The sequence below is a fragment of the Hoplias malabaricus genome, chromosome X2 (assembly GCF_029633855.1).
Source record: "Hoplias malabaricus isolate fHopMal1 chromosome X2, fHopMal1.hap1, whole genome shotgun sequence".
In the NCBI taxonomy this organism is placed as follows: domain Eukaryota; kingdom Metazoa; phylum Chordata; class Actinopteri; order Characiformes; family Erythrinidae; genus Hoplias; species Hoplias malabaricus.
In genome coordinates, this window is record NC_089819.1 from 43,859,290 (window position 1) to 44,003,468 (window position 144,179).

The following is a 144,179-nucleotide window of genomic DNA, read 5'->3' on the forward strand; positions in this document are numbered from 1 at the left end:
GAGGTGCTGTTCTCACTATAACATGTCTACAATCATTTTGAAGCTGTTATTTTAGGGTAAAAATACTACACAGCATTCTTTTATAAGTGGAACTAGAATATCTGTGGTTTAGAGTGTCAACAGAGTGTCATAGTAATGTAAAATAGAAAGATGGTTAAAATGAAACAAGGAAAGACAGAACCATTAAAACGAGAGAGATGATCTTCCATACTTATACCTAGGGATATGTTCTGTATATACACCAAGGATCCAAAACATTTATTACCATCTGTCTAAAACACCAGTAGTGAAATGAGCGTGATACTCTGGGCAGTTGTGCAGGGAAACCCAGAATCTGGTTGTTTATGTGCAGATTAATTTGAAGAAGTGCTAGAAGAACTGTGCAACCTCAAAATTTACAGAACGTAAAGGATGTGTTAATGTCTTGGTGCCAAACACTAAAGTGTACGTTCACTAAAGATATCTAATAAAGTCACTTACACCTTGGTGGGTCAGAGCTGGGCTAAGTGTGTTAGGCAGGTGACCATAATGTTTTAATCATCTATGGTTGCTGAATACAAATATCCATCAAATGATTCACTGTTTTGAATTTTTACTTTTCCAGCTGATAGGAAACGCTTTATTGAATGTAGCATCGAAGGACTGTAATTTGGTGGTGTGTGGAGAGGCGCTGGATGCTCTGTTTGATGTATTTGCTGATGGAGATGAGGCAGAGAGAGCAGCACACAACATCAACCTTCTCTCGGCTCTAAAATCCCTACAGCCGGTGTTCAAAGCCAAGGTACCAACAAGAAAACACACACATTAGTCATGTAAACATGTTCAGATGCCCATGTATTGATGATGCAAGATTATATTAAAGAGGAAATATAATGCATAAAAAGTCCCTGTCTAAATATGAGTTTTGGAATGTTAGTAATTGTTATTGGGGATGACCAGGTCACTTTTTGCCGTGCTGTATGAGAGATACCAATCCTGTGTAAATATATGTATATTCATCCTCGCAGCAGGTATATGGTTGTGAGTGATATCTAATTAGGACTCCTTATTGACAGAGGCACAAAAAAGACAAAAGACAAAGAACTGCAACTGGGCTTGACTTAACTAAATGAAGTAAGACTCAAACAAATGTGGACACACAATCTTATTCTTTGTTTGTATGCGTGTTCAACAGATCCGGAAGGAAGGAAGAGGGAAGTACAGCCCAGATCAACTGTGTGTTCTGGACAACATCAAAATTAACCTACGGAGGTTCATTGGCTACCTGGAGACCCTGCCGAAATAATGAGAATATGCAATAATTTCCCTTCATTGGACAAACACCCTGTGCTCTCCTACAATTAGTTAGAATTTCTTGGACTCAGACTGGAGCTTTTGGACCTCCTTTAAGAATGGGGACTAATACTTTAATTTAAATGTTTGTAATGTAAGTGCCAAACAGGAATTGCTGAAACTGACTGTCCTGGGTTTTTTTTGTGCCAGTAGAAGACTTCAGCCAGCATTATGAAATAAACTATGTATCCATATCTAACAACTTAAACTCAGCCTGGAGTATGAGGTTCTATACAGTAAAAATTTTAAATTATTATTGCTATGTTTCATGTATTTTTTTTTAATAGTTTTTGATTAATTGTTATAAATATTATGAATGAAGGGAAATGAGAGCAGGCCTAAGTATTTCACTCTGTGAAATTGACTTTGTTTTTAATATTTTTAATAACTCTGCTTGAGTTCCGAGATCTGAGCCTCAAAATTTGTTTCTTGTATCATAAGAATGTCTACCAGCTGACTTTTTTTTTACATTTAATGATCAGTCAACCAACAGAAATGGTCCAAAACTACTTTTACAAAATGTTTATATTACAAAACTTTTACATTTTGTAATATAGTGACATTCAAGTTTTTACTGACAAATATAAAATTTGTCTTATTTTAACCCATGTTTTTATTTTTACAGTCAAGACTTAAATATTTTAGCTCTGTTTAACTTCCGTTCAGTGGCACTGGTGTAGCTGTACATCTGTTTTGGCAATTCCTGACTGGGGCTTGATGTACAAACTCCAGCACTGGTGTAAAATAGTGAATGTTCCATCATATGCTAATGAAACATTTCTCCAGGCTGAGTCTGTCCTGAACAGAGATGTGTGTGTACTCCACAGTCAAGGAGGCAGAATGCTGCTGTGGGTCCCAGTGACTTGAGGAAATGCCTGATGGGCAGATGTTGGAGGCTGACAATATATTAATAATACATTGTGCAGAAAAATAAGCCCCTCCTGACTTCTGCTCACTTGGTTTGTTGGGATATGTACAAATTTGTTTTGTTTTGAGTGCCAAAGATTGAGGTAATGCCTTTTAATGCTAAACAATTTGGTGCTGAGTGTTGGTTGAAAGCTGGATATATTTAGAAGTGATCCTTACATGCTAAAATGCCGCCTCTTTCTACATGTCTCAACATATAGAAAAAGTTGTGCATTCTGTTATTTTGGTTTGAATGTCTTTTTCTCTAAATTCCCCTCACGATTCTCTTCATACAGACTTTTCTTAGAAATATGAAAAATGGGTGGAATTAAGAGATAAACAACTTGTTGTGTCTGAGATGATTCTGTGTTTCATCCGTTCACCAATAATTTCTTTTTCTGCCTAAATATTTACTGAGATCTTTATTATATGTGTAAAGTTTGGAGTGATGTATTTGTTTGCAACAGATCCTGATGCTTTAAATTACAACAAGCACAATTTTTGTTAAGTGAGATAATGAAATGGAATTACAAATATACCTCTCATACAAAATATGAGAAAATACAAAATTAAAAATATTGTTATGGTCTTACTCTGGATTATTTCTATGTTCTTGAGCTTACTACCTTGGTAAACAATGAATTAAATATACTGTTTTTTATAGAGGGCGGCACAGTGGTGCAGCAGGTAGTGTCACAGTCACACAGCTTGTGGGTTCAAGTCCCGCTCCAGGTGATGTCTGTGATGAGTTTGGTGTATTTTCCATGTGTCCACGTGGGTTTCTTCCATGTGCTCCAGTTTCCTTCCACGGTCCAAAAACACACATTGGTAGGTGGATTGGCGACTCAAAAGTGTCCAAAGGTGTGTCGGTCATTCTGTGGGTGCCTGGTGCCCCCCTCGGGGTGTGTTCCTGCCTTATGCCTAGTGGTTCTGGGTGGGCTCCGGGCTCACCACCACCCTGAACTGTATAAGCGGTTACAGATAATGAATTTTTATAGTTTGTGCTAGATCTTCCAAGTAAATGTGGCTCTACAGGTGTTGGCATATACCAACAGTGGCAAATGCCAAACTGCTCAGTATATTTAAAAAATATATTGTTCATACGAAGGGCCCTTGAAGGACAAATGAGATACTCTTCTCTGATTTTAATCCATCATGAAAAGATAAATAACTTTTATAGGGGGCAGCTATGGCCTTGGGGTTGGAGAAATCAGCTTGAGGCCAGAGGATCTCCAGCTCTATTCCTGGGACTGGCAAGATATTATTAATATATTAATTCACAGCTGAAGTGCCCTTGAACAAAGCACCTAACTCCCAAACTGTGATCTGGGCGCAGAGGTGGTTGGCAGCCTGCACGTCCCCTAGTGTGTGTGAAGAATGAACACCTACCTTGTATCTAAACTCATTACTCAGAACCCTCACACAGCAGGTATGATTTGGGTGGTGTATCATTCTCAGCGCTGCAGTGACACTGACGTGGTGGTGGTGTGTTAGCGTGTGCTGTGCTGGTACAAGTGAATCAAACACGGCAGTGCTGCTGGAGTTTTTAAAGCCCTCAGTGTCATTCCTGGACTGAGAATGGTTCAAACGATGGAAGGACTAGAGGAAAACCAAGACAAAGTGTACAGCAACATATGAGCTAGTATCACTGCAGCCTTGAAAATGATCCACCAACCAAAGTATATCTAATCTCTGAGGGGCCTGACCACTAAAGAACAGGATTTAAAGGGGATAAGAAATTATACAGAGAATTAGGTGGACTACTGTCTGTAATTGTAGAACTACAATGTGCTTTGGTATGGTCAGTGATCTAATAAAATGGACGTAATATAATGTGCAAATAGTGGGTTTGATTCCTGCTCCGGGTGACTGTCTGTGAGGAGTGTGGGGCTTCCTCCGGGTGACTGTCTGTGAGGAGTGTGGGGCTTCCTCCGGGTGACTGTCTGTGAGGAGTGTGGGGCTTCCTCCGGGTGACTGTCTGTGAGGAGTGTGGGGCTTCCTCCGGTTGTGACTGTCTGTGAGGAGTGTGGGGCTTCCTCCGGGTGACTGTCTGTGAGGAGTGTGGGGCTTCCTCTGGGTGACTGTCTGTGAGGAGTGTGAGGCTTCCTCCGGGTGACTGTCTGTGAGGAGTGTGGGGCTTCCTCCGGGTGACTGTCTGTGAGGAGTGTGGGGCTTCCTCCGGGTGACTGTCTGTGAGGAGTGTGGGGCTTCCTCCGGGTGACTGTCTGTGAGGAGTGTGGGGCTTCCTCCGGGTGCTCCGGTTTCCTCCCACAGTCCAAAAACACAAGTTTGTAGGTGGATTGGCAACTCAAAAGTGTCCTTAGGTGTGAGTGTGTGTGTGTGTCTGTGTTGCCCTGTGAAGGACGGGCGCCCCCTCCAGAGTGTATTCCCACCTTGCGTCCAATGATTCCAAGTAGGCTCTGGACCCACCACGACCCTGAACTGGATAAGCGGTTACAGATAATGAATGGATGGATGGATAATGTGCAATTATTTATCATTGTACAATGTACAACGAAATGTGTCTTCCGCATTATCTGTGGCAGTGAACACACACATTACGGGCTGTGAACGAACACCCAGGGCAGCGGGCAGCCATGAGGGGAGCGTTTAGGGGTTGAGTGCCTTGCTTGAGGGCACTTCAGCCATGAATGTTTCAACTTTCCGGTACAAAGCTCAGTCCTCTAACCATTAGACCAAGGCTGCTCCACCAGTGTGATTGTAGTGACATGGTAGGTGTTCCTAATTGAATAATTGTTCAGTGTATAGAGTCTGCACTGACTACATTAAACTGGAATGCAGCAGTTGTGACTGTCAAATGACCATTATCTTGAGTTACATCACAATCAGGAGGCCACATGTAGACAGCTCACATGGTCTATATAATTACACACTGAAGTAAAGCTAGGTCTGGAATGATTTGCAGGGTGTGGTGGGCAGGCCATATTAGTGTGTGGTCTCTAAGGTGAAAGTTTTCCTTCAGGCATGAGATGCTTTATGTAAAGTTATTTGGTTGAACAATCCTGTTTCAGTCACACGAAGTTCTACATACCATGTGCATACCATTCAGTTTTACATGTGCTGCCACGGGCCACATAGTGTGAAACCATCAAAGTCATACGAACATTACTTTAAGGAAATAGTTGCTCTAAAATTATAAGTAACTGTCAAATAGCTTCAACATTAGAAACAAAATGTTGACAGCTACAAATATCTTAAACTGATGAGTGCCTTGCAGGACTGAAATATTTCCATCATATAAGCATCTGGTAAGCTCAGGTAAAACTGGCCTTGAAAAACAAGTTTCAGTTTGTTTTCAGAAAAAAATACAGAAAAAACTCTGACAAGCTCCATTTACCATATACAGTTGGTGCATTTGTAGTTACAGACTAGTCCATCTGTTGCTCTGCATAGTTTATTAGCCCTTTTGACTGTTGTTTGACTGTCTAGACCCCACAGCAAAGCATCAGACACAGCCCACTCTTAGACTTACATACCTGGTTCACCTAAATGCAAATTTAGAGGCAATAGCTCATATATTGCTGCACACTGTGTTTATCATTTTCTAGTCCATCGGTTATCATAGGACCCTGCCCCCAGGACACTGCTGGCTGAATACTTTTGTTTCATGCATTATTCGAAGTCCTAAAGAACAGAATGAAAGGTATGTTGAGCAACAGATGGACTACACCCTGTGGTTGTAGAACAACAAAGTACACCTGTATTGTCAGTGGAGCTAATAAAGTGGAGTGTAGATTGTTACAGTGCATTTAAAAGAAAATTGCACACAATCCTCAAGAACAAAAGGGAATATAAAATAACTTGGATATAAAACATGCTCAGCCTTCAAAATTCAGTCTTAAAAGCAGTTTGCATTTTCTGCTTCTTACAATTCAAATCTCATTTGGTTCTGATCTGAAGCAAAACATATCCATGATCTCTTAAAAAGAGTGATTTTTCTGATTGTGACAGTTTTGGTCACACAGGTTTGCAGAGTTGTTTACGTCCCGTTTTTTTGTAATGTTAGGAACTCCAGCTGGGAATACCTTGTTCCAGTTATTGTTCTTTATTTCATATGATCTGCTTAGTAATGTGTTCTTTAGTCATTCTAGATACATTTGAAGACAACATTTGCATGGGAGCTGAGGTGGTTTTGGGTAGTTATTTGTGTTAATATGCATGTCTCAGAAAGGGATAAAGCGCAATGTTAGTGACAGTTATTTATTTATTTATTTATTTATTTATTTATTTATTTATTTATTAAGATAAAGAATGTATTTGAGCAAAAGTGTTGTGCACTAGAGTAAAAATAGACATACCCTAATAGATTTTATGTTATACTTGTGTTAAAGGATTTTGTGCACATTTCTGTTGAATGTTTCTACTTGTGGTCACTGTAAACACAAAATGTGAAGGACTGAAACAGAGAGAAAAAGTGACACCTAAGACTCAGCAAATGTGGAACCATTTTAAGTAGTCATAAAGTACAAAGGTACATGGACATGAGCAAACTGAACTATTTATTGCTTACCTCTGGTCATGACTGGCCTTTCACACACATCCTCTGCTATGTGATATATCCACAGTGACAAGTTTCCATTCTCCTTGGGCATGTTTTTATCTTAAGCATATTTCTTAAGATTTACCTCTCTAGACTATGATTTTTAAACATTGCTATACTTTTTTCTCTTTTTGGTTCTCTTTATTCTATTATGTAAAGCTCTCTACCCCTCTAGTGTTCACTAGTGTGTGTGTATGTGTGTGTGTAAATGTTTGTTTCACTGCACGGATTGGGTTAAATGCAGAGAGCAAATTCCTCTGTGTGTAAGCATAAAGTGATTCTAATTCTAATTCTAAAGTGCCTAATAAAACAAAAGTAGAATCAATTTCTTCATTAAACTGTAAATCATTCATCATCTGTAACCGCTTATCCAGTCGTGATGGGTCCGGAGCCTACCCGGAATTACTGGGCGCATGGCAGGAAAGATGCCAGTCCTTCACAGGGCGACACGCACAAACACACTATCACTCACACGTAGCGTCACCTCCAAGTCCCTGGAGTCGTGTGACTGTAAAACTACCTGCTGCACCACCATGCCACTACATTGTAAATCAAAATAACTAATATGAGGTCCCAACAAGGAATTTCATTGGGCCAGTGCTAATGTGTTATCACTGCCGCAGTGGCCCTCTCGCCTTGTGGTCTCAAAGACAGGGGACAGTATATTGCATGTACAAATATTGCAATAAACCAGCCCATGAGTATTTAATAACTAGTATTTAATAACTAAATTAACCTCTCAACGCCAAGAGTGTGCATAGAAATAATACTGTTAATAAAATTGGTAGATAATATTTTGAGAATTATTAAAGCAACCTGTCATGCTTTGACTATTCTTTATATTCTGTAACAGCCATACTGACACCTTGTGGTCTGGATCTATTTGAGATTTTATTCTAAACCTATATGTCACAATCCAATTATTGATTAAACCCATGAAATCTCATCTCTGTTCATCCAAATGATATTTTAATAATTATTTCCAAGAAAAAGTATTATTTTTATTATTGAAAGTAATGTAACTGTACACCTTTGCCTTTGTTCCATGAATTTGCAAACACTCCCTGCATCTCCTCTCCAGCTAGAGATTGGTTCCTCAGGTTTATGACATAAAAACCCTGGCTGTCTGAATTCCCTATTTTAAGAGCTGAAATGCTCTATGTTGCTGACTCATTAATAATAAATAACGTGTGCGAGTCGTTTAGCTTCAGTGTGGAACGTGGCTCTTTTGGGGAATGCCTCTTATTCTGAGTGTGGAAGCGTTCTGGGTGTAAATGATTGTTACGGTTCAAATTTCAACATCAGGTCCTCCGTGTTACGTAACTGGGAAAAAATAGTGCCGTGCTCTTGCGTAACGGCTCCGTGTCTTCTCGGTTCTGCCGCAGGTGGGCGCAGCGCCGCTGCCCTGTTCGGAGAGGGAGAGAGAGAGAGAGAGGTGGAGGGAGGGGGGAGAGAGAGAGAGAGGTGGAGGGAGGGGGGAGAGAGAGAGAGAGGTGGAGGGAGGGGGGAGAGAGAGAGAGAGGTGGAGGGAGGGGGGAGAGAGAGAGAGAGGTGGAGGGAGGGGAGAGAGAGAGAGAGAGGTGGAGGGAGGGGGGAGAGACAGAGAGAGAGAGAGAGAGGTGGAGGGAGGGGGGAGGGAGAGGTGGAGGGAGGGGGGAGGGAGAGGTGGAGGGAGGGGGGAGAGGTGGAGGGAGGGGGGAGAGAGAGAGAGGTGGAGGGAGGGAGTGAGAGAGAAAGGGGGAGGGAGTGAGTGAGTGAGTGATAGAGGTGTTAGCTTAGCTTTAGCTACAGTTCACCTCGCCAGGCGTTCGCACGTTTCTGAACCTGAGCTCTGAGTGCGGACTGCTGTGGAAACGGCTGTTTGTTTATCTGATTATTTTTTAACCTGCTTCTGACGGTTCGTCTTTCCTCAAGTCAGGAGATGTTAATGGCCTCTTACGGTGTTATACGGACATTTCTGTGAGAGAAACGGCTGGAAAAGAGGGGGGGGGGCTGCTGTAGTGGGGGCGAAGTGGACCTTAAGCTAGCTAGCGGCTAGCTCTGCTGTGGTGAGCTTCCCGAGCCCGGAATAACGGTAACGGTAAGAATAAGTGTTGGTGCTGCGTTAGAGTGGCGCTACTGGCCTTTACGAGGCTCTGTGGACCGCGGACCGAGCTCCGAGGGCAGCGGCGGCGGCCAGTTCCTCCGTTTGATGGATCCTCGAATCGCCTGGTTCCAGCCAGAGCAGCGCGGACCCGCCAGCAGCCTGTGGATGCAGATCTGGGAAACCACGCAGGGCCTAGGCAGCTTGTACTTTAATAACACCGCGAGTAACAACAGCGGGAACAACGGTAATAACTTCGGAGCGGGTCCGGCCACACCGAGCTCAAGACTGAACGGAGGAGACGGCGGAGGGCTCGCGGCGGACGGTAAAAGCTGTGAGGAGAAGGCGAAGGAGAAGGGCATGTCTGGCTCCAGCGACGCGGCGGAGCAGCGGGACTTCATTCCTCTTGAGGCGAACAACAACCATAACAGCGCTCGGTACGGGTCTCGGGGCGGCGGGGCCGGAGGGGGAGCCACGGGACAGCCACTTATCGCTTCAACCGGCATAGCTGCCGCGGCATCCCATCGCAACAAGAGGAAACGTGAGAACAAGGCGAGCACATTTGGCTTTAACAGGAGTCTCTTGCTCCACGGCTGCGGCCCCGAGGACGAGGAATACACGGGCACGCCGTGGAAAAGCAGAAACTACCCGGAGGGCATCGTGGGGTGAGTTGCAGTCACTGGGGTCTGTCCTAAATGGCTCCCCTACTTCCTACACAGTGCACAGCACAGGCTATAAGCGTTAAAACTGTGGATCATATACCTAACTAGTGCACTAGAGTCGTGACCGATTTTAAATGGGTCTGTCTTTTACAGGGGCAGAAACCTGTTATCTTGTTTTATAGAGTGCACTACATAGAAAGTATGGAGTTTTTGGAATTCACCCAGTGTTTCCAATCTAGCTGTTAGTTTTCATGGGCATATAATGGAAAACTGAATTTGCTCTCTCTATGTGGTTTGCATCTTTAGTTCCACTCCCACATAATTGGAAACTAGACTACAAGAAAGTATATTGAAATAGTTATTTTTTTTTTAAATGTTACAAGAACCAAATTCATTGACGTATACAATTCTATGACACAACCTCCCAGGCTCTCTGAAGATATGTTTCAGCCAAGAATTTGTGAATAAAGCAGCAAAGACTTTAAAGCCAAACAGACTAGATGCCTATTTCATGTGTCACATTTTATATGCACACTAGTAAAATCTGTGTATTAGATTTTAAGGGATATTTGATTGTAAAATATTTTGGTACAGACACATGTTATGTGGTTCTCAGGATAAACTAAAAGTTGTAAAAAAAAAAAAAAAAAATTTAAATGGGCACTAAGTGCTTTGCTTGAGAATGTGGCACATGGAGATCTCCAACCTTAACTGTTTGGTAGTTTATAGATATTCTGTCACTAAGTTGACACCTAAGGCAGTTCTTGCCCATATTTGGTGTCATACAATATAAACCATTTAAATGGCTTGCTTGACTAGATTGTGCTAGTTAGCTCAGTTGAGCTGATGTTGCTGTGGGTCATTAACATCATAGCAACATACAGGAAGTGATATTCAATGATTTATGCAGTTAATAAGGTTAATACAGTTCATACTACAATGCTGAAAAAGGTCTGTTTTTTTGTGTATCAAAATCTCAAAGGTGAAAATAAGACAAGTCAACATTAATATCAAGGTAAAACCACCTCATTGTTACAGACAGCTGTTTATTGTTATAATGGCCCTCATGTTTCTAACCAGCTTATGTTCAGAAGGTTTTCATTAAGAAGTGATCGGTTTGACTTTGTGGTTCCAGATTAAGTGAAGTTCAGTGGGCATTCCGCCTAGATGGATTTCTCACGTTCAGCATATAAGCCCAAAGGCAAGTCTGTCCTGTTGGAATAGACATTCATATCAGGCAGTCTTCAGTTTAAAAGTGCACTAGGTGACATTTGGGTTACATTTTGACTAGTACAAAATAAGTGTAATAATTTAGAACATAAATTAAAAATAATTATTTGAGCAGTGGCTTCAGTACAGGTGCAGTCTCTGTGTGATGGCTTAATCCCGTTTGAAAATCAGCCCTGTGAACCATAGTGGTTGTCTTTGTTGTTGAGATTTGCCCACATGACTTTTGGATGTCATCTTAACTAATGTACATTTCATTGGTTGAGATTTGGGATGCCCCACCTCTGGTGATTAGGCAGGTCAACTACAATAACAGACTGGCACCCTTGTGAAATGGCCTAGTGCACCTTTAAATTATCTGGCTTAACTGGCTAAAATCCTGCTTTGTGAAATATCCCCCATGGACTTTTCAGCTTCTTACACCTCCTTGGTCAATATAGGCACGTTTCCCAGGTCCGGACCGAAGAGGAAACAATCACCATTGACACTGCAGTGTAGTTCAAGACTAGGCTCATTCCATACCTATTTAGCATAGCTGTTGTGGACTGTATATTACCCTGTCATTCAGTTTGCTAATGTATTAGTCCATTTGACACTCTTGAATTTTCTGCTAGATTTATTTTTTTGGTTCTTCAGATATGTTATTTATGTAATATCAGCATTGAAATCTGTTTTTCAAGTACAACATTGAATTTGTTAGCTGTTGTAGCACATTAATACTGTTTTATGTTTTCAGTTGGCAATTTAATTAGAGTTTTTTTTTTTTTGTAGTAATTTTGCTATTGCAATCTTATGCTTTTAAGAGGGTGTGGCATTTGGATATTAGGTAGCACTGATATTTACACTACTCTCCAGGAAAACTATTGTGTAGCAGCTTGCAAAAGGCCTATAGCAAAGAACACTACAGGAAAGTATAGTCCTTCTGTGGGGAAGTGTTGAAGCATGGTGTTTGCAGTAGAGCATTCCTCAGTGCTTACTCCTAATGCGTTAACCTTTACAATATCCCTCTTTTCACCACTCTTCCTCTCTCACTCTTTCCATCCAGCTATTTCTGCCATGTGTTTGAGTGAGTGAAGTCATTTTAGCAGGCTGTGTCTAATGTATACTGAAACCTGCCAAACTACTCTTTGAACAGATAAATTTGCAAAGGATTTTAGCATTAAGAGAACCCATGTAAGATAACTTTTTATAGACTTTTAACCTTGTGGCTGTTAATATCATACATCCAAGACCAGCTCCTACAAACCAGTAGGCATATAAGCCAGGAGCAATTCAAAGGAATTCTTCAAAGGAGGCTTGTTCCTCAATCAGAAGTGGTCTTCATGTAGCTGCATGTCACTCCTAAGCTGATTATTTTTTTTTGCAATGTCGTGACTCTTGCTGTCATGGAGGGACGACAAAAGAAAAATGAGGCAGCACGTTTCATTGGTGAGTCTTTTCTAAAGTGGGCTGTGTATATGCGCATGTGTGGCGTGGTCCATAGACTGGGTGGTGGGGAATTTGCCATTGTTTATATTCGCAGCACGTTGAGTGACTCTCAGCTGTCCAAAACAAACCCCGCCTCCATCTGCCCAGACATCTGACTCCTGCATCTGTGATGTCACAAAGCTTCCAGCCAATCGGACGCTGAGGAGTGAGGGAGTTCCAGCTGCTGAGTGTGGCTTGTGGTATCGCTGCTGTAGTGAAGGGGAGAAAAAAACAGGGGGAAGCCTCAGATATGCAACCATCCCTTTTTTGTGGTTGGGAGGGTTTGTGATGTGATTTGTAGTGTTGACTGGCCAAAAGAGAGAGAGAGCAGGATAGGAAAGAGAAAGATGAAGCAAGACAGGAAAATAGGGATTAAAGACACAGAGGGGCACACGTTACTTTATTGAGTGTCTAAGGGATTCGCATGCAGTTTGGCTTTCATCAGGACATCTCTACTTTCTCCCAGATCCCCACAGACCAGCATTCGGTGCTTCCCTCTTAAGCAGCTTGGCGTGTAGCCAGTGGGGGGAAAGGTAACTCATACAGGCAGTGATAAGTAGGAAAGGGTTATTCACGTAGTCATTTGGGGAGAAGGTAATTCATTGCAACAGAATAAAGTGTTCAAATGTCTAAGTGCAGCTTAATATATGAAAATAAAATTGAAATGAATATGGTAATGAAATCACTGAAAATCTATACTACCTATCACAGCTGTTATGTTCATTCTTCAAAGCCTTTAGTAGTCTACTAAGCACAGCTTTTGTTGCTAAGACTATTATTTAAAACGAACTGCATCCTAAACCAAAGAATAAAAATCTACATTTAAATGTAAACTTTAAAAGTCTACATTTAGTCCTCTGTGTTGTGTTGTATTCTTTTTACATTCTTTATGTTTGGAGTTTCTTCCCTTTTTCCACTGGTTACTGTATTTAAAATGGTTGACTTGTACACTGCTATTTTCCTGTGTGGATTATTTTTTCCATGTAGTGAATGAATAATGAATAATCCTTTCCTGAGTTTAGAATGTGCTATTTGGTTTTATTCACACTATAACGTGAGCCGCTTCTGTTATCTCCAGGTGAATTCCTGCGGTGTTTACTTAAGAGGTGACATTCATTAAAAAAAAACAACACTAGTTTATATGGTTCTGAGGATATTTCCTCACCATTTGCTAGTCCTTGGGTCAGTTTGCATGCTCAAAACCAGTCTTATCGAAGTCCCAATGGCAATTAATGGCTTAAAAAAACGGTCTTGTGGTCCTGTATGCTAAGCTTTCTCTCTCACTGCCCATGGAAAAGCATCTGGGGTTTTTAGACATGTGAGAGCTCCAAACATTGAAAAGCATGAACTGTGATGAGTATATTGGTCTTTTCCTGCTCCTTAGCTGGGTAATATTCACATATATTTGTTTTTTCAGATTGTTTAAGGTGAAAATATCTCCAAATTCGAGAGACACCTAACTGCATGAGTATACACAAACCAGAAGTGCTACAGAGCAAAAGAAGTCAAGTTACAAATGAGTTTTTTAACAGTGAATAGTTTAAACTGTGAATAAAAACTTAAAAACAAACAAGTTTTTTTTTCTCTCAAACATACCATTCCATATTAAAAGACATGGAGCTTCTGAACGTAAACAAACCAGGATGATTAGCACTTCACCACTGTCTTAGACGTTCCCTTTAAGTCTATGCTTAATCTTTGTGCTTGAGGTGTGACTGTGTGAAACTTGGGTGTGTCTTTTTAATTTAAGTATTCCTGACCTGGCACTTATTTTTCCATCTTCAGCAAGTTAAGACAATGTTGCCCATTTAATTTAATACAGTCATGTTGTAAACATTTGTGAATAGGCCTCTTGTCACTGATAGCCAGTGGTAAAGCCTGTATTAGCATTACCTACAAATGTATTTTGTCCTTGATTTTGTTTAGAGTTGTCTGTGCATGTCGTAACTTGTATGTACTTTTTTCTTTATCAATAGCCAGCAGTTAATTTTGCAGGGCTGTAAAAATATTCCGTTTCTTTGTACACTCAGTCATGTTTGTTAAATATAACTGTAGTAATAATATTTTTAATTAATATTATTTTTCACATTAACATCTATAGGTCTTATTAACAAATACAAATATATATATATATAATTTTTTTACCCTTCATTTCCTTAAGTTGAAATGTTTATGTGAAGGAAAAAAAAGGTGAAAAATTACCACTATCAGTAATTTAGTAATATTAATTAGTTTGTATCTTTGTTTCTGGACGAACAAAACACTTCCAGGATTTTGTGTGTGTGTGTGTGTGAGAGAGAGAAGCTTTGGTGGTGTTAAGTAACTTCCATGTGATAACTAGCACGTACCATTTGTTGTGAGTGTTCCTTGGTGATCAGTACAGCCCTTTATAAGACAGCCACTATGTAAGAGCATGTTTGTGACACATGGCTGTATAGCCATGATGACAGAGCTGTTTCTGGGATTGGCTGCCACAGAAACGAAAGCTCCCTATGCCTTCATATGATTGGACCAGCCAAGAGGTTCTTCTGGGAAAATGAAACTTAGGCACACACTGAGCACACTTTTGAAATGAAACTCATGGCCTCCCTCTTCATAAATGACAGCATTGCCAAGCTCATGGCTTTCTTTGAAGTTTTGGTATGTATATTTCATCCAGAGATTTACCATTATGACCATCTCCTTGTTCACTGTCTGTTGTCTCATCTCATCTCTGCTGAGCATATACGAGCACTTTGTAATTCTAAAGTTACAGTAGGCCATCTGTATGTCCAGTAGTCCAGTGCCTTAACATTACACTAAAGGCATCTATTGGTTCCACAGCATGTGACCTTTTTGTCTGTGAGCTACTTGTTTATGTATAGTTTTTATTTTTATTTTATTGATTTTATTTGGTCTAGTTTTGTTGGCGAAGCCCATGTTAACTTCAATGGCTAAGAAAAAAAATATATATAAAAAGTGTGTGTATATATATATATATATATATATATATATATATATATATATATATATATATATATATAACACTAAATTTCACTTCATTTAATAGAATAATTAAGATCTCATGAGATACCGTTATTAGTCATAAGTTCGTACACTTAAATAACAGCTCATCTGTGACAAATTTAGCTCTGCCTGAGCATGGAACAGTGTATCACTGCGCTGAAGGTGGCTCTAACAGCAGCTAGAATTGACCATCTCCGCAGCAGTCAAACAGATGCTCTCTGAGCCCCGGCCAGAGTTGGAGATTAATCAATAACTGCAGGATCATTCTAGCACTCTAGAACCAAGTTCTGTAGTGTGGTTGCCTAGCACTGCTCACCAGTGAACCATAGTGCAGTTTATTTAGGAACAACAACAAAATACTAGAGAAGTTGTCACTTCTTGAGGTCCTGTCACATCCACAGACTTGTAGGACTATTTCCATGAAATATATCACTAAGCAGGTGGTTAGTTTGTCAATTGGTTCTTATCTAAAGCTGCTTAGCACATTGACAATGGTGGGCTTACAGTATGGCCAAAACTGTAGACGGCGACTTTTTTTTTTTTTAATCAGAGATCAATATTCGGACCATACTATTTAAATTTGAATCGCATTATTTAAATGTGATGCGATCAACTACAAATGTTCACAGTGCTATTGACACATTGGCATCCCTGTGCTAGACGATAGGTTTGGTATGCCTATTTTTATCTTACATTAGGTTTTTCAACACACGTGTGTGCCCTACTTTTCTCTCTCCTACTCTCTCTCTCTCTCTCTCTCTCTCACGCTAACGCAACACAAATATTTGCACACTCAAAGACAGTAGTTTGGCTCTATCTGCAGGGTGTTTTGTCTCTGAGTGACTGAGTTCCTGTGACAGTAATGAATGCTGTACTTATAAATGCTGTCAGGTTGCTTCTGCTATATATATGTGTGTGTGTGTGCGCGTTTTGTTTGTCCACCTTAGGATATTCTCATTTTTGTTTGACCGGCTCTTTTAGACAGGATAGGCACACTTGGTAAGATCTGCCCCTTAGCTGAACTCAGAGTAGTTTTTTGTGTATGGTTTCTATAAATGTATTGTGCTTAGAATCATAAACATTAAATATATATAGAAGTATAGAATGAAAACTTGAAGACGCTCATAGATGTGAAATTAACATTGGACAATAATTTGGTTGTTCTGGTACACCAATAAAAATTCATTTTTAATGCAATGACTTGTATAAGTGCATAAGCAAGTATCATTTGTTTAACTGAATAGCTGATTTAGGGATATTTTTAATAAAAAACTACATGTCCCAAACAAGTATCTTTTCTAGAGTGTTTAGAGAAAATACAGCTAAACAGCTAAAGGGTTTGCTTCTGATTAGAATTATTATATTGTTATCGAAGTATGGCTGTCACAAAGTGGACCAAACTCTGTTGGTGTAAATGACTATTAGCATTTACATACTTTAAATGATACTGAATATAAAAACACACAATTGTTTAGACAAATTGCTTGAGGCACTATGTGGAACAGCCCAGCACCTATTTTGCCTGAATGTGTGCATACCATAAGTTCTATCTGTACATGGCTCAGTTGTTTTAAATTTTTGCACAAAAGAGATATTAAAAATGGGCATTTCTTAAGTATGTTAAGTAAAATTTGTATTATATTACAATCTGTTGTTAGATGCATACAGTGCACCCTTTTGTTTAATGGTGAAAAGTTGCACTTATTTTAAAAGTGCTTTTGACGCAGCTGTAGGTACGGTGTTAAAGATTCTGAACAATAACTCTACACTACATTTTTTTATTATCCTGAGTTCAGTGAAATGTTGGATCATGGAAAAAGGCAAGATAGCTGCTCTATTTTGAGTTATATATAGAGCTGGAAAGGACAAGTATAAACACGACACTGGCCAAAGATTTTTTGGCTTTCCTCATGGGTGTGTCTTACACCTCCTGTTTGGTGAGGATTTTAGTCTGAGATTAGTGTTCTCACTACCTTTCAGCAAGGACTAGTCATGGATCAGCGTTGGAATACCTGTTTTTATATATACTTCCATTGTAAAGTTTTTTGTTTCCTTCTCCTGTAAAGTTGCTATTTAGGGAGATGCATGTTTTTGATTGGACAGAAATATTATGCACTCTTTCATATACTGTCGCTGTTCTGTTAAAATCACACATCTGCAAAATAGCAAATTTACAGGACAAGAGAAAACCTTCTTGAATGTCAATGGAAGTCAAATGCTAATTTTGGATTTTGTCAATTGGTCCATTCATCATGAAAGCAATATGTAATAATTTACAGCCAAAAAAACTTAATTATTGAGACAGGTCTTTGCATATCATTAGACCTTACAGGTGTTGTTCATGATTGTAATAGAAAAAATAAAAAACCTCTCACTTCTTAAACCTTTCTCTCTCTCTCAGGATATTGCTCATGACTGAACCATATGTAGGTAATATAGACTTGTTCTTGCTGTTTCAGATCGCTTAAGGTGGGAATATCTCCAAATTCGGGAGATGGCTAACTGCATTACTGTATGTGAATCTGCCCCCCACCAAACACACCGTTCCACCTTATAAAATGCTTAGCTTCAGAATGTAAAACAACCAGAGAGAACTGCGGTTGCCCACAATTTTAGATGTTTCCTTTCAGATACATCACCATAATAAATGAAAACAATTTCTCTCTCAGAAAATGTAAGGATCACACAGCTGGACTATTGCCCAGACACTTGCTGGCAGCACTGTGTGTGAGAGTGGACGTGGCAAGGTGACCTGTGTCTGACCTGCTGTATATAAATAAACATGCTTTTTATCAGGGCTTTTTTTTTTATCTCTTTCACCATGTTTACATATTAGCAGCACTATTTCTAGTGACTGAACTGCTGGTTAGTTTATAGCAATTAATGCTTTCTCATGCAAGCGCACAGTATAGTTGTCAGCTGGGGTTAGGTGACCCATTCCATAGATTTTATTTCAAATCTTAAAATATTATACATTTTAAAGTATTTACTTTAATTCCAGTAGTAAGTGTCACATTTCAGTGTCAATGTCACACCTTAAACCACAAGATGGCATTTGTAATCGATTCAACCAACTGCAAAAAAATAATGATTTATTCATATAACCCAATATGTAAGATTGAACATTTTTTTTCTTTTGTAGTTAAGTATAAGCTTTTTGCTATAAACTTTAAATAAACAAATAGATATTTACATATTTTTTTTTTTTTTAAGACTTAAATATTCAATTTAAAAAAAAAATAAACCTTCCCCTATCGATAAAGGCAACTTCAAAATGTTGTAATAGTCAGGGGTCTTGAGATAAAATGTGATGAAGTTATGATCTATAATGCAGTTTTATTTTTAATACAGCCTTTGAATTTTAAAATAGATGGGCATCAAACAATGTTCTGCAATTATGCTCTATGCCACAGTTGTGGCAAATATGCCTGAACGGCAGGCCAAATAGCGACCGCCCTGGCATAAGCTTGGCATTATTGAGAAATATGATGGCTGTTTATTTGAGCGAAAAATAGCAAGATAGGAAGAAAAAATTAGACATGCCTAAGCTTATACAAGTAATGCACATGCACAGCAAAGTGTCCTTTAGTTCCAAGAGACTTCATTTACATCCATTTTCCTAAACAATTAATAACACTCCTGAGAGAGAGAGTGTGTGTGTGTGTTGTTAGTTCTTTATGCATTTGCATGGTGCATCTATGTAGATTAAAATGAAAGCTGTTGTTTCATTTCATTTAATGTGCGGAAGTACCAAATCAATAAAAGCGTTCACTAGGAATGGGCCATATCCACATTTTTCATACCTCTCAAAATATTATCATGGTATACAGTATTACTGGTACATCAGCAGTCAGTGAGTTCCCAGAGTGCCACCTCCCTGTGGCTCTCTTAAATGTAAATACATTACATTTTTGGTGATGTACTTGGACACAGAACAGAAATTTGACACACTACACACGTCATAAATAGCACCCTCATTCAAGATACAGTCCACATTTTGAAATACAGCGGTACTCTTTATTATTGTTATACTGCCAAATCTTAGTGTCCCTGTGTCCAGGCCCCATTGTGTGGGTGGCAAAAATGGAATCTCGCCTGCAGGTTTGGAATGGACTTTGCATTCTGGGATGCTTATCTCTCTCTCTCTTTCTCTCTCTCTCTCGTGCTCTCTCTCGCTCATTAAATATTCGTTATTAGGAAGGGGGTGTGACAGTGTGAAACTGTAATATCTGTGAGAACTTTGCAGATGTAATAGTTGAATGACAGGTCTAACCGTATCAGCCTGTTTCAATTCAATTTGAATCTTATATTTTCTTGATAAATCCTCAACTATTTTACTTTGGTCTTTCCATTTTGTGTTTGTGTCTAGGCTCCATGAAGAGATTAAAGACTTCTATGAGTACATGTCTCCTCGGCCAGAGGAAGAGCGGATGAGGCTGGAGGTTGTTGACCGAATCCAGAGAGTCATCAAGGACCTGTGGCCCAGTGCAGATGTATGTCTCCAGTTTATTGTTCCAAATGCCAAATTTCCAAATAGACAAACACATGCACAAATAGTCATCAGAGAAACCTTTAGCTCGGGAAAATGGGCTTATGACCTATATTTCATGTGGATGTCCACATTCTGTCTATGATGGACCAGCAGGCACCTTTTGCATTCCTATTTTTCTGAGAGAGGTTTAATGCCTTGTGGTTTTTTTTTTTTTTTTTTTTTTTTGGTTTGTTTAGATTTTTGACCCATCTTTAAGTAACCCACTGGAATGTTTTGTAAACATGCAGACCAGCTCTTATTCACTTTAGCTCTCCCACACAAAATCTGTTTTAAGACAAGAACTCTCTTGACTGCTCAGCAAACGGTAGCGTTAATTTGACTGTCCTTTTGTACAAACACACTTCAGCATTTCTAAAGGTTTTATTTTGGGCTTTGAACCACATGGCAAAGCACTGTCTTTGTGCTCTGTGAGAACGCACACTGTTGAAGTCCATTTTTAAGAGGTCAGTAGACCACAAATACCACAGAATGTTTAGCTGTGCTTTAGGATCCTCTTAGTGCCTCAGAGAATTGGAAACATAGCCAAAAGAATTGTAAATAACTTTCATTGTCCATTCTCTCAGCTCCACCTACCATGCAGAAGTGCTTTGTATTCCACCTGTTGCTCTGCATACTTTGTTAACCCAATTCATCTTGTTTTTTTGTTTGGTATGTTTTAAACAAACGTGCTTTTATTTGTATTTTCAGTGTTCTGCCTTTTCATTTCTGCTCCTCATAATCTGAATTTCAGGGAAAAATTGGAAAAAAAACTCTTCTCAGTTTTCTAAATTTACCATTTTGCCTCTAGTGAACTTTATATAATTATGATATCAACTTACTCATCAAGGGCAAACATTTGACAGATGGAGCAGCAATGTAGAACGCTTTCAGAATGCAGGGAAACATGGTTCTCACAGAAAAGTGCAGATATCAAATGTCCAATACGTAAACAATACAACTGGATGCTGAAAACAAATTACAGGTTGAAAATGTTGTTGTCTAATGTTGGCCCTTTACCAGTATGAGGATGTTATTCACTGTTTAGTGGAAAGACGAGGATTATTATGTAATATAGTCCTACCACTTTCATTAAAAGATACAAAAATGGAGTGAAAAAAACAAAAAGGCAATTGAGCATGGAGTTATTTTGTTTTCCAGAAATTTAGTGAGAACAAATGGGGAAAAACAAAAATCACATTTCTTTTTTTAATATACCAAATGAAAAAATGTTTTACACCCAATGTATCAGTTTTTGATTTACCCTCAAACAGTCAGACATTTAAACTGATAAACATTGCATGGGCCCTCCCAGATTATATTGTTTAATTTATCATAATGAAAATAACCAAATGTCCTGTTGTCTACACTTGGCCTGGATTCTATTCATGCTCTCCTGTTACACTTTTCATATAGTCCTTCATTCAGTGCATACACACCAATTTTAAACTACTTACAGGCATGTGTGTGAATATACGTGAAAGTTAGCTGTTTGCAGCTGGCTGGAGCAAGACGATATGTTGAAAATTTTCTGCAGTGCAGTATGTTTACTTCACTGAGGCCAACAGTAGTTCCTAGCAAATCACAGACCTGTGTGTGTACATCTAAGGAGATTTAGGGTTTAACTGTGTAAAGAGAGCAGAGGGTGAATACAGGCTTAAACTTCTATTTTTGAACCCAGTGAACGCACGTCACAAAGCTGCTTTCTATCACAAATGTTATGAATCAGGACATTAGTGTGTTAAGTATGGGTTTTTTGTTTTGTTATATTCCAGAAAAGTTGCCAAATGTACATAAAAACAGAATGAAAATAGTGTACAAATAGTTAAAATAATTTTTACTTAAAAATGCCCTAACTGGCAATGAAATTCAGTCATGTCACTGCTTTGCATTTCGGCACAGTGGCATCAATTTCAAACTCAAAATTAGACTCAAGCCAATACCAGCGAGAACACTGCTTGGAATGTCAGAAGGAAAACCAAATCTGAACCAGTTCTGTGTTGAATCTAACGTAAACCATTTCAGAATTACATACGGCTTAACTTAATAACAACAGTAACCACATGTATCTTGACTTTAAAAAGCATCACCAACAGCCTCCATTCTCCATGCTCCTTCCAAATTGTGGGTTAGATTATGTTTACTGTTTGCATGTAAACATGAATCCAAAATTTCTCAGGAAATTCAGCAATTTGTCCCTCTTTTCATCTTCTTTTTTTCTAAAGCAGTTACATGAGTTCTAGTTTGGAAGAAAAAATTAGCTACATCACCCCTTAATATTGGACATCCTTAGTTGAAGTGCTATGTATAAGTGATTGGATGACACTTTTTTCAATATATGGGTTTGGTGCACTTGGTTGATGCTAATCTGTTTATAACATTTTAGTTTTCTGCTGTTGACAGGTCCAGGTTTTTGGCAGTTTCAGCACCGGCCTGTATTTGCCTACAAGGTAAGCTGCTATTCCAATTTTTTCCTCCCTCTCTCCTTTTTTGATTGGTTCTTGTGGGTTGGACATCAGGCAATGAACAATACACTGTGTCTTATCTCATGAAAACACTCTTGGCTACGTGTAGGACTGTATGTGTATTCTGAACACACAAATACTGTTTCATGGAGCTTTATTTAATTATACAAGTTTAATATACAAGTTTATACAAGTTAATATACTACAAGCTGTAAATTAGGTGTGATGTTTGGTTGGGGATGTTTGTGCATAAATAAATGTCAATTATTTTGTGAACATCAGAGGCACTCTTAATTTAATTATATTTCTTGTCAAAATGGCCATTAATACTTAATTAAAATACTTTATTACATGTTTATGTAATCCACTGACAAGTTAAAAAAATATATTAAAAACAGGAACAGAAATCGTGGCTCCTAACCACCGTCAGACACCTGATCTGTTATGAAGCTTTTATCTTTGAGAGAAGAGTACCTACAGATGCTTCTGTACATATTTAAACTCAAAGTAGCCACCTCAACACAGAAGGATGTGTATATTTTAAGGATAAGTTACTGAAAAGTAAAAATTATGTAATAAAACCTGCTGGTGTTCTAAGAAAAATATACACCCCTGAGCCCAGAACTCACAGTTGAGTGTGTCCTAAGAAGAAAATGGAGTTCTAAACCTACTGAAAAAATAGAAGCTCCAAAAGAGGCCAAGGATGGATGCATTTAATACAGAAAATATAAATTTCTTTTGTTAAAAACTGTTAATGCAGTTTGTAACGTTGTATACTACTGTATGTTACTGACAATTAAATAAATGAAAAGTGGGCTCTGAGTTTTGCACAGTGCTGTATGCTGGGTATTAAATTAATTCCACTGTGCTTATCCTCTGTTTGTTTATGTGTGCTGGCGTCGGCCTCACGTCACAATTGTACTATATCCACACGTCACCTGGATTACTAAATCTGGATTAGTGGAGTAAATTAGACTCTGTGTATATCCATGATCAGAAGCATTTATTATTGTACAGGCAAGACTGCTTAACTGCTTGTAGTATTAGTATTTCTGGGTATAGAACAGTTTTTAGATTTTGTTTGCTTATCTGACAGATTACCTGTCTCCTGACATTACCCAGACAAATTGTGTATTTTTGTACACAGACAGAGACTCTTAGCCTAATTAGCATCATGTAATACAGAGCAACACTAAGTAATTATAACAGAGGCAGGAAGGCCTAGCTGTTTTAATACCAAAATCAAGTAAAGAAGCTTGATTTCTTCTTTATAATGTTTAGTTTTTTCTGGAATTTGATACGTTTTGAGATCACACTGAATTTATTATAGACTGACAGCAAAAATATAGAAACGGAAATGGACAATCAGAATGCATTTGTTTATTGGTCAAGTTGTGCACATGAGGATACAACATACGATTTATTCAAAGTACAGATAAAACCGATGGTGTGTTATAAATTTTTCGACATGGCAATAGCATATTTACCACATACTATATTTAAAAAGGGCAATACTGAAAGCTAATATCTGAGGTAGACAGATGTACAACAGTTTCGTTTATGCGAGAAAGTGTAATGAATGGTAATAAAGTGCTGGATTTACAAGTTATAAGTCCAATGGTTTGTAATCCTCTTTTGTCTGTGCTTCAGTGATATAGACCTGGTGGTGTTTGGGAACTGGGAGACGCTTCCTCTGTGGACGTTAGAAGAGGCATTGCGTAGAAGAAACGTTGCAGATGAAAACTCTGTCAAAGTGCTTGACAAAGCAACGGTACTGTTTGTTTTCATTCTGTCAAGTTGTCTGATCACATCTCAAGTCTGCTTAATGGCAACCTTCACAATATTACTAAACAAAAAATCCCCTACTTTTTCATAAGAAGCAAAAGATGTTTCCTTACCATTTACTAGCTTTCCAGTAAGTTTGCGTGCTGAAAACATGTCTATTGTTTTTATGAAGCCATAGTGTTTGTAAACGAGTAAATGAACATAAACAAACCAGACAGGACTGCAGTTCCCCACAATTGTAATCGATGCCTTTAATATGCTAAACTGGAATGAAGATATTTCAGAGCTAACACAATGTTTCCATGCAGGTTCCCATTATCAAACTGACAGACTCGAGAACTGAGGTGAAAGTCGACATCAGCTTTAATGTGCACAGTGGGGTTAAGGCAGCCAATCTCATCAAAGATTTTAAAAAGGTATGTATCCATATGTATTTTTTTGTGTTTCGGTTTGTGCTTGTTCATACATCCAAGCTAGGCTGCTGTTATGTTTAGAAACTTTCACTGATCTTAGTTTTGCTTGTTTTCTTGCCAGTTGGAATATTTCACTTATGTCAATGTCATGCTGTTCTTTTATTGCACATTGATCTCTTAGCCACTTGGTATCACTCTGTTTTTAGCCTTTAGGCGCCGTTCTCGTTTAAACATGTAAACACGTTGCCTTTCTGCAGAATTTATTTTGAGCCAAGAACATGCTATTCACATGAATTTTGTACATAATAATAATATTTATGTACAAAGTATACATCTGAACATGGTTCTGATTTGGTTTCAAAATGTTAGATGTGTTCAAACAGCTCTGTAAGTAAAAATGTTTCGGTGCAACATTTAGGAAAGCATCTCATTTGTGATTTGTATATACTGTATCTGTTTACAAGTAAACTATGCTGCCACATAGCCTTGTTTGATTCTCATTTTTCATTGTTTTGTGACTTTTAGAAATTCCCTGTGTTGCCATATTTGGTACTGGTGCTTAAACAATTCCTGCTACAAAGAGAGCTGAATGAGGTCTTCACTGGAGGAATCGGATCATACAGCCTGTTTCTCATGGCTGTTAGTTTCCTGCAGGTATGTAGTGCCTGTGACTGTTTCAGCCTGTTCTTGACACACACAGACAACTACTGTTAACTGACGTGAAAAGCACAAGCCATTGATCAGGGTGTTATAAAATTAACGGATTGCATGTGTATTTAGCTGCATTACAGGGAGGATGCGTCCAGTCCGAATTCTAATATGGGCGTCCTGCTGATAGAGTTCTTTGAGTTGTATGGCCGGCACTTTAACTATCTGAAGACAGGCATCCGGATCAAAGATGGTGGCTCATATGTGGCCAAAGATGAAGTGCTGAAAGGCATGCTGGATGGATACAGACCATCCATGCTGTACATTGAGGACCCACTGCAGCCAGGTACAGCAGATATACACTCACTACTTGGATGAAAATGATACCAGCGTAAAGCAACTTTTATGTGTTTTTTTTTTTTTTTTGCTTAACTTTTGCTGTGTGTCTGTGTGTGTGTGTGTGTGTAGGTAATGATGTCGGCCGGAGTTCCTATGGGGCCATGCAGGTGAAACAAGCCTTTGATTATGCATATGTTGTTCTGAGCCATGCTGTCTCTCCTATTGCCAAGTACTATCCCAACAACAAGTCTGAGAGGTGAGAATATGCCAAAAAAATGCAACTATTTCAACATGACGTTATTACACATGCACAGTCATTTGAACATTGTTTGAATGATGCAAAATGTGCGCTGTATGGAACCTAATGCCTCTCTTGTCTTTTTTCCTGTTCATAGCATTCTTGGTCGAATAATCCGTGTTACACGGGAAGTTGCAGAGTACCGTGATTGGATCAGTGAGCATTGGGGCGGGCAATCACACAGTGAGCCTGCCCTCAACTGCAATGGTAAGAAAGTTTATTATCCTCTGATAGTCTCTGATTTGTGTGAGAAATGCCCAGATGCATTGTTTCCATAATGAGCATTTAAAGCCATCCAAATAATCCTTAGTTAATTGAGAGTAAAACTGTCCCCCAGATCAGCATTTTTGTAAATATATTAATTGCTCATACATTTAAGAGAAATGACTCCAGAGAATATTTTTAGGTACAATGCTGAATCTAACAGTGCTTCCAAAAAAAGCATGTAAACCATGTGAATGACATGTCTGTTTTTCATCAAAAAATTAGGTCAGGCTCTCTTTTCTTATTACAGGTAACGATGTTACCCACCTAGTGGAGTCTCAAGAGCTTGATGAGTGTAATAACAATCTATCTGATGATGTTGTGGTCCTTCCGCCTGCCCCACGGAGCAAAGCATCTTCCAACTCGTCCTCCCCTCCCCCTTCCTCACCTTCGTCGCCATCTTCTTCATCATCACCTTCTCCTTCCTCAACAGCATCCAGCGACGCAGTGAGTACACACAAGCTGACAAAATCCATGCCTCTGATAGGCCAAATATCTTTCAGTTCCAATGACCAGCCTGTTTTTGATCTGCAGGATTCTGATGGAACACCCTATAAGACTGTAAAACAGCTGGCTGTGCGGTGCTCCAATGCTCACAGAGAAAACCCTGAAAGGAATCTGACCAATCACAGAGCACAGAATCACTCCATGACTACACCCACCACCAGCCACAAGGGCAGCAAGGTAGTAGAATCACATCAGTAAAGTGTAATAACACAATTACACTATACCAAATTAAGAGAGTTTTTATATATATATATATATATATATATATATATATATATATATATATATAATAATGTAAATATGTCTACTCATGTCATATAACTGAATGTCATTTAATAATGCATCAAAATGTATGTGTTATGGAAATTCTGAATGTCTTGCATCAAATAGTTGGTGTGTGTATGTATAGATGTATAAATATCCCTTATATTCTAGTTATTGCTTTCTGTTTAAAATGAATTCAGTGACTCACTAATCAAGTGTTTAAAGGCATGTTTAAATTATCTATCTATCTATAGATTGTCTCCAGTGTTATTAAACATGTCTGAACAGGAAAATCGCCAGTTTCTGCTGGAATTCATCCCTCTTAGACTGCAGTTTATTTTGCTTGTTTAACAGCAAATCATAGTAAAAAGCACCAAATAGGAATTTTTTATGAAAAAACATATTGTATTCATTTAGTTTACTCTGTTTTCCCAGCAGAGCCGCCAGTTTAGACCAAGCAAAAGCTCTCAAGGCCAGCAGAGCATCTCCAGCAACAAGAGCCACCAAAGCAGCAAGGCCCATCACCACGGCAACGGCAAGAGAAGGAAACCTCAGCGGGAAGCAGTGCACGAAGACTTGTGCAGATAGGGGGCGCTGTTTCTTCAGACTCGCAAGCTGTTACTCCCATGGCCACAATGGGGACGCCAAGAGTGTTAATCTTTACCCTCATCTGCAGGATGTGCAAATTTTTTAAAAGCTGTTTAAAAGAGGAAAAAAAAACAACAACGGAAGAAAACTCTAAAAAAAGAAAAAAATTACAAATGGGGTGGAAGTTCCAGGGGCTGAAATCATGGAGGATAATATTTTTTCCTCCATTGGTTTTTGTACTATATCTACAACATGTACTGGAGCTGTGCCTGTCCTTTCCACTGCAGATCCCCTTAGTGGTGTGGAGGACCAAAGACTGTAAGAGATGGAGACTCAAGGAGCAATACCTTGAATCCCTGGATTTGCGCCTCACTAAGGAAAAATGAAGCTAAAAAAATAGATAAAAGACTTGAATTAAAAAAAAAATGTTATATTAAAGTAAATGAAGATTTTTAAAATGATAAAATACATATAAAAGAACTCAAAAATGCAAATGGTGAGATTCAGGACAGGACTTATGCATGAAGGGTATTTTTTTTTTTTTTTTGTTGCTTTCTCTTTTTTTGACGAGTGGAAATCTTTTGTCGTGTGCTGATTAAATGGATTTATAAAAAAAAAGTAAAAGAGAAACAACACATCAAAAAGGGTAAAAATGGTAAAATGCCTCGAAAACAAGGAAAGTTTCATATAATTTTTTACAGAATCATTCAGATTTTGACACTGCACCTATGTGCACACACAAACTCGCCAAGCTGGGGTTAAGGTTCTTTTGCCAACACTCATCATCAGCATTATCAGATAAGCTCACAAAACACGACAAATTAGTATGGATTTATTTCTTTTCTAGTGTGTCCGTTTGCCTTAATAACAGCCTGTCAGCAGTTCTGTCAAGCAAGGATTAGCTTTGCTCTTCCACAGTGAAACTGAGGTGAGATCATTGGTGCGATCATTAAGGCAAATGGATGCTTCATCCAGAATTAGGGAAGAAAAGATACATGTGACTAATTTTTGTCCAGGGAGCTTATTTGTGTGAGATCGTGTGTTTCTGGGTTTATGTGTTTTTAGTGTCTGTGTTTGCATGTGTCTGAGTTCTGTATTTCTGTCTTTGCAGTTGCAAATGCTGTCTGTTCCTAAAAGAATGTATGTTTATGATTTATGTTTATGACAGTTCATGAGTGTCCGTACATATGATTGATTGTGTTTGAGAGAGAGAGAGAGAGAGAGGGGGCTTGTGGGAGCAGGTCATTCTTATGCGCTCACTCACACACACACACAAACATTCATACAGCATCACATTTACAGTGCTATATCTTTCACTGAAGAAAGATTGAGAGAAGAGTCACATTGTTGAACAGTACGTTAATAGAAAAATAATTTTAGAAATCACTACCCATCTGTACTAGACTTGTGAATTGATATATATTTTTTCTTAGTAGAGTATCAATCCCCAAGTTTTGTAATTGTCTGTGTATTTATTTTTATGACTTAGAGAAGCAGGAACGGTTTAAATCTCAATATTACAGTGGAGCCAAGAGGTAGATATATGCTTGTATTTAATCTCTTTGGGCTGATTAGCATTGGTATGTTTGGTACTGTGCTATGTTGAACTGTCTTATTTTCTGCTTTCAAGGAGTACAGAGTGACCAAGTTACTTTCTAAAAGTTGAGAGAGACCATTTTAACAGTCGAATAGTGAATTTATTTTAATGTATGACTGGTCTACTTGCATAAAAAAGGGAGATTAGTTTTTCTTTTTTGTGATTTTATTTGATTTTTTTTTTTTTTTCTTTCAACAAAGTCATGCTTAAGACTCCTGCCCTCCTAGTCCAAATTATTACTGCAATTCATCAGCTGACCTTTAGGTGGTGGTGTAACCCAATTTTATATATATTTTTGCAGAGGTTCCAAATTCATATGTAATGCCTGTTTTGATTTGATCGTTCATCCATATGAATGATGTTCACAAATATGCCCTCGGATGTCTGTAGAATGACAAAAGGTGAAGGAATTGTGATGTGAAGTTGGTACCATCACCTGCTTTTGGCGTACAAGTGATGTGAAGGTAAAGGGTGAAACCTCTGGTGGAGAGAGAAAGAGCAGTTTATGGGTAATCAGTGCCATTTAGAAATTTGTACACACCAGTGCAATGCCAATATCCATGGTTTTGGCTGAAATGTATTCATAATAATCCATGCAATAAAAATCACAGCACAATTATCAAACACAAAAGTGCCATGTCTCTCTTGTATACATAATATTTTTGGAAAATCCCTGACTTAATAAGAATTTTTCAGTGTTATTTTTTTCATGTCAGGCCCATAAAAATTAATGTTGATTTTAAAAATAAGATTTTTTTTTCCATCCTCCTCAACTTTACCAAGCAGCACCATGAATACAGGTTTGTAGCTTTGCATTATTTCAGAAACACCAAACTCTCCCTCAAGTAGATTAGATTAGATACTTTTATTGTCACTGTATACAGGACACAATGAAATTAATTTCCAGTTGTATGCAATTAAATAAAAAGATTGCTTGAGAAATTGGAAGTTTATGTGCATTACACAGGAATGTTCATACAGCTTTTGTAAGCAGCATTTTTGTTAATATAGCAAGGAATATCACAACCATATAACAGAATCTAGGAATTACAAAAATGTATGAATGAACATCCCCCTTCTTTTTGAAATAACAATGAAATTTCTTGGACTTGGGATTCCTTACAGATCCATATCCATATAATCCGGCATATGGCACTCTCCCATCTTAAACAATTTTTTCATTCTGGACTACTATTTGAATTAGGCATAGTGCACGGCAACCAGGCAGAACAGAGGCCAATTACAAACCCTCATTCTGAAAAGGTTGGGATTTAAAAAAACAAAACGAAAACTGATAAAAATATATAAAAAATATTTTACTTACTGTCCTTAATGTATATTGTAAATATAAACAAATTCTGATCTTGACCCCTGTAACACCCTCCAAAAAAGTTGGGACAGACATGTTTACTGCTGCAATACGTCTTTGCTTTCCATCATTTGGGAACTGAGGATATATTTTGGTGCTCTTTCACAAATGGAATTTTTCGCCCTGGTAAAAGACCTCAGTCCATAAACAGTCCATGCTCACTGTGGGCTGATTCTGCTCTTCATGATGCACACCAGACGACAGGTCTGGAGTGTCTATGAAGCTATCAAATTGTTGTGGCATTGAGGCCTTGCATTGTCTTTCTAAAGTAAACTTGGACTTTCTGGGAAAAGACATTTCTCACTAAAAATTCAATGCATGCCCTCTAATCAATGTTTCACTTACACTAAAGTCACCGTGACAGAGCTCATTAGCACCTTTCACTGGTAACCATTCGGACGGTTCAGTTTATCTTTGGCGCAGATTTCAATTTCTATTTTTTTCTCCAAAACAAGTTGAAATGGACTTTTTTAACCACAACAGGTTTTAACTTTCGTTTGGACCATCTGACATTAGCTTGGCCCCATGAAATACTGAAACATTTTTGTTTAGAACTGATGTTTTTCTCCTTGTATTGTAGATTTTTGGTTTGCGTTTCTTGATACAGTGCTGGACTGTGAAAAATTAAATTTTTACACTGAGCCCATGTGTAAATTCTGAGCCCATGTGGCTAAGTGCATCACAGTAGCATGACTGTTTATCATGAAATGCAGTCTAAGAGCTCCTAAATCACAAATTCAGCAATAGTTTACAGACTTTAAGTGGACTGAGACTTAAGGGGATTCCCTGAATCTTTTAAATTATTTTGTATGTTAGATGGTAAAAGAACTAAATTCTTTGCTAACTTATGTTGAGAGATGGACTTTTTGAACTGTGAATGTTCCCTCATGGTGTTGGGTAAAATATGATGAGCCATGACTTGCTTGTAAAGCTGGGCCCTTGGGGATGCTCCTTTTATACCATATACATTCACCTGCTTTAAAGAAACTATATAATTAAAAAAATCTTTGAAATGATGATGTCTGGATATTTTTGCACGTCATAAGCATGTATTGAGTAAGAAATGTCAAACTAAAATAAGAATAATAGTTTTATTCCTGATGGTTTAATCTTTTGGCCCTGCATATTTTACATGTAAATATTCCATACACCAAATCAATGATTAGAACAGTGTATGTGTATTATCAGCAAAACACATTGTTATTATACAAAAATCAATTATTACGGCTACGTAAATCTGGTTTTACTCAATTTTAAAATTCTCCAAATTACAAGAAAAGCTTGTCGTTAGAATGCTCACAGGTGAATTTGCAAAACAGTGAATGTTTTTTTTTTTTCAACTTCTGGGAAGAAAGTGTAGTAGAGTAGAGCAAGCATAAACACAAGGTGGCTAAGATTGCTAGTCGCTAATCCTGTGCTAGCGATGTTGCTGGAATTTATCATTAGTTCTCTCTGTGATAAGCTATTGATCAGTTGCTAAGGGTCACACCTTAGAGGAAAATCAAGATATAGTTAAACCTGTGAATGTGCTGTTTTAGCAGGCCATAAAAGAAAGTTTCAGCCATAAACCTGCTTGTCAACCAAGTTATCTTACTAGCAAATATTTTTGCAAATGATTCATTAAAAGCACGCTTGTGTGTGTGCACTTGTAAATGAAACTTGTCCTGTTTTCCGGGGTGGCCTTTGTTTGTTTCAAACAGATATAGAGCTTAATTTACATGCTTTTACTAGAGAGTTCGATAATTTGCATAGATCGATAACCTAATCCATAATGACTCAACTAGAATTATACCTTACAAAAAAACATCATAACATTACTAGGCCTCCATCAAGCATTTAGAGTTATAAGGATAAATTTGTTAGATTGTTATAAAAGACTAAAGCTCTAAGTAAAGCAAGAGTGAACCAATGAAATTTATTATTAAATATGAATGAAATGTAACAAATGAGACTGAATGTAGACAAATGTGAACATAAGAATGCTTATTTTACAGATAGGAGTAGAGAATTTGACTGTTTTTATTGTCATTGTACAACGTACAACAAAATTCTGCCTCCACATTTAAACCATCCATGGCAGTAAAAACAAACATACATGCACCGGTGCAGTAACCACACACATCCGGAGTGGTGGGCAACCAACTTGGCACTCAAGGTGCAGTGAGAGGTTAGGTGTCTTGCTCAAGAACATGTTAAGGGAGGTTCCCAGATAGAAGCACATTTGGGCCAAATCTGTCTCACTTTTGGCACTTACAACTCAGTAACGTTACAGACATGTTTTGTGGGGTTACCAGATGGTATAAGCTGGGCTTGATGATATGGTACATGTGGGCCAAATGTGGACCAAATGTTAAAATATGCCCCATATAAGTTGTGGCTGAGGTGAGGCAGCTAGAGTCACGCTAAATCAACACCATTATTCCAGGCCAAATGTGGGTCATAAGAGAACTACAGAGGTGCTACATTTAGGCCAAATATTCTTTGCTATCTGGGATTGGCTTTATGGTAAATGTGGGCCAAATGTGGACCAAATGTTAAAATGTGCCCCATTTAAGACAGAGTTGTGGCTGAGGTGAGGCAGCTAGAGTCACGCTAAATCAACACCATTATTCCAGGCCAAATGTGGGTCATAAGAGAACTAAGAGGAGCCAGATTTAGGCCAAATATTCTTTGCTATCTGAGATTGTCCCTTCATGCCCCAACCCCGCCACACAACTTCGTGACAGTTGAGGTAATCAAACCAGTGACTTTCTAGTCCCAAACCCTCTTCATTAATATCTAGACAATGAATAGTGAAAAGAAAAACAAAGAAACAAACAAACTCTGTGTGGTTTACGACAGCCCTCATGGTTATAGCAAGTGTCTTTTTTTATTACACGTTGTTAAACCAGACAAATACCAAATCCACAGTTACACAAATCGTAAAATATATCAGGATGCTATAACTGAATTGGTGCACATAATAGTTTGTGTGGACGCCTTCAGTCATTAGCTGAGAGGTGTTGGTGACGTGAGAGCGCCTCAGAGCGCGGGTTCGCGGGAGCGCGCGCGGATGCTGCACACGGTCAGTTTAGTTTACGTGAGTGGAGCCGAACTGAAGGTTTACCGCTCGTCGAAGGAAAGTGTGTGTCTTTCAGTGAGTAAAACACAGCCAGTGTGTGAGAAGGAGCTTTACTGCGCTGTTTGTGAGAAGAATGTGGCCAGACTGAAGGAATTTGAGAGAGAAAGAGAGAGACTGAAGAAGATTTAGAAGAAGAATACGTTCGTATGCTGCTCGGGTGTTCAGGTGGGTTTACTCACATTCTCTTACTATCAGAGAGAGAGATGTTGTCTTAGTGTAGACCTTTCCAGTAAACGTCGTTAATCATTCCCTGCGTTGTTTTTGTCTGTGTTTTTTTAAAGTTAATTTCAGCTTCCCCTCAAAATAGTGATGAAACTGTGTAGTTCCCTTTTCGTCTGAGCCTTTTTAGTTTTGCTTCAAGTTAACAACCCCTCTTCAGTCTTATTAAAGAACCCACACCTCACACTCTTTCACAAGGTTTGAGCGTTTTTATGTGCCCTAAAACATTTAAGCTAGTAGCTTACGTGTCATTTTTTACTCTCAAAATGAAACAAGGCTATCTTTGTTACTGTAACTTTTAAAAATGATATGCAAATGACTTTTGTTGTGATTGGTCGCCTCAGCTGCGTATGTCCCTTTCACCATAAAGTACACCTTATACGTAATAGATGAATAAATAGAGCTGAATTACTTGTCAATTCGTAGGAACCTGTAAATACATTTGGGATCCATTCAATTCACAAAAACATTCAGTTTAAAAGAACAGGCTGATTGTATAACGTTGTTTCCATATGCGCTGAAAGAGAACAGTGTGTTAAATGTTGCATTTCTTTATAATTTTCTGCATATTGCATTATTTATTTATTTCCTTATTTTTAGCCAGAGGCTGAGCTTCACACAAGACATATTTCAGCCTTCAGTCACTGATTACACCCCTAAATACTTATTGCTGTCAAATAAAAAAGACATATAAAGTGGCCTAGATGTACTACATGCATTCAGCTTCATTAAGTACACATACATCTAGGAATATGCAATGAATCTCTGTCTCTTGTCTCAAATTAGTTCTTTGCTGATCGCATGCAGCTCAAAGGACCTTTCCGCAAATAGAATCGGTTCCTTAGGTTTATGATGTATGAAATTTTGAATTTCTGAATTCGCCCGTTTTCAAAGACACATTTTCAAAGTGAAAACACTCAGCCAGGGCATTGTCTTCTTATTTATCTCATGATGTTCTCATGTTTAAAATACATTACATGGACACTGTAACAACCATTTTGTTATATATATGTCCTTCAGAATTAAACAATAATTTTTGTTTTTGTAAATGATCATTGTTTTATTTGGTTCTGTAGTGTGTTTAAATTAAAAAGCAGTATAAGTAGAAACTTCAGGGCTGCTGAACTTGCTTTATAATCTATGAAGCCGATGCAGTCCAGGTGAGCAATAGACCCACAATGAGACAACAAAACACAGTGCCTAGAAGAGAACAGCACAACATACACTAATACACCAGCTCGATATTTCTGAACATATTCATTATACATTATGTGCACAGTGATGTCTCATTTTTAATTTTACTAATCATCAGCCTTCTCCATCAGCCTACAGCATGCTAACTGTTGCACAGCTGAATTTAAATGTTCATATCCTGAGGTTCAAAAGATAAGTTTAAGTGTGTGAAAATGGTCGTCATTATGTTCTGAATGACACTGTACAGTAGTAATATTCAAAAAGCAGTTTGAACTGGTCAGTGGTCTACTGACTACATCCATAATATGCTCATTAAAGCGTGCTGTGGCATAGTGTGTTTTAATTATCACAATAAAATTTATTGGCACATTGGCCACCACTTGCATTTTTCGATACCTAGTTTTAATTTTCAGTTATAGTCTGTTGTAAAAGATTTAAACTGATACCAGACAAACCACTAAAAGAATGGAAAAATTCAGAGGTCCCGTTCATAAATACCTTGCTATTGCTCAAGTACTTTACTCATAGAGATCTCAGCATTTCTATCAGATGCTTGTAGTATCACACTTGTTTGGTTACCAGCTGCGTCTCTTGGAAAAGCTCAGATTGTAGCAGTTCTCCATGTATCACCAAGCCAAGGCAAGCTATGATCTCGCTGGTGCCAATAACTGTGGTCTGACTTCTGTCTAAACGAATATTTCCCTTGTTAGCTTCAACACAGGAAATGGGTATTTTAGTGAGTATGCAGGCTAGGGGAATCTGAGAAGAGGCCGCCTTATCTTCTGCGGTACACACCAAGCAAACTGAGTCTCAGTGAATGCTCCTCTGACACAAATTATGATACTCCTCACCAAACCGAGCAAATACATGCCTGAGATTTACAGGCTTCATACCCCATTTATCAAACACTGGGCATTTAGATGTGTCTTTATTCTAACATGCAGCTGCTTCAGGGAATCCAATTTTGTTTCATACTTTACTATGGAGATTTTAGAAGCTGTGTATGGATAATTGAGCGTGTGTCCACAAAGGTCCTGCCTAAAATTAGATAAACACTCTGGTAATAAGAGGCGTCTGCACACTTTTGGACATAAAGTATATAACCGCCTTAAGGGGCATTTCCAATGAAGTATTCTAGCATCAAAGCACATCTGCTCTAACAGAAACCATCACATGAAACCAGCTAAACAGAGCAGACAGTTATCAAGAATCAATGAAAATATACGTTTTGATGCAAATACCCCCTGTGGGAATTCAGTTAAGTTTTAATGTAGCCCATGGCACTATGGTTTGATGAGGTCTTTGAAGAGGCATCTGTTGTCCAATCCATTGTGGTTTTAGACTTCTGTAATTACCCCCGCTTCATGCCGCTGAAGTAACTAGGCTGCAGGAAAAAATGTGGTCAGGATGATTAATTTTGGTTGACTGTTTAGGTGGTTGTTTGTGTGGAGAGTAGTTAGAGTGGAACAGAATTCCCAGTGTGTGTTTATGGTGGATCTGTCAGCACAGACAGAGCTGTTGGATATGGCGCTCATGCACCGAAAATTGGAACAGGTTTGCTGCTTAACATTCCCTAGCACAATGCATGTCGTTACAACACAAGAAGGGAACGTTTGGCAGGGCGATAAGAAAGTTGCCGCCTGAAGGCCATATCTTGGGTATCTAGATCTGCTGCCAGGAATAAAAAAATGCAGTTAGTTTTACTTCAGAGGGGACAAAGACATACATGACAGTAAGTTTCAATGCTGGTAAATTGTATCCATTAATTATGTAGAAATGCTTTTGTACTGCTCCATTTCAAGTTTTGCTCTGACTCTGCTAGATAAGGACTTCTGTTGACATCTAAAGTTGAATAGAGCATATTGTTTCATAAATTCATGTTTGTTTTTCATTTAGAAGGGAAAGCCTCTGCCTCAAGGGGTTTGAGGCCTTAGGGGGTCAAAGACTCTCACTCTCAATTTCTGACCTGGCAGAAACACAGGCACCAAAATTATATAAGCAAGAGAATTTTAGAGTGTATTAATAGGTTTGATAGACTTTGATTAATTATTGCAAAGTAATTTTTGTTTACTTTTTTTGTATTATTTGTTTTTTTAACTATAATCTAGTGGAGATTACTCATAGCTTCTTGGAAAGGACAAGGAGGCACATGAACAGGTGTTAAAGACCGACAGCCAAGTGATAGATTCAGTTTGAGTGTTGAAAATAAGAGCCACTCTGTAAAGTAAATGAGAGCAAGATGGTGGTCACAATTTTCATATCTGTGCTTTTCCTCCTTTGTGTTTTCACTCGTCCTGCAAATACACAGTACTGTATACAGTAAAATGGTGTGGGTGTATGTGGGGGTGGGGGTTTATGTTGTACCTGCATATAGTTTTGTTGGTTGCTTTATTTTCTGTTTTAGAGCAACAGCCAGGATGCTGGTGTTGAGACACAAAACACAAGCCGGCAAACGTGCCGTGTAGTTTCATTACATCAGTGAGTTGATTGATTTCACAGTGCTATGGGTCCAGACAGAGAGCGGTCTGTTGCTAGAAACGACATTTGTACACTGATCTGTGGCCAGACTTGCTGTACACAAGGATTAGTTTTATATGACCGGTCCAGGATGAGAGCAGTGTGGAGCTTCAGAGGAGGCTTCCACTATGGCACGAAATTTTGTGGAAATCTGCTCAATCAGTTACTTCTGAAATCAGAGGTATTTATGGGAGTTTGTTCCCTTTTTCTGTGCACATCCTCTGCTTCCCTTCTATGTGGAGAGGTTTATATGCCTCTGACTAGGTGGCATGGGGATGGTGAACATATGGTTATGTGTAGCTGCCCCAGTGAATCCCATGTCATTCGTTTATTCATTTCTAAAACAAGTGTGTGTATAAAAGGTGCACATGGACTTTTGAACACCCATGATGTCCACGATGGGTTCCCCTTAAAGTATTAAAGTATCTACAAGCTTTTCTTTTGTATTAGAAGCAGATTGTACAGCGCTTTCAACATGGAGTTTGCCGGACCAGGTGTGAAAACAGTTAAACTTCTTCCTAAGGCTACTTTGTTAGGACATAGCTGTGTAGGATTGTAAATCTGTCTTTCTGTACAAAGAGCTGAATTTGGCTGAGGTAGAAACATGTGTCAGCATATTTGCTGCCTAATAATAGAGCTGCCCCTCTTCAAAGGCTTCCACACACACACACACACACACATACACACACACACACATTGCCTGTACCTTAACCAGCTCAGGAATGGTAAAATCCATATCTTTTAAAGAACCATTTGTGCCCTTTATTCATATCTCAGCTCAATTGAATTCTGGTGTATCATGATGTAAATGGTAGGCGTAATGATCAGTGATATCGGAATCGCATCATTATCTGAAGATAATTGTTTAGATTTGTCTAGTATTATATTTAAATTGATATTTTATTGTGCTTATTGTATTTTGGAAGAACACATTCTTATTCCAGGTATATGTAGTCTCAATATCTAAAGTGCATAAATATATTTGTTTGCATCGGCATCAGTAGATAAGGATATCAGATGTCTGAATTTGCCCAAAATTCTAATATTGATACATTCCCAGTAAATTGTAATAGTAATTGACTTATTTAAAGGTAGCATACATACCTGGCCAATTGGAGATCAATACCACATAAGCAATTTCATAGATGTAATTATTTGCCTATGCCATGCTGCCAATTAATAGCACAGTGATATTATATCAGTTTAAGTGACACAAGTAAGTGGATTTTAAGTGGTGTGTGTGTGTGTTATGTAAAGTTCCATAATGTGTTGTTTGGGACACAGCTTCACTCTCTAACATTAATGTTAATCAAATGCTGTTCCACATCATAATAAATTAAATATTTTACTGCCTTATCCACAGGAATCTAATATTTTGGGTGTGGTGGGCTTTGACTCAACAAATGTTCCCCATCAATATCAGCCTCACTCCTGTGCCCTGCACCTGCCTTTGCTTATTTTTGTGAGAAACTGAAGCACAATTTAATTAGTGGCCAATTTTCTGTATTTTTGAACATTGATGTTAATGTTGTATCTGGTGTTATAATGTTAAGCTACTAATTTAGAGATAGATGGTACTTCAGTAAATTAGAAAATTGTATGTGTATGTTATTATCATTTTTGGGGTGATATTTGACAGGTGGGGCAAGGAAATTCCCATTCGTCTGAAGTTTGAGAACCAGTGTTTTAACCCCAGTGAATTCGACATGCTTAAATGAAAGGTATTTAAAAATAAATGAATACTGTAGATGATGATCAAAGACTCAGACGTTTTGCATTAATGAATCCTTGATACAGAATGCACAATATATATTTGTGCAGTCATAGTAAAACGACAGTATTTCTTCAATTCTGTGTGTTTTTATGTAATTATCAGGGCCTAAATAACAAGTGTGTGGTTCACAAGAAAGTAAGGTAACATTCAGTAAACGGGTGGGGAAAATAAGTACACATTTCCTACTTTCATAACCATTAAAGGGGACACATTATAAAAAAAACCCTCACTTTTTGTGTGCTTTTGTATTTCCACTTGAGTTTCTACTGCTCCTATAAACACTCTTAAGACCAAAAAAAACCAAGATTTTTGGTGACAGGAATCATATGCTTCTACGAGTCATTTGGATGGCTCCCTTATAAGGAAATTTGCATAGGACCACCCTGTCACCACCTCTCAAGGGATGAGTGGGGGGTGGCCAACTACAGCGTATTTGCATAAAAGTGACAGAGCCCTTAAATGGCTCATTCTGAAAGGGACTGAAACTGGCAAGAATACAGCTGGTGAGATCTCTTTATGTGAGAGAGATTTTGTGCAAAGGACTTCATGAACATGTTTTCTATAGCCCATAGACCTATTCTAACTTGTTTAAAAAAGGGGTATAATATGTCCTCTTTAAGAAACTAAGAGGCAGCTCTTACTAATCATGGAGAAGTCCGAACATTTGGCAGTTGGGTGCTCAGGTGTGTATCCATATTATTCCAAGAAGTAAGGCCATCAGCCATGACTCAGAGAAGCAAATTTTGCTGCTCATCTGTCTGGGAAGGGACAGATTGTCTTAGGACTGTTGCCAGTTTTACCAAGGTGGGTGTCCTAGCAAATTAAGCCCAAGATCAGACCATTAAATGCTCAAAGATGTGAAGAAAAACCCAAGAGCTACATACTATGATTTGCAATTATAAGCATATTAACTGTGCATGGTTATGACAGCACATTAAGAAAAAGACTAAATAAACAGCAATATGGCAGCATGACTTGATACCTGGCAACGGCATGGTTTGAAAAAACTGCATCTGAACAAACCACAAAGGTTTTGGAATAAAATGCATTAGACTAATGAGAACAAGCTGGAGATATCTGATCATCATGTACAGCATTGAATGTGGCAAACACCATGCACACACCAAACCATCTGTCAAGAATGGAGATGGAGGTTGATTGAATGATTTAGGCTTGTTTTGCAGCTGCAGGAATTGGGGGAAACTTTTCTTTGAGACAACGGTGTACTCTATGCCACAATAGTCTTGTGACAAATGTGAAGCCATCTGTCTAGCAGCTTAAGTTGGGCAGACACTGGGTCATGCACCAGGGCAATCATTCCAAAACACAAGCGAATTGACATCTGGATAGCTGAGGGGGAAAAAAACAATCAAAAAAGACAAAGTCCAGGGCTGTGCATATAGGAATACTCTCAAACATCAATGAACTGAAGCAATGTTTTAAAGAGGAATGGGCCAGAATTTCTCCAGAGCCTGATAAGCTCTAAGGAAACCTTTATTTCATATTGTTTCTGTACGTTGCTGAATTAGAGAATGGGCTTATGTCTTCCCATTTGACACCTGAAACATGGTGACATATTAAAATGTATTTGGTTCACATTGTAATCTAAAGTTACATGTGTTTGTGTAAATTGAAGAAGGCTACTTTGTTTTTTTCCCATGACTTTAGGTGTTGTGGGTGTAGGTTGATGGTGGTTTTGAATCTTTGGTCTTAGTGGAGGAATTTTGTCTCTTGTAACCTGACTCTCCCTTGTTAAACACTTCCTTCCCCCTTGTGGGATGTTTCCACACACACACACAGTGTCAAATGGAATGAATTTTACTTTGAGGGAGTACCTTCCGGCTATCATTGATGTCTTCAGTTTCTCACACCTGCTCCACTGTTTGGGTTTAGACGCTCTGTGTGAGAAGCCACTGTTGCAGAAGCTCTGCTTTGGTCTGCTTGACTTTCCCACGCTTGTGTGACATGGCAGTCTGTTTGTATGGACATTTTACCTTAAACAGAGCAAAAAGAAACCTTGATGTCATAGAGAGAAGGGCAGACATGTCGACATACGGTCAGGGTGGATGTTTGTTTTATTTAACATTGTACATAAATATATAAACTTAATAAGGAGTATCAAGTCCTGTATGCATGTGAACTGAAAAAAAAATGAATGTAGGCACAATTACATAAAATATTTCTGGAAATTATATTTATATTTATCAAATCAAGGAGGCTTACATCAGTGTGGTGTTTCGCTATTATGTTGTTGTGTAGTCAGTGTTTTAAAGGTATTTTTAATATATATGATATATTCAGAATAGTTTTTGACAGTTTAACATGGCGGCTCCTTAAAATATAGTACAGATTTCACAGGTTATAACTGAAGATTTTAAATATGATGAATCTGCATGTGTCTATTTTCTTGAGCCCGTAATAACAGGCTGACACACGTTGCCACCTCATTTCATAATCCAACTCTTCTGTACCTTACCATTCCATGTGACTGTGATACCATATCATGTGGGGTGTGTGAGGCTGAGTCTCCTTAAGTTTAAATCTTAAGCCCATGACTATAACCATGCATCTGTAAGAGACCTCCAAACTGTGGTTTTGCATGTGTGACTACATTACTGCTGGGCTGTAACTGTAATGCAATGATCAACATCATGATACTACCATTATACACATACACATGCTGACTAGAAATGACTAGTGTTCTAGTATAAGTGTGTAAATAGTACAAAATATATAACTGAATAGGTGAGAAAAGAGGTGACTGATTTAAGGCCAGCTCTGTCACTAATGGACCCTGTGGATCTGTGAATCCATCTTTATGGCTTACACATTTCTGTTGTATTCTGGTGGCAAATAATTTCTTAAAGAGAAACAACAACTGTGTGTTGTCTATATGTCTGTATTAAAGGTTGGTAACATTGTACGTTTGAATTAACACCATACAATCGCAGTTTGTACACATGTTTACACCTTTAGGAAAGTTTGCAGAAGTTCAAAATCATTGTAGGAATTCCAAATTTAGGTTTTTACAACAACAAATTTGAAACACTATACTTGTCTATTTTAATTGTTAAAATAAGGCATGTTCTTCAATGAAATTATATACAGTGGAACCTCTACTTACGAACTTGATCCATTCCGTGACCCGTTTCGTAAGTAGAAAAGTTTGTTTCTCGAGTCAATTTTCCTCATTTAAAATAATGGAAAAGCAATTAATGCGTTCCAGCCCCACCCAGAAAGTCACCCTTTTTGCACTGATATATGTTTACAAAATCTTCAAATTAGTAAAAAAATACATGTAGCGTTACTAAAAATAAAAAGAAATACAGTGGTAACAGTAATAAAAAAGAAATAAAGTTTTAAGTTGTTACATATCGAAGACGTGACGACTGGCTGGAGGAGTAACACAGGCACTGGCTGTATGACGGGAGATGGGGGGTGGGTGGAATAACGGAGAGTAGGCGGGTGAATGTGGGGAGACGAAGCGTATATACTTAACACGAATTTGGATGTCTGCTATTTACACTAATGCTAAATTGCAAAAACTACAATTTGCTAATCTTAAACGCTAACTCAAGTCTGGGCACACTGGGAGACTCGCCTATTTTGGTCAGTGGCCATTTCCAGCCGTTGGCTCGGCGGAGGCTCGGGTTCGTTGGCTGGTTAAAGTGTCTGTTTCTTGAAACTAGAATGGTTCGTTGGTGGAGGTAAAAAATATTCAAATGCCCGGTTCATATCTTGGAAAGTTCGTTAGTATAGACGTTCGTTAGTAGAGGTTCCACTGTATCTTTATTTCTTTTGAAATGTGATAATTTGATCACAGCAGCTGTCTCAAGTGTTCCTGGGATAAATACATTTTCTTCATAGTTTTATGATTTTGCTAACAGTTAATCTGCAGTAATTCAGATGTTATTAGTCAAAGTAAAAATATTCATTCTTTCACTGTCTAACTGCTTATCCAGTTCAGGATCATGGCGTGTCCAGAGCCCACCCAGAATCACTGGGCGCAAAGTGGGAACACACCCTGGAGGGGGTGCCAGTCTTTCGCAGGGCGACCCACACGACTGTAGGAGGAAACTGGAGCACCCAGAGAAAACCCATGTGGACACAGGGAGAACACACCAAACTCACCCAGAGCAGCTCTCGAACCCACTACCAGTTGCGCAATATTTATTTTTAATATCTTTCCTTTTCTTATTGTATAGCTGAATGTGGAAAACTAACGTATGTGTAATGTATTACTTGGAAAGGGGCCATGTTTGTGTTTCTTAGATCAGTCTCTGAGTACTTGATTACCTGCCCACCCATCCCCACTTATGAAATAAACAAAGGGCAGGCTTCTAGGCATTGTGTCCTGTGAAGGCTATTGTTCTCTTAACATTCCACACATGCAGCATAAGCATTACACGTAGTGGAAGAAAGGACATGTGTCAAGTTATTAGACAGTTAATTAAGTGCATCTAGATTGCTGCTAAAACAAAAGATTTCCAACAGCCAATCAAAAGGTTGGTTTTGCCACCTCTCAACAGCTCAGCCTTTGTAGTTGTGGCCACCTTGCATTCTGCTTCCTATTGTTAGATGTCCTGGGCTATTTTAGATGTGTGGCATGGCTTGACCTGTCGTCATATTTAACATCTGGATATTGTGCAGCTGAGCGTTTTGAAGTTCCAGAATGTAGAGCAAAACGACAGTTGTTCTATAAACTCCTGTATAGTGTTTTTTAATGGTGTGTTAATTGTTTTGGAAATTAAACAATTTTGAGTGGTAATGAAAGTGCTAAATCAAAGCTAAAGAAATAAAAACAAATCTCTGTAGCACTGTACATGCAGGAATACTTTCTCTTTTCTTTAAATAATTTTGAGTAATTGCTTTGGCTACTGAATTGTGACTTGATAAAACAATTTTGCAGCAAGAGATTGCATTTAGTTTTATAAACACCATTATTGCATTAATACATGTATTAAATCTGCACATTATATATTTTATAGCTTTTGGGTGTTGGTGACCCTTTTGGCAATATGCTATTGCCTTAAGGGGCCATAAGTCATTAACTGAGCTGAATTTCATTTTATCCTAGTGGTTCAGAACATGAGAGCTTTGATGTTGCTGACAATTCTCACTTTAGAGCATTAACCTTATTGTTACCTTATTGAGTCATATGCTGATGATGATTCTGGTTGTACAAAGACATTCCATTCAAGTTCTTTTATGTCGTTTTTATATTTCTAACATAAAATTTTAAATCAGTTGTGATTACATCTGTTTAGTCAATATTGCATTAAGTAACAATGCTTTTAATCGAGGATGTTTTTAGGCTCCACTCCTGTCTGCATAGTTGGCAGTTCTTCACACTATTGTGTGATACATTTAAAAAAAAAAAACATCAGTTCAGTATAATGAGGACTAATTGTGAATGTGAGGGGGGGGGGGACACTTTACTGAAGACAGCCCTTGTCTTCCTTTTGAAAGCTTACTTGTGTAAAGATGAGAAATAACCCCTTTTAAAAGGAGTCACAAGGAGACACTAGGTTGAAGAGGAAGTCAAAATTCTAGAAATGGCCCATTGTAAATCTAAACATGTTGGACAGAAAACTTACAGGAGACACTATTTGGCCAAACGTTGTAGACACCCAAAGTATATCTGTAAATTATAAAATGGCTCTCTACTCTTTTGAGAAAGCTTTGCAGTATGTATTGCAACATTACTGTGAGGATTAGATTTTTTATTTAACCTTACAAATATTAATGAGAAGGCGGCACGATGGTGCAGCAGGTAGTGTCGCAGTCACACAGCTCCAGGGGCTTGGAGCTTGTGGGTTCGATTCCCACTCTGGGTGACTGTCTGTGAGGAGTTGGTGTGTTCTCCCTGTGTCTACTTGGGTTTCCTCCGGGTGCTCCGGTTTCCTTCCACAGTCCAAAAACACACGTTGGTAGGTGGATTGGCGACTCAAAAGTGTCCGTAGGTGTGAATGTGTGTCTCTGTGTTGCCCTGTGAAGGACTGGTGCCCCCAGTTAGTACAAACGCATTCTCCAAAGGATTGGTCCTTCATAACTTTGGAGAACACAGTTCCACTGGTCCAAACCCCATTTAAGGCTTTTTTCTGTTCTAGCTGACACTTGGCAGATAGCATTGTGAGCTTCAGGTCATAGTCAGCTGCTCCAGAATTTCCCATTTCACTTCCAATGATTTTATTTTGTGATTTTTCATCTGTTGGCGTCCTCATTGGGTTTACCTAAAAGCAGCTGAGCCAATAAATCTGTGTGGGGGGACTTGCACATTTGTGTAGATTGCTTGCTCAGTCTCAGTCAGTGAATCTTAATGCACATTTAGTTTCCCCCGGTGTTTTTTAAACATAGCGCTGCAACACTTACTGTGAACGTTAAATGTGCTCAGATCAAAACACTAATTTCCCAGTCTAAATAAATCATGGTTTTATGATTAACCATATAGTATCTATAGATAAAATATCAAAACTGCAGCTATATTAACAAAAAGTTAATAGTACAGTGTCAGATCTAACATTGTGCATTTAATAGCAGCAATATATATAATGTTAAAGGGTTGCAGAGTTCCCTGGGGTCTTAATTGAACATATGCAACAAGCTTTGGTCAAAATGCTACAAGAACCATAGCAACTTATCACTTTGTCTAAACAGCCCTGTTCAGAATGGCTGGTTGAAGTGTCTGTTTCTTGAAATGAGAATGAGGCGCTGTTTGCCCCAGCATGAGAACAGAGCAGTGTGATGTAAGCAAGATTGTACAGATTCTTTTTTTTTTTCTTGTCCATTGATCATTGGTCCATAACTGGCCCACTGAACTCTTCACTCTAGTATTCAGCAGTGTTGCATCGCTCCCAGAGGAGCACAGATCAGTGCTATGGAATAGCCAGAGTTGTTCTCTGGTCATGTGTCATCTCTTAATTGGGTGGTCTGTGTGGTTTGTTAGCAGACAGACACATTATCGATCCACATCTGAATAAGGTTTCCCAGCGCTCTCATTATATTATCCTCTGTTCCATTAATATGGGTGTAATGTTTCATAGGCTGATTTATCAGGAAGCTACTGTTGTAAATATATATTAAAATCTCAAATTAATAAACATGAGATGAGAGCCAGGATCCATCAGTGATGACATATCAATATCTGTCGTTATGCAGCTGTCTTTTCCAGCCCAGCATTATTAGACATAGCCCCCTGACACACACACACACACAAACTAATTATAATTATGGTCTGTTATGCCCCTCTTACATGACTCACTACTGTCTCTGTTTCAGAATTATAAACTGGGGCCAAAGCACCAGCACCATTAGCTTTCACCATGTGTAATAATCTGTATTGCCATCGTAAGCGATGACAGCTTTCTCATCTTGGACACAGTTCTCTTTTGTTTAGAGTAGCTCAACACAGAAAAGCTTATTCTTTTCTATAAATGTGCACAAATTTACACTGCCTTCACACGGCCAAGCTTGGACAAAATGCACTGTATAGCCAACATTTTGTGGAAACCTGATCATCCAACTTTAGTTGTAAAGTCAAGGCTATAAATAGCCTGGGACGGCTTTACAACAAGGGAGTGCAGATTCAGTGTTCCACAGCACAGGGGCAACCTAAAAGTTACATTGAACATGGTGAGCTTAAGTTCATGCACATCTGCTTGAGAACACCCCAGTGGAACATGTGGGTATCTGCAGCGGTGATAAAAGCTGTTCATGCTCATTTGAATGACTGTGTCCATAATATGTGCACCTTATACCAGTTGAATTTGTAAAGGATGTCTACAAACATTTGGACTTTTATTGAACATTATCATAACAGCATTAAAGAGAAGAAAAGGGATACATATAAAAAAAAGACAGCGCTTAAATAATGACAAATCATAACATTCCATTAAAAAAATGTCTTAGGTTTGATATAATACGCTTATCTTTAGAGGGGGAGCATATTGTATATTGTTTTGTACCACTGAGTTACACTAGGTTGTATAGTTGAAGTCCATAAAGCACTTTCTTGCAACAGCAAGAAGGCCCATTACCAATAAATCCTGATTAAAAGAGAATCCTCCAACAGACGCTCCCAAAACTAGAACTATATTAAGTGATATTAAAATATGCAGTGAGCGTTTAATTTCCAAACACATTCGTTTCCAAAATTCGTTTTTGATATACGGATAGGTCCATAAGCAATGCAGAAATGTGCCCCTATTTGTTTGACATTTAATACATAGATCTGACTTAGATGAGTCCATCTTTTTTCATTTGCTCAAGGGTGATTAATAATCTATGGATAATCTTAAGCTGCCTTTCTGCAAACTGGTTAGAGCTAAGGCTACAGTGAACACAAGCTAGTATTTCCTCCCACTTGTCATCCAAATTCGCCATGTCAAAGTCCATTTCCCATCCAATTCTGCTAGAGCTAGTATTCAGCGTGGTTTCTTTATTTAATATATTGTAACATTTTAGAAGTAAAATGCTTTTGTTTACGATCAGAGCTTATACATTTTTCAAATTTATCTAAACTATAGTAAGAGGTATGACTGAGTTGACATAATCGATAAAAAATCACATTGAGGGATATTTACGTCTTGTCTTAGCTCTTCAAAAGACATGAGGCCAGTTTCAAGCCATAGGTCCCCTATAGATAATATCCCCCTGTGTTCCCACTGTTTGAATGCAGGGTCAGTGATACCACATGTGGAAGAAAATACTTTCCCAAGTTTGTTGTTCTTAATATATGTTTTAAACTTAGTCCAAGTCGATAAGGTGTTTATTAGTATCTTGCGTTCCGTGTTCCCAATGTGTTTCCGCCATCCAACTTTTTCAAATGATAATAGACATGTTAGAGGCATACATATTTTTTTTGTGTATGGCACATTGCTGCAAATCTTCATGAGGACTGACCCTCACTCTTTTAAAATATTTATGTAATTTTCTTATAGGCCAGTCTAGAGGTACACATTGCCTATAGTGTATTCACACTTGAAATGTTCCTCACTGTGAAAGATAAACCCATCTATTCACAGAGGAATGGTTGTTTGGATATTACATTTAAGTACAGTAAATTGGCTTGGACATGCCAACTTAACATTTTTGCTGATATTATTAGTCAAAGAATGTATCATACGTTGGATAAGCATTCATCATTTACATCCCAAAGCAGGAGTGTGTGTGTCTGTGAGTGCTTAAAAATGCTTAAAAAGTATTCAGGACAAAAGCACGTGGAAGGCATGGGCAGTGGAGGGTTATCCTCTGGCATGTTTACACATGTGTGTGTGTGTGTGTTGAACATCAGGGAGAATGCACTCCTCACCTTGAAACAAGCTGTGACCAGCAGAGTTAAAACATGTTTGTACTCCCGAACAGAAGAGAGAATCAGAGAGACCTGGCAGGTTATATAAGGAGCTTAAAACAAAAATGGGTTTATGAATTTGTCTTAATGGTCTGACATTCTTTGCCTGATTTTTCTCAGAGGCTTTGGTACATCAAGGCCATTGACATAGCTTTATACCATTATGTGATGCTTAAGCTGTCAGAGAATACACCAAAATTAGACTGCATGCTCCACCAGCTCCGGATATTTAGCCCCGTCTTCTTTAAGAAAGCAGGATTGTACAGGCTTTATTATCTATTACTCTCTCTCTCTGTCTCTGTCTCTTACTTTGTCTATCTCTCTCTCTCTCTCTCTCTCTCTCTCTCTCTCTCTCTCTCTCTCTCTGTCCTGCTTGAAGAGGCTCTTCATTTCTGTGTTCATTTAATTGTTTCATTTCCTCTTTGCCCCTCCCCTCCCACAGTCCCAGTGAAAAGCCCTCATCAAAGTCATCCCGAGCCAACGTGTATACACACACTAGAATATGCATGTTGCACATGTTTACACAGGTTTAAGACATATAGAATAATGTATGGATTTTTCAATAACACATCATCTAAGTGTGCCTGCAGTGCTGTAGATTGTCAGTAGCCTCATCTGATTATATCTTGATATGTGCCCCTTTCAAAAGGGAGAAATATATATATTTATTTTATTTTGCACTGATTATATTAATCAAGATTTGTTATATTTTGTGTTAGTGCCTTGATTCTACAGGAAACTATATTGGTTTGGCTTAGATAAGTTGGTAATTTAATAGAATTTTTTTCTTTAATGTCCTTAAGCTCACACAGTTAAATCTAAATTGAATCCTCTGTCCCTGAGTGTGTGCGTGTGTGTGTACGTGTTCTACACATATTCTGTGATGTGTTTCTCTGTCCAAGAAATCATGTGGTGATGAAAGGCTGAGAGCCGATATGTATGAAAGGGGGGAAAAAAAGGGGGATGACTCATTTTAAAAGTCAGATAAAGCAATATAGGGGGCCTCTGTTTTCCAGCCAAGAAAAAATAAGTGCATAAAACTGCAGAAATTTGCTTTATGGGCTTCAAAAGTATTTGACCTGCTTCGCATGGTTTCTTTTGTTTGCCCAGACCTAGCTCTGTTCTTTCTTCTCATAGAGACAGACTATGAATATACACACAGATAAAACAGCATTCTTCTTGATGACTGTAATATTATCATAGTGTTTCTGCTTTGTGAAGATGTGTTGCATAACTCACTGCTATTTTTATTTCACGATTTGTGCTATGAATGGAATCTGCACTATTTAATTTATTTTTTCTTGCATCAAGTTCTTTTGGTTGCTTGTGCATGCTCTCTCTTTCTCTCACTCTTTCACTCTCTCTCCCGTAGCCTCTCTGCAGTGTTGTTAGGGAAATGAGTCATGGTTGCTAAGGAAATGGGACGGTGTGTGGTTAGGTTGTGTAGAAGACTCAGGCTGGCCTTGATACAAGTGTCTGCTCATAGAAAATGGCCGGTTCCATCTTCTGCTTTTGTGACTGCAATCAGTAACTCAGTTTTCTAAGGGCTGCGGTACACAGCTACGCCAGTAACTTATTGCTTAATCTATTGATTAGATGTTCATGTCATTGACCCCCTTTAGAATTTAAGAATTCAAGAAGTTAACCTTGTAACCATGTTTGTGTATAATATTTTTTAATATGCTAAATGTGTCATGCAGCCAAACGCATGGCATTTTTGTTTTGTTCCAAATATATCATCTGTAACAGACATGTTTTCACACAGCATAAACATGAGGAAAAAGTCCTGCTAACTTGTGGGCTGTGGCTTTTGAGCAGCAGGTCAGTGGTAGAGTGGAGATGGTTTCTAAAACTAACTGCATATTCATAGATCCATGCACTGAATACATTTAAAGCTTTGCGGTTTTATCTTAGTCATTCTTAAACTATTAGGGGATTTTTTTCTTTCCTGGAATAATTTCCATTAACTTTTTTTGAATGAATGTGAACTTTTAGTGGGACTTCAAGCCAAATCCCTGTATATTGAGATACATTTTCACCATGCTTCATAATAACACATTTTTAATTATTTTAATATTGAGAGTGGTGTCAGAGAAGCATGTCCATAGAAGCTATAAGCAAATTCCATTAGAATGTTTCCATCCATCTACAGTACAAAGTATAAACAAAGCCCTCTGGTAAATTGTAAATGCATTCACCATTTAGAGAGGAATAAACTTGTAGGCTAGAAAGACTAAGATTTTAAACCTGAATGGTCAATTTTATAATGCCACTAGTCCTCAAACATTATATAAAATCCATAATATATATAAAATATTTCACTATCACGTAATCAGATCGCTAGCTTATTGATGGCATCTTTTGTAACACTAAATTATGCTTTGATATATTTTGCTGTACTGAGGATAGTACAAAAGGGTGCAAATAGAGTAAAATCAGAGCTGGAACCAGTTAATTTGTTTTTAACATTTAATTATTTACATCATATTTACACTTTACATAGATGTGTTTTTCTATTATACAATGTTAGCTTTGTTAGTATTGAACAGTAGTTTTTTAGCAGCTACAAATAAAGGAACAGAAAGACATAGCATGCTGGAATAACTGAATATGTATCACATTCCATTAATCCAGTTAACATATTTACAGTAAATTACAAGAACATAAAAATCTGGTAAAAGTGAAAGCGTATCTGTTCTGATTTGAGTTTGAGGTGAAAAAAGGCTGCTTTTAACCATATTGTCCTTGGGGTGAAACCTGCACAGCCGCTCTCTTCTGCATCTGCTGACCAACCAGCCCATTCAGCATGTTCAAGCTTACATGGCAACATTTATTCCTCTCATTTGAGAGTGCCGAGCTGTTCAGTAATTGCAAGTTTAATTGGTAGTTCACAAAATCACTTGTATTTCAACAGCTGGACTTTACCATTATTGAGTAACAAACAGGGAATTCCCAAATATCATAAGTTCCAGTGTAGCAGCATCTACATGTGCATATAATTATGCAATAAGGTAGTTAAGCTAAAAGCTAGCTGTTCATATGTGTTTCACAAACATAGGGCTGGACAGTATGGCCAAAATGTATATCATTTTGGTCGTTACGATATAATTCCACTGTAAGTCCACTGAAAAATGTCCAACAAGAAACATGACATCACCATCAAACATAAACACATTGCCTTTGTTAATAGTCATATTAATTCATTCATTATCTGCAACCGCTTATCCAGTTCAGGGTCGCGGTGGGTCCAGAGCCTACCTAGAATCATTGGGCGCAAGGCGGGAATACACCCTGGAAGAGGGGCCAGTCCATCATAGGGCAACACAGACACTCGCACACTCACACCTACGGACAATTTTGAGTCGCCAATCCACCTACCAACGTGTGTTTTTTGGACTGTGGGAGGAAACCGGAGTACCCGGAGGAAACCCATGCAGACACAGGGAGAACACACCAAATCCTCACAGACAGTCACCCGGAGCGGGAATCGAACCCACTACTTCCAGGCCCCTGGAGCTGTGTGACTGCGACACTACCTGCTGTGCCACCTGCTGAACTGATGCGTGCCCTGTAATGAGTGTCAGTCAGTGACAGATGTCGTAAATAATGTATGTTTAAAAATCATGTCATTGTTATTGAAACATTTTATATTGCAATAGATATTGAATTATTGTCCAGGCCTACATCAGCACTGAACAAATATGAAGCGTTCTCTCCTTAGACCACCCTGTATCTCATCTTCTGCCTGCTAACATGGAAAGAAGATTTGTTGTCCTGTATCACCCGATGCTCGTGTATGCTATTTTCACAAGTGCAATGTGTTTATGCTACAGCTGTTTTTCAATACTGCATTGAATATTTTACAAATAACATCCTCGTGCTTGTGGTCAAAATTTCCACACACAATATTACTCGCAGCTTGCTTCACTTTATTCAGATTCTGCCTTTGGCATCTGTGGGTGATTGCACATGTCGAAACATGAGTTGATTAATCTGTGTAGTCTGGTTTTTCTTTTACCATGCAGATTATTTGTTAAAATTCTATTATTGTTTAACTGTAATTATTTGTTACAAACTTCAAACTACACTCAGTTATGTGTTTTATTTTTGTGTGCATACCTAGTAGGATGTATGTGGGGAAAAAAGTTAAATTAATACTATAGAATTTTTCCCTTTTATATATAGCACCACGGTAAATCCCTGATTTATTTGAGACGTGATGATTTTGCTCTGCCGGACGAGTGGGCAGATACTCCATGGCTCCCAAACAGAATATGCATCTCATTGGTCGTTGGTTTTATTAAACCAATCAACAGCCAGTGTTAGCTGTCCATCATTTAGTGCTGCTGCCAATGGAGTCACAGTCCTTCTCACAGTGGCTTTGCTGAGAGAATCGGGTCAGTGCTGAAAAAATATACACCTTAATTTAGTACTGTGTCTTGAAGAAAGTACATTTCATTTCTTCCTCAACACTTCTGTGATGACAATAGAGCTTACTGACTTTTAGAATCAGATCAGAGTAATTCTTTATACATAAAAATAACATTAGATAATTGCATGTAAGTTTAAAAATAATATAACATTTTTTATGAGCTGATTGTGAAGACACAATTTGTTTACTTTGTTCTTAAAAGCAAACAAAAAAAAAACATAAGCAGCAGCTTGGATTCAGGCAGTGTCTTACTTAATGCGAGATATTCAGTGTGAAGCAGATACACTGGGCTGATTTTAATAACTTTATAGTGTACTTGAAGTGTGCACCGTGTAACAGTACTATCTAGGAACGTATTGGATCAGGACTCAATATCAACAGACACTTAATATTAAAAGACTTGGACCAGGATGGGGCAAAAAGGCTTGATCAGGACATTGCTATTGGTCATTCATTCATTCATTCATTATCTGTAACTGCTTGTCCATTTCAGGGTCGCGGTGGGTCCGGAGCGTACCCGGAATCATTGGGCGCAAGGCATTAATACACCCTGGAGGGGGAGACAGTCCTCCACAGGGTGACACCACACACACACATACTTTTGAGTCGCCAATCCATGTACCATTGTGTGTCTTTTGGACTGTGGGAGGAACCCAGAGGAAACCCACAGGGACACCACACCAAACTCCTCACATACAGTCACCTGGAGTGGGACTTGAACCCACAACCTCCAGGTCCCTGGAGCTGTGTGACTGCGACACTGCCAGGTTAATGATTAACTGTCATAATGTTGCTGATCTCAAGGCTAGACTGGTTTTTGGAGATGTTTTGGTGACTTTGCCCAAATTCTAATTAAAAATATTTTGGTTTGAGTCCTTGTCTGTACCTGCTGGTTCATGCCGGACTGTTTAATCACATGAACAGCCATCGACTTTAGCTACCAAATGCAGCATTACCATATTAATCTACATCACTTGTCCCTAGGACTGGATTCATAAAGTTAACATGGTTTAAACAGAAATGAGTGCGCTGTCACCTGTGATGTTGGTCCCAACAATTGTACAAAATAAAGAAGATACATAACATTACATTGGTAGGAGTGGGCATAGATTTTAGGCCAGGTTTTGTTAGATTGGATAAAGAAAAAAACATTCTGATCCTAGCCTGAAAAAACATTCACTCACTATTTATGTGATGTGGTGGTAGATGTGCGTTTTTTTTTTCCTATTGGAAGTAGTTAATTGTGTATTATTTGCATGGTTGTCTCTTCTTAAAGGCTCTTTGTAATCTTTTAAGGCCAACATAAACTGTATGTTTTTGCCAATTTCTCTTGCCTTGCATTATTAAAGCAATTTCTGTTGCATTTATTATAAACAAGCACCTCATGGAATGAATTTCTAACTCGCATACATACACGCATGCAAACTCATGATTGTGGAGCCACTCAGTCATCTTTTGAAACTGCTCCTCATGGGGTTGCTAATTATTGGTTTGCATCGAAGACACTGTGCCCTTGTATTTATGCAAGATCTGTTAAAGTATGCATAGATGACAGAAATGTGCTTTACATGCCTTTACTAGCAGATGCACAACATAGTGAGCCTTCAACAGTGTAAACTTCATTCCAACAGGAAAAATGCAGCACTATTCCTAGTGTGTTTATATTATCAGTGTGTCTTCAAATATTTCTGTAAACCCAAAAATAATACTTCATGTGAGCTAATAGGTTTATAAATAAACCAAAGAAATAGATTCTGTGACAGCATTTCAGAGTGGGTTTACAGTAAGTATATTATTGTTTGTGATAGAGGTGGGGAAACCATCTGTCTCGTTTAGTCTCTCAAGATTTGGTTTTATTTTATAGAGCTTGGCTACATCTCTGGATTTGCTGAGAGGGGAAAGAGTGTATGTGATGACTAATGCACTGTTTTGGCACAGTCATTACAGCTAATAATCAACCTACAGTGCTCTATCTCACACACACACGCACACACACTGGAAAACGTACTCACATTTAGCAGGCAAAGTTACAGTGGCAGGTCTAGAGAGTAAGAGAAGACAAATGAGCTGTTGAATACCATATCCTTTCTTCTGTTCTCACGCCTACACACAAATGTGTGTGTGTGTGTGTGTGTGTTGAAAATCTCAAGGTTACTGGCTTTGGATGCTCTTGTGTGAGAGGGTGGAATTAAATGGTTGGTACAGGCAAAAGCGAGAGATGGAGTGGAAGAAAAAGTCTGAATTGTAGAAAATGAATGACAGGGTGATTCAACTAATGGACTTCCTGACTCTGGGCGTATAAGAGAAAAAAGTCTCTACTGTGATAAAGCCTCTTTATTAATTTTATGCCTCTTGCAAATTGGCTTTTTATTATTCTCTCTCTTGATAGTACCTGTAAACTTCAGCAAACACGCTTATCCACCCACACATACAAGTGGGGAATGCTTTGTTTCTTTTCTGGCAGATGGCCTTTAAAACCAGGGCAGTGAATTAGAATGGTTAGGGTTTGACATTTTCTCTATATAACAACCTAGTAAAAATGTCACAGATTTCCAGTGTTGTGGTATTACATAAAAAGAAATGCACAAAACAATGGAAAATCATTATAAATATGAAAAAAAACATGTACATTATAACATAACATATTTTAATGCCATCATTACTGAAAGTTGAACAGATTCTTTATCCACTCAGCATTTTTTTTATTATTATTATTTTTTTTTATATGATCCATGCTGATGTCTTAAACATCCTTTAACAATTAGCCTCTCTCTCTCTGGGTATGATGGCTCTCCTCTTCCCCAGTCAGTCCTTACTCTGCTAGCCAAAAAACCTATATATCAGTAATGGTCAGTTCTGGTCAGTGTTCTTTTTCTAAAGTGTTTTCTCAAGTTCTCTGTCTAGATGGGCTGTTTCTGCACTTACCAAATTGTGTAAAAAGTTGATTAAGATTTTCCATACGTCCCTGTGTGTGTCCTTGCATGCAAGATGCTAGCATTTATTTTTGTGTGTGGTGGTTGTGAGCTGTGTATTCTCCTGCCTGAACCCTCAAAGACCAGAATAAGTGTGTAAAAGTACTTGGACACACACCACTCGCTCTCTGCCTCCATCTACACGTTCTCACACTCACAAGGCTGAAACAGAGTAATTGAACACTAAGGCACCCAACCACTCACACAACGAGTGCTTTGAGATCGTGGAGGATGGGGGAGTTGAAAAGGGAGAGAAGCGAAGTGAAAAGGTGTGGACTTGATCTTTTTGGGCATTTGCAGACTGTGTCTAGCTCAACGCTGTTTGACAAATAGTTTGTGGACCTGCTTATTCAACCGTTCTTATTCTACAAGTCTGAGGTTCCAATATGGAGCTTGTCCCCACGTTTGCCACACTCACCGTGTCTACTGTTCTTGGAAATGTTTACTCTAGATGTTGGAACATTTCTGTAAGGATGTGATTGACTTCAGTTTCATGTGCATTTGTGAGGTCAGGTGCTGATACTGGGTGATTAGGTTTCAGACCACAATAAGAAATTCTGTAACACTACTCCACAGCCCTGTGCTGGGGGGTTAATTTCTCGTGCTCATTGTCATTGAACATAATGACCCAAAGCTCATTTGCAGCTTCTCTGGAACATATCCTTTCATTTCTTCTTTTCTTATGGAGATTATAAGCTCCAAATGTCAGTGTCAGACTAAGACTAAGTCCAAAAACACAGATTCCATCTGTAAACAGTTCCATACACCCATGCTTTAGCATTGCTTTTAACATCTTCTTATGTAGTGTTTAAGGTCTGGGATTGGGTCAAGTCTCAAGTGGAATGATTCATGTGGTTTCTTTCCACCTAAAGAGGCATTGCACTTCATGTTTTTTTTTGTAGCTTCTTGACTCTTTACTTTCGATATTAAAACATGTTTCCACCTCTTTGGATGCTTTGACCTAAACTCATTGAGTCACTACTCAAGGTGTGTCTCTTTACAGAGCACTTGTGATAGTCAGGTTAACTAAACCTAACATGGACCTAACTTTAGCACTGGCCTTAAAGGTGTTGCTCAGCATTTTTTAGCATACAGTTCATCTGTAAGGTTTTCCACTGATGCATAATCAAATACGGACAATTCATAATCCAAACTAAAAGCTATAGAATAATTCAGTAAATTATAATTATAACAAGAACCACAAAGAACACTAAAAATAGCACCCACTAGGATTCTGTGAACCAGGAATGTGAAAAGGGGCTGTATATTTCAAATGTAAAGGGTTTAATGATATATTTAATTATACAAAAGCCAAGGCCAAGGATAGGCAGCACATAAACAAACACAGACAAATCCATAGTCTAACGTCAATGAGTCAGCCAATTACTGCTGATGACAGACCATAATGACCAAATGAGTCTGTTGGTCCGCCAAAATACATTAGCTATAATCATAGACTTACACACGCAGCACACAAACACAGGGTAATCTGATCTCTGTGTGCTTTGAGGTTAATGGATGCATCTGGTCTGTAAATTTAGAACAGCTGATATTAAAATCATAAAGTTCTCAGTACTCTGGTCATTCAGTCAGTGGATCCTGGATCTTGATACTGCTCAAGTAAATGGGTGTATTTGCATGACTGTCTTTAGTAGGTGCTGGCTTATGGAGACCAATCCAAAGAACCAGAGACCAATCCAGATATTCAAAAACAGTAAAGGAATATATGAGTAGCAAATCTCTCTGGATTAGAAAGTTTAATTTAATAAAAACATTGCACGATTTTAAATGCAGGCTTTGTTGAGGTGATGATGTCATTGTTTAGCCTTGACTAAAAAGCTCTGGTCTGGTTATTGCTCCAACAGGCTGCTTTAAGTACTACTTTTGGCATTTGGGACCTGAAGGCATGATTGGGTGATTCCTCTGCTACTTCCTACACTGAAGTGGGAAAACTGCATACAAGATAACATATACACTGTCTTAATATATAGTGTAGCCGACAAAGTGGAGGGCAACAGGTGGACTACAATCTGTTAATGCATTTTTATAAGGATCTGTAAGGTAGGTAGAAAAGTAAATGTGTGGAAGCACAAGGTCAGAAATATATTTTAATTGAAAGAACGTATTTGTATTTCTCCATTTGCAAAGACTTTAGTCTGCAATGAATTATTGTTACAGTTCAAGAGGAAATTTTACTGAGCCAATTTGATGTACATGTTTTGGTTAAATATGGGCCTGTGTAATTTTAGAAGTCATGAATTGTCTGAAGAGATGAGTGGATATTTCCGGGATTAAAACAAATTTATAAAGCTTTCTGATTTGAGGGGAAAATTCTGCTCTAGCCAGTTCTTTCCCGGCTTCGGTAAACTCCATGATTTTACCTCATGTACCATATCAGAAACCATTTTTAGCATTTGCGGTTTCATTTATTTTCCTTTTGTAAATTGTTAACCTGTAGGTTATAGCAATACGAGTCATATTGAGCACTCAGTCAGAGGGCGGTGGTTGGTGCTGGAAGGTTTCTATTGTATTTATTTCCTAAGGATAACAGTGCTGTCTTTTTATGAGGGTGATGCTGACTTCCTGTAAAGGGTCTCTCTCTTTTTTTTCTCGTTTTCTCTTTCTCTTTCTCTCTTTCTCATATTTATTTTTATTTATTTATTTATTTATTTTTATTATTATTATTTTTTTTTACAGGGGGCTGTCACAATTACTTTATTTGGTTTCATCAAAACACATGTTGCTCAGTTGTAAGGAAAAACTGATTATATGATAAAAGTATAACGGGCCTGATTCTACCCAGATAATAAAATGTTAATGGCCTTTGCTAAAATATATGTTTAAAATAATATTTTATAGAAACAAAACTGCAATTTTATTCAGTTTAGTTTATTCTGCCCCCAACAATTCCTTTGTGCTGTTTATTATTATATATATGTATGTATATTTCTACAAGGCCATTTTTCATCCTCTGTTTATCATTTAGAATTGACTTTAAGAATAATATGTAAATGACATCTGTTCTCTTTGGTTGTCCTGCATTGTATCTAATTCATAAACTTGACTGAAACACTCATTATCATGAATAGCAAATAAATGTCTGGGTTTCACGATCTCACAAAGAGTAAATTTAAGATGGATAGTCTGCAGCCTGGTTTCCATGTATGGAATGGAAAGTGAATGGTATGTTTTCAAACTCTTACTTGTGTAAGGCGATAAATATATTTTTAAAATACTATACATTTAAAATGTATAATATAAAACACATATACCTGTCTATACTTATACCAATACATGCACTATTTTTAAACGGGTAGTTCACAATTGTGATTAAAAAAAATGCTTTTTATAAAATTCAATGTTTTCTCCCCATTCGCTAGCTTCCAAGCCTGCTTGTGTGTTCGAAACTAGTCTAATGTGTTTTACGAAGCCCCAGTATCTGTAAATGAATGAAAAAGCAAACTGGCTCGGTCTGGTAGGCTAGTTTCTCTCTTGAAACTAGTCTAATGTGTTTACAAAGCCCCAGTGTTTGTAAACAAGTGAAAAAACAAATTCTCTCTCTCTCTCATATGACGGAAGCATCTGGAGTTGTTTACTTACTATCCAATCACAGGAGACAACTAACTGCATTACAAAAAGTGCTACAACACTAAAAAGCTCGAGTTACAATTGAGTTTCTGTGGTATGGCTGGGCAATTAATTGAAAATGAATCGACATTCAGAACTTCTAATTGACAATCTTGTCTATATCCGTTATATTGATAATTTTTGTTTTGTTATGTCCCAGCTGTGTGTTCATGTACTGTCCCTTTAAAACCACACAACCAAGCTGTAGTCATGCAATTCTGCCCCCATCTGTCACATGGAAGCACCCTAAACGCAGAGGCCACAAAGTGACTCGAGCAGCTCGTACCAAAGAAAAACAGTGTTTGTGGTTTGGACATGCTGTGTTTTGACTATAATTAAGATGACACTGAACGCTGAGAAAAAAAAAACAGAAAACCTTTCAGTGACCAAAGCACAATCACACACCAAATGTATACAGTGTTCAAAAAACACTGGGAACAAGCTCCCAGCAATATTAGAAAAAAAAACATCCCATAATTTAGACTGGAGCATATTTACAGTACAAGTCTCGCCACTGAACGAGGGTCAAAAATACAAAAACAAAACAATCATTAATTAATCGTAATCGCAGTAAAATGTACATTTAATTGTGATATTGATTTGCGCTCATATCGCCCAGCACTATTGTGTGGTATTTCAGTCAGTGAATAAAAACTTACAGAAAACTCAAACTTCAGCCACAAACAAACATCAATCGTTATTTTCCCTCAAACACACCATTCCACCTAAAAAGACGTGGAGCTTAGAGCTGCGCTTCCCCACAATCCTAGATGTTCCCTTTAACTCATTGTCCATAATGTGGTTTGTTCTGCTCTGAACTAAAGATCTGTGTCATATTACAGTTGTTTCAATGTGTCTTTTTCATTATATCTTATCTCCAGTTGGCATTTACACAGCATGCTTTCTGAGAGTGCATATTTTCCTCTGTATGAAAACAGCTATTATCAGGTGCAGTGAGGGCTGTATGAAGACTGAGGGAAGATATGGAGGGAGGTGAAGAGAGAAAGATACAGAGAGAGGGAAAGGTGGAGAGTGAGTGATCTATACACAGAGAGCAGATGGTCTGGTGTGTCAGTGAGCAAACAGTATCACACTGCAGGTCCTGTGTTATTGCTCAATTGGACAGTGTTGCTCAATGCGCTAACTCAATATCTCTCTAGCACATGCTTGTATACACACACTCCCACACAATGTAATTTGGCAAACCTGTCAGTCAATTTACAATTCATTACTGTTTCATAAATATATCTTTTCCTTTTTCCAGCCTAGGAAGTGACCTCTTTACCAAGTATCAAATGAGAACAACAGGTAAATTTGAGGTTACCATAATATCCAATGTATCCTTCTGTGGGCTTTATGAACCTAGCTACAGTTGTTTTCAGATACACTGTGTCACGACCCCACTGAGAGGAAATCATTACATTTCAGACGAAATCGCTTATTTCAGGTAATTGGAAGTGACTAAAACGGCATTCAGTTTATCATAAAGTAGTCAGTTATACTAGGTGAACTAATGTCTTATAGGAAAGACAGGCTTAGCGTCCACTGTTACCCTGCGGTCTTAATAAAATTGTAAACTGTGGAGGAGAAAGCAGCAAAGTCTTTGCCTTTCCGACTGTTAGGAATGAGCATTTATATGCCTCTCACGTCTGCTGTGTTTAAGTATTTTTCCACTGTGCTGATTGGTGGCCGTTTTGGCTCTCTGCTTGCCCTGTGTGGTTGGGCTGGGGCAGTCACAGCTGTTTAGAAGTTGGGAGAGGGAGGGAGGGTAAGAGTGGGAGTGAAGGAGGGATGCGGTCAGGCCTCAAGCCCCAAATTAACTTCAGCGTTTTTTTTATTTTACATTTTCCTCATTTTTGTCTTAGTGTTAAACAGTTAAAAGTAGGAGTGATGAATGAATCACGATAGCTATTTTTGTAAACAACTTTTAACATTAAACACGTGTATATCCATTTTGTAAAGGAGACAGATCCATTAAAAAGGAGCATGTAAACAACAATCAGTGTTTAGGAACTTGATCATCTGTAGAGTAACTTGTGAATAACTAAATCATTTTTCTTTGCATGTAAATAAAATACACTGGTTTTATTGCAGTTTTATTAAACTCAGTACTAATTTTCCATTCCAAATTTGCAAACCTCAGAAACAAATCACTTGTATATTCCCCACAGAAAAGCATGAAATAAAATGGAATGTTCTGGTGCATCTGCACATGAACTTTATTTCACCTTACCCAGTGCCAAGCTTGGGATAGCCTACATTGTATGGAACTGTGGAACTGAATTCTAAGAGTGATAACACCTAAGTATCACCAGCTGATATATGGGGTTTTGAATCCATGATGACCAACCTTCAACATTTATTTAAGTGATAAATATTCAAAGAAAACATTTGCAGTGTTTTCACTGAAAAACCTAACTGCATGTAAATATCAATATAAAAAAAACAACTGGACCAAGTATAAAATGAGCATCCGCCGAAGGATGGGTCGTGGTTCACTACCTTGTGCCAAACTTCATAAGAGAATTGTCAAATAGGTCAAAGACAACATTTCTCAGTGCAAGATTGAACACAAATTTAAGTCTTTCACCATCTAAATTTTATTTGCAAACAGCAAGAATGGGGGAAAATGACACTTAAGCAATTAGAATTATAAATTTTAAATATTTTATAAGTTAAATTAAAAGAAAAGGTGATGTGAGTCAGTGTTAAACATCCCTCTGCCCCAGCTTTTTAAACATTTTTGAGTGTGTAGCAGGCATTAATATATTGTTATCAAACTGAATAAAAATCTTCTTTATCCTTCCGTCAGTTAAATATGTGTTCAAGTGAATTAACAGATTTCAGTTTTTATTGCAATTTTAGAAAGTGTCCCAACTTTTCTGGAATCGGGTTTTGTAAAGGCCAGATTATGTGGCAGCTTTTATAGACTTGCACAGCAGATCCACAAAGCTCTACGAAGACCAGCAGCTTGTAGGGTGTTGCTCAACCTCAGTGCTGACAGGGAATACAGCTGTCTGATATGACGCTTCCTTTATCTGTGAAATGTAGCATTAGTCATGGTTTAATGAACTGTACTGTAATGTTGCAGTTTTTATATATACTTGATTAAACTGTCTTCTGTTTTGAACTAAATAAAGAGAGAGAGAGAGAGAGAGAGAGAGAGAGAGAGAGAGAGAGAGAGAGTGTGTGTGGGTGGGTGGGTGCACACTTCTGGTGAGAGCATGAGGGACATTTCCGAACAGGCACACGCCACTAGCAGGCTTCAGCCTCACTTCCTGTGTTCATCATAAATAAAAGGAATGATTAGTAAAGCAAGGTCAGCTAGCATCTCGCTAACCATATCAGTTCTTTCTTTCTGTATACTTTCTTTCATTCTGTAGTTTTTATTTATTCATAGTAAATTTTTTTTTACTTTTTTCAGTGTCTGGAACATTATTTTTTGGGCACTGTGCATTTTCTCTTAAGGGCACTTTTGAAAGAAATATTTTTCTTTTCAAAAAATGTGGTTCATGTTTAGTCTACCATACTGTGTAAAGTCCCTATAATTATAATTTAGGCCTTAATTTACATGTTGTAGCTCTCATGCAACTGGTTGAGAGTGGCATGCAATATAATATTCATACTACTTGACAGATTGAAACAACAATTTGCATGCAGCACATTAATTACTAGTTAACCAAATTAGTAATAGAAATCTCTGATTAATTACACGTTTCCTGCTATAAAAGTCATATGCAAGGTGGTGTTTGTGCTTGCTGTAATTGCAGTCACCTATTTATAATTATATTCAATTTATGTAATTTTTTTAACTGAGGTTTAAATTGCATAAAATCAGGATGGTTTCCATTTGAATCTGTTTATATTTTTGTTGTTGTTTTTGTTGTTCATTTATCTACAAAAATCTGTAAGTTGTGTTGATGCCATATTGCATCAATGTGTTTTCGTTGGGTGTTTCATAAAAAGCATTAAACCCCTTGTAACTGTGGTGGCAGAGTTGCAGGATGTTTTACATTATGCAACTCATTGGAGCATTTGATACATGTGTCCAGTCTTAAGCAACCAGTTTCACCATTTAAAGACTTTGAGAAGCAGAATAGAATAGATTTGTAATACTATTTTTAATATGGAGAACTAAAGGTCAAGAACGGTTAGCCCATGAACGTTTTAAATTATATTTAGCTTTTTTCTTTTCCACCCAATCATTTGTTGTCTCTAATTCCACCTCACAATAGCCTCTACCACACATGATACCACCCAGCACTGGAGTTCACAAACACATGCGTTCTCCTAGGCAAGTCTTGTCAGCCTCAAACTCTTTTCAGACTGTCTCTAATGTAACAAAAGCGGACATACCAACATGTCGGAGGAGATCACAGATTGTCAAGATTTTCGTGCTGGCTGGCACCTTACCATGTAATTTGGGGAGGTCAGTGCTTAGACCGTTCAGCCCCTCATGAACTTATGCACAGTTAAATATCAGCTGACACTAGAAACTATTATGATAGAGTGTAATCTTTGTGTCCAAACATTTGGGGGGGGGTGTCCCTGTATCAGTCTGTCATTGTGTTACATGGTGCCTTATTTCAAAGCCTTCTGTTCTAAGGCTGAACTGAGATCAGTAGGAGGAGCGTGTTGGAGTAACATGCAGCTGTGTGTTGGCTGTCTGGGCGTTGTCTATGGCAGGCTATCCGATTATTCCAATAAAGACTTCAAAGAGTGCAGAGCCTGGATTAATCTACAAGGCATCATTACCACACCCGGGACTCTGAGGGAGAAATTGCGATGTAAGAGGTATTAGTGCAGTGAAGGGAGATGAAAGGGCAAGAAGTAAAGAAGTGTGAAAATTGAATTGTTTTTTATCAGGTTATGGAGTAAATTTGGAGTTGGTTCACCAATGGAATGGCACTGGTCAGCCTTTAACAACACATACCACAGTAACATCACATGGAAAACTGGGAAATTTACAATTATGACCAGTGGAATTTGTGCACTGAAATACCCTGCCCCCCCTCCTCCCTTCTCTCAGTCTCTGATGTATCAGTGGGTTAGATGTGCTCCTTTTGATTTTACACAGCTGCTTTGAATTGACACATACTAAACTATTTTAGTTTGCTTTCATGAGTCAGAGCTGGACAATATATTGTATTATAATTCTTATTGTATTTTTTGGCCTCTGGTGATCATTGAAGTCCTGTATTATTTGCTTTCTCTTACGGAACACACCTGAAACGTTGAAGTGTTTGAGGTTACAATAGCACTATTCATCTAAAAATGTAGATATTTTCACTGAAAATGCTGTGACCTTGCTGATCAGCCTTGAATATAGCTAATCAGAGATTTGTGAGCATGATGAGTCACATGCATTCATGAGCTGCATTCATTTTTACCCATATTGTGCCTCTTGATCTCATGCGCATTTTCATGTATGTGATGTATATGGATTTGAAAATATGCAGACTGACCCTCACTAACTTATTAATACCAGATTAATAAACATTTTTTATGAACAAAAAGGTAATTTGTGTTTTGTAGAGAGGATTTGACAAATTCTTCATGGCTGCAACCCACATACTCAGCTCTACTGCTCATCCCACAAATGCATGTTCCTTATAAATGTGGCACCATTTAAAAGGGAAATTAAGAGGCTTATTAACAACGGTATATGATTTATTGCCAAGAAGCATTTTTACAACAAAGAAATAATCTATCAAACACAAATTTGCTTACTTTTTGTGCTATGTTCATAAAGTCATTCATTCATTATCTGTAAGCGCTTATCCAGTTCAGGGTCGCTGTGGGTTCAGAGCCTACCTAGAATCATTGGGCACAAGGCGGGAATACACCCTGGAGGGGGCGCCAGTCCTTCACAGGGCAACACACACTCACTCACACACACCTACAGACACTTTTTTTTAAGTCGCCAATCCACCTACCAACGTGTTTTGGTAGTTTTTTGAACTGTGGGAGGAAACCGGAGCACCTTAAGGAAACCCACGCGGACACGGGGAGAACACACCAAACTCCTCACAGACAGTCACCTGGAGCAGGATTTGAACCCACAACCCCCAGGTCCCTGGAGCTGTGACTGCGACACTAACCTGCTGCGCCACCGTGCCGCCCTCCATAAAGTCATATGAATTTCATATATGCTGCTTAAAGGGGCAAATGCATGACACACATTTTTTTTTTGCTTGAACAACAAATGCTTGCATGACCACTCTGAGAAGTGAAATACAGTTTCAGGGATAAAGTTTTGAGAACTCATGAGAAAAATGAAAGTGGAGACATATCCATGCATTTGAGGTCTCAACACTTTTGATCAGAGGTGGGTGTAAGAGTCTTAATCCATGATTAAGTATAATATTTTTTGCATTTTGTTTCCTACAACAGTCCAAAAACACATGTTGCTAGGTGGATTTACTGTGTTAAATTACTCACATTTGGGAGTCAGTGTGAGTGTGTGATGCCCTTCATGGGCAGACGGCCTGTCCAGGGTGTGTTCCTGTCTCGCACCAAGTGGGTGGGTCCGGCTATGCTCTGGAGACACAGCGGCCCTCATCAGGATGAAATGTGTGAACAAGATAACTAAACGGTTGAATTAATTAATAAATGAATGTACTTCAGTAATTTTAACCAAATAATGTCTGTCTCTGCTTTTGTGAACTGTAGATATACAACATGTACATTTTCATTTAAAGAAAACCACAATCCCGAAGTGTGGATTTAAATACTTTGACACAGTTGTGACTTTTTGCCTTAACACTCAATGTTCATTGCTTACCATTGAGCCATGATACAGTTTGTTACTGTACCACTGACCCACACAACCACATTGCTCACCATTATGGCACTGTTTGTTTAGCCAGGGTTGTAGAGTGGTCAAACGTGACTCATGCATGAATCAGACGTCCAGCTCGTTGGTGAACCTTGCTGGCTGGTACTGGTGCAAACTCTCAAGCACAGACTTTGTGGCTATGTGTAGGGAATGAGAATACAACAGAGAAGATGCACATGATGATGATGTTACAAAAATGGACCTGGTCGGCATTGATGGATCAATTCTTGAAATTAAGCAAATAACTTCAGTGAGGTAAAAAAAATACATTCACATGTATTGTGTTATTTGTACTTTTCTTTTGTTGTTTTAGTGTGTGGTCATTTTGTCTACAGCAGAATTTTATGCTGTGTATATATAGTTCATGGTTCAGTGGGGCTTGAGTGGATTGTGTTGAGAGATACCAGGAATCAATGATGGCAGAAGCCAGTAATCGTGAGCCAGATTTTTTCTCTTTCCCTGGTTGATTGCTTTGCATTCAGATGGAAAGGCCATTCAGACAAAGCAGTGCGGTTACTGCTATTCAACTGTAGTTGGAGAGACGCTCTCTCTCTCTCTCTCTCTCTCATCCACTGTTTTTTCCTTTGCCATAGTAACTTTAGAATAGCAGTATAAAAGCGGCTCCTTGGCCTCGGTGCTATAAAAGCTTCATGTCGTCTGGCAGCCACAAAATGCCAGTGCACTGCTGTATATGGCTTTTTACTCTTCCCACCCCCCCCCCCCCCCACCCCCCTTCACCTCTTCTTGATCTCTCTTTCTCTTTCTCCTTTGTAAATATTTTGTCTCTTATTTTCTTTTCCTTTCACCTCTCCACTTATTTCTTTCTCTTTTTCCATATTGCTGTCCCTCGTTAATTTTTCCTGAATTACCTCTCAGACTCACCCTTTTTATAACTTATCTTGCTTTTTTTTAATTTTTTGTAGTCTTCTTTAACTTTCCTTTTTTTTCCATTTCTTTCAATCTATCTTTACCTCTGTTGACCCCCCCCCCCCCTTTCTGTATAATTTTTATATTCTTTGCCATTTTGGTAGACGCATCAGTCTCTTCCTTTTGGAATAATTCATTTTAATGCAGTTATCACTGCACTACCCATTTATTTCTCTCTCAGTCGTGATGTACACTTATTTCAAAGAGCATCTGTTGGGCTTAGTTGTTTAAGACTCACAGACTGCTCAGTATTGAAAAGCTCAGAGAACACACGGTAAAAGGACACTAGAAATAGCTTCCTTAAGTTGTAATCGTCTGTCTTTGACATTTTGTGGCTTTGAGTCATGTTCCGAACTTTGCACACAGATACGTCAGCTCGACAGGATGTGCTGCAGCTCCTTTAAAACCTTTAGGTCTTTAGAAGGAGCTACTGTTAAAATCTCAGGGATTTTGTCGGTCCTTCAGGACGGTGGTTTGGTATGTCCCTCATTTTTATCAGATGATGTGAAGGTTGTGTTTACACTGTCTCTGACATGAGCTACTGTTTACACTCAACCTATAAACTACATCTGCCTCTCAGACATTAATATCCAGCAATGAGAGACAGACCTTTGAACCATCTCCTCTTCTACCCTATCTCCCTCCTCATTCACATTCTCTCTTCCTCGCTCTCTCATTTTCTGTTGTTGACTGTGTTCATCCATTCGAATAAGCATGCAGTCTTGTGATGAGGTCGGTTATTCAGGTCACTGACATAGCCAACAATTTCCGTCTGAACACAGGGCATACACTGTAGCTGGAGTGGTTTGTAGGCTTTGTTTTTAGTGTGACCCGCTGAAAACATATTTCATGAATCTTCATTTAGCATTAATTTTTCGTGTAAATTTTGCTTGTTTCACACAGTAGATGGAGGAACAGGGGTCTGTGTTTAAAAAAAAAAACCAAACACCTTGACCTGACCCTGGGGAATTTATATGCTGCGCAAAGCAAAGAAGTATTAGTATAGTGTAGCACACAGTACCAGCAAACATTGATTAGTCCACATTGCAGGGTCCACTGCAATGTAAATACTATGACCGTGTGTAGTGGCAAATATTCTATTAATCATGCCAACCCAAGCAACTGCAGTGTTTGGACATCATTGTTTGTAAGTGGTCATTAGTAGTCAACAACTCACTCAAACATATCTCCTACTAATTTATTTATTTTAATAATGTTTTCAATTGAATAGAAAGGTGGAGTGAGTTGATTGATAGAATGTTAGATGCAACTATAGGTTATTTCTCTCAGCAAACCTGAGTTCTGTCTAATTAATTGACTAGTGAAGTAGAACATATACTTACATCATGGAAGCACTAGTTTAAAATTCCATCTACACACTTTTAATGACATCAGCTTTCCCGGCTAGTGATTGCAGTTTGTGCTGCTACAGTGCAAACATTCAGTTATGTTTAAAATACATCCCTTTTTAAAAGTATTGCTCTGCCTCTGGTAACACAACTCCGCAGCCTGCCAACGTTATGAATTTTCAGACTTAAAAAGTCTGAAATAGACTAAATCTACACTCCACACATTCACTCTATTTTAAGTGTACTTGAGAAAGACTGTGAAACCTGTTTTAGGAAACAAATGTGTGCTGCCCTTTAATATCATTCTGGTGCTGAACTATTGATTTTATTTTTAATAGTTGTTGTGTTTTTATGGCTTTTGTAATTATTGTATAACCTAATGTGACGTTATAATTGTTAGATTATACTTCCATTTGGTGTATTCTCTGTGGTGAAAAATCCTAACTGGAAATTTGAATATTACTTGAATGTGGGTGCTGTTTAGTCAAAGATTCCACTGCACCTGCTGCCGGAGTGAAATACTAGCAAAGTCCTGGAACTGAGACTTAAACGAGATCTCCATTTCTTTTCTGTTGGCAGGAATGTGGATCTCAATGGGGGCTTTGTGGCCATTCACATCTGCTGCAGGGCTAGAAACAGACAGGCTATAGTGAGGTTCATGATTACCTTTTCCAGCCAGAGTCATCATCTGCCTTTGGTTTACGGACAGCTAATGTATTAAAGCTTGTTGTTTATTTGAGTGAGTCTAAAATCAGTTAACATTTCTGTGGTAGTACTATGTCTATGCCTATGATCTTCATAAGAGAGATTGATTCCTATGCTGTATATGGTTCTGTATAATGACTTTTGAAAAAATGATCTCGAAAGCAAAACAAACACTTCCTTGAAAGCTCCACCACATCTCAAATTCATGCACACACATGAGTCCAGAGCATTTTCTGGCTGAGGGTAACCCTCAATAACAATAAGAATTTTTAATCACTACTAAAATAGAGCTGTAAACTGTTGCTAAAATAACTGCTGCTAAGTAAACTAGTTGTGATTATCTATCACAAACATTCACAAATGAGACAAAACAGTAATGACCCATTTCTGTGAAACAGCAAAAGCAAGTCCCAGCTATTGGAATAAACATCCTCCCCATCATTTCTTAGCCTTTCAACCTTTAGAGGTCTTTTTTTTTTTTTTTTTTCTTTGGACCGTGGGAGGAAACCCGTGTGGAAGCACACCAAACTCCTCAAAGACAGTCATCTGGAGCAGGACTTGAACCCACAACCTGCAGGTCCCTGGGGCTGTGTGACTGCGACACTACCTGCTGCACCACCGTGCCACCCTAAATTCTTTACAGCACCTTTTAAAGCCAAGATACTTGTTTATATGTATTCTATCGTCAAATTTTCTCTTTTTTTTGTCTGCATCCGTAATAAATTTTTAATTTTGACAGAAATGATGTAAAGCAGGAAAACAACAGAGTTTTCTTTTTCTGCATTTTCCTAAGTTGTAATAGACGCAAGGCACTGTGCATTGTACTAAAACTGTGAATACATGGAAGCCTCATCTAGGCGCCTGTTAAATAAAGCAGTTGGTCAGTGTTATTAAAGCACTGACTGTATCAATCTTGATGTAATGTATTCCGATAACGATATTACATCATTATATCACCCAGCCCTGCTTCCCACTCAGATAAGAGTTCTCAGAAGTTAAGACATTTATAGATTACATTTCAGATAATCTATCACAAACCCACAGTGAGTGCTGAATATTTTGGGTCTGTGTGTGTGTGTGTGTGTGTTTATTGTTAGGTGGTACTGTATCTGACTCTCTTTCAGTGCTCTTGTGGATTAAAATATTGAATATATCATACATGTTTATGGTTGTCAGTGCTTCTGTTTTGGAACATGTGTCTGTTCTTAGAAGCTCACTCCTGCATTTAAGTAAAACCTCTCTCTGTGTATTATCGTTCAATCACTCTAAATCCTCTTTATAAAGTGTGTCATTATTCTTTCCTCTCTGTGTGCTGGCTGATTGAGACTGTGTTGGAGGTGGATTGGATTACATAAGAAAAAGGGAGAGAGAGTGTGTGTGTGTGTGTGTGCGTGCGCTGCTCTGCGTATCAGACTATTATAGACTTGGCTTTAGTTCCCATAGTGAATGCAGTACTGAAAGAGCTGGAAAGCTACTGTGTGTGTGTGTGTGTGTGGCTAATACTCCCCCTCTCTTGTTCTCTCCTTCTCTCGCTGTCTATTTATCATTTGGCCATTTGTTTGGATCCTGCTCTAATTAGTCAATCTGACAATGTTCATGGCTGTAGTCCATAGCTGATTCTGCAACATCTCAGCAGCATTCACTACAAATAAATATCATCCAAGCATTCAGCGTGGGAACTGTTACATATTGTTGCTATTCAACAATAAAACACTCAGCTCCATAATAGTAACTTGAAAAATACAGAATAAACTTTAGATGTAGAAAGCTTTCATTTTAAAGTAATTTTCTACTTATCAAAAGTGTTCACACATTGTAAAAATTGTGTTAAAAGTATGTTGAAGAGTTGTACTATGATATTTCTGTAGGCTTTCTATTATTTTGTTCAGTTGTAACTGTATAAGTGCTATGAAGCAGTGCTTTAGGGTTGATCGACGTTCCATTGGGTGTGTTTGCTATATTTGCTGCCTATTCAAGTATTCATCATTTTTGTTCAGTGTCTTGTGTGTTTTTGCTGGGGTATGTGTACAGGAGTGGGGGGAAACGAGGGAAGCACAGGGGTAGATGGAGATGGAGACATTTTACGACCTTCTGACAAAAGCAAGTCTTGAAAGAGAGAGAAAAGAACAGCCCTGCTCCGCCTCTCTCAGCACACTAATTCATTCTCTCGCTTTCTCTTTCAGGAATTTCTGAATCCTGGAGGTATCCTTGACGACCATCCTGACCTTCCTCATCCTTCATTGTTCCCACCTCCGACTCTGCAACCTCCAAAACTCTGCGTTCCAGCTCTGAGAAGTGCTCTGCCCTTTCTCTGATCACTATCGCCGAAAGAGGAGGAGAGAAAAGAACAAATAAGACCAGAGGAAAAGACTTTCAAAAAAGAAGAGTGACTGAGAGTAACAGGCAGAATGCCTCCCAGAGGAAAGGGGAAGACTCAGAGGTAGTGTAGTGGAACATCGTAGGCTCGTGTGCACACACATGTGCAGCGTTTCTATGGCAATAATTACATATCCGCACCCTTGCTGAGGAGAGGTGGTGTTTTCTGCACTGATTGATTGCTGCGCTGTGGTTGGTCAGGATGCCGGCCAAAGGGAAGTACCTGCTGAATGAGCAGAAGCTGAAACAGGAAGCGCTCTACAGAAAGTTCTCTTGTATCAGCCAATACCAGCCTCTGGTTCTTCTGCTCGGACTGAGTGTGATCACCTGTGCCACACTCCTTGTACTGTTTTTTAGCCTGAAACTGGTGAGAGAATGCACAAACATACATGCATACAACTACATTCTCACTGTCAAAAGCAAAGAGTCGAGCATCCCCACTCAAGTAATTAATACACGTTTGGTTGATGTTCTAAGTGGGAAGAAGTAAACACATCCTCTATAAGTACTTACATCTGGCAGTATCACATTTTATTGCACTTTCAACTGACAACATATTTATTAAATATTGGCAAATTATATATAGATACAGTGATTATTGTATTTTTATTTGAGGTAGTAAATTGTATGTGGAATCTGTGTGTGCAGTTGAAATTGTGACTGAATTTGCAGTATATATGATAAACGTGTTCCAATGATTGGACTTTTGCCTTTTATTTATTATTATTATTATTAGGAGCAGGACGTGTTGCGCTCTTTAGTGCATCACATGCTTCCTCAATGTGACCACCCTTTAAAAACTATAAAAAGGCACGGTGGTGCAACAGGTAGTGTTAAGCCTCTTTCACATCTGAACTCTTGAGAAACTCTGGAGTACTGGACCGGAGATGTCCTGAAGTGGTCCTTTCACACATGCACAGCACAGTATTCTCGCAGCAGGATATTGCTATAGGTGCAGGGTAAACTCAAGAACATTAGCAGCTTTGGTCTCACAAGCGCTGACTCTGACCCAGAGCCTTTACTGGGGACCTCAGCTCCTCACAAACAGCTTCTCTGGGTAAACCTGGGGAAACCTTATCAGTTTCAGCAGCGATTATGCTGCGTCAATGTTATGTTGCATTAAATGGGAATGAGCCTCAGCTGTCTTTAGTGTGAGAGCCCAGGAGTGAAGAGCATGGAGCAGAAGCTTTGGATTTTAGACTTTTTAATTGTGTTCTCTTTCTTCTCCATTCCTGAAGTATTTAATCAGTTCATATTTGTCCAGGCTCATTGAGTTTCATTTTGCTCCATTTAACCTCAACTTTGCACTCTCGCATAATGTGCGTCTAGCACTGTTATTGGAGATACTCAGCAGAGGTGTCAGGACAGTCCTAAAATGCCTGCACCCTACATAAGAAATGACACAAAAGCCAGTTTTGTTCCATGTTTACTGGCTATGCCATCCCACAAAAACAAACAAAAAAAAAAAAAAAAACAGATTGTGTTTTATTTCATGATTTGTGGGTTGATAGGCACTTTAGATCTCCAAGGTAATGAATCATCTATTTATAGATGAAGTTTTGTTTCACGGATGTAGTTTCACGGAGTTGTTTGCGTGAAATTCACCTTTTACAGCTCTTCATATTTTTGGTGAATGAGAAGATATTTAAGGATATAAAATATTCTCATTCCATGTTATACATTTAGGTCCATCTAAACGCATGTTGCTGAATTAAGAAATTAATTCTTGATTAAAAAAATATATTTTTGCTATTGCAATATATTTAAGATATTATATGAAAGAGTAAATAAGTGTATTTGGTTAACTGTTTCAGCACCAGTTCTTTATTTTTGTACATTGTTGTATGACAATTTAATTACTAACAATATTAATATTGAATAAATTATACATAAAAGACAATTGCCCTGTTACACAGGAAGCATGTTCAGTCAATTATAAATAAATTCATTCATTCATTCATTATCTGTAACCGCTTATCCAATTCAGGGTCGCGGTGGGTCCAAAGCCTACCTGGAATCATTGGGCGCAAGGGAGGAATACACCCTGGAGAGGGCGCCAGTCCTTCACAGGGCAACACAGACACATTCACGGACACTTTTGAGTCGCCAATCCACCTACCAATGTGTGTTTTTGGACTGTGGGAGGAAACCGGAGCACCCGGAGGAAACCCACATGGATACGGGGAGAACACACCAACTCCTCACAGTCAGTCACCTGGAGTGGGAATCGAACACACAACCTCCAGGCCCCTAGAGCTGTCTGACTGCAACATTACCTGCTGTGCCACCGTGCCACCCTAGAAATAAATTGCTTTCCTAAAAACAACTTAAGATCAAACAGTCCAATCTAATTATAAAAGAGAGGATTCTTGGGTACAATCTTTAAGACAGTTAGGCATGTACAATAAAATTGAGATTGAAATTGCGATGATTTAGGTTGGACTGGTGGTATGCCTAGGGTGTTTTCCTGCCTTGCACCCAATGACCCCATGTGTGCTCTGGACTCATAGCAACATAGATAAGGGGGAAGAGGATATAGAAACTCAATACCAGACTCCAAAATGTGCCTTGTTTCTTCTTTTTCTTTTTGTGTTGTCAACAGTAGGACCCTTTTGCATCTAGTGTACTGTTCTGAGTAACAGGGTGTGGTGACTGTTTTCAGTAAATAGAATTTGGACATCGCTGATATGTAAACTGCTTCACTGGGCTCCTGATTTTAAGTGTTAAAGTATTGAAGTAATAGTGCAGATTATTTCACGACTAGGCTTAAGACATTTACTATGTAATGTGATAATCATATGAAAAATGTTTTTTCTGAAAAAGTTTGTATATATTACTGCCGATACAAGCTATTGTTTTGTGACAGGTTTTCTTTCCAGTGTTTGTTTACATAGAGAGAATGAATGGAAGCCCCAGATCATTTAACAGGAAGTGATGATGTTTAAAGTGTTATGATTGGCAGGTTCTGGTGTGGCTATCAGTTTGTCTTTCAAAGGCAATTTCCTACTATTGTATTTTAACTGTGCATTCTTTTTTTCATCTCATTGTTACCGAGCAAGCAGTGTCTTTAAGCGCACACACTTAGCCATATTCCAGTGGATTTTTAGGTTAAACTTCAATGGGGCCACCACATATGTACAGGTGCCAATTAAATGCCTTCAAATTTAGACCTCCTTCATTCTAATATCAAACATTACATTTGTTATGAAGACAAAAAACTTTAATATTCAACGACTTCTTCTTGGGAGTAAGAGATATTTCTTCAGAATTCTTTGGCAGGGATCAAATTTTCAAAAAGCTTTTCCATCCCATACAGTTCATGTGAGAGGCCCATTCAGAATGGCATATTTTGGTAGCATGGTGGTGAGTGACAGCTGAAGGTCACTTAAAAGGCCAGTCATATTTTTTACTGGGGTCATTGCTTTTGTGGTCCCACCCTTGGATCCCTGACCACTTTTCCTTTCTTCCTTTAAAAAAAGCAGTAGGCGATGGACTGAAGCCCACTATGCATATTTACACTCCTTGAGCTTGTGTTAATGCTTTTGTTCATCTCTCGCATTCTCCAGTTAAGTGATACACCGTCTGTTTGAACTTTCTTAACCCTGTCTTACTCAGAGCCTACTGGCCGTGGGAGGAAAAGCGTCAGCCCATCAGAGAGAGAGAGAGGGAGAGAACGAGTGTGTGTGTGTAAATGCTTAACTGCTCTTCTCACTAGTAACCCTTTGTAGGAGGATGGAATCTGTGTATAATAAAACATGCGTCCGTTCTTCAGTTAAAGCACTTCACTCTGGCAAAAGCTGGGAGTTCATGGAGTGAGCATATTGAGTGCTTGGACTGTTTTAAATAAATGGAAAGCTCCATTAAGTTCCATGGCATACTGGACCACACATAGTGAGATGTTCTAGGGTCCAGCCTTATATAGCTTTATATAAGGGCCATCTCCATGTAGTAAAAAAACAATGCAAACTATGCCCAGGTCAGACATGTGTTACTGAGACTGTGTGGTCTTTGATTTAATTAAAGATGGAGCTAAAACCTATTATTAGGGCCGACCATTGAGCCAAAGCTAAGTGTGTGGTCTTTATGACTAGCATTTAATGTCAGTTATCACTAGTTTTATATAACGTAGGTCAGATCAAAATATTTTACTCTCCTCAGAGAGTTCAAAAATTTTGTTTGTCACTGGCAATGCACCATAACCTACATAAAAACAAATATACAACCCTGAAACACTTTTTTTTTTTCTTTACAAAAACAAATTTTTTTAAAAGTACATAACCAAATAATTAATTGTAAACCTAACCGGCCATAATGGGTATAAATTAAATGTGCATTCTAATTGGCTTTTTTCATAAGATATATTTACTATGTGTACATTTTAGGCTTTTTTTAATTCTTTAGCACACTTTGATATGCTCACAAAACTTTCTCAGATTTGAACCTTATACAGTTAAAGCTTGAAATGTTTGTTTGAATGGGATACATTTCCTCTGTTGGAAGAACATAATCATTTAATTCAGGTTAATTGTAAATAGTACTATTTCTGTTTTATAGCACATATTCACACCTGGTTAAGGTTATGAATCTACATTAATGAACTCTTTCTGTGATTGTTTCAGAACACGCATCAACACGTGGAATTTGTGGGAGTAGTGAGCGGGGCTCTGTGTGTGTTCTTGGCCGTGTTTGTGCTGGTGTGTGCTGAGGCCATTACACAGAGATGGACAACGCTGCTGGGTATAGTAGTGTGGGCCACACACCTATCTATGGGCTTCACCTTCATTTTCAGTGCTGACTTGATTAAACCTTGGGACCAGGTAATGCACACACTCTCCCTCTCTGTCTTTCATCTGAAGTCAGATAGCTTTTAATACATTTAACTCTTAACGACAAGAGCTGTACTCTTTATCTCTCAATCGGGCTGGGTGTCATTAGAAAATTTTCAATACCAGTACAATACTTTCTCTACCAAATCAATAGTTTATTAGAGAGAGAGAGAGAGAGAGAGAGAGAGAGAGAGAGAGAGAGAGAGAGAGAGAGAATAATATAATATTCTATGTAAAGATGCCAGATCAATGTAAATGTTTCCAGAACGCATGCACTTCAAGTATGTGAGGTATCGAAAATAGGCATGATTCCTTTTATTCTTTTCAGTACTTGGTAGTATTAAGACATATCTGTGCTGTTTTGGTACAGGATTTCAGTACCCAGCCCTGTGAGGCTGTCATTTGTGCAGTATAAATTCTGTTTTTATAATAAGAGTTCATTTTATTCATACCTAAATTAAATTGACTGAATCAGAATCTGACACTCATTTTCAATCTCTTTCAGGTGCCTTTTTTCCTGTTCATCATCATCACAGTGTTCACCTTGCTTCCATTCCAGATGTGCCATGCTGTTATCATTAGCATCGTCTCATCCTTGTCTCATATTATTGTTCTCAGTCTCTCAGTGTATTTCAGAGACGGAGACAGCCATTACACCGTCTATCAGGTAATGATACGTTGTCAGGGGTCATTCACTTTGGGGGCACTGCTGTGTGAATGGTTTTTTTAAATATGTAGAAAATAGTAAATGAAATAAGTGCAATGAAAAATTAGATTTTGGCAAATGAAGACCTGAGCACTGTGAACAGATCATGGATTGGATCTTCATCCAAGCAATGAAATTACCACTTGTCCTTTTTAGACATTGACTGAATTAATTTCCAGTGAAATATTTAAATTACACCATTTGGATTTAAGTTAATTTCAGAAACAGTGTGGGGTGTGGGAAATCTAATGGAAGGTGGAGGTGGAGCTACATGTGGACAAGCCACATTGCATTTATAGACATTTAAAGGTCACACTTCTCCAGGGTTCTGGGGTTGTGTTCAAACTTCAGTGCGGCTCATTGCCTGTGAGGAGTTCAGTGTGTTCTCCCTATGTCTGCATGGGTTTCCTCTGGGTGCTCCTATTTCAGTCCAAAAACATATAGTATGTTTGTAAATAGTTTGGCTATTCTCAAGTGTCCAAAATAAAAGAAGCAATGCACTACATAGCCAGGATTAGTGACACCACAGTATACACATAAGGCGATATCTGATCATGAGAAATATTAAATATGACTCATATATATGGTAAATATGGTAGGAAGCAATGGCAGGTATTTCAGAAGTTTCTATTAAAGACGGTGGTGCAGCAGGTAGTGTCGCAGTCACACAGCTCCAGGGACCTGGAGGTTGTGGGTTCGATTCCCGCTCCGGGTGACTGTCTGTGAGGAGGTGTGTTCTCCCCGTGTCCGCGTGGGTTTCCTCCGGGTGCTCCGGTTTCCTCCCACAGTCCAAAAACACAGTTTGCAGGTGGACTGGCGACTCGAAAGTGTCCGTAGGTGTGAATGTGTGTGTGTGTCTGTGTTGCCCTGTGAAGGACTGGCGTCCCCTCCAGGGTGTATTCCTGCCTTGCGCCCGATGATTCCAGGTAGGCGGTTACAGATAATATAAGCGGTTACAGATAATGGATGGATGGCTATTAAAACCCAAAGCAAATTCATGTTCTTGTATTGGCATATACTCCATGTAAATGTTTTTCTTTCTCTCACGCTCTTCCTTTTTTTCTCTTTCACCCTCACTAGTTCATTTCCAATGCTGTAGTGTTCCTGTGTGGAGGTGTGGTGGGAATGTTCCATAAGTTTCTGATGGAGAAAGCTCTCAGACAGACCTTCCAGGACACACTTCGCTGCCTTGGCATACGAATGAAACTGGAGATTGAGAAGAGACAGCAGGTGCTTGTTCACATAAAGTACACTCACCCAATCTGTTACACTAAGGAAACCGCTAATGGGTCAAGTGACAGTAATGGATATTTACCACTTATAATGTTTAATAATGAAAGTCCTCAAATGAACTTGTTTTCTCTAGAATGGGAATGAACATAGTTAACACTCTAACTGTAAGGTGTTTTATGCTGTCTTCCATTGGGAGTGTTAGATTTGGACCAAATTCAATATAATCAAGTCATAAGAGACCAGTTAGTGATGCCAGTTCCAGTCTCATTTTGCTCCTTTCAGATGATGTATCTTTGTATGAAATTATATCTATTTAAGAGTCATTACAGTTCTTCCACCTGGTTTAATTTGTTCTGTTGTGGTTTTTAATGATGTTCTTACTCTGGTCAGCAACAGGTTTTTCTCTGCCTTTAAATACATTTTACCCCTTAAAGGGACTCTATTTGGGTTTTTGCACCTTGGCCCCCTAGTGTAATTTATTTTTACAGCACTGTACTGGAATCAGTTGAGAGGGAGAAGGAAGAAGTTGTTTTCTACCTTCTTCCAAAAGTTACAAAATGCTGTTTCTGCAGTGCTGAGCCCAGGGTAGCAAAAACAGAGGCTCTGTTCTCCCTATTACAGGTCAGTGGTGCCTCACAGTGAGTTAAGCTCTGATCTTAAGGTAAACATATTATGTATTGTTCCTTATAACAATACATAATTTAAAGCCTCTCATTGAAAATTGGGTCTTTAGTGCAGCTAATTTTGTTTTCATTTTAATTGGAAACCTTAAGCTGTTGTTTTCTCTCTGTATAAATGTATAAGTAAATACTTGGCGAGGAAATTCTCAGTTGTCTGTTACTGAATTTCCTTCCATGTGTCTTATAGACATATAAATACATATGGTTTGATAGAAACAGCAAACAACTAAAACATATTTAAAGTTTGCACAGAAGTTGAAATGTATATTAGATGAACGAACACAAAAGGGAAGAGATTGGTGACTCTCTTGACTAACTACATGGGAACTTGATCAAGGTATTCATGGACAAAAGAAACTATGAAATCTAAAAAAAAATAGAAAACAGATTTACTTTTAATGTATGTTTATTAAATGCATAGTACAGCAGCTGTATTTCCCTTTTGAGATGATGTTGTATTCTCTTGTTCAGAGCTGATGGACACCCAACCTATTTACATAACGACAATTCAGTTGTTTGCTTGAACTTAATTTAACCGCTGGATGGAAACTTGTGTCTCTTGGCCAAAGAGCCCATTTCTTATAAAAGACAGCAGTAATTACAGAACTAGATTCCTGATGCTGAACCAAATGAGGTTTGACTGTTCTGTTGCCCCTTTTTCGTAAGATGTGGTAGTGTACAAGTAAATTAACATTGTAATATATCTACATAAAACCGTCTGTGTGTGTGCGAGCACAGGTATGTACACGATCCTCAGGAAACTAGAAGCTGAGAGAGTGAAGAAAGGATATCTGCTCCTCTCCCATTACAAACACAGTGTTCAACACTGAGAAGAGAGAGACTGAGAAAGTTGAAGAGGAGTTTAAAAAAAATCTCCTTTATAGGGGAATGGTCACGCATTGTTTGCTATTTAACAGACACAGTGAATGCTCACAGTCAGTAAAGATGGCAAAACAGTGCCAGCAGCAATAGAAAGTATTTTCCAAGAAGAGGATGAAAAGGCGTTTAACACGGTCACTGTCTACAGTCAACGTTTCCAGAAAGATCTATCCTGTAAATAACGATTTATTATTACTTGCTAACTCCATAACTTAAAGGCAGCCAAAACTGCCTGTTTTAAACTCAGCAGCCAAAGAAATACAGCCTGTTCTTTCTATGCTCTCTGCAAAGCCTAACCTTCAAAACACATACCCTGTCTAAACAAAATCCCTTCATTGCTGGTGCTAATTCTGGGTGATTTTATACTTCTGCAAAGATAAACATTAAGGAAGTTCCCTGCTAGAACATCTAGTCCTTATTCCGATGGGGAATTACAAACAGGCCAAAGCACAAAGAAAAATATTAAAAACAGTAACACCCACCCCCCTATTTTTGTTTGAAAACAAGCCAGTGTAAATAAATAAATAAAGTGAGCTCTAAGCTCTGCACGTCCAGGCTTCCCTATAAACATCTTAGTTTAAGGATCCCTGTGTTGTCTGACCAGATGACTACTCCCATTTAATGCAGTCTGTGTGCACCCCAGATTTAGCTCCACATTTCCTGATGTTGATATATTTGTTTGTGTGTTTATCAGGAAAATCTGCTGCAGTCAGTACTGCCGGTGTACATCTCTATGGAGATGAAGCTGGCCATAATGGAGCGTTGTAAATGTAAAGATAAGGAGGCGCAGCAGCGGCTAGTCAAAGACAATAACTTCCACAGTCTCTACGTAAAGAGGCACGAGAATGTCAGGTAAACCCGTACACACACAAACATACACCGCCTACATCAAAACACAATGGCTTCATTATCTTGATTGATCTGAACACGTAGTGTTTACTATGTGTTTATGCCTCTGCCAGGACCTGTGAAGTGAAGCTGAGTAGCTTTTTTTATTTAAGGAAATGAAAGCTGTGTATGTGTGACACATTCTTGTCTCAGTTGAACTCTTGTGTTTTGTGGAGGATGACGCTCTGTAGTTTTACTTCTTAAACACATTCTCATTCAGTTTGACTGGCCTAGTGTCTCGCTTCATAAAAAGCTTTTCATGAACCTCATTAGTAGCCAGTGGTTCAATTAATTTCATTTTCAAACCACTGACCCCTGGGGGTGTTTGATATCTATTTTCTCTCTTCTGTCCCATGCTTATGATATCCGGTTCTCTGGCCAGATTTTATATTTAGATACAGCGCTCACTTTCAACATTAAATCTCTTCTGAGCCAGACACAAAATCTCTTATTGTAACATATGCACATGCACTGAAGTGTGTGGGGTGTTTAACATGCAGAGGCCAGGAGAACATGACATACCTTTTACATACAAGTTGGTTTGCCAGACTGCTCTATAGGGTTCCTAGGTCTCTGAAGCAATGTAAAGAATAATTTTTAATCAATAAGACCTCATCAATTTTAAATAAGTAGTTAGTTGTTTGTTTTGATGGATTTGAGTTTTAAATTATTTATATTTATTTCATTAATTGATTAATTCATTCATTATCTGTAACCGCTTATCCAGTTCAGGGTCACGGTGGGCCCAGAGCCTACATGGAATCATTGGGTGCAAGGCGGGAATACAACCTGGAAGGGGCGCCAATCCTTTAAAGGGCAACACAGACACACACACACACACCTACGGACACTTTTTGAGTCGCCAATCCACCTACAAATGTGTATTTTTGGACTGTGGGAGGAAACCGGAGCACCCGGAGGAAACCCACACGGACACGGGGAGAACACACCAACTCCTCACAGACAGTCACCCGGAGCGGGAATCGAACCCACAACCTCCAGGCCCCTGGAGCTGTGTGACTGCGACACTACCTGCTGCACCACTGTGCCGCCCCTATATTAATTCACTTAATATTGTATTGAATTTAACAAAAAATGACAGGATAAATGTTATTTTTTATTTAAAACAAATCAGTTGAGACATAATATATTCAAAATAGATATCTCATTGAACATACTCTGTGACACCTACATTCACCTATGTTGTAGCTGTCTGTTAAATGCAATTGCGTAAGCTGTGTTATATTCTTGAGGCAAGATAGTCGTGACAGCTTGAGAGCATGTTTGTTATTTTATTTTATATAATGAATGTATCTATGCTATAAGTTAATATAAATATTTCCATGACAGACTGAAATGAGTGTATTTGCACACGTTGCTGACAAAGAAAATAGTTTTTCATTAAACCTTTGCCTCTATATTGTGAAAGTTTGAAGCAAAGACTGCAATATCAAGTGCCAGTTGTTGGCTAGGGAAGTATAAAACCTGCCAGCATTGTGATGTGATGCAGCATACATATTGTTTAATAGTCTTGACCTCTGGGGACGCTTGATTTTAAAGATGTTGATTTGTTAGGTGATTGTGGGAACTGCTGTCAGGAAGGAGAGCTTTCTGAATTCGTGGCTACATAGTTTGGCAAGTTAATTTCAAAGGTTTGTATCTGTGTGTGGGTGTATACCTGTCTTTGTGCACATTCAGGAACTATTTTACGAGGTGAGAAAAACCCAAAGCTTGTAGTGACTACACCTCTGAAAGCTTTTACACAAACACAGCGTTTATGGACCTCATATTTCTGCCTACTTCAAGTCAAACACTTCGGTTTCACAACGTATGTTACGAAGAATGTTATTTTGCGCCTGTTTTTTCTACATTCTTCTCATAAAGTTTAAAGCAGCCATTCTTGTCTTGCTCATATCACTGCCATCCACTACAGACATACGAAGGGAAATAGACCCTCTTCAGTAAGAGTCATTGAAAGTTTCCTTTTTATTGCTGTGCAAATGTCAGCTGTCTGTTATGGAAACCTTGGTGTCTCTACAACAGTACTGTGATACTTTTTTAGTAGTTTTTCCACTTCTGTTTTTAGAAAGTACAAAGGGTTGTCTTTTGTCTATTGTTTTGGAGTCATAAAAAAAATCACTGGCTATAAGAATGGAACAGGCAAGGCACTAGATATATTGGGCGAAGGAACTAACAAATATGACCTAATTCTACAACATATAAAAAATAGCACCGATCTACTTTCAATGCAGTTAAAATCTTTAATTAACATTAAAATCTTTTAACATAAGTTAAAACACAGAGGCCCTCATACTGACTCAGAATTGTTAACGTGCCAAGCATGACACAGCATTACACAGCAGTACCTCCTCACCGTTTTTCAATACTAAGATGATTTCACAGCACATATAAAATAAAAATGTACAAGCTTTAGATATTCTTCATCCCGAATCTAATTTTAAAATGATTGTACTTTTCTTTCAGTATCCTGTATGCAGACATTGTTGGTTTCACTCGTTTGGCCAGCGACTGTTCTCCAAAGGAGTTGGTGATAATGCTGAATGAGCTCTTTGGAAAATTTGATCAGATTGCCAAAGTAAATGATATTTTTTTACACTCTGAAATGTCTCTGATTGTTTAAATATTGCATATAACAAACTGTTGCCTGATTTGCTAAACTAGCAGCCAAGTCTTCCAGGATGCTAAGACTAATTTTATCTACAGGGGTTGGACAATGAAACTGAAACACCTGTCATTTTAGTGTGGGAGGTTTCATGGCTAAATTGGACCAGCCTGGTGGCCAATCTTCATTAATTGCACATTGCACCAGTAAGAGCAGAGTGTGAAAGTTCAATTAGCAGAGGGTAAGAGCACAGTTTTGCTCAAAATATTGCAATGCACACAACATTATGGGTGACATACCAGAGTTCAAAAGAGGACAAATTGTTGGTGCACGTCTTGCTGGCGCATCTGTGACCAAGACAGCAAGCCACGGTATCCAGGGTAATGTCAGCATACCTCCAAGAAGAATGAAACACATCCAACAGGATTAACTGTGGATGCAAGAGGAAGCTGTCTGAAAGGGATGGTTGGGTGCTAACCCAGATTGTATCCAAAAAACATAAAACCACGGCTGCCAAATCACGGCAGAATTAAATGTGCCCCTCAACTCTCCTGTTTCCAGCAGAACTGTCCGTCAGGAGCTCCAAAGGGTCCATATACACGGCCGGGCTGCTATAGCCAAACCTTTGGTCACTCATGCCAATGACAAATGTCGGTTTTAATGGTGCAAGGAGCGCAAATCTTGGGGTGTGGACAATGTGAAACATGTATTGTTCTCTGATGAGTCAACCTTTACTGTTTTCCCCACATCCAGGAGAGTTACGGTGTGGAGAAACCCTAAAGAAACGTACCACCCAGACTGTTGCATGCCCAGAGTGAAGCATGGGGGTGGATCAGTGATGGTTTGGGCTGCCATATCATGGCATTCCCTTGGCCCAATACTTGGGGCTAGATGGGCGCGTCACTGCCAAGGACTACTGAACCATTCTGGAGGACCATGTGCATCCAATGGTTTAAACATTGTATCCTGAAGGCGGTGCTGTGTATCAGAATGTGAAGTTGAACATCTCCCATGGCCTGCACAGTCACCAGATCTAAATATTATTGAGCCACTTTGGGGTGTTTTGGAGGAGCGTTTTCCTCCACCAGCATCACGTAGTGATCTGGCCACTATCCTGCAAGAAGAATGGCTTAAAATCCCTCTGACCACTGTGCAGGACTTGTTAATGTTATTCCCAAGACGAATTGACGCTGTATTGGCCACAAAAGGAGGCCCTACACCATACTAATAAATTATTGTGATCTCTTTCATTGTCCAACCCCTGTATGTCAGTACCTGACTCTTGAAGGTGAATTCCATGAATTTTTCCTAATCATTGAGATGTAACTAAAGTTATTTAGAATGGTTTGATTTGAAATTATACTTGGTAGAAAAAAATTAATAGATGTTATAGTAGAAAGGCATAATGATTACAATGTAGCTATTTTATATATAACATATTTATAGTGATTAAAAAATACTATGATTGGGTTAAAAATGTACCCTATGTCCAAACATTTGTAGACACATCTTATAAACTTTCAAAGAATTTGTTCCCAGTTGCCACAACTGTGAATAATTCAAACTTTTTTTTGTTTCTATAAATGTGTTAATTTCTGTGTTACCTTTGTTGAAAAATCTGCGGAATTCCAATTTAACTCCTACTGTTTGTGTAGAGCTCATAAAGAACTGTGATATTCTCTTCTGTTTGTTCTCTGTATGTCTGTGTTCCTACAGGAGAATGAGTGTATGAGGATAAAAATCCTGGGTGACTGTTATTACTGTGTGTCTGGCCTACCTGTTTCCTTACCCAGACATGCCAAGAACTGTGTCAAAATGGGATTAGACATGTGTGAGGCAATTAAGTAAGTGTACATACATTTATTTATTTATATTGCCTAAAAATATATATATTTATGAACAAATTCTATCACCATTTACAGGCTTGTTCGGGATGCAACGGGTGTAGATATTAATATGCGAGTTGGTGTCCACTCTGGGAATGTACTCTGCGGTGTGATTGGCCTGCGCAAGTGGCAGTTTGATGTGTGGTCACATGATGTCACTTTAGCCAATCACATGGAGTCTGGAGGGTTGCCAGGGTATGTCCAAGAAACACATGCCTAGTTACACTGAACTTAGCAGACCTGTGTTCAAAGAAACAAATTACTAAATGGAAGCTCCATCAATATAATGAACTTCAGTTTTAAATGTTGTGTAAATGCTATGTGGTGCCTTCTGAAACACAGCTAAGACTAGTTTCCATGAAATTTTGGTGCCCAAACAGCATTTTGAGCTTTGGCACCTTTGGGTATTTTTGCTGCTGTTTGTTGTTGTTTTATTTTTTGTTTTTGCTGTTTATGTATTTATTTATTTTTTAAATTTTTTTCATGTTATTGTTTGGTTGAGTGTAGGCGGGTGCATATCACTGAAGCCACTCTGAAGCACCTGAATAAGGCATATGAAGTGGAGGAGGGGAACGGCCACTTGAGAGACAGCTACCTGAAAGAGCTCAACATCAAGACCTATCTTGTAATAGACCCCAGGGTCAGTACGAGCTGTAGTAGCTACCAGAAGCTGTTATGTATGTTTGTTAAGGGTTGACCAGTTACTAGTGTAGTTGATAATTTGGTGCTGATATTTATCTTGTTAATTGCACTGCAAACCTAGTGATAAAAAGCAAAGCTCAATTAGAAAATTTTGGTTAATATCACGTTAACAAAAAAAAAAAAATATATATATATATTATTTTTATGGTTTTACATTTTTATTTAATTATTTTTTATATTCTTGATCAATACTCAAAAACCTCTCCTCGTTAATATGCATGCACAGTCTAAGGATACGTCTCTGAGCAGCCGCAATGTTCCGAAGCAGCGAGTGAATGACGGTCTGAAGATGAGGGCGTCTGTCAGAATGACACGGTATTTGGAGTCCTGGGGAGCAGTTAAACCTTTTGCACATTTGCAGAGCAGAGAAGGTGCCATCACTGATGCCATGTCTAATGGCAAGGGCCGCTTCAAGGTAAACACACTCCCAGACTCAAATACAGATATGCGTATAAAGAGACATGAGATTCATTTTAACAAATGATTTGTGCCTTATTGTATATTTGTGTCATTTATATTTTCCCTATATCAGGATATCCCTCTGAGATCAGCACCTTTAAAAATCACAGAAAGGTGAGTAGGTATGCTTCTGTGTGTGTGAGAGTGAGAAAGAGATGGGGAGTTGTTTCTAGCTCTGTCTCTGTCTCTTGTTCACTCTTTCTCTGTTATCTTTCTCACCTCCCTCCATTCTATCTATTTTTTTTGTTTCTTTCTGTTTGTTAAAAAATTGAAAGTTGTGTATTTTACTGTTGGTCCCTGGCAGTTTTGATGAATCTCTTGAAGAGCCGTTTTCATTGCCTGCCCCTTCGTTCAACAGCAATAAGTGAGTGTGTGGAGCCATGTTCTGCTGGGCCACAGGTTCACTAACAGTCCAATATCTCACTGAGCTTACGCTACAAGGCCCACAACATCACAGCTTCACCGCATGACCCCTAACAGCCACTCCCTCATACTGGAAAAGTGAGCCTCCTACCCCACAGAATAATGCACACTGCTGGATAAGACTCTGACTGGAGAAAGTGTGTGCTGGTGCCTGTGTGCACGCATGTGTGATGTAAGGGTGTAAGGAAATGGTACTTTTCCTTCCTAAGCTGTATCTATGCATATTTCTGTCTTTCTCAGGGGTGTTAAACTAACACATGGTATCCTGCATGCCACACCTACACACGCATACACAGAATACTCCTTGTTCATACTGGTGGACTGGTCTGAAGAGTTCTGTATCCAGCATGATAATGGCTGTGACCCCTGCCCCACTACTCACACCTGCTCCACTGCACACACTCTCCCACTTTCTCACTCTAGCTCTCTCGCTTTCATACTCTTTTTATGAGCGTTTATCCAAGTTCACATATACCTCCAACAGAAATAAATCCCAGAAGAGCAAGTTTGATGAAGAACTGCACAACGAGATGATCACCACCATAGACGAGCTTAGCTCCAGCAAGTGAGTCTCGGTTTTCTGTATTCTCTTACAGTAAGGTTTATGTAAACATATCTATAATCAACAGTGAAATGTAGGCCATGCTTAATCTTTGAGGTAGGTCTTCTAACAGGCTGAAAGTAAGGTGTTAAATGGGCTGCAGCTCAACAAAGGTTTTCTGAACCAAATTCAAATCCATCAAACATCCACTGGAGACTGTACAAAGGTTTTAACAAATATGGCGTTTGCCAGAGGGGAAAAAAATCAGTGCTAATAACCTAAGTCTGCTTGAAGTGGGAAATGGCTGACAAGTCAGAATGTGAAATTGGAACACAGACTGAGCGCGCACTGATGTCTGAGACCACTCAAAATATGTTGGGAGCAGTCTTCTCTGAATTCATGTATTCGGCTTTACTTTGGAAGAAGAAAAAAATCAAACAAACAAAATCTGTGTATTCTGTCCCGATTAACAAAAATAATTCTTGATTTTCACATATTTGTTTTTTTTCCTATATTCAGGCAGTGGGTGAATTCTGAAGAAATTTCAGGTCTCACTCTGTGGTTCACTAAGCGAGAGCTGGAAAAACAGGTATCTATCAAATACAAACAGTGCATTTCTTTTGTGCTAAACAGTGGATCAGCAAGCTTTATTTATTACCACTGTTTGCATGTATTCTTGTTACTCTTATTAAAATTTTAATTGTGAATAATATCTGAGAACTTTAAACTACACTAAACAAACGTTAGTTGACACACTATGAAGTCTTTATTATTAATGTTGTTGATGTTGTAAAAGTATTAATGAATTCAACAAATTTATTGTGCAGCCATAGTGGAAATATGTCCAGTTTAGCACAAACACTCTTATAAGTTCATGAAATGAAACTGCATATGTACATGAGCTACAAACAAATCTCCCCAGCACTGGGCTTTTCAGCAGTGGTAGGAGAGAGAGTTTGAGCAGTGTTTTAGAAGTCACTTCTAGAGTAACTTTAGTGAAAAATAATCAAATTATTGTAAAGCATTGCTGTTTTTTTATTTTATTAAATTTTTTAAAGTTTTGTTACAGCTGTGATGTGTTACATACATAATGTAATACAACTTTTTGACTTTAACCTCACTCATTCTATCTTATTAATAATTATTAAATTATTCAAAACCCAAATGACATAACAACATTTCCATGTGTCTCTTAGTACAGGACCATAGACATGCCCAGTTTCAGGTACTACATCACCTGTGCCTGCTTCATCTTTCTCTGCATCTTCATTGTTCAGATACTTGTCTCCACAAAGTGAGTGAAATGGACACGCACAGAATCAAATACTTAAATTGCCATATTCCATGTCTGCGTAGTTATTCACAATGACCGGGCTCTGTTTATGTAGCAGTGCATCACTGTGTGTGTTCTCTTTGTTTTTCAGTCAGTTTCAGCTGGGACTGACCTTCATGGTGTTAGCGTGTGTGATGCTGTTGACCCTCGCCATCTGTTACGCGGGTCATATTCAGGTTAGACATTTGCCATTTTTAAACATGCTCATTATGGTTTCCATGAAGCAAAATATGAAATGTTTTGGGGACGTTTTTCTGCTCCGTCTGAGGGTAAACTCTTTTTAGAAACATCATTCAACATCCTCCTTGTGATATTTACAAAAAAGGATCTACGAGGAGGTTAAGGTTTGTAAAGTGTACAGCTGTAATTATTAGTGCGTACATACATGGTAATCTAAAGCTGCAGTAGTGTCTAAATAATAATAACACTAGGTAGAGTGTGTTCCTGTATATATGTAGTCCTCCTTGTTGGTTTTATACATGCCCATCACCTATTGTACTAAACTGTATGGTGGTGTTATGTTGAGAATGTCATGTGATGTGACTGTACTCTGAGTGTGATTGGCTGAGGACTGTCTGGAATGTCTGCAACCACTAAAAACAGACTGACATTTGTCATAGTATTTATGTCTCTCTCTCTCTCTCTCTCTCTCACACACACACACACACACATTTACACACAGTTCACTATACCAATGTGTAGTTTTTTAATCTCAATGAAGAGGATTTTGAATTGTTGTATGACATGTTTGAATAATTCATGTTGGGTTTATACAGAGTTAAACAATAACACATAAATGGTTTACAAATCTGAGGCTATGCAGTGATGCACGTTGCCTGGCACAGCATAATAAATCTAATATTTTTGGCTGGAATTCCCTTTAATTGTATCCTAGAAATATGTGGTTTCATTAAAGTCCGTATCCCTTTCTCTCTTACAAACACATGCATATACATTTACTACATCCAATATAAATAAAAACTCATTATTTTTTCTGATTTTCTCTTCTAGAAAAAGTTTCCAAAGAAGTTAGAATCCTGCCAGTGGTTAAAAGCTGTGTCACAGGCGGTGGTGAAGAGGCCTTTCTTGCGTCTTCCCCTAGCAACTATCGCTACAACTGTTATAGTCATCATTGCCTTGTTTGACCTGGTAAATTACACTTTGTGTAGTTGAGATGTTTATGCACGTTATTCTGTTCATGTGTCAGTAGTTTTTCTTCTCTGTTTCAGTGTTTTAAACAGCATAACACAAGTTTCAATACTTACTGCAATTTTAATGAAAGCAATTTTGAAGAAGCCCTCTTCTATTTGCCTGTGAGTAGCCTTCTATTTGCTGTGAACATCACTCTTTTATGAAAAAAAAGAGCTTGTTCTAAAGCTTGTTAGATCAAACCTGTCTACTTATTGATTAGCGACAAATATTCTAATGCATCCCTTTATTTGAATGGCACTGCCAACACAGCGAGTTATTTTAATGTTTTATACTAATTTGGTACAAAATTTTACAGCTGTCCTTTACAGGACAGCCAATGAAAACAGGGTTCCGCAACACTATTTTTGCGAGCTTGCTATCAACATCTGTGGCTAAATATCATTTTTAAATAGTGAGCTACATAAGCTTTGGAAAGATAGCTTCTACACCCAGCCATTTATATTATAAACTGTATTATTATTAAATTATACGGTCAAAAGTGAGAAGCATCAAAAATTCCTGTCTAACATTTAGTGTTGAGGTGCAGAAGCCATATATGTTTATCTTTTACACGACTGTTTAAAATATAATTCCCTACCATACAGATACCTGGAACTAATCCATTTAATGGTTTCTCTTTCTCTCGCAGTATTCGGTATATAGCTGTATACTGGCGTTACTAGTGTGCGGGGTATTTTTAAGAGTGAGTTTCGAGCTGAAAGTGGCCTTCCTCTTCACCGCCTGTACAATTTATTACATCATCATCTTTTGTACCCAGAAAACTCTGTTCCTCACCTACAGCTGCTTTCTCACTAGAAACTACAGCAAGTAAGGACCCATGCATCAACATTCAGAATCAAGTCCCAGCATTTTGAACTGTGTGGGTGTGTGTGTTGACAAGTTTTATTGTGTGTATTTATGCCTGTGTATATTTGAACACTAGTTGCTGCAGTTCTATGGAGGATGAGAAGAGTTTGCTTTCCAACGTAGGGCTGATGAAACACCCACCAGCTATGAGCTGCATCTACATCACTCTCTTTCTGTTTACCATGCTCCTTATATCACGCCAGGTATGCACACTATACTGTTTCTTATCACTAGGCACCACTTAAACACTATGTTTCTCCGCCATACACGTACAGATCTCAGTTCCAGAACATTTCAGCAGGGTGTGAAATGCTAATGAAACAGAAAGCAAAGATTAGTACATTTTTAAGTGTCATATTAAAATCTAATTAATTCTGTTACTTAAATTTCATGAATGGGCCCTTAGATACGGTCCAAAATGACTGAGTAAAACCCATTAACTTTAAGCTAAGAACAGTATATCTCCAGTAAAGCCATTGATTCCTGTAACAAACCCACTGTAATCTAACTCCTTCTATTATTCTCAGGATGAATTCTGTTGCCGTCAGGACTTCCTGCTAAAGAACAAGAACCGCACAGATAAAGACGAGATCGAGCTATGTGAGAACCTCACACGGCTCCTGCTGGAGAATGTTCTCCCAGCACATGTGGCTGCACTCTTCGTGGGGGAGAACAAAAAGAACGAGGTGGGGCTGCTCTCCACTAACACTTTACTAAACCAGAAATACAAGGTAGGAACCACACAGGTCTCTTTAAGAAGCCATCCATTTCACCAGCTCAGCTTATCATAGCATGCCTTGCTGTACCATACCACAACATGGCGACATATCTAGTGTAAGTGTACGAAATGTGTGCAAAAACTGTAATGTCGATTGTGTTGTGTACCATTTCCCTGAATGGATTTATCTGATTGTGAACATTTTCACATTTACGTGGTGTTCAAAGAGAACCGATTTGATGGATCTCTCAAGTCCTGTGTTCAGGTTCGGTCATGGGTGACTCAGCAGAGAATGACTGGACATTTGCCATTCCAGTGTCTCTGTTTGTTGATATCTTGTTCCTTCCATTCACTAACTTTCAGCACTGTGAGCCGCACCTCCCTAACATTACTTAGAGCCTGGCTGTAATATTTGGGAACATCTGATGACCAGTGGCCAGTGTTAGTGCTTTGCATTTTCTTGGCTTTTCCTGTATTTCGCTAACTGAGTTTTCAGTTAGCGACTTATTAGCTTTAAAATACCGTTCAGTGCCTAACTGTCCATTCACTTATCTTTAGCCTGTGATTACTTTTTTCCTCGGTCTGTAAGTGTTGATGTACGTTTTACAAGGAACGCTCCATTTTCCTTTTAAGCCTTATTGCTATTCTGAATCATTTTGGCACTACATTTATAAACTTGACAGTTGGAGAAGCTAAACAGTTTACAGTTACTAATCTACGTAAACAGTCATTAAGTGCAGGACTGCCTAATGGTAAGGGCAGACTCTAATGGTTTCAGATGAAGTAACCAGTGCCTGCATCATTTCCATGAATCAGTAGCTCAGCCTCAGCTGCCTGTGTTGTGTTGTGTGTCATATTGTGCTTGCACTTGTTTAAATGAATACATTGATGTATCTGTGTTAGATTTTATTTTTTTGCTGGATTTGGCTTTAGGAACCCAACATGTCTATTGCTGTGTTTCTTTTCCAGGACCTGTACTACAAATCATATGACTGCGTATGTGTGATGTTTGCCTCAGTTCCTGACTTCAAGGAGTTCTACACAGAGTGTGACATCAACAAAGAGGGACTGGAGTGTCTGAGGTTGCTCAATGAGATTATTGCTGACTTTGACGAGGTGAGCTAGCAGCTTGGGACAATGACTCAGACTTCATGAGTCATCTTTTTTCTTCCAAGTGTAAAACAGCTGCTAAAATGTCAAGGCATTTCCAAAAACAGTAAAAATCCTCTATCTGTTAATCTCTTACTCTCCTCCCTCCATTCATTCTTATTGCAGCTGCTATCCAAACCGAAATTCAGCGGAGTGGAGAAGATTAAGACGATTGGCAGCACTTACATGGCAGCTGTTGGTCTTAGTGGAACACCTGGAATGGAAAATAACCAGGTAAAATTCTTTACTGTAGAAAGGCTTTGCTGTATATTTTTGGCCTATAATATTCATATTAGGGCACATTATTTAACTATTACCATTGTTACTAATTATGGTTGCAAACAATGATCGTTTCTGTAATCGATTCATCTATGAATTATTATTTCTTTAAACGAGTAATTGAATCATTATATTTGGTGTCCAGTTCATATGGACCAACGTTCTGCAACTTTAATAATTGGCTTTACCAATGACTGATTAGCTTTGTTGACTTGTCAGGGCAGTCCTATTTTAATTCCACCATTTTATGTGCACATGTTGTTCATTTATGCTCTGTCTAATGTACAGATTGCACGGGATAAATGTTAACTTCTCACACTGCAACCAGCCCTAATTAAAATATTTATGATTTGCATTTTGTGTCCCGTTCTTAGCCATGCAAATAATTTCTGTGAAACCATCAAATAGTAAAATAGAATTTTATTCATAGCACACATGAATGCTTCTAGCAATATGCAATACAGTGGAACCTCTACCTACGAACTTGATCCGTTCCGTGACCCGGTTCGTAAGTAAAAAAGTTGGTTTCTCGAGTCAATTTTCCAAATTTAAAATAATGGAAAAGCAATTAATGCGTTCCAGTACCACCCCGAAAGTCACCCTTTTTGCACTGATATGTTTACAAAACTCTCAAATTCGTAAAAAAATTCATGTAGCGTTACTAAAAATAAAAAAGAAATACAGTGGTAACTAATAAAAAAGAAAAAAGTTTTAAGTGGTTACACATCGCTACCTTGAAGACGTGACGACTGGCTGGAGGAGTAACACAGGCACTGGCTGTATGACGGGAGGTGGGGGGTGGGTGGAATAACGGAGAGTAGGCGGGTGAATGTGGGGAGACGAAGCGTAGATACGGCTTAACTTACCACGAATTTCGATGTCTGCTATTTACACTAATGCTAAATTGCTAAAACTACAATTTGCTAATCTTAAAAGCTCACTCAAGTCTGGGCGCGCTGGGAGACTTGCCTATTGGGGTCAGTGGCTCGGCGGAGGCTCGGGTTCGTTTCTAGAGTCATGGTTCGTTGGTAGAGACAAAAAATATTCAAATGCCCGGTTCATATCTTGGAAAGTTCATTAGTATAGGCGTTCGTTAGTAGAGGTTCCACTGTATTGTAAAGTTGATCCTAAAGAAATTGTATTCTTATAATTGCTGGTCAATCAAAACATGTATCTCCAAAATAGCAATTTTACATAAAGAAAAAACCTTCATAAATTTCAATGTAAAAAGGTTTTGTTCCAAGTAATTTTATAGCATTTCTATTGGTCCATTCACCATGATTTATTTTACACAATATGAAGGACAGCTGCTGTGTCCAAATCATGTAGTAAATTGACAAACATGGAGATCCATGTTTTTGTTTAGACAGCAGTATTATGAGACATAAAACATAGATATTGCTATATATCTGCATGGGTCTGCGCTTACACACTGTTCCTTTATTGTCCATGTTTTAAATGTAAGAACGGTGTGTTGGCAGGACCGAGAGAGGCAGCAGGCTCAGATTGGAATCATGGTGGAGTTTGCCATCGCTCTGATGGGAAAACTGGATGGCATTAACAGGCACTCATTTAACAGCTTCAGGCTACGCGTGGGTGAGTGTTCTGGATACGTGCACACTTACACACACTCTATTATCATAAGTCAGCCAGTGAGGCTCGAGACAAATCAGAGATAACACTCCCACCACACGCACGATGCATATGCACGCACACTCCTTTGTCATTGTTTATTGTTGAGTTTGTGTTCTGCATTTTAGAGATTACATTTTGAAAGATCAAGTTTACTTTCAGCTTAATGCATCTGAACGGTCTCCAAAAAGCCCAAATGCATTTTTTAATTAAATAACCAATCTACTGGAACAACTGTACAGGTTGTATGGTCCTTAGTATTGTGACAGCCTTAGTATTCTTGTAGCTTAAAATATGTGTACAATTTAAATGTCAGAGTAAAACTAATTTAAGAGAGAAGCCACTGTTAGCACAATATCTCTTCTGCTAAAAGATTACCAATTATGATAGAAAAGTTCAGTTTTAGAATGGGTATTTCACCTTCAGTACAATGCAGATACACAAGCATTTTTGAGACATGTCTGAGGTTTTGTCTGTTGTTGCAGAAGAAACGTACAAGCTCAATATCCGCACCACAATATTCTAAATATCATGAATGAAACGAAAACACTGGATAGTCTGGAAACCCATTGATCTGTTCATTCTTATGTCAGTTTTTGTATAAATATAATTATATACAGCTGCTCAGGAATGAGGAGCTCATCCTTCCCATCTGGAATAACCCGGTTCATAAAAGCATCAAATGCGTCAGAGAATACACAAAAAAATTCTGATAGCGATCAGGGGAGATCTGAAATAACAATGAAAGTTCCTACTGGAAAAAAGGTTTTATTGAAAGCATATGCTCAGCGCTCTAGTGCTCCAGAGGCAGGCCTGGCCTTTAATTCTCTGAAGAGTTACTTTATGATCTCAGATTAATTTCTGTGTGTATGTGTGTCCATGTGCATATACAGTATCTAAGAATTGAAACAAGCTTACTTTTCCAAAACGATAACTTGATGAAAGAACCAAACTTTCTCAATTTTCACATAGAAAAAACTGCTGTACAAGCTATTTACTTTCACAGAAACGTTAACATAACACTAAGACACTAACACTTCAACAGTACATTCGGCATCAAGCATATTCATAACAAGCAGGGAATGCAACCAACCTCTAATACACTAAACACAAATCACTACTTGCACTAATACTACATAATACTTAACTGAAGGTTCTTACATTATTACATCAGTTTTACTACCTTCTGTTAGTTTCTGAAACCTCTATAAAACAAATCTTACTGTCAGATGGTTATTTACGTTTTTGTAGTGGACATTTTCTTATTTTTGTCTCTTTCCTTTTCTCTGTAAAGGTATGTTTAAAGCTACATGCTTGATTTGAGGGACATTTAGAAGATTCTGACTTTGTACAGAGACACCAAATGGAAAGAATTGACATTTTGAAATATGAATTATCAGCATTGAAGCATGAAGCATGTATTTGTAGCAGTAAGGAATAGTGTTGTATTACATACTTTCATATATATTATATATAAATTTGAATGCCTTTATGTCACAGTGTAAAATTGATGGGGAGTGAGCCCTCTACTACTTTTTTATTTTTTTTATTATAGCATTTCAGGACGGACCTGTGAAGTGTTTATTCCCATGGGGTGTAAACATTTGTTGTTGCTGTAACTTGCATCCTCCAGATATAAATATTTAAGTTACGTGTTTTCTTGCGACATCAATTGTGTGTATTTGCAGGCATAAACCATGGGCCAGTAATAGCCGGAGTGATAGGGGCACGCAAGCCACAGTACGACATCTGGGGGAACACAGTGAATGTGGCCAGCCGAATGGAGAGCACTGGAGAACTGGGCAAAATACAGGTATGTGGCATAGGTTGCTGTCAAAAACATGCATCTCCAAAATAGAAAAGCAAAATGTTAAGTTAAGAAGAGACTTAATTCAAAGTCATTCATTCCTATGGCTCCATAGATCATGAGAGTTTAACACAGTGTATAGCGCAGTCAGTGTGTTCAAATTATACTGAAAAATTACCATCTGGACCAAATGGCTCTACGATAAACAAACAGAAATTCTACACACCCAGCTGCACCTCACAGATCCTCATTTGAGGTGGTATGCTTACAGACTCTAGCTGTTGCTTCAAGACTATTACCCTGAATTTATTGAGCAGATTCCAGGTTATATAATAACACAGCTTAGACACGTGTTCATGTGTGTGGTATTTAGATGGTGAAAATTGTGCCTTCTGTTATACATGGAGCCACAGGACTGCCACTAATAACAAATGCATTACCAGTGTTGGGAAGAAACGTCAAGTCATACCAAGTTATGCGTCACTGGAATCAGTTGCCCTCGAACTCTCCTCATTTCCCATAATCTACTGCCTGCATGTCAAGGACATTGAGGCTTTGGTCATTAGTTTATGAATCAGACTTAGAAACACCATAGCAGTGTGGTCCCATAGGACTAGAAGTGGGAAATTGAGTTACATACGTTCAAGCTGGAGGTATAACAATGCCAAAGAGTCTGGGAAATGTAGTTAAAATGATCTAATTTTTTTAAGCTGCTCTGCTGTTAATCAAAAAAATCAATGAGGGAAAATACTTTAAATGATAAATGACAGTTCTCACATTTCACTAAGTGCAGACACTCGATTTGAAGAAATGTTTAAATGATCATTTTGTAATTGCAGTTCATTACCCATCACTAACTTTCCATTAGCCTCATTGTTTTGCTGGAACTCTTAGCTTATTAGAGTTAAGAGTTTTAAGTGTAAAGTTAACCGTTTAAATCTTGTTTGTTTACAAAGTTATGAATTTTATCCACATTATTTATGCCTTGAAGGGACTGTGTATGTCTTTCCTGCATTTTTTGATGTAAATTCAACTGTCTGTTGTTGTGTTTGAGATTTAGCTTGGGTTTTCTCATTCATAATTTTAATATATTTAATTCATATCAAACAAGTGTTGAACTTTAATTGAACTTCCTCAAAAGGGATTTTTTTTCTTTATAATAGAGGGGATGGAAAGGCAGCAATATCAAAAATGCAAATATAGCCATTTCATTCGCAATCCAGTGAACAACAACTGGTTTAATATGTAATGCTGGTCATGGTTAATCTGTCCCTTTGTGGTCTTTTATGCTTTACTAACTCCAAACAACTCAATGTATCTGTCAACAAAGAAGCGCTTTCTCTTACTATTTTATTATGTAGGAAGTTTGGTGGAAATTGGTGGAATCCCCATTTTAATTTTATGCAAGTTTATTAATGTCTGTGCGTGTCCTAGGTGACGGAAGAGACCTCTGATGTCCTGCAGAAGCTGGGTTACTCATGCGACTGCCGTGGCCTGATAAACGTGAAGGGAAAAGGGGAGCTCAAAACTTTTTTTGTGTGTACAGACACCAACAAGCAGCAGGGGATGGCTCTCAGCTGAAACCACTGCCTCTAGCATTGTCTCTATCACAAAGGAACAACTCACAGTTGTCTTCTTTAAATGTAATGACATGTCATTCAACTGACATCTCGCTCGATATGGAAGTGGAGTGTGATTTTTCTTTTTTTTCTACGTCGCATGTTCTAGAACTGAGCAGAAACGTCTAGGATGAGCCTAAAAACTCCTGCAACCAAAAAACAACTCAAAATACAGACATGTACTGAATGCTTGATCATGGATTTCACTGGAATACAATAGGTATTTTCAGTGTTCAAGTTTTTACTGACTTTGTAATCATCTTCAAAACCCATGCACTGTTCTGATCCTTCGTTACGAGGACACGATTAACCAAGCTCACGGATAAGGAGGTTTTGTCTTGAAAATTGATCTGCTCATAGCTATCAGCCATATGGTTTAATCTGAGATTACTGGCAGAGCATCTGATCAGCACACACACATGAAGAACATTTTTTTTTTCTTCTTTTGGATTTTTCAGCAAATATGAAGCTTTTGGGGGAAAAAATGGGACTGAAAAGTTTTAGACAGATTTGCTGCTGAAGGATTTGTTTCCAACATGGTCATCTTCTGTTTTTATAAACCTTCTCAATCTTTGCAATGGAATTTCCTTTACGTTTTCTTCTGTCTCGTGATGGTGGGGTTACACTTCTAAGCCAAATTCACTCACACAAGCCTTTCACTTTTATTTCTAGGCCTACAAACAGATCTATGTTATGGATCAGATTCTGTAATTTAAAGATGTTAAACATTACGCTGTCTACCATGGCAAAAAAATCGCTGGAGTACAATCAGTTCCAATTGTAAAAGAATGTGAATTACACGGCTCATGGACATTTCTACTTACTACAAACCTTTAATAGGAATTTCCGAAATCATTTTTGTATTTTGACTGCCATTTGAAGGTGGGATCATGCTACTTGTTGCACTTGTTACTCTCTGAATCTGCCTGTCTGTCTTTTCACTTTGTTGCTGTGCTTCAGAGTCAAGTTCTGCGTTCTTGCTGTGCGGGAATAAATATTATTATTATTATTTTTTTTTTTTTTTTAAAAAGAGGGAACCCCAACTTCCGGGTTCATTATATGCCTGTGTAAGGCTAAAATGGACATTGCAAAAACTAACATGGGACTTGTATTGTGTTTGTACTGTACCTTTACTTAACTAACAGACTTATCTGTCTCTACTGTTCAGAAGCTGCCTTTTCCATTCTGTTTGCCGCATCACAGAGGAACTTCTCTGAATTTCAAGTTGCTGTACATTATCTGTATGGAATAAATTTTACACGTTTAAAGTGTTGACTGCCACTGTATTAACAAGTTATATTTTATGCATCAAAAGGCCACATGATACAGGCATGAAATACACCACTACCATAACTTCATAGGTCCATGGTGCTTAAAAGGCACTTAAGGCAGCATTTTCTAGGATTTTATTTAATTAGCTGCTAAGTGGCTGCTCTTATCTGACCATTCCTGGCTTAAAGTGGTTTACAGGCTGAGAATATCACTCTGAAATTCACAAAGCCCAGCCAAAGCTTTCAAAACCCTGACCAGTCCTAGCATGGGTATTGAGATATTAGAGTGCATAGAAACAGATGGTTGTGGCATGTGTGTGAAAGAATGTTCTCTAATTGAAAGTCTGATGTTCTAATGCCACTTGATTTGTGCTTTTTAAATGGAAATGGGCTCTAAAGAGAGACAGCTTGTTGAAACCAATTTTCTTTATATAAAAAAAAAAATAATATGAGCAAGTACTGAAAAAAACCCCCAAAAACATTTATTTACTGACATTGTATACAAACAAACATGGAACAAATAGAGCACCATTGGTACAGAGTTGAATGGTCAGCTAGACTGTAATGGCTGGGACGTCCTCTGAGCCAATACATGCCACATCCATATCTGCTCCCACTGTGGAAAAAGAAAATGTGATTGACACCTCTTTTGAGAATGAAACTGTACAAATTGGAAGCTTAAATGAATTTACATGAAGTCAGAAAAGAATAGAATCTGTTACTCTTAAACTGATAAGGAAATACTGCAATTCACATCTGAAAGCAAATGTGTACATTAGGCTACATTCACATTACAGAAAACAATCAATTAAGATTATTTAGCTCAGATCAGATTTGGCTGTACTCTCAGTTCACATTCATAATCTGTCCCTGAAATGGCATGCATATGCACATTGGTAGATTTATTTGGGTCTGTCCTAAATATACCCCTAATCACTGTAGTGCAGGACGTAGGTTCTTATTAAACAGCTTTTAAACCCATGTACTGCGCAATATATATAACAATAATCCATTTATATTCAGTATATTATTTTAGCACAGAAGCCGTAATTATAACCCCTGTGCAGTGCACTATGTAGGAACCACTGATCTAGTTGAGAGACAGCCTGTATGTTGTTGCTGAAAGCACTAAGCTCATACATGCAGGCAGAAAGACACATGAAATCAGATGTGATCATTCACTAGTTTTTGCTGATAGTTTACCTGTAGTCAGGTGTGCGAGTGTCTCTTCTGGTTCAATAGGCATCGATACGCCCATAGCCCTCCTAATACCATACACAGTGCTCACATCACCCGGCGTCACCTGACTGGTCAGCTGGGCCAGGTTCCCGGTCACCTTCTCCGCTGCACACAAGAACAAAACACTTTGTATTACAATCTCAGCAAATGTAAGTGGGTTTATCATTGGCTGGTTTAATTCAAAATGAACTTTACTCTGAGCTGTAAATCAGAAACCTTTAAGAACAGCACATTTTTTATTTTGTCAGGAAAGCTGCAGGGAACGTCACATTAATAATTAGGTCCTTTTGGCAAGAATGGCGACAGTAGAGTCCCCAAAAACAAAACGAGATGGTCTCATCTTGGACAATTAAACAGGTGAATAATGAAACTTATATGTGTCTTGTGAAGGCTGAGAAATCTTGAGTTCCCAAGTGGTGCAGTATTTTAAGCTGTTCAATCCGAAATGATGTCTCAGCCATTTGAGTCCAGGAGTTGAAGGGCCTTGTCCACCCCACCTTCCAGTCACAGAACCACAGAGGCAATACAACGGGCATTGTGTGGGTGACATAGCGGATCTGGGTAGTTGGCTGGCTTTCTCCACCACTCTGTTGACCTGTCCCGTGGTGTTGTGTTAGTGGCAGTTCAAAATGAAGGCAGTGGCTGGCTTCACATGCCTGAGAGGAAGCATGTGCATGCATTCCCCTCCCAGGCTGATGGCAGTGTGCGCAGTACAATGTTTTACCAACAATCCCACAAGGTGTGTTGCTTTAATATCATTGCTATGTAGGTATGGGACTTGGTTTTTGGGCTAGACTTACTTTAATTTCTATACCATGGTGCATAGCAAGCAGAAGTCGGCTAGAATTTCTCTAGAATGGAGGATTTCAACATCAAACCACTCTGAATAATTGTTATGTCTTAGTAACTTTCACAATAACGTGCTTTATGTTCTCAAACATATTGGATTATACCTGCCTGAAGCATGTTTAAAAAAAATGCCTGGTTCATGTCAAAGAACACGTAACACAGACAGACACCTAAAATTATTACCTTACTCAGAACACAGGTGTGAACACAACGGTTGAGAATTACTGCATGTGTATGTGTGTGTACCTAGCTGGAGCTCTTTAGCAGTAGGAGCAAGCAGGCAGATAATATTTGGAGGCTGTTTGGCGCTTAGTCTCTCTCTCTGAGCTTCCTGCAGGTCCCTCAGAAGCACAGTGGTCTCATCCAGCTTCTTCTGAAACTGTTCTGCTTCTGAGACAGAAATTTGAGTGAGAAAAACACAAGTGTACATATGTCTTTTTTTTTTAATCATTATTTTATTACAACTGTGGAATCACGATATTCACGTGACACACAAAATACAAGATACTCCACAGCTCTGTGTTGTACCACAGGAAGGGGCTTCAAATTAAAATGACCCAAGGGTCACCATCATCGTAGTGGAGCCAGTTGAAAACCCACATCTGTCCATTTTTATTGAGAAATGTTAAGAATTTTATTCTAAGGTTTTAACATCGACAATATTAAATAGATGGGGAAATACGTTTTAGTGATCATGATTTAATCCAATGATATAAACTTGACTGCTTTTTGTTACGATGCATCCAATATTAATAATGCAATGCGTTTAATAAATAATTATTATATACACACAACTAAATCCTGTATACGCCTGTACTGTATACGCTATATGCAGCTGTAGTTTGTGAACAATTTTAAAGAAGACTTGAAAATGGCATGTAACTTTTGTTTTAACAAGTGTGTGCTCTCACCCTCTGAGTCAAAGCTCTCGGGCCGGAGGTCAAGCCCCAGACCCGAACTCGTGACTGAACCGAGAGCTGTTATGTTGTTCCCACTGCTGGACTCTAACACAACCACCTACAGGGAGAGAGAGGGAAAATGCATGAAAAATAAATAAATCAAAATTACCCCCCCACTCTCTCACACAGATACACATTTTTAGAAATAAGTTGACTTTGCCAGAGTATCTACATGAAGAGTGTTCCATTAAATGTCAGCTCAAGCTGTCAGTGAAATGCTTCCAGAAACACACACAAAGTAGTACAAAAGCTACAGTGTGCTCAAGGAACTTACAGGTACCCTTTTCAGTTCTTTGAAAATATACAGCACTTTAAAAGACACACACACACTCACAATACCATCATCTTAACAAAAACAGTGAAAACTTGAGTGTATTATACAATACACATTTATCAATATTATATATATGTTTTTCACCACAGCTGAAAATTTCAGTAATTAGGTTTATATTATTATTTAAATAAATTAATTAATAAACTTTTTCAGTTTCCTAGGGTCTAAAATGACAAGACTTTACAGTCTTCCTTATCATTAAAAGAAAAATGTATGTCCTTTACACTTTGTAAGAATTTCAGGATGAACTGACCAATAGAAATAAACACTTGTTATATTAATTTGCACTGAAAATTAAGAATGAGGTTTACTTCAACAGTGAATATATGTTTAACACTGACACAAAAACCAATAAAAGCAACAAACTGCTCTGTATTGTTCCATGCCCCACCCTGAATGTTTGCAGGTGCTTTTATTACTGAATTAACTGAGTCAATAGAAACACGTGGTGGATGTTTGCTGTGACGTGCTATAAACTGAAATCATTGTTTGTTTTTATAAAAAGGCACCTGAGGACATTGAAATTAAATCTACAAATGGCAACACTGTGATTTGAACTGGCATGATTTTGTTTTTAGATATGTTCAGAAGCATCCAAGGCCGCTCTTTCTGCTGAAGGTGTGTGTGTGTGTTAGAGAGAGAGAGTGATGGTAAAGTAAATGTTCTTTCCATGTGCGTATGCATGTGAGAGGGTGGACTGGCTCTGTTGACACAGCTGCTTTGGAGCAAAGAGTGAGGGAGACGCCAGTCTAAGACCTGGGCTTGGTTTTTCTTAGCTGACTTTACTGCGTTGGTTAATTCACTTCTGCAATCACTGTCATGAATAAGATTGAGATTTACAGTCCATTTCCCATGTATCAACTACTTTATGCATTCACATTGGGCAGTTAAACAAACATCTGTCAACCATCAAAGAATTAATTATCATTATACAGCGACTAAATTGACTGATGAGGACATTTTTAGTTGTGGGGTTTTTTTCCCCTTGGGTGGGTGGGGGTGAGTGTACGAGGGCCAACTGAACAGAATAACACAAGCATATTCTTATTGCGCTTTTCCACTGAATGGAACCTGCACGACTCTACTTGACTCAGCTCGGCTCTTTTGCTTTTCCGCTGGCCAAATCCGGTACCTGGTCCCCGGAACCATGTACTTTTTCAGTACCTACTTGTGCCTGGGTTCAACCATGCTGAGTAGGTACTAAATGGTGATTACGGAGTGCTGACTGCCCAGAGAGACATGTCAATTACCACAAAATGCAGAGCTCATTCAAATCCAGCACAAATTCACCACTTGTAAAATATCTTACAGCAGTGTTCACGTTTATTTTTATCTGACTCACAATGGCAGCTCGCAGCTTTACCTCAAGGTGTTTTGAAGTGGTTTAAATGCTTCTTGCTTGGAGCCGTGTTCAGTCCAAAAACCGAAAAATGTCTACCTGGAATTGCCCCCCTTAACACAATTGGTCATGCATAATTTTGCTGATAGTGTGTTGGTAGAAAACATCTTTAGATTCCATCTGTGCAGTCCCACTTCTATATCATTTTAGCATTAGGCTACACAATTTCATTTAGGTTTATCAAACTACAAGGAATATTCCATTTCAACGGCCCATGCCAGATATTTGGAACTAATAATCGATTCAGCGGAATGTGTAATGAGCTGTACATTTTAGTAGACCTTAATGTCTTCCATTCTGTATTACCTCAACATCATTAGCTTTGTCTGACTTCTCTGCTGCAGTCTTAGCTGATTTCTCTGTTGAAGTTTCCATTGGTTCCTCCGCCTCCTGGACAGTCTGATGGAAACAGGTATACTCCAATTAATATTTCTTTGCGGTCAAGTACATTTTTTTGAGAGATTTAAACAAGTAGTCATATTCTATTTCTTAGTTCATGGGCCCTTTTACTTATACTAGGCCCTACATAATCATTAAACATAAATGTATAGGAGTGCTGGTAAAATACAACATAATTTGCACCTATTGTAGGTTTTTTTTTAAATTTTATGTCGACTATTTTTAATAAACTTCATATTACTTCATGTACGCACATTCACTGAGATTAAGCTGACTGTACATCCATTCAATAGAGTAAAACAAAATTCTGGGAATGCAGTCTTACAGCTTCTTTCTCCTTTAACTGTTTAGAATGTTCTCCACTGGTCAGTGCATCCAAAATATTATCAGCGAGTCTGTTCATATGCTCTTCAGACTTGGCCAGGAAATCTGCAATACTGCTGCACACACACACATACACAGAAGCAATGTATTTCAAGGTGAGTGTGAAATGATGACTGTGTGAATAGAGGCATTGATTAAGTAAGGGGTTGGGCTTGCTGACTACTTAAAACTGACTCATCAGCACAGACAGCTACGGGGTAAGTAATTTTACTTTTAGAAAAATAAATACATTTACACTTCATTCTAAAAACTGACATCACTTCAAAATGGATAAAAAGAATATGTGAAAACTACACAGATCGATATATACCTATGTGACAAACACCCAAAACAGCTGCACAATCATAAATCAGTGGTGAAAAAATAGTCTAAAAGAAGTACACATCAGCAGAGTACGAACATTTATTTACAGTAATTTATACTAATAATGAACAACCTCCCCAAATGTGTTCTTATACTAAACTCGGACATTTTTAAGAACATATATTTAATGTAATTTGATCCATAACATGCGAGTTTAAGCCATTGTGAATATTATATTATATTGAGCATTATATATTGCTAAGCAGCAAATGCCATCATTATATTTATCAACGTAAAATACACATTCGTTTCTAGGAATCTGTGTAGAATGTAGATTTAAATACAGCTAATGTGAGAAATACCTCTCTGAGCCCTGGAGGCTGGATTCCTCGCCGTAGAAAGAATAGATAAGATCTGAATCCTCCTTACTGACGTTGGCAAAGCTGGAGTCATATGTAGGAGCATATGAGCTAAAAGGCCCATAGTTCATATAGGTCACTAGCAGGAAAAAAATAAAATAAAATTGGAGGGAACAGATAAGACACATGGACAAATTTTGTTTTTAACATAGGATCATAAACATACACAGGGTCTCTCACTCACATAAATAATACACCAAAATAAAAGAAATACTGAATAACAGCTTAAAATAGACAGTTGGTAAAGGGCTGTGATTTCTATATTGCTTATATCAGTTAAAACACTTCACATTTTCCCTACATGACCACAAGAGAGCAGGTATGTTTTGACACCTGGATCATTATCAGCGCTCCAGTGACACTGACGTGGTGGTATGGTAATGTGTGTTGCATTGGTAAGAGAGTCCAACATCAATGGTTACAGGATGCTGTTTTCTGGACATTTTTATTTGGTGGACTTTTCTCAGTCCAGTAGTGAAACCGAGGGTTTAAAAACTCCAGTAGCACTGCTGATCCACACGTTCCACCGTAACACACACTAACACAGTACCACAATGTCAGTGTCATTGCAGCACTGAGAATGAGCTACCAGCCAAATCCTCTCTGTGAAGAACAGGGTTAAACTGGCAAACAGTTTTCTGTGAAAGAGAGTGACTCCATTCTGTAATTTTAGAAAAAACAAAGTGCTCCTGTATGGTCAATGGAACTGAGAGAACAGACAGTGAATGCAGAAAGGAGGATGTGCATAATGTTATGTTGATCTGTTGAAGACAGGGATTACAAGCAAAAACATGAGAACCACATGTTCAAGGCCTCTAGGCCAAAGCCCATACACTGAGGTAAATAGACTTCTTTAGACCTCACTTTCGTGGAATCCTGTACATATGAAATAAAACATAAATAAATAGATCAAAGCCAAGTGAAATAAAGACTTTTATGTTGTCTGTGTCCTTATTTCTTCTCTTCCAGTTTATCCCACTGCACAATATTAAGACTTTGGTTTGTGCCAAAAACATTCCGCCATAATCACCCAAAAATGCTTTCAAACATTTCAACCATTTTCCACTATTTATTTCCAATCAATTTTGTGGTAGCCTGTCATCATTATAGATTCTCTCCAACCACGTACGAAAATCCAGTTTTGGAATGCTCAAGGGCAGATTTTCCCATAAGGCAAATCACACATTTCTGTAAATACAGAGCCCACATTTCTTTAAATATAAAGAAAGGAACTCTTAATTAGTACATCAAGTGGCATCAGGAAAATATATGGACAGTAAACCAATCCATCACCCTTTGAGCCACAAGAGATTTGTCTGTATATGATGCCTAATAATTATTTTACTTTGAATACAAATGTATAAAATTAAATTTGGTTTGAGATCAATGTTGGGTTAAGCCAACTGGATAAACGAGAAAGATTTGGGAGACAAAAAAAATTAAGTCTAACCTGCACAGAATATTAGATTTTAGATGATGGCAGGTACAGAGTTATGACTATAACTATTGGATAGCACCTTACTTCAGTCATGATGCATTTTAAAATGGCTTAACGTCACCAGGAGACAAATGAAATGGAAGCTTTTGTGACTTAAAGACTAGAGCAATTTATTTTGGGGTAAAAAATCTTAAAAAAAAAAAAAATTTTGTGTCAAAAAAAACATATCCTTCTATTTTTTTAAAGCAAATTCTTTAGTTTAAAACCTGAATGCAGTGCTATTTTCACTAATTCATCAGTTTTGGCAGAGCCGGGCATTTTCCAGAATACAGTTTAACATTCTTTTTGCTGATTAGTTCAACAGGATCTACTGTGTCCTCTCAAAGACTCTGTCTAAATGATTCAGCTCCTGGCTACTGTTAGGAAATTATGAAACCAGGAAAAGACAAACACCTTTTTTCCATGCAATAACAAGCCATTTTTCTGCTCTATATACTGCCATTCCTAGTGTGATTTAATGGCCACATGGACTCTGAAGACCTGCTACAGCATTCACAAATTAAACCATGCTGAGGGGTGACGCACTGTGCTGTACTACTTCTACTAACACAGATGAACAAGTGGCATCAAATTTGCAATTACATTATTAATTAGGATGATAAACATCTTACATATGCAAAAAAGATCCTTTATGAAAAGAAAGGTGACAAAGCAAATGAGTATCAACTACACTCCTGAAATATGAACCTCAGTGTGCAACATGATCTACTGGTGCCTGATTAAATCCAGTAATACATGGAATGTCATGTGATATTTTACACTTAGGGACAAATACAAGGATTGACTAACACCTAAAAAAATAAAAATAAATAACGGTTACAGTATATATAAGACATATATATTATTTAGGGAGTGAATGTGTGTGTGTGTGGGGGGGGGAGGGGGGGGGGTTTACCTGGGGTGACCCTGTTTCTCTTGTCTTCTTTAAAACCCTGCAAGGTGTTTATACCCGTCTGCAGCCTGACACCCATCATCCCCAACTTCACTGGACAGTAACCAGGGTCTGATCCACAAACACAAGAATAATAAGCAGAGTTTAAAGGTCAATTTTATTAACACATACAAATGCTCTGAGTATAGAGCTTAACCTTCAGAAGTTGCGTTTAAAGTTAAAAATAAAATAAGGAGCAATTCAACTTTAATTATCTCGCTACATAAAGCAAATTTCTCCGCATGCAAATAAATGTGTAAACACTCTTAAATAATAAAGCAAAATTAAACACACGACATCACATTGCACTGGTTACTAACACAAATGTATTTCACTAATTCTGTAACATGTTTGAATATACTTATGCTCATCTACCTCCTGCACTCAGGTCAGCCGGGTTTAGGATGCCCAGAGTGGTCGAGCCATCAGATTTTCTTCTTTCAAACTGAAGCTATCAGGAAAGAAAATAACATTAGCCTTTTGAGCAGTTTAACATAAGGGCAGCTGAACTACAAATTATATAGTGTCATTAATTCTTTAATTCCACTTGCTTTTATTTGTCGATGTGCCCTGTGGATTAATTAATTTAAACAACTCTGTGGAAGATTTGTCATAACTCCGATTTCCAGTGGTAGGACTGATGTGGCCATTAATATCTTACCTCACACTGCAGGCTCCTGTTGGACAGTTTACCTTCAGACTCTGCAATTATCTTTTTAATTTCTTCTAGATCCTTCTCTGCTTGGTTCACACTCTTCTGAGCATCCTCTTTAGAGTCCTTACTGGAGACAGGAAATGGGCAAAGAAATGCCATTAGAAAATATTCACAACTGGCAATCATCTCATTTCTGAAAATGCTGCCAGCACAAATGTTGAAGTTATTTCTCTTACAGGGTCAATGCTTATTTATTCTACATGATTTTAAATTAATTCTGAGGGCCACTTCTGATATTTGAATGGTTTCATGGTTCTAAGAATATTTTTTTACTTAACATAAACAATTTCTAACATTTATTTATCTGTTGTTCGCATGCCCCCTCCAGGGTGTATTCCCGCCTTGCGCCCAATGATTCCAGGTAGGCTCTGGACCCACCGCGACCCCGAATTGGATAAGCGGTTACAGATAATGAATGAATGAATGAATGTTGTTCGCATCTCTAACCTCAAAGCCATGACTGCCCCCTTATGAACATTTCATTAATATGCCTTTAGATTACCCTTGTTCTAACTATATATATATATATAACTATACTCTATATATTCTAACTATACTCTATAACTCTATATTTATTTTCTTATTCAAATAATATTCTGGGCTGAATCACTCCTTTTAAATTATAAAATCTTGATTCTGACCATTTTCCACCTACTGGAATGTTTATATCCTGCCCCACCCTGCAGAAGCAGCTACTCAACATTCTGAAATGTGTATTTATCTACCTAGAGTTAAGCATGTGTTTAGAGTGAGAGCAGCACTTGCTGTGTGAAGCGTGGGTTGGTAGCACAAGCGCCACAGATGGCTTACAAGTCTTGACATGATTTTACACATTCCTCTCTTAAAGCAGTTTTCAGAGAGAGAGAGAAAGGAAGAGAGAGAGGTAGAGAGGGAAAGATAAAGAGAGAGAGAGAGAAGGAAAGAAAAAGTGAGGGAAAGAAAGAGAGAGAGAGAGAGAAAGAGAAGAGAGGGAAAGAGAAAAAAAGAAAGAGAGAGAGAAAAGGAAAGAGAAAGGGAGAGAGGGAAAGAGAGAAAGACCCAGCATAATATGTCAGTCCTTTATTTATATTGCTAATAGATTCTTAAAAATATTTAAATATTGAGATATTGGAAAAGAACAAAAGAATTGTAGATCTGTGAATGTGTGTGCTTCAAGTGAGGCTATAGCAACCCAAAAATAAGAGGCTCTGCCCATATGTAATGGTTAGAAGTGCAAAGACCTGGTTTTTCTAGGCCCGCTGTGAATGGCCTGACCAAGAAAGCCTGCAATAAATGCAGAGTACATTCTTTATGTTGGGTCTGGAGCCACAATGCTAAAATAACTAACAAATATAGAAAACTAATATCCACTAACTAGAGTTCTGCAAACTATACACATACATCACAATTTCAAGTAGCCTTCCTTGCTACGCAGACAAAAACAAACAAACAATAAACAGTTTAAGTATAGGCCCTGTATTTGTATATTTGATCTACATTCGAATAATGATTCAACATTGTTGCTCCAACTTAATCCAGGACTAGGCTTTATCAAATTCTCATATTTTGTTCTTGTCATTTTAATAAACAGTATTAGCTCTGAGATGACTTTTGCTTTTATTCAAATTTCATGTATGGATTTAATTTATTCATGACAAATTTGAATAAGGAGAAGTTATTTTTAACAAGATGTGTTTGAATATGTGCATGTTGTTACATCATTAAATCACACAAGAATTAACATACATGAAATATACTATTACAAACATTAATGTCATTATTTAAATGAAAATGTCATGTATATGACTAGCATTTAGTTATTAGGTCTGCCGAGCTCTTCCTAGAACTGATATCTGAAATGAGAGAACCATACCTAGGTGTGTCCCTGCTGGCCACTCTAGGCGACTGAGAGTTGTCACTGGTATCCATTGATGATAATCCATCTTTGGCGGGGTCACTTGCTGATCCTTCTTCCTCTCTGTCTTCCACTGTCCTTCCGGATGTTTTCAAGTCTGCCATAAACTCAATACTCTGCTTCAGACTCTGAAGTCTCTCCTTTATAAACACACAAATACTGTGTGATGTGGTATAACAATATTGTCTTAACCCATGTTTAAATATGTACCTGTTCTAAATAGAATAAACCAATGTAAAACTCAAATTCCAATTTTAACAAAGGGGCAAAACAATAACATAGTACAGAGGTTCCCTCTAGTGTCGATTTCACAACATTACAAATAACCACTCAATGTACTGGAAGATGTCAGCAGTTTTCCAGGAGAACTTACTGTGCTCAGGATCTTCATGCCAGAGTGGAGGAGTTTCTTGGCAGCCTTGTAGTAAATCGTCTCTGGTTTGTTATAAACCATAGCATTCTCACACATTAGCTTGAAATCCATCTATTCAAAAAGACCCATAAAGGTGATGACAAAAATAGGAAAAAGGTCATAAAGCATCTTTGAACTGAGAAATAACATTTTGAAATACATAATATATTTGAAATCCATTTTGGATGGCTTATTATGATTATATAGAATGCGTGTGTCAAATTGGTTTTACATAGCATGCATTTGCTTACATTTTTGCTTTCAAAAACACAGCCAGTACATCTGAATAACTTTTGAAGCCAGTAAATAACATCTTTTGTGCATTATGGCATCTGAATTTGAACTGGTGCATCACATAAAATACCTGACTCCAAAATATAACCATTTTAAATTCTGATCATTTATGCTGACAATGAAAAATGAACCTATAGTACAGAAAATAGATTAAATGGACATATAGGATACCTTAAGTTCCTCCAGAGACTGGTAGCAGTCTCTCTTCACCTTCTCCTTCATGGTGCTGAAATCCATGGGCCTCTTTATGATTAAAGAATATCCAGGAGCAATGAGGTCAGTTACAGGAAAAGAGAAGAATGCATTTGGATCTTTCCTGCCAAAAACAATGCCAGAACAAAGAAAGAAAATCAGTAAATATAACACTAAAAACACTAACAAAAACAATGCAGAGTTTGGTGAAATCACAAATTTAATAGAGTACATATAGCTTTATTTATTGAATGGGAAAGAGGTACACATTCAATAGTTAGCATTCACTAACTAGAAAGGGTCAGTGAAAGTCCCGTTCAGATCACTGCCTGTTCACACCTGGCATTAACATGTGATTTGTGTCCGGATAGTAACTGGATGTACTTTGACAAGATTCTGTTTACACCTGTCATTAAAACGTGTCCCCAGACTGACAAGAAGGGATCCGACTTTATTTTGCAACATGTGCATAATTTTACACTGGCTACTACCAGTGTATTACAAGCTCTCAAACCTTGGGAATAAACATTTAAAAACAGGCAGTGTATCAACTGCAAAAGCAGAAAACAATATACAGGGGGTCGACTTATGACGTTGATCTGTTCCTACATCGCGTTGTAAAATGTTTTTCGGTGTAAGTCGGAACATACGTACATACAGTACGTAAATAACATACTGTAAGCACTTATCCTATCCTAACACCTATCCTCCTCGGTCCCGAGCCGCGTAACCGTGTATTCTTCCGCCGAGCACACCAAACATGAAGTTCGCGTTGAGGAGTCTTCACAAGGGAGTCCCCTTGTGAAGTCGACACAAGGCTTTATACAGTAAATGGAAGAGGTGTCGTAACCATGAAACATCGTAACTCGTGACTGACGTAACCCGAGGACCTCCTGTATACATTTTCTACTGAATAATGATTTATAACATCCTACTGTTTTTAAAGTTACAGGGACTAAAGACTTATGTGCACTAATCCACAACTAATGGGACAATGGTATATGCTGCTTGTGTCTGTAGTCTCTGACATGCTAAAATAAAATGAGTGAAATAAAACGGAAATAACTAGAGTTTGTATATGGTCAAGTGGTTAAAACTTTTGCCATAATTGCCGTTACACACCAGACAAAATGCAATTTATATAGAATTCCTTTCATTCCGTCTTGTACAATGGACATTCAAATTAATCTGTCAATGTGTCTTGGGGGTCTAGCAGATTTCAATAAAAGCTGGAAAAGTGATACATGAATGACTGAATGAAATGATAAAAAAAAATGTCTTTAAATTGGTCATACCTCTGTAACTGTCTTATTAACTGACTCAGTGCTTCCTGTAGTGGAGTCTGGTCTTTATCTGTTTGAAGAAAAAAAAAAAAGACAATTTCTTAACATATTTCATCTTCAAACAGTGTAGTCACATGGCACCCAGAGACACTCAAAATGAAAAATACCATCAGATTTAGCCAGTGAGGGAGTGAAGATCTTATCCTGAGATGCCTCAGACCGGACAGGAGTTCTGCTCTGCTCATCAATATCCATGTCCACAGAGTCCTGGCCTTTCTTCTTCTTGGTCATCTGCATTCACATAGAGAAAGAACATCTTTTCCATCTAATGCAGAAAATTTTAATTTAATTTTGTAATCCTCTGTGGAAGAACAACATTTTAATGCTTCACAGCAGTATTATGATTGTAGAATATCATTATTGGAATTTAACTGCATACATACATTTTTTCTGTTTGACTGATATTCATAACTGACAGTTATAAAAAAAAAAAAACATTTGAAAACATGCTTATTATTTTACTCCAAAACATCTAGGAAGCCATGGACTAACATACTGAAATCTGTCTTATTTTAAAGTATAATACACCAGCCCTCACCACAAAAATGGATTCCATCTAACCTTTTTTTTTTTCTTGTCATCCACTGGTGAAAGTGGTGGGCTCTCTCTGTCCTTATCGTCTTTCTTCTTCTTCTTCTTTTTCTTATCCTTGTGCTTGTCGTGTTCTATCTGCTCATCATCAACAGGTTCAGTGGTCACTTCATTACCTGCCACCTTCAAAACCAGCTTCAGTGGCCGCTCCACATATTCTGTAAGAAAACACAAAAAAAGATATTAAAGGAAAAGTAAACAAAACAAACAAAAACAAAAAAAGTTTAAGGACATTGTCAAATAAGATGCTTGTATTATTCTGTGCAGAACTGGACTGTGTGTAACTTCTCTTATACTGCAGGAAAAATCCTATACTGCAGGAAAAATCATTGGCTCTGCCTTCCATAAACTCCATCTATAATTCCCGCTGTCTCAGTAGGGCCAGGAACATTCTGAAGGATAACACCCATCCTGGCTTCCACCTCCTTAACCTGTTGCCTTCTGGTAGGTGTTACAGGTCCATACCGGCCAAAACAAACAGACTCAGGGACAGCTTCTTTCCCAAAGCCATCACGTTGCTAAATGGGAATCTGCACTAACTGACATTTACAGTGTCTCATCTTATTTGTCTGTCCTATTTGTCTATTGTGCACTTATACGTTGAGTTCTTGTCTGTGCACAGTAGCGTGTTTTTACACAGTTGTTTTTATTAGTTATTTCTAACTTTTCTATTTAAATATTGCACTGTGGGCACTTTTTAAGGTGCAGCTTCCAATTTCGTTTACTATGTATAATGACAATAAAGGCTTCTATTTTATTCTATTCTTAGTTCTCTAACTTTTTTCCCTCCTCAGAACTACCATTGTTTAGTTATCATCATCTCATACTGACTCCTGTAGATTTACTGATTGTTTAGGACAAAGGGGTTCATTTTACATTTAATGTGACACCTAGTTCATAATCACATAGGTAAGGAATCCTGAGTCTGAGGTTCTTTACAGTGCTGTTTCCCACAAAAACATATTGAATGACTACAATCACATTTTAGGAATATGATAAATCCGACATTTTGGGAAATGGGTGAAATTATACTTCCAGTAGATGTAACATTGTTCAACACAATCAAGTTTATAACCGTATTTTATCCGGTCGTAAAGTCTAAGTATTAGATTTTGAGATGAGCTATCAGATAGGTGTGTAGATACCTTTGAGGGAGACATTGTGAAACGTCTGTCAGCTAATGTTCTAGCAATATATAAAAAAGCAGGTAGTATACACAAGCACATTATCGATACGACGGAGCAGTATATATATGATTAACCCACCCTCTGTATCCGCATGTTTTAGTTCCTCTTCGGTCTGTACACTAAGCTAGCGCGCTAAGCACACACAAGTTCTGAGGGAAACCCGGCTAACGGTAAATGCGTAAACTGCTCTAAACAGAGACATACAGACGGACAATAACGTGAACTAGACAGAGTTAAAGGTCCTCCTACCTTCATGTGCGTGTTTGTCAGACTTGTGTTTCTTGTGCTTTTTGCCCATACTGCATTTACACCCGCTCTCAGTGCGTAGAGGTCTTTGTTTGTGTGCTGGTTGTGGAGGAGTTTCAGGGTTCAGCTTTGTGTTTAAACAGCGCCCCACGGAGGACAGGAGGTCTGTACTGGCACAACATACTTTTGCATTTAGTAGAAGATATTATCAAGAGCCTCTAAGGAGCATGACACACATTTATACATGTTACATTGGTAGGCTGATGTAATTGTTTTTGGAGTTTTGCTTAAGGAATTCTTACACTGTGGTGTTCCTGCCTGGACGGGGAACTGAAACTGCTGTAAGAAAGGCACAATACACGTTACCTCTACTCAAAATTATATTCAGTTACACTCTGTAAATGTCCTGTCCTGTGTGCACATGAATGATCCTGAAATGCGTATAGTTTCATAAATACTTTAAATGTAACTTTAGGTATTAATTCCGCGTTGGCTTTAGCTGTAACTGTGCGGTGAGTGTAAAACTTTACTACAAACAGCAGGAGGCAGCATTGTCTCATATTCCTGTCAGGAGATTTAAGATACTTATTCTAGTTAGATTTCTGGATTTTCTCTTTTTTTCTCTCCTGCCCTCTCTATGGCCTTTAAAAAACAGGTATTATCTTTGTCACACAGCTCCAGGGTCCTGGGGTTGTGGGTTTGAGCATCTGAAGGAAACCCACGCTGACATGGGGAAAACACACCAGTCGTCTGTGAGGAGCTTGGTGTGTTCTTCCTCTGGGTGTTCTGGTTTCCTCCCACTGTCAAAAAGCACATGCTGGTATGTGGATTGGCTACCCATAAGTGTCCATAGGTGTGAGTGTGTATTGCCCTGTGAAGGATTGGTGTTTGTGGACACCTGATCATCCTTCATCCTTCTGAAAGTAAAGTTATTAGTAGGTAGTTTGTCCCCCATTTCCTACAGTAAGAACTTTTTCTCTTTTGGGGAATGCTGTCGGGATTTGATAACATTCAGCCCAGAGAGAGAGTACTAATCTTGGGTGATCATTCTGGATCACAAACATTATTTCAAGTCATAACCAAGGTATTGGACAGGGCAGCATTTCTCTGGAGAATGCAGTTCCCCTGCTCCACAGCCCAGTGCTGACATTGGACATGTTGAACTTATACTCTGCTGATCCAGAACATCCCGTTTAGTTTCATACTTTACCCTGGAGATTATACAAGTGGGTTGTGCACAGTAGAAGGGGTGTCCACAAATGGATGCTCTGTAAAGTAGCTGAATTTACAAGGAGTATAAGGGGTGTTTACTAACATTAGGAAAAGTAGGGCTTATGCATACACTCATAACTTGGCTGCTGTTAAGAAATAACAAAGATTTTCTATATTTGCTGTAGAGCAGGGCGGCACGGTGGTGCAGCAGGTAGTGTCGCAGTCACACAGCTCCAGGGGCCTGGAGGTTGTGGGTTTGATTCCCGCTCCGGGTGACTGTCTGTGAGGAGTTGGTGTGTTCTCCCCTGTGTCTGTGTGGGTTTCCTCCGGGTGCTGCAGTTTCCTCCCACAGTCCAAAGACACACGTTGCAGGTGGATTGGCAACTCAAAAGTGTCCGTCCGTCCGTGTGTGTGTGTGTGTGTGTCTGTGTTGCCCTGTGAAGGACTGGCGCCCCCTCCAGGGAATTCCCGCCTTGCGCTCAATGATTCCAGGTAGGCTCTGGACCCACCGTGACACTGAACTGGATAAGCAGTTACAGATAATGAATGCTGTAGAGCAGTTTTTACTGAGGAAGTTTTAAAGCTGTTTTAGTTATGTTTTTGGTATATTCTCAGAACATTTTGAATATGAATATGATTTCATAAGGATTATAATCAATCTCTCTCTCTCTCTCTCTCTTTCTCTCTTTTCTCTCTCTCTCTCTCTCTCTCTCTCTCTCTCTCTCTCTCTCCCTCTCTCTCTCTCTCTCTCTTTCTCTCACTTACACACAAACACACACACACATATTCACTTAGTTTTTTTTCAAATCATAAGTTGTCAATCAGAATGAACAAACTGAGCAAAGCTGTACAGTGTACGTCCTTTATGAGATTGTAAATGGTACAAAGGCCTTGTTTAACTCTGTGTGTGTGTGTGTGTGTGTGTATGTGTGTGTGTGTTTGTGTGTGTGTGCATGTGTGGGTGTTTGCCATTACAACCATGCTCTGCTCTGGTGAAACCTTTGGGCATTTGTGCAGACTGCTAAGTGGCAGCTGTTTTATTCATGCAGGGCAGATAGTGCACATTCTTTGAAGCACATTCCAGGTTTTATGAAGCATCCCGTTGAGGGATCCAGCTCTCATATTCCAAATTTTTTGGAAGGAAAATAAACCCTCTCTATCCATCCGTCCACCATTCCACCCATACCGCTGCTCTGGATAGAGGGATGATTCTAATGGGGTGAGAGCCCTGTCAGATGGGTGATGTTGTGTGTGTCCCAATCCATCTGCTCCAAGAATGACAGGAAGATTCCAGATTCCACCAATGCGTTCTTGTGTGTTGATCAAATTCGTATCGTCTGTGTAGGACAGATTCTTGGATGGCTTTTGCTCAGAAAAAAACCCAGATGTGGAGAAAGAGAGGTTTGCTGCATTTGTCATATTTGATGTTTGGTGAGTTTGCTGTGCCAATGGCTCATAAAGAAAACCAGAAAAATCCTCAAAATGCCTTTTATATTTGTGTAAACCTTTGATTACAATAAAGGAGTAATATTTTGCTCCTCAGAAAGAGACAAAGCTGAAATAGCAGCGTTAGGAAATGTGTGATGAGCACATCCCAAAATAGGCCTGTTGTTTCTGTCTATTTATCTGTTGATAAAACAGTTTAGATCTGACAACAAACAATGATACAGCCTTGTATGGGTTTATTTATTTATTTTTGGGCACAAATAAATGTCTGATTAAACAGCACATCAGTATTATGACACAAACACCTTTCAGATGTACAAAAAGCCCTGGAACAATAAATAAGTCTATAAAAAACTGTAAAATATATTTGTGTTGAATAAGTAAATGCCATGCCAAGAACAGACAATAGATACTCATTTACCAAGATTTGAACAACTGTTCATGCTTTCTAAATAACCTCCACATATATAAAGGTTCTATAATGATTAATGACTCTTTCCTGGATTTATACCGTATATCAAAGACAGGAACTTTTATTTTGAAAAGTGTAAGTTCAGGGTAATAAGCCCTTTCTAAACAAGGCGTCTCAGGAATGAATTAGGAGTCAGCTAAACCCTTTGCAGACACTATGCTGCACCCAAAGTTTGTTGAGTATATTAAATCCCTCACAGGGTGCAGCTGTGTGCTGAAAACCCTCTAACAATTTAAAAACAATTCAGAGACTTTTTTGACATCTTTGTTTTCTGAATTTACATAAAACAAGCTTAAAAATCTTTTATTTGTAATAACTGTAGAGTGTTGCCCCTTTCACCATAAATGCAGCTGTGGGAAAACTTCAAGAAACTGAAACAAAAAAAGAAGAAAATCAAAGAAAGCAAAAAGGCTGCTGGTGTTCTCAGAACAATGGCCTGATCCCCCCATAGCCCACACCAACCTCACTCTGACTGAACTTTGGAGATAGGGAGGGGGGGCACTTTAAATAATGGTTTCTTTGATAATATATTTAGTTTTTGGGGGTGTGTGAAAGTTTCTTAAATATTTATGATATGCATTTTTTTGTGTTGATGCTGAATGATGAATAATATACATTTAATAATTGTTTTGACTGGAAATCAGTCAAGAGGAGTGTAGAATCATCAGACACTCTACCGCCTTGAAAGAATGATATGTGACTGAGATATGTGAATGATATGAGACTGTATACTGTAGTTGCACTTCAAGTCCACAATTCATCATACTGCTCTTTTTGTGTCTCTGTTTTGCTCCATTGTGAAGAAGTGGAGGATTGGTCCCACTGTCTTGGTTCTTCTCAGTGTTTCTTTTACTTGTTCTAAGAGAGTTTTTTTCCTGCCGCTGTCACCGATGTGACACTCACTTGGAGGCTAGGTCCCACAATTGTCTAAAGCTGTTTATTTTCAATGTAAATTAACAATGTAAAATACAGTTGCAGGGTGGTCATTTTTTAAAATTATGTTCTTAAATTGGGAAGTAATATCATACATAAGTAATAACTTGACTGATTGTCTTGGAAAGAAGTTAGTGCATGTTGTGTTGAAGCTCAGACTTCTTCCATTGCAGTTCTCTCTGTATCAGCTGTGCATTTCACTTGGGGTACAAAGGTGTGAGTCCAAATGTGTGCAAGTCAACATCTGTTTTCTGCTGCACACATGGGGTACTTGCACTCTGGCATGACATCTGTTAAATGAAATTTCCTTGAAAGGACATGTAATAAACTTTTCACCTCCTTTCAATACCTTTTCAGCAGCTGCTCAGTGGACCATATTCCCGTAATCCTACAGAAAATACTATATGCTAGATCAGAGCTTGTACACTGGGAATTATGATATGATCCTTGCATTCTCAGGCATGGAATTCCTGTAGGCTTGGAATACTGGGCCTCTATAAGTGGAGATGGAGCGGTTCTGGAGATTTATAATGATTTATTTTACAGTGATGGGTTAAATCCTTGTGTGTAGGTGTGTGTGTCTGGTTCTTGCTAAAGTCTGTGCGTGTCTGTGTATACGTGCACGCACACGTGGAGGGTTTTTGGTTCAGGACTGTAACTGTCTGTGTCTGGTACTCTTAAGCCCTCGTGAAGACAGACTCTTTCATCAGGTGGATCAAGAGCACACTCTCTATCTCTAATGGCCAAGAAATTCAGTGTTTTTTCATCCTACGCAGTTTTAGTTTAACTTGGCTTCTTCATACAGGACTCAGCGAGCACATATCTGTGTGATGTTTTACCAATTCTGTTTGATTTGTAATGTCCCGGTCCAACCTTACATCCCATACCTCATCTACTCCTGTTAAATTCCATTCAATAATGTTAGCATTGTAATACACTAGAATAAATACTGATCTTCATTAACCACTGTGGCCCAAAACAAATTAAATAGACAGTTAGAATAGTAATTATTAAAACCAAACGAAGGAATCACAAATCTTCAAAGAAGGGTACTTTCTTTTTCTTATTTCCAGTATAGGGAATAATGTGTTCTCTATAATAACATTCCGTATAGCGCTCCTAATTTTCCAGTGTAGGAAACAATGTGCTTGCTAATAGTTTCCAATATAAAATAGTGAATGGGGGAAAGTTTCAAGCAGTTAACTTGTTTACATAATAATTGGGAGCTGGTATAAAATGCTCCATGCTGTAAACAAGAATAGACATAATAGCAGACATTTGTATGTGTGTATATACGTGTGTGTATGTGTGTATATGTGTGTTGCAGGATTGCCTGACTCTCAGTTGCAGCATATGCTTTGGAAACTCACCACAAAACGCAGACCAGTTCCAGCCAGAAGGGCTAACTACTGTCAGATGTAGTCAAGTTCATTACCCTCTGTCACAACACTGATATTGAAAGGATCCAGACAAGCCTGCATAACACACACACACATGAAAGCCCCATCCCACTGGAATCATGGGAAACCTTGCTGTGGCCTGAGAGGAACTGGAGATTTTGGTTTCCATACAACCAGAACAAAAGACAAACAGTCGTCCCTCACCCTCTCCTTCCACTCCGCTCCTAACCCTCCATCCCCTCCATCCCCTCCCCAAAGGAAATGATTACTGTTTTATCTGAGCCACAGATGGCTCATTTAACCAGATGAGTTCAAAGAGAAAATGCTATTGTTTTAAAGGACAATGGAACAAGGCAAAATTTCTGGAATTTCCCAAAAGCATGCACTGTAAAAAAATGTCTTGCTTACTGGAATTAGATGCTTGGGGTCTAAGCCACTTTTGGCCAATTTGTTATACTGCCTGTTTTTCAAAGTTTGTAAAATGTTTGAAGTTATGCTTAACATATTCTTTAAAGTAAAAATTGAAAATTGAAAAAGTCTTGAGGCAAACAACAGGTGTCCACATGCTTTTATTATATAATACACACTTAAAAATGATGGTTCTACAAGTTCTTAACTAAAGGTAATGGTTCTATATGGTTCTATAACCCTGAACATGTGCAGAACCTTTTGCATGACTAAAAATTTCTTTGCATCATTAATTGTTTCTTCAGATTAATGGAGAATGTGCTATAGATTGTTCTGTAGATAGCACCTCTTTTTGAAAATGGTTCTATATGACACTAAAAGTGACAATATCCTTTGTACCACTATGCTATTCTGCATACACAATGTTTTACATAATGTGTTAACACTGGCTTTCCTTTACATTGTGTACAATTCATGATAAATAGACATTTACAAATATGTTTTTAGACTGAATCACAAGTTAAATATGTTTTACTTCTCCTGTATTTGGAGATAAAAGCTTGTTTTCCATGAAATTTACAATATACACACAAGACCAGAAGTAAAAAAAAAACATATTATAGGTGAAGAGAATAACAATGATTATCTCATTACATTGGCACCCAACAAAGGCTTTGAAACATCAGGAAACAAATTAAAGGTCCATGAAGGACCTGGAAGCAGAAGAAATAGAAGGGGCATAAAGATCTGACTGATTTTGACGAGGGCCAAACTGTGATGGCTAGATGACTCTGTCAGAGGGCCTCCAAAATGACAGGTCTTGTGCATTGTTCCCAGTATGCAGTGGTTACCTACCAAAAGTGGTCCAAGGAAGGACTATATAGTTATACAGCACCAGTCGAATATTTGGACACATCTTCTCATTAGTAATTGGTGGAATAGGGCTATTCATTGTATAGGACTGTGTACCATCCTCTGCACAACCCACATCATGATCTCACATTAAGAAGGTGAGCAGTTCTACAAATTAACTCTTGACGAGGCTACAGCTGTTCACTGAAAACCATTCCAAGTAAAGACCTCATGAAGCCGATTGAGAAAATGGCAAGAGTGTGCAAAGCTGAGGCAGCAGGGAGTGTCGCTGTCACACAGCTCCAGGGATCTGGGGTTGGGGGTACGATTCCTGCTTCAGGTGACTGTCTGTGAGGAGTTTGGTGTGTTCTCCCTGTGTCCACGTGTTCTGGCTTCCTCCCATGGTCCAAAAGGTGTGAATGTGTGAGTGAGTATGTGGCACCCTGTGGAGGACTGGCTCCCCCACCAGGGTGTGTTCCTGCCTTGAGCCCAGTGATTTCCGGGTAGGCTCCAGTCCCACTGCGACCCTGAACTGGATAATGGTTACAGATAATGATTAAATGATTGAATGTTTACTACATAATTCCATATGTGTTCCTTCATAGTTTTAATGTCTTCCATATTAATTTACAATGTAGAAAATAATAATAATAAAAAAAAACAACAACAAAGAAATAACATTGAAGAAGATGATGTCCAAACTTTTGACTGGTACTGGGCATTAACAATATGTAGAAAATGGCCCAAAACAAAGGAAACTCTCCGAGTGGGTGTGCCCAAACATTTGACAGGTACTGTATAGATAAGCTAACATGATATTAAGGAGATGTTTTGTTTTCACTTTCCTATATTATGGGGAATCATGCACCTAAGTTCTGTCCACCTGCAGTACATGTGTAGTTACACAGACAACAGTACCCCATTTTCATCTGTGCCTGCCACTTTCAAGATTGAATCACAATTAGACTGTCTGTTAAATGTTTCATTCTACACAGTGACAGCTTGTGCTTAAAAAAAACATCTCACCTCTTTCAGGCAGTGGAGGCAGGCAGTAATCCTCTCCAAAAATATAAAATACAAACAAGCTCCAGCAGTAAGCGTTTCATACTCACACTCACTAGAGAGAAAGAAGAGGAAAATTGAGAGAGACAGAAGTTTGAACTGAAGTGCCACATGGATCAATCTGATAGACTGTCGTTAGTATCTAGACACACCAGCGCTCATTGCCTCTATATAATCCTCTCTCTCTCTCTCTCTCTCTCTCTCTCTCTCTCTCTCTCTCTCTCAGCCTCTCGACTCTCTGAACCAATTACTGTAATGTATATTTCATCTTGGGCGCTTATTGTTGTTGTAGTGGAACGTCACCCTCTGTGTCTGATGCTTTAAGTTGCTTTAATGTATTATTCTGTTTTTAACAGCCCCATTACAAAAGAAGTTGAGAGCTTTTTATGATGTGAGGCTCTGTGGGGAGGCTTGTTGGATGTGTGTGCATGTATGTGTGTGTGAGTGTGTGTGTGTGTGTGTGTGTGTGTGTGTAAGAAAGTGGGAGTAAAAGAGGGAGGAGGTGTGTGTCTAAGAAAGAGAGTGAGTGAGTTTGTGGGGGTATGTGTGTTTCCAGGCAAATTTGAGAGAATAACCTGATGTCATTTTAATATTTCTAATTTTCAAATGCTCATATTGAAGATGAACAATACAGATCAACTAATTCTTTATTCCAAAATAACATTTAGTAGTTTAAGCTTGTTTTAGGCACAAAGGAAATGATGAGACTATCAGTTACATTTTATTTCTGTTCCATTGGTATTCACATTGACATAATATGACATCAAATCATTTAAATACGGTATTATACACATCAGAAAAGCTCACTGCTGACAAATTTTCTACAGCCTTATGTGTATGGACTATGCAGATTTTACACAGCCGTATGTGTAGGTTTCAACACTCGTGGTCAATGTACAAATAGTGGAAAGGTTATGTTTGTTTACTGAGCTCCAAGTATTGGGGGAAAACTATAAACTATACATAAAACATGTGTAATTGTATTCTCTCTCTTTTTCCATCTTATGTTAAGTTCCATCTTGCTGGAGCACCACAGACCAAGCCCCAGCACCAGACAAAGTCTCAGATTAGGTCAAAGTAGCCTCAGTCTGACATATAAACAGACTACTTAAGTTAACTAGCTAAATAATTTGTTGGTGAAGCAATTCATATTAAAATTAGGAAAAAAACTCCTGAGTGGTGCAGTCATATAAACATTGACCCTAACATCGGGAGATCTTTGGTTCAGTCTTTGCTGATGCCTCAACTAGTCCAAGAGAATATGGCCTTGGGCTCCCCTCCCCCGTATTACAAGCACTATGCTAATCAATGTGAGAATCCATTAACCCTCACAGGCTGGTGACATTAACTAGTGGAATTCACAACAAAGTAGCTATATATGTATAACCTTACTCCTTAATCCCTAAAATAGCCCTTTATTTTGGAGAAACAGTTTACAGTCTAGCTTACCTCACTGGTGAACTCATTTACCACAACCCCTAACATTCAGTGTTCTAATTATTTAACTGTAACGTGAATCTACTTAACTAACATTTGCTGGCCAACTTTTACCCCGTCTGTGGCTTCTGTCAAAGTTAGGCTAAATCAACATAGATAAGGGGGTTTGGATTGTCCACTTTATGGATCATTCATTCATTCATCATCTGTAACCGCTTATCCAGTTCAGGGTCGCAGTGCGTCCAGAGCCTACCTGGAATCATTGGACGCAAGGCGGGAATACACCCTGGAGGGGGCGCCAGTCCTTCACAGGGCAACACACACACACACACACACACATTCACTCACACCTACGGACAATTTTGAGTCGCCAATTCATCTACCAACGTGTGTTTTTGGACTGTGGGAGGAAACCGGAGCACCCAGAGGAAACCTACGCGAACACGGGGAGAACACACCAACTCCTCACAGACAGTCACCCAGAGTGGGAATCGAACCCACAACCTCCAGGTCCCTGAAGCTGTGTGACTGCGACACTACCTGCTGCGCCACCGTGCCGCCCCTTTATGGATATTTGAATTAAATATATTTGAATTAAAAAAAAGACAGCATAAATAAAAAATTTGCCAATTTTAAGATTTGTAGTGAGTACTGTGGAGGTCCTAATAACAAAATGTAACTGATAGTGAAATGCAATTTATTAAGAATATTCAACTGAGTAAAACACCCACATTCATATCATTACATTAAGGGGCAATCTGCCAGTTTTTTCTCACTAATGTAAATTCTGACATCTAGTGGCCGGTATGTGTCAGAGGTACTTTACTAAACCTATTATAAATATGGCTGCCCTCAAGTGAGGGACCCACCCTATGACCATTAATGAATTCATTCAGGTAATACAAAATCACCATGGATCTTGAAAATAGTAAATAATATCTTAAATATTGTTTGATATATTTGTTATTAAAAATAGTGAATTGCTCCTTTAAAATATATTAAAGAAATACATTAATTTTACCATTTTCCACCCTTGTGTGTATGTGAGATAAATGATGAAGAGAAAGAAGGTGGTGTGATGGGGGTTAGGTTTTGTTAACTGTCGCTGGAGGCTTTTCTTCTGCAGTGGTCTCTGAAGGCAGTGGTCCTGTGGAGGGCTCAGTCCTCTGGGGATGATGTGTTCAAAGCTGTGCAGCGGGCTGACGGCTTGCTGCTGCGTTCAGAGCCGTTTGAAAAGTTTGCATAAACTGTGCTTCTGCCACAGGGAAACGGTCTTTACCCAGAGAACAGTTCACCATGACTCAGAATTTAGCATACAAAGAGAGAGGGGTTAGAACCAGTATTCTCAAAAAGCACAACACTATTCTGCAGTTCTAGTATGCAGGTCTTATAAAGTTACATTTTAGATGAAAAATGTACTGTTCTATTAAGTCTCACTCTTTGTGTAATCATGATCCTTATAGGAAGGTCTGTCCAGTTAGTGACCATATGGAATATGTCTGGCAGTTATTTCCACTCATAAAAGAACAGGATCCTATCACTATAAATAGACATTCATTCATCCATTGTCTGTAACTGATTATCCAGTTCAGGGTCACGGTGGGTCCGGAGCCTACCTGGAATCACTGAGTGCAAGGCATGAACACACACTGGAGGGGGCGCCAGTCCTTCGCAGAGTGACACACACTAACACATTCACACCTAGAAACACATTGAGTCGCCAATCCACCTACCAACGTGTGGGTTTTTTTGGCCCGTGGGAGAAAACCGGAGCACCCGGAAGAAACCCACACAGACACTGGGAAAACACACCAAGCTCCTCACAGACAGTCACCTGGAGCAGGGCTTGAACCCACAACCCCAGCCCCAGGACCATGGAGCTGTGCGACAGCGACACTATTTGCTGTGCCACTGTGCCTCCCTTATAAATACACAGAGATCTATAATTCAAAAACTAAAAGCTACAGCAATATTTCACAAACATATAAAATCACTGGTAAAAATCTGACAAAACTGTCATTGTACTTAGCATCATGTACAAAACAAAGAAAACTGGATTAAATAAATATAAGGCAAACTTACTGGAACATCGTGCAAGGAATGAATGCAGAAATGACATTTTTAGACAGCTTAACACTGGAAAAATTTAACACAAAATATGAAAATTCCCTAAAATATAACCTCCCTAAAAGATGCATTAAAAGATCTGTATAATAATGTCTGAGAATGGATGGGATGTGGTCAGTATGATTGGGCTAAATGCACACTAGCAGTTACTGTTTCTTTGTGGGTTAGTGGTGTTCAGGAGTACACTCATCATTCTGTCAAATCAGAATATGACATACAATTAAAATGAAAAATAGCAGCATATTATATAATTGATCATAGTTATGCCAGTGATGTGCTTTTTCAGCTCAGCCTGCTATAGTGGAACAAATTTATTGATTCATTCAAGTGTTGTCACTACTCCAATATGTTAAGGGATGACTAATTTTTGAATATTCTGGCATAACTTCCATTACTTAAATGTGAATTTATTTGTTCCTACACTGGTCACAGAAACAAACAGTAGGTTTAAAGACAGATTATAAGAACATAAAATGCTGTTGTTATCCAGAACCTAACTAATCTATGGCCCTAAATGATAAGCCACCTAACCATTGATGCTTCAGCTGGTTACAAGATGTGATCATTTTGGTGATTGCAAAATCACCCTCTGGGAGGTTTCAGATTACCTTACATTACGGATTTATATTCTTAATGCTTTGGAATATCCTAGTTTTTATATTGATTTCTTTCCATTTCTGTGGTTTTATTTTCTTCCTGAACATTAAGGGGCAGATGCATGTGGGTGCATGCACACTGTATAGGTGTGTTCTCAGTGGGTTTGTGTTGGTATGCCATTTTTGTGTCCTGACGTAGGCCAGAGTAGTCCACAATGCGTTGGCACATTTTTATATACTTTTCCATGTGTTAATTAAGACTTTTAATATTTCTTTTTAAACAGTGTGCCCAGGAAAGTTTTGCTCAAGGACTGATTTTTTAATTTCCTTGTAGATGCAAATAGATTGAAATTTTGCTTTATTTTGCTTTTACTACTCCCAGTGTGAAGTTCAAATGTTGTTACTGATTCATTCATTCATTCATTCATTCATTCATTCATTCATTTATTCATTCATTCATCTTCTATAACCACCTCACAAAGAGATCTGGGACACAGTTGATCCAAAACCCACATGGAAGCACTGGGAGCAAACAGGAACACACTCTAGACAGAGCACCAAGCCATTACAGGACATCACACACTCACCCAGTCACACTTATTATGGTTTCACCCATCCAATCCACCTACCAATATGTGTTTTAGATTGTGGGAGGAAACTAGAAAATCCTGAGGAAACCAACACAGGCACAAAGAGAACGTACCAAATTCCTCACAGAGAGTGACCATAAATAAGGGTGGAACCCAGAACCCCAGGTCATCGGAACTGTGTGAACATGACACTAACATTTGTGCCGGCACCACTGTGCCTTCCACAACTTGATTCAGTATTAAGCTAATTCTCACCAGTGTGAAGACCTAATATATGATATATCGTACAAAATATAGGATGAACTCTGTCCCTTATTAATTCAGTAAAGTGATTGAGGAACAAATTAAATCAATTGCACATATTCATACAATCAGATTGCCATTTTCCTTGACCATTTGTCTTTATCAGTATCTTCTGTCTAACGAGAACAACGTTTTGATAGGTTTATTGCAGCTGCTTACTTCATTACCTTTTATAGTTAGCAATTTTAAGATTAACGTGGACTGGAGAACCAATGTACCATCTACACCAAATGCTGAAATGTGTAGAAGGAGCTCTAGAGTTAATAATAAAATATCAATCGTACACTGGGAGTGAGTGAAAATGTCAGGGATGCACCTGTGCTATTATCAGGGGTCAGTCTGACATTTGCAGAGCACACATACCAAAGCAAATTATTTTGTTCACACATAATATAAAAAGATGTTTTCCACTTCTCTTCTTATCTGACCCACCTGCACATTTAAAAGGAGATGAATGTCCTGGGACTCCTAAGCAGGTCTGGACATTTTTGAATCCATTGCCAACTCTAGTCTTGTTAGAGACCCTTGAGCAGATTTGGATCCAGTCTTTTAAGAAGTCTAGTGCTCCATCTTGAGAAGACTTGGCCCAGTTCCTTTGAACAGGCTTGGATCCACTCATCTGGGAGGCCTTGGGCTCTTCCCATTGTGAAACCTTAGGTCAAATCCCTTGAGCAGCCTTAGGTACAATTCCTGGAGCAGCCTTGAGTCCAGTCCTTTCAGGATACTTGGGCCCCATCCCACAAGAAGACTTAAGTCCAGTCCCATGAGCTTTCTTGGGTCCTGTGTTTTGTCTAGCCATAGATGGTGTCAATGTGTCCATTCTATCTCTGTTTACAGTCTCTGTCTTGATTATGGATCCTATCCCAGTCACTGTCTATATCACATCCCTGTTACTAACCCCACCTCACTCTATCCCATCTAGAGTCTCAGTCCCTGTCACTTGCTGTCCTTCTTCCTGTTTCATATCACTCTGTCTCTTTCCATGCCTTTGTCTCCATTGTGTTCTTCGAAACTCTCTTTGTCTCAGTCCTTATTTTCTTTGAGTCCTTTGTCACTGTCTTTGTTGCAGCCCCAGCCTAAGCTTCTGACAGCGCCTCTGCATTTGTACTGGTTTCTATGACAGCCCTTGTCTTTGTCTCTATCTAAAACCCTATCTCAATTCTAGTTCCTGTTACTACCTCTTCCCTGGTCCCTGTTTCTGTCATATCCCTTTCTCTTTCTCTGTCCAAATCTCTGTTTCCAATCTGGTCCCTGTCATCATTCCACTGCCCGTGTCTGTCTGCATTATTATCTCTGATAATATCCCTGTCTGTTTTTATTTAGGGTCTCTGTTACTGCTTATATTCTGGCTTTTATTTCTCTCTTCATATTTGTCCAAGTTCTGGTTCAAGGCTCTGATGAAGATAGAGTTCTACAGATTAAAGTTGGATGTTGTGTTTTGGGAGATTCTGGCTCTGCACACAACAATTATGGCTGAAACCTGTATGTCAAATTTTTGACCTGATATGAGTTTCTTCAAAATCACCCTAGCTTTCTTTGGCTTTTCATGCACTTTTTTTCTAAAATTGACATAGATAATGTATGATTTCACAATGTATGTTTCATGTTAAGTACTTGAATGGTGTCCTAAGTAATCCATAGAGCTCAGTCCTATTAATCAACCCTCGAAGCATCTGCTGGAATCCTCTCTTTACAGAAAGACTGCATCCACGTTGCAACTGCCGAATGCAGTGATTTCCTGTACATTTCTTAATTTTGTACTGTCCATGACTGGGTTAATTCATGGTGTTGAAGGGAAAAAAGAGAGGAAACACAAAGGTAAGACCTCAGGGTGAAACAGGGTTCTGTTAGGGTTAAGCTTCAAATCATATGGAAAAGGCAGGAGACATAACTTTGAGTAGCTGCAGGTGTGAGTAATTGCCTACGGGTGGAGCATGGAGGGCGCTAGAGCAGGACTGAACCAATCCCTGGGTGTAATGGTTCAATACAGGTTTCCAGGCAGGGGAAGCACTGGCACATGTAATTCTGAACCAATTGCTATCTTTGCAATAAAGTGGAGAAATTGAGTTATGAACAGGACCATGCCTGAAACCCCTCCTACACATTCCATGTCCTATAAATATTAGTCTGCTCTTTCAGTCTCCTGTGATGAAAAATATACATCCTACTGCCACCCGTCACCTCACACTTTTCCATAACTGCTTTCTCCTGCTGAAAAGCTGGAGGGTCCAGGTTCTGTGCCAACATCAAAACTAACCAGAACTTCTGCAGAGGTCACCTTCTTGTTTCAGGCTCAGTTTTGGGTTTGGTCCATGTGTGCAAATGTAGCCAAATTAGTGAAATGATTTTAATAATTTGTTTTTACCTAAATTGAAGGCATAATAGTAATAGTCCAGGATCACTACTGGTCAGATGATGTGATTTAATAATCATGTAATGTCTTGCCGCTTATTCTCATAATTTATAGCCCATAAGAATGATTATTCTCGGTACAGCTGGGGTTCCAGTTTCTTCTCCACTGTGACCCAGTCAGCTTTAACTTGATTTAGTGTAGAATCCCTGTATCGGAATAAAACAGCAGTCATTATTTTCCTGTCTTTACTGAGACTCATTGGGAAAAGCAGCATGTTAAAGGCAAGCAGACTGCGGGGGAGGCCTGTATGATTATTGACTAGATTGCAGTCGGATACCCACAGGTAGAAGTAATTATAATGTGGCCGTTATTTTCCCTCCGGCTTCTCTTCGGTTGGACTTCTCTCTATCTGTCCAATCTCTGCCTCTCACTCTGGGTCCCTTTTGGTATGAGATTGCTTAGGTGTGTCTTTTGTTGTCTGAGGGAACAGACGCGACGACATAAAAGATGGCGGTTCATCGGAGGGCGTTTAGTTCCTTCGTCGGCAGGGAGCTGCTGCTGTTGCTCGGCCGGGGTGCGGAGGGGTGTGTGTGTGTGTGTGTGTGTGTGTATGGAGGGAGGAGGGAGGCAGCAATAGCTTCAAAGCCCCTCTGTAATCTGCCTGAACTTCACAGGGGTGAGAAAGTGACTGTCTCCCCACCAAGAGCAGCGCAGACACGCTAATGAAAGAGATAAAGGGATCGTGCACGCAGCTAGAGCTGTTCCAATAAAAAAATAAAAAAAGAGAGAGAGAGAGAGAGAGAGAGAGAGAGAGAGAGATAGTGTGTGTGTGTGTGTGTGTGTGTTTGGGGGGGGGGCAAAGAAAAGATCACCAGTGAGGTTTTCTGCCTTTATTGTTATTATTCCAAGTCTTCTTGTTTTTTAAAAAACAGCAACTAAAAACTACAAAAACAGCTCCATCCAGTGTTATTATTGTCATCTTTATACCTTTAACGACAATGTAAATAAATATTCTCACATAGGACTAATAACAAGGTAAGGCCAAAATTAACTAAGGCACTAATAATAAAGCAAGGGCTTTAATGGATTAATGAATTAATAATATTTTTGGTTATTATATGTACTCTTTTGTTTGTTAATCAAAATGAACTCCATAAAATGACTACATATTGGCCATTCAGTTTTGTTATTTTGCCAACATTATGACCATTATCAGCTCAATGTAGAATGACTGTAGGATGTACTGTGAAGTTGATTAGGATTGCATTGTAGTAACGCATCTAACAACATACTATCAGGGCAAAATCCATCCATCCATCCATTATCTGTAACCGCTTATCCAATTTAGGGTCGCGGGGGGTCCAGAGCCTACCTGGAATCATCGGGCGCAAGGCGGGAATACACCCTGGAGGGGACGCCAGTCCTTCACAGGGCTCAGGGCAAAATCATTTTTTGCTTTCATTCTTCTTATTTCCTTCTTCATTTTTTCTGTCTTTTTGTTCTTCCTTCATTCTGTAACGTCCTCATCCTGATCAGACGCACAGTGGGAGCTTACCTGAAATCATTGGGCACAAGGCAAGAACACACCCCAGTCAGGGTGCCAGTCCGTCACAGGGCAATACACACTCACACTTGTGGACATTCAAATTTGGGCTGTGGGAGGAAATCAAAGCACCCAAATGAAACCTTGACAGACACAAGGAGAACACACCAAGCATCACAAAGACAGTGATCTGAGGCACAGATCCAACCAAAACCCTGGAACTGTGTTTCTATGTTGATTATAGCTGTATAACTTATACACTTGTGTTCACACTGGATGCACCTTTAAGAGCAGTCTAATAAGCACACAGTATTGTATTATTGTTGTTTACATATGCATGAATAGTGCTGTTTTACACATACATGTCTTGATATCAGACTCATATCTGACTAATAAGCACATAGGGAAGAGCAAAGAAGAGAACAGAAAAAGAGCAGTAAGCTTTTTCTTTTATCCTGTTATTATTTTTTTCTCATCCCTAAAGCTTTATGCAGACTGAATGTAGGACAGCATGAGGCATGTAATAATTCAGCGTGGATTAGTAACATTTAGCTATACGTGTCTGACAAGCTCACGAAGGCGAGAGAGGGGGATCAGAATCTCTCATTATATCCACAAAGCATTTATCTGTCAGACGAGTGGTTTAGAATGTCTACATTACACATACCACTGCTGACAATTTCTTCATTTTAGAATGTGCTGGAAAGGTTCAGTTGTACTTCCACCTCTCTGTAGCTTGACACTAAAAGGTTTTTTTCTCATCCTGCCTGCAGCAAACTAGAAAATGATTAGACAAATAAATATTTGAAGATTAATTATACTTCATCCATTTGTAACATTTATAATACGTGGATTCAGTAACTTTGAGGTTCATCTGTTTGGACAAAGACATTCAAATGTGCACATGCGGCTTCTATCCCCATGCAAATGCAAGAAACCAATTGGGATGCTCTGACACAGCCGCACATGAGCTTAAGGTCACAATTCCCTGTGTCAAACATTAGCTAGAATGTTTTATCTCTATTTATTTATTTATTTTTTAACCTTTACTCATAAATGTGCTGTCTTGGTGATGCATGTTTTTTTTTCTTTGGACACAACCAAGAATAAATGTGTGTGTCAGGGGGCTTGTTAGCTGCTGGTTGAGAGGCAGTGTTCCAGTGGCCGAGCACAGGAGAACACTTTCCCCTGCTGTGCTTCTTTGACAAGTGACTGAACCTACATCAGCCTGCCAAAGACCCTAATATTTTCTCTTTCCAGGGATTTATGGGTGGATGAATGACCAGAGACCCAGAGCCCAGGGTAAGAGGAATGTGTGTTCTCTTCATAGCTTTCATGACCGCTTGTCCTCTGTTTTTTCCAGTGATGGATTAGCAGCATCACAAAATGGACATAAACTTTATCATTTCAGTGGAACAGAGAAAACATTTTGAACACAAAGCCAGCTGTTTACTGTGTGTCCTATAGATGACTACACAGGCACCATTTGTTCAACATCAGATGACATTTTAGGTTTTGTTTATTGTAATTGCATATGGTTATTGGCAGAGTGGCACGGTGGTGCAGCAGGTAGTGTCGAAGTCACACAGCTCCAGGGACCTCCAGGGTGTGTTTCTGCCTTGTGCCCAGTGATTCCGGGATGACTCCAGACCCACAGCAATCCTGAACTAGATAAGCGGTTACAGTCAATGAATGAATGAATGGTTATTTGGTCTCATTTTTTGGCAGATCAATGTATATCAGCTGTATAGCTAAACATGCTATGCAGCCAGCTAAGTAGTGTTTCAAGAAGCCAGCTACCTATTGTTTTAACTCTTCAACTAAGAAGTATTTCAACTTTTATTTCAAAATTTAGCTACCAAAATTTTCAACTAACTCTTAAAGAAGCCAGTAAATAAGTGTTTTAACCAGCCAGCTAACTGCAGTTTCAGTTACCCAACTAACTATTCTTTCAACCAGCTACTAATTAATTTTTCTTGAACTAGCCAACTTCAAATTGCAAATTGGAAAGATTTTAAATGAGTCAACAAGCCAATTTCAACTAACTAATTAATTAGCGATCCAAATGACCAAATACATAGTGTTTTCAACTAGCCAAATAATTAAAGTTTAATTAAATAATTAAAGTTTCTAACCAACTCTCCAGCTAACTAAATATCCAGATTTCTAGCTTGTGTTTAGTTTTGTCAATCTTCTTATTTAAGATATTTCTTGAGTAAATTAAGCTTTAGTTACTCAATATGCTGTTTATCTAGGTTTAATTTTGGTTTAAATGCTGCCTAAGGGAACAGGAAGCAAGGCAACTCACTAAGTAATGACAACCATTTAATTCTGTGTTTACTGGTAGCTGTCCTATTTTATACCATTTTATTCCACTCTGAGCTGTGTTCTCACAAATCACATTTCAGAGGCCAATGAATTATGAAATGTGCTGATAGCTTGTCTGTATTGAATGGCTTGGATTTCAAATTCTGAGGTTGACAGAGCAACATAAATACTTTTAAGAGTTATGGGGTTGTTTGCATAAGCTGCTTTTTTTCTTTCCATGTGAAACATATTTCACATGGAAAATGTCTCATTTCTTCACTACTGGATCAATCTGGGATATTATCAGCCAACTATCCTCAGACACTCCTTCAGACTTGAATGAAGAAAATCTGCATGTGATTTGAAATTATTTTAATGAGATTATGGAGTAAAAATGAGAGTTTGCTTTGATTTTGCAACATAATTTGTAATGCTTCTTTTAGTTTCTTACACAAAGTGTTCAAGACTTGTTCTCACTATTCTTGCCCATATGTTTATTTTCTTTACACTGAATTTATGACAGAAATAATTTTGAACAGTGAAAAATCTCATGGGATAATGCTTGTTTTTATGGGACACTCTGACCTACCCTAAAATTTGTTTTAACCATCTGTATATATGTTTACTCATATGCAGCAAAGGCAGTATTGTCTACAGTGAGCTTTTTTCATTAAAATACACAAAAATGCAATCAAACCCCCACAGAAATTGTCACAGTGGGGCAGGAAGGACGAAGAGGCGGACGTACACAAAAAAATATTTATAAAACAAAAGCAAAACCAGAGAAAACACATGCAAGGAGGCAAAAACACAAACCAGGATAAACTGAACAAAATTAAACAGGAACAAACAAGGACAGGAACTAACAGGGGACAGCCGTGAACTGGTGTAGACATGGGTAAACACAAAAGACACAGAAACAGCTCTGCAAAAAAAAGGGGTATAAATACACAGGACAAATGAGGAACACCTGGAAACACTAATGAGTGGGCAGAGATTGAGGCGGGACTAAGGCGAGGCTTGGGCGGAGACAAAAACAAAACAAACAGAGCCATGTGCTAACTGAGCACATGGCGGGGAAACAGACATACAACAGTACAAGACAAGACAAGGGCGTGACAGAAACATTCCATCTACATAAGCATTTCCAGTGTTCTAGTGTTACTGCAGCAAATGCAAACAATCTGCTTATTGATTACCCTTAATTTTATTTAAATATTGGGTGAGCAAATATCCACAAGTTTTCAGCAGTATGGTTTTCTGCAGTATAATGTTAATGGCACCTCCTTGTGGAGAATCTTCAGCCTGCTGAAAATGAGTGAGTGAGTGAATGAGGGAGGCATGCAAAAGGTGCCCTGCTAATAAATATTTTGTCTTTTAATAAATGTAAATATTGATTTTTAATATGTATTTAAATTGGTAATATCCAAAACCTTGGATTCTTTAGTTCCAGCCCAAAGGTAACCTTGCAGGTGTTAATATGGATGTTTAATGGACTTGTTTTACCCGGATTACGTTAGTATATACTTTTACAAAATATATTTGAGAACTTGTGCATAACTGACAGTGAAATACACATTAAAACTTCACTGTTAATAGGTGGAGCTAAACTGTGGCACATTGAACTGGCGGTAACATTGAAGTCCACACACACTATACTATGTCTATGTTGTATACTCTGTCAATTGTCATATAAACTGACTTTACAAGAACACTTTGTAGTTCTCCATCTCTTGCTCTGCATACACTCTTTGACCCCTTTCACCCTGTTCTTCAATTGTCAGAACCGCCACAATATGTGCTGGTAAGAGTGGCTCAGACACAGCAGTGCTGCTGGAATGATCCCCCACCCAAATCTTGTCTGCTCTGTGATGGTCTTATATTGGTCCTGACCATTCAAGAATAGTATGGTTGAGGCAAACAAAGTATGCAGAGCAACATGTGGACTACAGTTTTTAATTGTAGAACTACAAAGTGCTCCTGTGTCGTCTGTGGAAGTTAGAGAGTGGACAGTGAATGCACAAACAAGAAAGTGGTCATAATGTTATGGTTTATCCGCATTTCTACCATTTGGACTAAACAGTATGTTTTGAAATTTCAGAGTTGAATGACTTATGAAACATTGACAGTAAAGCGGTAATGAATGGCTTTGGTTTGGAGGTTTTCAGAATGACTTTTATAAGATTTATAGGCTTATAGGGTTGCTTGAGGTTTTTTGGAGCGGTCTGTCCCATGGAAAATGCCTCGTTTCTTTTCTATGGAATAACTTTACCAACTTTCAGCCAAAATTCTGTAGACTTCATCCCAAACAGATGTAGTTGTGTTTATATTTTTGGGAATTTTGTGGTGGGTTATGGAGTCAGTAAATAAATACATTAATACTGTCATTAATAAAAAATAAAGCAAGGATAATGTCTAAATAAATACATTTTCTCATTAAAAATGACTAGATTGTAAGTTTTAATGTAATTTGACCTAAACAGATGAAATCATTTATGTATGTCAAATCTTGTATACAATTAATAGCTGAATAACTGATTATGTGTAAATATTTAAAAATCATAGAGTTAAACCAGAAAGGGGCAGCAGGGTGGCACAGCAGGTAGTCTTGCAGTCACAAACAGAGTTTGGTGTGTTCTCCCCATGTCTGTGTGGGTTTCCTCCGGGTGCTCCAGTTTCCTCCCATGGTCAAAAAGCAAACGTTGGTAGGTGGATTGGCTAAAAGTGTCCACAGGTGTGAGTGTGTGAGGGAATGTGTGAGTGTTTGTCACCCTGCGAAGGACTGGTGCCACCTCCAGGGTGTGTTCCCGCCTTGTGCCCAGTGATTCCAGATAGGCTTGGGACCCACCCCAACCCTGAACTAGATAAGCGCTTTCAGACAATAAATGTATAAATGGGAAAGAATTATTAAATAAATATTTATCTTTATTTATTCCATTAACATGCTTCAATTAATTCTGCTTAACACAGCACCAGGCTTTCTTCATTGCTCGTTTATATGTTGCCCCTAGAACATATGTTCATGTTACATATATATGTTGACTGACACCTATATGAATGTCTGCATATGGTGTCACTGTCGAGACAGAGACGTTTACGTGGATCTCTGCAGAAATTTAAACCAGCCATAACACATTTCATCCAGCTGTCATTGTGGAGCTCATTACAGCTGGAATCCAGACGAGATAATTAGAGTGAAGTGGCCTCGTTTGACTCCTACTGGTCAAGTTCTTTTTTTTTTGGCTGTTAAGAAGAGGAAACCAGCAAATTTCTGGGTGTCAGCCCACGGTTCACTTTTAGCAACACCAACATCTTTAGCTGCTCTCCGTAAGTGTCCACAGGCCAGAGAAGTGTACAGGAGTAGTGTAATTAGCCAGAGTTTAATTAGAGGCACATTTGAAGCAGGCAGAATGAGAGACACATTAAAAGTGCTTATAAAACAGAAATGAAATGCTTAACAAGCCCTTGCCTGGCCTTTGAGGACATTTTCAGCAGCTTTGAAACCTGTACTTTGGCATGCTTTCTATGTTGGTCTATCCAAATCACTGTAATTGTGGGAACGTGAAATAGGACCACAGAAATTATGCAAAGCATTTTTAAAATAATCAAATAAATACTGGTTAATATCACCATTGATCTTAATTATAATTCAATCATTCCAGATGCTTCTGATTAGATCCTGGCAATTAATTTTGCATCCCCTTATGTCTACTAATTATATTTCTTTTTCTTATTTAAACCACAACACTAGCAATTTGCTCACTAGTAAACTGTACAGTACTGCAGGGCTACTGGAATTCTAATGAGGTCTGCAGCAAAGGGACTGTTTACAGTGTAAAAACCTCTTCCTACACATATAGACACATTACCACATCTGATAATTGCATAATTGCACAGTGTACATTCTGTGTGATAATTGAAGGTCACCAGGCTGAATTTAGACCCAGTAAAGAGACCACAAATGAGCCAGGGGCCCCAGGAGGGCCCCCAGTAGCCTGTGAGGCAAGACGTCTACTTGGGTTTAGTGGAATGGCGTCTGGCTAGAGAGGTAGGTGGCTTTTTAAAGAAAGAGTATAAAAGAAAAAGAAACATGATATCTTAGAAAATGATAGAGTATTTTATGCAAGTAATACATCATGTATGGCTCATTATGGGATGGTTGTGAGAACATATTTTGACTACTTTCACTAAATTAAAGCAAATATTGAAGTAAATTATATTAAAGTGATTAAAAATGTGCATAAGTCATTGCTGTGATTATAAAACTGGTTTATACACCAGATGACCAATGAGACTGGGCTTTTACATTCATTAGAATTGCTCATTGGCTCACTTGGCTCAAGAGTATACTTTATTAACACATACCAATGTACACTCACTATAACTTTACTGTTATTCCTTCACACTGCTCGACCAGAGGACGATGAGTTCCCTTTTGTGTCTTGGTTCCTCATACTCTGAGGGTGTTTTCCATGTCCAGTTTTCAGCAGTGCTCACTTGGGGCTAGGACCCAAAATTCTGTAAATCTGCTTTGTGTAAAAAAAAAAGAGTAGTAAAAGTGCTCTATAAATAAAATTGCATTTAATTAAATAAAGTGCAATGCAAAAATCAGACACTGTAATTCCTTTAATCTAATTTCCAATAGATACATTTTAATCCAGTTACAAACAGAAGCACAATGATTATAGCAAATATATAAACCTAGAGTTTTCTTAACTTAGATACAAAGAGATTGCTATTGGGGCTCCTAACACTCATACAAGACCTGGTGGATACTCTAAAAGCAGGATTTCTTGGTATAGACCAGTGGTTTTCAATCCTTGTCCTGGTGGGCCACTGCCCTGCATGTTGTAGTTTTCTCTTCACCACATCAAACCCACTTGAAATTCAGATGGTGTTGTTAATTAGCTCATAAATTGCAGAGGTGCACTCTCCAAGATTTTGCCAACAGACATCACACTAGCATCTCAGAGCCAAACATAAACAGGTATTCAGCAACACCCTTCTCTTCAGCCTCACCTTCTCCCTAACTTCTAATAGCTGAGAGCAAAAGTCCATTCGAGCTTTTAACATTCACAACAAATTCATAATATCCATAACTGCCAACATTATCATGCCATTCACCCGTGAATACAGATAGATATATATATAGCAATACAAAAATCATATATACCTGGTGCTTTTCCATTACCCAAAGTGAACTCAACAAGATGCTAACTTCATGCTCATGCATTACACAGCGTGTATATGCAGCAGTGTTTTAAGGTGGAACGTAAAATCCGCTCTCCCGCCCCGCCAGACACCACACAGCAGTGAGCGAAGCTGGAATTTACTTGAAAAAGGAATTTAGAGAAGTGAAAGCTGTATTCCACTGTCAAATCCACATCAGAGGGGAGAAGAGTCACTGACCCAGGAGAGTGCTTCCAGGAGAATAACCATGAGTTCACAGTCCTGTTGGAGCCTTTCAGATGAACTTGGTGTTCTCCATGTTGGAAAAGTTAGTCTTGTCTCACTCTTGTCTCACTTGCTTTGTTAGAGACTATTCTTGTTGAAGAATGTGGTGTTCAGTAGAGGAATATGTGGATGGTCATGTTGTCCTGAATGTTTGGTAGTGGAATCTGTAATCTTGCATAGAGAAAGTTGTAGACTGTGTTGGCATCATTGGGGAGGGCCCAAGATTCCAGAAGTGTGGACACAATGTCTGGCTTCTTCCTCTGCTCAGGACACCTTTACTCCACTACACCTTTACATTGAAATGAATAGTTTGCTGCTATATGAATGTGTAAAATCTCAGATAGTGCCAGATAACCCAAAAATGTCTGTTGAAGGGAAAGCTGAGGATCAGGACAATCCTCTACTTTTGGCTTAAGTTATCTGGCTAACTGACAAATACTGCTTTGTGGAATATTCTCATTGACAGTCACCATCAGATAAACAGAACCTAAAGCTTTCTGCTTTGAAACTTGTGAGAAAATGAAACTCCACTGTTATTTCAGACCCAATAAATCATTCCTGTTCATCCTTCCACTGTGATATAACAATTCAACAAATGAATAATAGCAGTCTAAATGAACATAAAACAACCATGATACTGTTACTGAGAAAGGGAAACAGACAAAAGGGGAAAGAATAGCAAATGAAACAGAATTTTCTGTTGAATAATTTTTCTGCTTGTTTTTATATAATAATAATAATAATAATAAAATACAGTAGCTGTCTCAATAAATAAATAAATATGCTTAAGATTTTGTCATTCTAAATTACAATCAATGTGTTGGTGAAAGGTGAATGTCCACAGCTAGCCCTTTGCTGTCCAGGGGTTTTGAGGCATTGCTGCTGGCAATGGTCAGTGCTCCTCCCGTCAAAATAAAGTGTTCCTGTCATCGCCGCCTCCAGACACTGCCCAACTCAGGAACCACGGGGTTCAACCGTATTTTAAGGACAGCCTTTGTCCCGCGCCAGTAACTTTTACTTATTTTGGACTGGACCGTGGCACTCGGACTGCGGTTAGCACTGGTGCCAGCTGAAGTATAACTTTATGATGGATGGCCTCATATTCTGAGATTTATGGGCTGGAACTTTTAGAGTAAAAGTTGAAAGTGCCTCTTTATTTCAGCAAGTAAACCTATTACCTGTGTTCTGTTTCATGCACACTGTTGTATGAATACTAATAAAACAATTCCAGATTAGAGATCAATCTATCCATGCTCCTCCTACAAAGGCATTCTCTCATTGCAGCTATATGGATTGCAAAACCCTAACACAGATGAGCATTTATTTTGTGTCTGTCTGAAAAAGCTGTGTTATGACTGATTGGCTGTGCTTTTTTTTATTGTGTAACCAAGTTCAAATTAGCGCAGTGGTGATTCATTGTCATTTCTTATTTGATTAAATAAAATAGTGTAGAAGATCACATACACACACACAAAGAAAGAAATATATATATATAATTATTAAAATGTATTACACTGCGACCCTGAAATGGAAAAGTGGAAAAGAAGATGATGATGATGATAAAAATGTTTTAGTACTCCATTCAGTTAAAAGCATTGAAAACATTGATCATCTCTTTACAGTGGCACCTTTCAAGGTGTGGGATGTATTAGACAGCATTTGACAGTCTTGACATTTTTGTGTTGGAAGCAGGAAAATTAAGCTAGGGTAAAAATCCAAGCTCCTTGTTACAGTCCGTATTATCTGAGGTTATCATCTAATACCTAGTTTTACCAGTTCATAAAAAATGATTTTAAATCATGTGTACTGTTGATTTGACAAATTCATGCAAACAAGGAGAATCTGAACAAAACATTGTTCTTCAAACTCACTCTCACCTACTACTACTATTTAGTAAATTATTATATTTCTTATTTGTTTTATATTATTACTTTTTTGTATTTACTGTGATTATATATAGCTTTATACAAGCACCACACTTACTGAGAAGGCATTAGTTTAAATATATATAATTGCCTAAGACTTCTGAACAGTACTGTATATGTATGAGAAAAATTAAGATGTTAAAAACATGTCCTGGGATGAGGAAGGAAAACTGAATTTCCCAGTAAATAAAAAAAAATCACCCCTGCCATGCAAATGTGGTTTAAAGGCATGCATTTCTCATTGCGGAGTTGAAAAACAAATTAGACTTACTGTTTCTTTACTACAGTCTTGGCTATGATTGTGGTCGGTACTGTCCTGGTCCTGGTATATTTAATTGCCGTGGTGTTGTACTGTTTTTCTAAGTCATCTTGTTAAAGAAGTGGTTAATGTTCAAAGATAAAAAAGCAGTCTCTTTGTCTCCTGGAATGAACAGAGACCACATTTTGCTTAATGTTTACCACATCAAGCCGGATTCAGCGTCAAACGGAGAAATCTGTTCTGCAAATGACTTGTTAATGCAGTATTGCGTCAAGCCTAATTAAACTTTAGTTTATCAAAGCTCTGCGTGAGCGATATAAACATGATTAATGTCGCCTCTCTCAGGGGAACGGGCTTCTGAGCCTTTTGTTGGGGCTGTGCACAAATCTTGATGGTTGCAGCAGATGTTTTTGGGCTTGACTTGAATCGCAAAGACAATTTTCTGTTCCTTTATGAAATATTCCACTGTTTATGATGTTGAGTCCAACAGTGGAAGTATGATTTAATAATTTTACCCTGAACTCTGGACTGACCTATTGCGTCTAGAAGTATAACATTATGAAGTCTTAGTGTTTTAATCTCTATGTATGTGTGTGTGTGTGTAAATTAGAGGTTAATGAGCCAACCAAATTCCACCCACAAAACAGTGGCTGTATATAGAACTCTAATCACCCAAAAAAATGTTGAAACAGTTCATCTGATTGATAGAGAACGTATGTTGTAAATGATTCTATACAGCATTGTATTGCCATATAGAACCACAGTAAAATAAGTTCTATTTATTCTGCAAAACTTTGAATATGCATTTCAACCAAAGTACTGTTCTTTATCTCTTCATGGTTCTATATGGAATCATTGTCTATACTAATAAACCCTTCATGAACCATCTTTTAAAGAGTTGTGGGCGCAGCAGGTAGTGTCGCAGTCACACAGCTCCAGGGACCTGGAGGTTGTTGGTTCAAGTCCTGCTCCTGATGACTGTCTGTGAGGAGTTTGGTGTGTTCTCCTTGTGTCTGTGTGGGTTTCCTCTGGGTGCGTCCGTTTCCTCCCACGGTTCAAAAACATACGTTGGTAGGTGGCTTGGCGACTCAAATGTGAATGTGTATGTGTCAGCCTGCAAAGGACTAGCGCCCCCTCCAGGGTGTGTTCCTATCTTGCGCCCAATGATTCCGGGTAGGCTCGGGACACACCAAGACCCTGATGAATGGATGAGTGATTACAGATAATAAATTAATGTTTCTGTTGTGAGGTAGGACACCCTGTACAAAATGTCAAAAAGAAAATATTTGTAGAATATAAATCTTTTAATGCTTTGTTAAGGTATTCAGATGATGCATATCATACTGTGAGTGTTGTTAGTTGCTTTAGTTGCACAGATGTCCATTTAAAAAAGGCTAACTTCTGTATTTTCAAACATTTGCTGACACTCACATTCTGAAGTGCACCCACTGTGGATACATATGTTCAGCCGCACACCAGCATAACTTACATATAAACATTGAGAACAGAATGGGACTGGAGCAGCTGCATATGAGCCTAAGATCACCACACTCAGTGGCAATATCAGGTAAAATTTTAATCCCCATCAGCATGTTTAGTGAGAGCGTACAACATTAAACAGCACTGTCAAAGCAAGTCGGATTTGTTTTATTTATTTAACCTTCCTCCACCCAACCCTCCAACTCCTGTTAGAATTTTGAATTAAATATTAAGTGATTTTTTTTAATTAGGGGGGAAAATAGAATTTACATTAATCATTGATTATGCTTAATATTTTTAGTAAGAAAAAATATTTTAAAAAGCTACACCCCTAATGTAAAATTCAATTTTGTGTGTTGTTGTTTATCCTCTAGAAAATACACAGTGACTGAAACAGTGTCTTAGCTGGGCATTTCCACCTTGAATCTGCAGTGTTCCAAAGACTCAAATGGGTGAACTCAGATAACCATGGTTTCTTACATCATAAATCTGTCAATTTGTGGGATGAGTGGTTTTAAGCTGCACATTGGTAGAAATGTGGGTGGAGACAATGCAGATAATTATGTCCATTGTGGAGAGGCAGGAACCAATTGCATATTTCTAAGGTGAAGGTGAAGAGATACATCTAAAACAATGTTAAAATATTATGGGGGTTTTAAGGGTTTAACTCTTAACAGGAGGACACTGTGCTACAGAATGTAAAAGAAAAGGTAAATGTAATTTATTATGTAGATTCTGTATGTGGATGTAGTGTCTGAAAAACCCCTGCTAATTTCAGAGAGCCTTGTAATGGCACAGATAAGTAATAAGATTAATTTCCAAAGGATGTAAGATCTTTTCCACTGATCCATTTATTGTGAAACCGTGCAGTAGATCCATATGTGAAATTCGGAAAACATTAAAAACCAAGGTTCTTGACAGTGACTGATTACATAATCACACCTAACTACAACCTTCTTAGTACTTTAGCAAAAATAAATGCTGTTTCACTTAATGTTTTATCTAAAAAGGA

General features: G+C 38.4%; 4 protein-coding genes across 12 annotated transcripts in view; 3 read left to right on the plus strand and 1 right to left on the minus strand.

Annotated features, from left to right (window-relative positions):
- The window catches only part of LOC136676714 (HEAT repeat-containing protein 3-like), an 18,960-nt gene extending 16,142 nt beyond the window's left edge, over nucleotides 1-2,818 (plus strand). Inside the window, exons 14-15 of the mRNA XM_066653899.1 lie at nucleotides 605-781; nucleotides 1,175-2,818. Coding sequence (XP_066509996.1) covers nucleotides 605-781; nucleotides 1,175-1,285 — 288 coding nt within the window. The 3' untranslated portion in view covers nucleotides 1,286-2,818. The remainder of the gene's footprint in view (nucleotides 1-604; nucleotides 782-1,174) is intronic.
- Nucleotides 2,819-8,559: 5,741 nt separating this feature from the next.
- Nucleotides 8,560-29,653, plus strand: LOC136677051 (terminal nucleotidyltransferase 4B-like). 2 transcript variants are annotated; one of them, XM_066654414.1, is made up of 12 exons: nucleotides 8,560-9,547; nucleotides 19,614-19,737; nucleotides 22,176-22,222; nucleotides 23,888-24,008; nucleotides 24,331-24,438; nucleotides 24,961-25,089; nucleotides 25,216-25,429; nucleotides 25,552-25,678; nucleotides 25,818-25,927; nucleotides 26,235-26,431; nucleotides 26,519-26,668; nucleotides 27,191-29,653. In XM_066654414.1, the coding sequence occupies exons 1-12, from the start codon at nucleotides 8,991-8,993 to the stop codon at nucleotides 27,341-27,343; spliced, it is 2,037 nt and encodes a 678-aa protein (XP_066510511.1). In that variant the 5' UTR covers nucleotides 8,560-8,990; the 3' UTR covers nucleotides 27,344-29,653. The 2 variants fall into 2 exon arrangements, with proteins under 2 accessions (XP_066510511.1, XP_066510512.1); XM_066654415.1 differs by having other exon boundaries at nucleotides 27,194-29,653.
- A 3,716-nt stretch (nucleotides 29,654-33,369) lies between these two features.
- LOC136676815 (adenylate cyclase type 2-like) lies at nucleotides 33,370-99,425 on the plus strand. 5 transcript variants are annotated; one of them, XM_066654050.1, is made up of 27 exons: nucleotides 33,370-33,595; nucleotides 71,517-72,076; nucleotides 76,329-76,526; nucleotides 77,041-77,202; nucleotides 78,322-78,471; nucleotides 80,728-80,885; nucleotides 83,406-83,517; nucleotides 85,261-85,388; nucleotides 85,467-85,625; nucleotides 85,938-86,070; nucleotides 86,359-86,547; nucleotides 86,665-86,705; nucleotides 86,896-86,955; nucleotides 87,499-87,579; nucleotides 88,075-88,144; nucleotides 88,752-88,849; nucleotides 88,980-89,064; nucleotides 89,900-90,037; nucleotides 90,118-90,201; nucleotides 90,729-90,907; nucleotides 91,023-91,149; nucleotides 91,474-91,677; nucleotides 92,634-92,780; nucleotides 92,940-93,047; nucleotides 94,574-94,688; nucleotides 96,413-96,537; nucleotides 97,966-99,425. In XM_066654050.1, exons 2-27 carry the CDS (start codon nucleotides 71,912-71,914, stop codon nucleotides 98,110-98,112), a joined length of 3,363 nt encoding a protein of 1,120 aa, XP_066510147.1. In that variant the 5' UTR covers nucleotides 33,370-33,595; nucleotides 71,517-71,911; the 3' UTR covers nucleotides 98,113-99,425. The 5 variants fall into 5 exon arrangements, with proteins under 5 accessions (XP_066510147.1, XP_066510148.1, XP_066510150.1 ...); XM_066654051.1 differs by having other exon boundaries at nucleotides 91,474-91,632; XM_066654053.1 differs by having other exon boundaries at nucleotides 90,858-90,907.
- Nucleotides 99,426-99,880: 455 nt separating this feature from the next.
- On the minus strand, nucleotides 99,881-115,147 carry LOC136676773 (bromodomain-containing protein 7-like). Of its 4 annotated transcripts, none has more exons than XM_066653990.1 (17): nucleotides 115,013-115,147; nucleotides 113,547-113,734; nucleotides 113,093-113,216; nucleotides 112,938-112,995; nucleotides 111,622-111,766; nucleotides 111,118-111,228; nucleotides 110,703-110,884; nucleotides 108,797-108,917; nucleotides 108,511-108,586; nucleotides 108,100-108,207; nucleotides 105,650-105,785; nucleotides 104,926-105,037; nucleotides 104,508-104,600; nucleotides 102,421-102,526; nucleotides 101,756-101,899; nucleotides 100,625-100,765; nucleotides 99,881-100,037 (listed from the first exon to the last, which is right to left on the minus strand). In XM_066653990.1, exons 1-17 carry the CDS (start codon nucleotides 115,059-115,061, stop codon nucleotides 99,976-99,978), a joined length of 1,956 nt encoding a protein of 651 aa, XP_066510087.1. In that variant the 5' UTR covers nucleotides 115,062-115,147; the 3' UTR covers nucleotides 99,881-99,975. The 4 variants fall into 4 exon arrangements, with proteins under 4 accessions (XP_066510087.1, XP_066510088.1, XP_066510086.1 ...); XM_066653991.1 differs by having other exon boundaries at nucleotides 101,756-101,896; nucleotides 104,926-105,040; XM_066653989.1 differs by having other exon boundaries at nucleotides 104,926-105,040.
- Between the last annotated feature and the right edge of the window lie 29,032 nt (nucleotides 115,148-144,179).

Excerpts from the sequence above, each read along its gene's own strand:
- LOC136677051 (XM_066654414.1), top strand. The coding sequence starts at position 8,991 with ATGGATCCTCGAATCGCCTGGTTCCAGCCAGAGCAGCGCGGACCCGCC. Across the intron at positions 25,679-25,817 it reads CCCAACAACAAGTCTGAGAG|CATTCTTGGTCGAATAATCC; the intron begins GTGAGAATATGC and ends TCCTGTTCATAG. Across the intron at positions 26,432-26,518 it reads CAACAGCATCCAGCGACGCA|GATTCTGATGGAACACCCTA; the intron begins GTGAGTACACAC and ends TTTGATCTGCAG.
- LOC136676815 (XM_066654050.1), top strand. The coding sequence starts at position 71,912 with ATGCCGGCCAAAGGGAAGTACCTGCTGAATGAGCAGAAGCTGAAACAG. Across the intron at positions 83,518-85,260 it reads AATTTGATCAGATTGCCAAA|GAGAATGAGTGTATGAGGAT; the intron begins GTAAATGATATT and ends GTGTTCCTACAG. Across the intron at positions 90,908-91,022 it reads CTCACTAGAAACTACAGCAA|TTGCTGCAGTTCTATGGAGG; the intron begins GTAAGGACCCAT and ends TTTGAACACTAG.
- LOC136676773 (XM_066653989.1), bottom strand. The coding sequence starts at position 115,061 with ATGGGCAAAAAGCACAAGAAACACAAGTCTGACAAACACGCACATGAA. Across the intron at positions 108,918-110,702 it reads GCCAGCAGGGACACACCTAG|TAAGGACTCTAAAGAGGATG; the intron begins GTATGGTTCTCT and ends TCCTGTCTCCAG. Across the intron at positions 100,766-101,755 it reads TGCTAAAGAGCTCCAGCTAG|CGGAGAAGGTGACCGGGAAC; the intron begins GTACACACACAT and ends TCTTGTGTGCAG.